The sequence below is a fragment of the Podarcis pityusensis genome, assembly GCF_964106645.2.
Source record: "Podarcis pityusensis genome assembly, chromosome: 4".
In the NCBI taxonomy this organism is placed as follows: domain Eukaryota; kingdom Metazoa; phylum Chordata; class Lepidosauria; order Squamata; family Lacertidae; genus Podarcis; species Podarcis pityusensis.
Window position 1 is genome coordinate 44,083,256 of NC_138027.1, and position 144,179 is coordinate 44,227,434.

Below are 144,179 nucleotides of genomic sequence, written 5' to 3' on the forward strand. Positions count from 1 at the left end.
ATTTCTTCCCACAGGGCATTGTGAGACAGTCATATTTTAGGTAGTACAACTGCAACACATTTCTCTTCTCTTAAAATGATGGAAATTCATGGTTTCCCCTCCTGATATTTTATTTCAAAAGCATTAACTTTGTTTCTTCATTCCCCCCTGAGTATGCTATACAACTGAGAACAAGCAGCAAAGGATGGTTGTTGCCTTATTCACCTTACACTAGAAAGTCTCAGACTTCTTAATCCTGAAGTAATGTCACTTTATCCTCTTGAATTGTGAAGCTTTTAAGTTCCTTTTTAAAGGCAGACTTCACATGTGTCCTTTTGAGCCTCTCTTCTGCCGTTGGCATGCATGTGTGGAAAACTCAAATACAGTTTGAAATCGACTTCTAAATTGATGGATGGCCATTCATGAAGGTGAATTTACTATCACATTTCAACCTTCAAGTGTTTTTGTGTCACTCGTGAACAGATGTATTCTATCTGAAGTGCTTTTTAGTCTGCTCCCCGCCATTGTTTTTCATGCAGTTGCACACATTTGGGAATTGCATTTCACATTTTAAGGTCACCTCCCTGTACAAAATGGTCTTTTCGATCAGCAGTAGCAGGTGCCCTATAACATCTCTTAAATGATTCCTCCTCCTTTTCCATAAGCATACTGTATGGACATTTTTTTGCCCACTGAGCCAACCTCTCAGGTCTTCAGTGAAATTATTAACATGGAGGGAAAGCCTTCTCAATTTCATTGCCATGATACGATTTTTATGTGTACCTGTAATATTTCACAGTAATACTTTATTTTTAAAAATTGGAAAAGAACTGATGTGGCATAGGTGAAATTGATAAAGCTAGACAAATGTTGTCAGTAGTGTTTCTGAAAAGTAGTTGCTAGAAATCACAGGAGCGGAGACCGCTCTTGGGCTGAAATCCTGCTTTCAGGTTTTCTGCAAGCAACTGGTTGGCCACCTTGAGAAAAGGACGTTGGACTTGATGAGCTATTCGTTTGAACTGGAGGGTTCTTCTTATGTTCTTATCTAGATCCAAGCCATGCAATGTTTCTACAGGCAACACTTAAGAACACAAATGTACTTGTAAACAAGTGTAAATAAATATTATGGGTGATATCTCATGCTAGTGATACTCATAAAAGACCTACATGGAGTAATGCAATTTAAGTCTATTTATTTCAGTGAGTCTGCTCTGAAGATGGCTTAGTTGGATATGAGTCTTTATAGCCACACTTTTAGAACTGAAATTTATCAAAAGTTCTCTACAATGCGCATTGCACATAGCTCCTCCCATATATTTTAATCATCAAGTGAATGTTCTTTAAGCAGAAGGCAGACATATCTCCATGCTGTCCCTTGCTCACAGGAATACATTTAGTGACATGCCTGAATTGGTTTTAAAAAGAAGGCCATTCCAGACATGATAGGAAAAGGGACTTTTCCTGGACTATGTAAAACTTTGAAGGATTTCCTGATCTGGACTATGTAAAACTTTGAAGGATGCTGCTCTCCTTAAAAATAAAAGAGCATCTGGCAACTTTCCATTGCCAACATTCATGAAACTGGTGATCACCTTCATAAACATTAAATTCCTGACTTCATTTTTCTCCAGGTATATCATTTTAAATGGATGCTCAGACCACTTTAGCAGATTGCTTTGTCAGCTGTAACTGTTTCCTCATTTGCATCAATTTTGAAAGGGCTGCAGTATTTAATCAAGAAGGAATGTCACCTTTTGTTTCTTCCTCTGCAAGAATTAATTTTTCCTTGATTTTATAAGTCAACCAAATACAAATAAGGACAACTAAAGTCAATGGGAGCTTTGACAATGGTCAAGACTTCTAACCTTTTGAGGCCTGGGTACATGGAGTTAAATGGTCAACCTACTGATGCCACAAGAGCATCTGATTCCACATGTTAGTATATCTATTTCACCTCTATGTTCATGTTAACCTGCCTCCTGATACCACCTGATTATGTTTCCTTAGAGGAGCTGATCCATTGACCTCATTGGTGTTTATCTCAATACAATGACATTTTAAATTAGAGTGGCTTAGCCTATCATATTCCAAAGTGCCTAACCTGCAGATTACACCAAGGCCTATGCCTACATGAATATATCAGCACAACTCAGAAAGTCACACCATTCCTATGAATTTTACAGACACATATGATTTTGCCAATATTGTTGGGATATAGAATATTAATAATGTATACATGCATACCCTCCAACATTTTCTAACCAAAATGTGGGATGCCACCACTGTCATGGCACCACTGCCAGCCAGCCTGCAACCCACCCAGGCCATCTCGGCCTGCTACTACCACCACCGCCACACCTCACCCACCACATCCTCTCTCACCCCTTGCCCTCCCCATATGCTTTTGTCACTTGCCCACTCTCTCTGCTTTCGTCTGGTGTTCTAGTGATCACCAATTGCCAGTGTGAGCATCTTTTGGTCTGGCACTTGTGCCAGAGCACCAGACCAAAATATGGGACATTCCTGGATTGAAACAGATGCTGGGATGTAAATTCAGGATGTCCAGCCTAAAATGGGACAGTTGCCAAGTCTGTGCATGTCCCAGTGAGTTTCATTTGATTCAGAAAATGTTTAGGGGTATGCGTACCCCTCCGTCCCCCCAGAAAAAAGCACTGGGGTTTCCAATGTGAGTTGGTACAGGTTTGAACCCCATGCTGGACAGATTGATACATGTGTACTTAAGCACCTCTGGCTGCTCCAACCCCTCTTTCCCCGCCCTGGCTATTGCCTCATGGGTGGCACCTAACCCCATAAATTTGCTGGCCCCTTCCCCTGGTCAGTCTCTGGCTCCCTTATCTCTGCCACAAACTCATCAGAGGCCTGTCACTCCCTGACACTGAATCTTCAAGTTGCAATGATTTCAGTGGAACTTGTTTCCAAATAAATATGCTTGGGATGAGAGCTTTAGTGTCAAACACATTCCCATCTGGAAGTTAGCTTCCCCACCCATGCTGGCTCCTTGGCACGATATTTCAAGGCAGGGTGAGAAGCTGCACAGTGTAACATCTTATGTCTAAAATCCCAGCCATCCGTGTTTCTCTCAGCTTTACATTGCATTGTTGAAATCCCAAGTGAGTGTCTACTAGGAGTGAATGCTGGAGGCAGAATCCATTATAGTGATGACACATGCTATTATTTGCACACAGAGCTATAAGTGAATAATCTTATTTTTCTAGCTTCTTATTCACCTCCGCCCCCAGCATTAAAAATGTCTTTTGGACAGAATATTTTTAAATTTTAACTATTGGTACTTTTTTGTAGCGGTGATGTAATGGCAGTGTGTTGGTGTAATGGGCAGTGTGCTGGGGAGATTTAGGTTCAAATGCCTGCTGAGTCAAGATGCTTATTGGGTGACCTTGAACTAGTCTCTTTCTGTCAGCTTCACCCATCTCACATAGCAGTGATGTGGCAAAAATGGGGGGAGGGGCAGGAAGGAGCCCTGAAGGCCCTTGCAGAAAGAGTGTGATATAAATATACATACTAAATAAATAAATGGGTTGTCTGTAGCTGACTTGCAACCACCTGTATCCAATATGCAGTAGGGTGAACAAAATGCGGCTATCATAGCAGGATCTTGAAAAGAACAGAAAACAATCTAAATGGATTTTGTATGAGATGCCTCTTTATGCCTCCAGAGTCTTATGTGGACTCCATAGCTATATCTGAAGACAGATGTATAGCATTTATGTAGATGCATACTAAGACATCTAATGAGCCTTTTCCACTGAGTTGTGAAATAAATAATTTGTGCATTAATTTTCCTCCTTATTTGACTAGCACTGTAGGTGGTCAAACATTATTCAGCAGATAAATTATTCAAGATATTTTCCTGTCAATTTTCCAATGCATAATTCATGCACTTCTCCCCTTTATTATTCCACTATCCCTCACTGTTTTTCTGGTCCAGATTTTCCTGAGACTGCAATAAAGACCTTTCTACAAACATCTGAGGCTACTGTAACCATTCAGCTTCTAACCAGCCATGTGCAGTTGAACCTGCAGATTAAAGACAATCTGTTTTTGCACCAGTTTGAACAGCAGAGATTGATTAAATAGGATGTGGAACGATATAAGCAATATTAGATCTGAAGTAAGTTTGTCACACTGAAAAATTGGTCAGGGCTATATCTACATAAGAAACTCTCAGCTCTTATTATTATAATATATGAGAAGTAAGTAAAGACAAAAGTTTTAGTGCTAGAATGTTATAGATAATCTGTTAATAACTGCCAAACAGAAACCCTAAATTAGAGAATGTCATATGTGTAAGTCATATTTTAGCTTTTTATCTTATTTTCACGAGCCAGTCCATTTAAATTCATTTGACTTCACACAGAATATTATTTCTCCAATATAAGGGGTGTACCTCTTTAGAATGGTGTATTATGGTTTTCTGCAATTGTCTTTTACAGGATTGTTGAAATCAAACAGGTTTTTACTTTTTGTAAAAGGGGAAATTTCACTGGCATGCTCTCTAAATCTAAGGCCCAACCTGCTGCCTGGTCCACCTTGGTACTGGTCAGAGGGATACATTTGTGGCTTGTCACCTGAGAGAGAAAACTCAGATGATGCTCTTGTGTCACATGCATACTTGGTTCATGGAGGGTTGGGCTGGGCTGCCCATTATAAGGGTTGGGCAGCCACCTATCACAGCAGCAACATCTGCCCTCCTGCCCTGTCTCTCAGGGTGATTTGTTGGTTGCTTCAGTACTGAGTTTTTGCACATACTCCATACCAAATAGCTGGCTGATGGCTTCGTTGTTGTTAATTAGGTTCATCTGGTTTGGTCACTTGTGACATAGGTGAGGGGCATTATGTTTAGCCACCTTTCAGGGTGTTGGGCTGGCTCTGAGGCTTACTCTGTGGGCTCTGGGGTGGGATAGAGGCCACCCTTGAGGTAAAACTACTCCATCAGCCTGGAGCTGGACATGACCCGTCTCTCAGACTTGCTGATGTGATCCAAAGGAAAGGAAAGCAATATGTTTGGTGCCAACTTGGCTGTAGGAGTTGCTGGAAAGAAGCATACAAGGCATCATCCAACCACCTTAGGGACTCCACTCTGGATTTGTGTAGGGTTTACTTCTTAGCCTTTTCTTCTTCTGAATATATCCCACAAGGCAGCAAAGGTTTAGGATTAGAGTTTTCCTTCTCCTAGATGGGCTACCTTCTCAGGTTGATGAGCCCCATCTACCCTGCATAATGTAGCATCCTGATTTTAAAGGAGCCTCTCCTTTTTTAAGACAGCCATGGTCCACAAGCTGGAAGCTCAGCAGAGTGGTAATGCTCATTACTGTTGCTCCCTCATGTGTTAATTAAACAAGTTCTCTGAACATCTGATGAGGACTATGGTGTGGGCAGTATGGGAAAAAACTGTGTTAGTTTGAGATTCTCCCATGGCACACCATTCATTTTGAAACTGATCCATTCTCTGTTGTGGAATGGTTTATACCACAATAGTGTCAAGCCATTGATGAAGACACTGCTTATTGCATACTCACTTCATCTTAAAATATAAATTAAAGTATGGAATTAGACTGTACACTGAGGACGGAAAAGAAGAGGGTGATATATTCATAACAACTACACAAATGTTGTGGTGATATAGTTATCACATCTGGAAAAAATTGTGCTATTCTTTGTTATGAAAGTGAGAAGTGGGTGCTCATCTCAACAATTTCTGTGATAACAACCTCTTCTATAAAAGGCATGTAGGGTGCAGGATCAATACTAATACAGTTGGGTTACAACAAACTTTAATTACTTTAACTCCTCTTTTAGAAATGTTGATCTTCAGTTCATTCCCAAACATAATAGATAATTATTTAGTTTTCCAGGTTTAGTTAGAAATCCACTTAAAGAATCAATAAGGAATCCAGACTGAAGATAAAGCATGTTCACTTTTTAAATTTATTCTAAATGTAGAAAGTGCAAAATGCTGCTGTATTCAACAACATTTTGCTGGCTTTGGGGAATCTAATGTTTGTAGTGCTGATTTCTGTAATGTCTGTAAAGTACATTTTAACTGAAAAATAAAATTATAATTATACAATTTCCCCCTCTTTTCATTCCTGAGGAATTAACACATTCTATTCAGTTGTATAAATACAAGCATTGTTTGACGTGCTATATAAACTGTTTTAAGCTGCATATTAAAATTCAAAACATGCTGAAGTGAATTATAGTAAGCTTTACATTAAACTCTCAGCAATTGTCAGTTGAAATATTATTTATAGATGACTGAAATAATATGTATCGGTGACTGAAAAGCTAAAACTAAGAAACTCAAATACGCTTACACCTCGAACCTAGGCAATGACACCAAAGGATGTGGCTGCAATACAGCATTCCCAGAATGACACTTTTTGAACGTAATACTAAACCATAGTTTAGCATTATGTGCATGAGCATCGGGCTCACATGCTCCCACTCCCCTTTCCTCCTATATCAGAGTAACAAGGAGGAAACCAGAAGCATCCACTACTTGTTTTACATAACCAAGCAACCTCATTACATCCAAATGTAAGTCTAAACCATGGTTTACTTAAATAAACCAAGATCAAGCCATGGTTATTCTAGCTTATTCTCAAACTATAGTTCAAACCAGGAGTGGGCAACCTCAAGCCCACAAAGTGCAGCCCACTAAGCTTCTCTGCCCAGCTCATCACCCTCCCCAGATTTTACTCCACAACCTCTGGGAGTACTTTTTCTGGCTTGAATGTACCTTTGAACTGTAGAAAGGCCTCTTATTTACCTAGATGATGATGATGGAAACCTAGATATTGTATGGCTGGAATGTAGCCTCCTTTGGCCATGGGTCTACCAACCCCTGTCATGTGGCCCTCCAATGGTTGCCGATGATAGAATGTTGCCCTCAAGGTTAAAAAAAAATGTTCCCCACATCTAGTTAAAATTAACTAGAACTTTGGACATAATCATCACTATTACATTTCTATCCCACCTTTCCTCCATTAAGCTCAAGTTGGCATACATGGCTTCCCCCCCTCTAGATTTAAGCCCCACAACAGCCCAGTGATGTAGGTTAGTCTGACACCCTACAATGCCCTAATGTCACCTAGTGGGCTTTGTGGCCAAGTGGTATTTGAACTCTGGTCTCCCATGTCTAACCACTACAGCACACTGGTTTTGTGGTTACTATAGAAGTGGGTGCTTGCAATCTCCTCCTTGCAGTCACACCAGAAAAAGAGGAGGAAACCGCTGTGATTGGGCTGCAGGATTATTTCTGTTGAAGAAAGAGAACCCGATATTTATTACAGCTTATCCATTGCATACAGCACTGGTTACTCAGCAATGAAACCAATTATTGGGTAACCAGCTCTAAATGATCCCAGTGAGAATGTTCTAAGTTTTGCTTGACAATACCAAAGGTCATTTTTCTCCGATAAAAATGGTCTCTGGAGTAAAAGAAAAAAAGAAAAAGAAAAGATATATGTGTGGGAGCATCTGTTCTTTACGGTTTAGCACCCAAAACTATTAGCGAGCTTTTTCATTGTAAAACATAAGGAAAAACAACAGAGTGGTGGAAACTTAAAGAAAGCAGGCACAGAAAACTGACTCTTTCACCTTGATCATTTTATACAAAATATGATACTCATGCAGGAATTATACATCTCCAAGTTTTGTGCATATAAATTAAGAGATAATAGCAAAAACATAAATAATTGATCATAAACAATTTTCAAAATTCCTTATCTAAAATATTTTACACAATGAAAAGATTTGAGAACTCAAATATTTACAGATTATAATGGAAATGTTAATTGATTAATTGATTGATTGATTAATTAATTAATTAATATTTCAGGCAAATTAGCATAATGGCTCAGTTCCCCACATTTTTACCGCATTTCAGGGGTCCTAATGCTTGTTTCTTCTTTGACGATACAAGTTCCTATAGCTAATAAGACTACATGTAGTAAGTTTTGCCCGCATCCCTAAAAGTAATGAACAGACCAGTCCTAGAAAATGCCTCTCTATCATATGGAGCATCCAGCCTATTTTTGTGTGTATTTTTGTGACTGTAATATTTTTAACTGTTTTTAATTGTGGATTTTAAATGGTTGTAACTCACTCTCAGACCTGCTGGTTAAGGGTGGATAATAAATGTAATAATTACCACTATTACTAATGATTATAATAATGCTGGACTTCTTGGTACTTCTATGTTGATCATTGCTATAAGAAACCTTTATTATGGTACTTTACTAAGCCTTAGCATCTTTGCTCAATAAACTTACAACATTTCTGTGAACAAGCTGGAAAGTGATATGGGTATGTATCTCAAGGCAATTGTTGCCTATTCATGTTTCCCTCTCATGACTTTTGGTAATAAAAATGTACACCTGACCCCATTATGGAATGAATATTGGTTGTCGGATGTGAAACAGAGACTCGTGGAATGGTTGGCGGGCATCTGAGGATAGGTTTCAGCAGCAGGTGGCAGTTTTAGGCAGAATCTTGGGCAGAATCTTTTAGGCCAATATTCAGTCAGGGGGTGATGTGGTGATTCACCCCTTCTGAGGCAGTGATATCAGGGTTACCTGTTAAAGGGGTCTTGAGGGGAGTCTCTGGCCACAAGCGCACAGTGGTGGGTCAAAATACTGCCCTCAGCTATGTGGAAAAAGGGGGCCAGCTGAGTAAACATATGTTTTTGCAGTGTCCCCAAATTCCTGACTGACCCTGTCTAGCCTCAGACCCCCAGCAGGGGGCTGAGAGGGATACACGCCCAGTGCCTAAGCCAAGGTTTTCTACATCTGAAATGTAATAAAATTGTAGCCATTTTAATCCCATAGATGTTTTCATTTGTTTTCCTTAGCTGGGGTCTGGCTCCCAGAGGGTGGGGACTGCACCTGGGCACGGAAATGAATCCCCATCATGTACATGGTGTTTCCTGCTTGGCAGGGGGTTGGACTCGATGGCCCTTGTGGTCTCTTCCAACTCTATGATTCTATGATTCTATGATTCTATACTCCCACAATGGTTGTGGTCTAGATAAATTTGCACACAAACAGGCCTTCTGAACGGCCAAAGGCAGGGCTTATATGAAGGCTGATGGGTGGCTGAGTTGGCAAACCCACAAAACTCCAATAAGCACTGATGTGAGATTCAGAAAACATCGCTCATAATATGTTAATTCTGCTTATAATTGCCTTCTGAAAACATTGGCTCAGATTCTCAGATCCTGATGAGCTATATTTGATTCAGCACCACAGAATGGGGAGTTGGCATGAAGCCACTTCAGCCACTTTTGTATTCCTACAGCCCAGGGTTCAGGGAATGCATCCACCTTAATTTACTCCCAGCTGGCATTTAAGAGCCATTCCAGCATTTGGAGAATTGCAAAGGTTGTGAAGACATACCTGCCAGATCACATCCCTGGCTGTGCTGTCTCATTCTCAACACAATTCCTTTGGACCCAGGGCAGGCCAGCTTAGTGTCACTTATGATTTCTTTCACACTACACAGGAAAACAAAGCATTTGGATTGAAACCCAAGATTAGCAATATGCCCCTCTTATTGCATATTACACACAAATGCTAGCATTTGAATCACATCATGGAGATAAATACTTTTAGCAGCTCAGGGCATATTGAATTCAGTTTCACTTAGGCAGTTTCAGTCTTTTGGGTGCAAATGATATCACTATATATCCTGAAGTATTTTGCATACTTCATTTATTTACTTTTAATTGCTTTTAAAATATTTTCCACCCATCCTGCATTCTGATCCCAGGATGCAATGCAATAAAAGAGGAGGGGGGGAGGAAAGAAATATCAACATCAAATGATAAAATGTGCAAATAAAGGCAACAGCAGCAGCAGCAATAGTGATAGCCATCACTATTTTCCCAACGAAATAACAAAACAAATAAATGATTCATAGGGTTGGGGGGACTAGTTAGACATGATGCAGATAAGGTAAAGGAAATGTGACAAAGAATGCAGACATTGATTCAGTTTGCATGTAATGGGAAGCCAAACCATGGCTTAGCAGAAACACGCAGACATGCAGAAAATGGCTGCTTTGCTTCTCCTCTTGTCCTCCTGCTGCTACACTGCTGCTGTGCTAAGCCATGGCTTCTATAGATGCATTGTGTTTTGTAAGTTTCAAGAAAAGCCTAGTTCCATGCTCAATTAGCACAAGATGCCTTTGTCCAGTGGTGCTGTGGCCCATAGATACATTATTATTTTTTTGGCCAAGGCTTTGCCCAGTAACTTGTGTTGTGGGCTTATGGGGAGAAGCTGTCCTATGAGCCCTTGCAAAGGGGAGTGAAAAGCTTATATAAGGCTGCTTCTCCTGGAGCTCAGGGCCATTTTGCCTTGAGAGCTTCCCACCTGCCCACCCTTGGGTTGGAGCACTTTTGCATCACTGATTGACAGGGCCGGAAAGTAATATTTTTCTCTCAGCCTGTTTGGCACTTGGTTAGATTTTTTCCACCTTTCCCTTAGTGACCTTCCTTTGTTAGGCGGAATAAGGTTATTTGTTGAGGGTGGAAATGGCATTGGGCAGGATCAATATAGCATAAAGGGGCCCCATAAGGGGCCTGTGGGGAGGATTAACCACAGCACAAGCTTGGAGGGAATCTGCACCCTGGTCCTCCCAGTGAGACCTTGATTGCTTGACTTGCACCATGGCAAGGTTCAACAACAGCCGACTCCCATGGTACAGGTATGGGAGGGGGTCCAAACCCAGTGGATGCATTCTATTAATGTGGAGCTTGTGGAATGAGACTGACCCCAATGCCATGCCAACCCTTACCCTACCAGTTGCTATCTATAAAGATTTAGCCTGGTTTTATCCCACCAACGTCATCTAGTTATTTTGCTGCTCTTGTGGATCACATATTGCGACTGCTTTGGAAACCTGTAACTTACAATTCTTGAAACCACCAGCTCATATTATTGGATGCACTTTTCCTTAATTCTGTAGTATCGATTGCATTGTTGGTTCTTGAATTCCATAGTTATTTTCCATTTTCTGAGGTTCCAGAACAAAACTGCTTTACTGAGCTATTCATGCTGCTTCCTCTGATTAAGGAAACACATCCAATTACATAGGTATATTATTAATGTTCATCTGTAGTTTGGCAAAATTAAAATTGCAATGCCTTCCAATCACTCTCTACGCAGTGCTGTAATCAAGCATTAATTTAGCAAGTTCATTTTTCCATTATACTGTTTTCATCACAAAGTTACTCCATTAATACTTCTCAAATGCCAGTGCTTAGTTTTAGTGGGTCTGGTGCAAAAATGTAAAGGCAACATGTAGTGAGTACAAATAGGGGTCATCTCTAAAACTGTACTTGGGACTATAGGTTTTAATTATTTTTAGCAAAGATAAAGGGTTGGAATGAAGAATCCCAAAACATTAACACTATTGAAATGTCGAGTAGAAACAGCATACTTAAGAAGTATGCTATAATATCTCTTTTTTTCAAGCCCTATGATATTTTCCCATTAGGATAATTCAGAAATGAATGGAAATCCTGCTCCAAATTCTTGAATTTGAAAGCAGCTAAAAAATGTTCACTATCCTGAATCGGGTCATTTCAACTTACACTTTTAACTTAAGTATGGCTGGTTTAAAGTGCCTGAGTGGTGGAAAGCAAGAGCTGTAACTTCTTTCTAGGGATGAGTGAATCTGTCACTTTGGATTTCTCTCATTTATCCAGTCTTTAGTTCTGTTCTCCACATTTCCACATTAGTTTGAAAGTCTTTTTTTTTAAAAAGGTCTTCATGAACATTCACCACCATTAGAGTACTAATTTCTCCTAATATGCACCTTTTTCTATATATATGTTTCCCTAAATGTGCACATTTTTACAAATCATTTTTTGCATAATATAATCCATTTTTATGTTATTTTATGTTATATACTGTATATGCACACTTCACCCTTATATATGCACTTCTGTGCACATTAGTTTGCTGGAGAACTGCATTGTGCAATTCAGAGATGTGCAGATTTCAAAAATTGTGGCTGACTTTCAGTTCACATATTGTGTCCAGAAATGCAAATTAGGTAGGTTCATTTTAAATGTAAACTGAATTTCTCCCCCATCCTTAATATATGCAGGCTTTGTTGGGTACCTTGCCCTGTGTGGAGTTTCCAATCATTCCCAGAAGAAAGCTTATGAACTTATACAGTAGTTGCACTGAGACAGCGTTCTATGCACATCTTCGGTTAATCACACAGGGGATTGGAACAGAACCTGCAGCTAAGATCATCCAGCATTCAGATGTGTGTACATTCTAAGTAAAACTCAGTTGAATACCACCCAGTACAACCCATTTTTCTGCATACAATCGGTTTATAATATATCAGAGTTTACTGGAACCCAATGTGACTACAATGAAATCAGGTGCTTGTGAAACTCTACTCTTTCCCTCCTGCCCTGATTGCACCACTGATTCATATCCCTGCTAGGTAGCATGACAGCTATCAATCTGGTAAAATATTGCAAATAATCCAAGTGAGAATGGGGAGAAATGCCTAAAGTTTACCTGACTATTAATTGCACCCCACTTTCTTCAAAAACAAAATGTTTACCATCATTGCAGTTAAAATATTCTGGTAGTAATCTACCAGATTTGAAAATTTGTCTTTCTGTTGTTGTTACTCCATAGCTATTCTTGCACAGCTCATTTTTCCTGTCACTTCTTAATACTGCTTTTTTTTAAATTAAAAAAAAGACTCCCTGCAAGCAGGTGCTAAATCTGCAGAAATAATAAGTGGAGACATGCCAAATTGCATAACTAATGATACTGTAGACTGCAAATAATGAGCGGGAAAATGTAAAGTCATGTTACTGGCCTTTGCAAAAGTATACTTTCTCACCTAGTAGAATCTAATGGCTCCCTGTGAATTTATATAGACAGTGATGTTCCTGTGGTCATACTTAGGCATATAATGACAAGCACCAAATTGTCTGTAATACAAAATATAAAAGAATTGTAGAAACTGTAGCATTCATTTGCACCACTGCAACTTTAGTGCGATCCTAAGCATGGCAGGTGGGTTACAGCCATTTGCCTTTGCCCACTGCTTTCTCAGAAATTACTCAAAATGCCTAATGATTTGGCAACCTAATTTATTCTCCTGTGCACATGGCTAGGGAAGATCAAGCCAACTGAATCTGAACAGTGGGATGTGTATGTATATGGTAAATGGTGGTCAGATGGAGTCCACTTGCCTGGCCAAGGTCCAGCAAGGCAGCAAAATGAAATTATTTGTACTCATAATTTAAGGACAGAGTGATGCATTAGTGTTGCGTCTTTGGAGAGGCTCTGAGGATTGTCAAGGTACTGTGTGAAGGGATGACAGTTCTCATCCCCATCTATCCTGAGTACAGCTCTAGTGTTTTACTGAATAGAGTTCAGAGGAGACCACAGGGACAAGATGATGATGATGATAATAATAATAATAATAATAATAATAATAATAGTTATTATTATTATTATTATTATTTATACCCCACCCATCTGACAAGCGTGAAAGGAACCACTTCAAAAATAGTAGTAGTAATTAATATCATTTATGAATAATTTCTTATGAGGCCTCTTGAAGAGGGATATAATCACTATGGGATGGGTTATTATTATTTTATTTATGACATTTATATACAGCTTAATTATTTTCATTTCTAATTGATGTACATACGAACAGTCGACAGAAAACAGTACAATAATAGTTCCTTTGGTTTTGCACCCACTTAATACACTGAAAACTAGATGGGTAAAGGACTTTGAGGAAATCTTAGATGAACAACAATGGAATGAAATTTGGAAAGATGCCTTCTTTAGAACTTGAGAAAACAATTTTAAAGTGGTAAATCAATGGAACAAGCACGCAGCAAAATTATATAGAATCAGCCAAAGTAGCTCTCCATTATGCTGGTGAGATTGTAAACTTCCAAGATTGCTGTGGTTCTTTCCTGGGTTCTTACAGGAGGGCAAAACTCTGTCCCATCTCTACCATTGCTGATAGCTGCTGTTCTTGGGCTATTGCTTCTCCACTCACAGTGTTTCTTAGGAAATAAGTAATCAGGCTATATAAGATTCTGTTTCCTACACAGCATCTTAAGACAAATTTGCTTTTTTACTCCAATGTGTTCAAGAAGTATTCTTCTGCTCCAACCATTTCTTTCCCCTTTAAAAATAAATAAATAAATTCAGTCTCTATGGCTTCCATGACACGGAGACAGGGGGGAAGAGAGATTCCATCTTGGCTACTGTCTAGTTATATAATAGCTCACAAAACTCATAAAATGTAGCCTCTGTCACTTAGAATACCAGCCAAAATGCTTTACCATAACCTTCATTTCAATATAATTCAATTTTATTATATTAGCAGTTAGCCTTAAGAGAGAAACCCATCAACCATAGCAGTCATAAAAACAAAGAACCCAAAGCATAAAAACATTTGTCTTTGCAGTTCAAACATCAGCAACTATGTACTAAAGAGGCAATACTCAACCTGATTGATGTTTTGGGGTATTTTTGCTTTAAGAAAAAACTACCAAGGGCAGGTGAATTTTGTGTAAAATGGGAACAGGTAAATGCAGCAAGAAAAAAGTCTGCAGCACTCTGAAAATTTCAAAAGAAAGATGTGCCATTATTTCTTGCCTCTTCATATACTTGAAACTCTAGGAACCCATTCAGGCATAACAAAAATGCAGAAGTTATCACGTGAAGAAGGGCAATGGGGACAAGTGTGCTAGTTCCCACCCCTTTTTGTTGCAATTTTTGGCAGAAGAGAGATTCATATATACTTGAAGTTTTCATCCATGTTTTCAAAGAGGCTCTCAAAGGATGCTTGCTTCATACAGACCCCTTCCAAGTCACAGAAGGTAACAAAAGGAGAAGCAGAAAGAGGAAGAATTCAAGATCGTGGTTTGTCTCATTCCAGATGAAACATGAATTCTAAGTTGGTTCTTTATTTGCCGCTTATGATTCTGACACAATGCTAAGCCAAACAGGGAGTATTGAAGCAGCAGAATTGGGGGAAGTGTGTAGCAGCCATGATCTTGCCTCCAGGAATCGCAATGATTGCTTGTTCATGCTAAACCATGGTTTAACTTAGCATTCACATGCGACCTGCATTAAGGCATGCATTTGTTGATAACCTAATTCTGTGTTGGATTTAGACCACAGGACCGGAATGCTAGTTAACCAAGGTTTCTTGGGGGAGAAAGGTATCACAATTCATGTAAATACAGTTAGGCCACTATGTAAAAACCATTTGTCACATCTTGTGACTTATTTCGAAAAAGATCTTGGTAAATGGAAAATTTCCACTATACAGAGTACAGTTAACATCTAGTGGTGCCTTGTAAAAAGAACAAAAGATTCCCCACAACAGACCCATTACCAACTGAACCCTATAGTGTCCCTATAGCTCTAATGTGAATTCTAATGAATTCAAGTGTGGAGTGTGTGAATGTTATGATGGTTAGTTGAGATGGACCCTTGGGAAAGCAAATTATTTTGCCACTGCATTTTTACAACTCATTTAAGAACACTTTTAGCTTAATCTGCAGTAAAGAGGGAAGGGGAATTAACACACCTTTTGGGGTGGGGGAGATTGTGGAATAGAGATTCCTACAGTTGCCTGTCAGCAAAGCTTAAGTGGAAAGATGATCCCCAGTGTTCCAAAGGGTCAGTTCAAAACTTCATCCTAAATAGACTGCTCTGTGCAGCATTCTGCAATGTGCACTTGTATTCTGCTCACAGCTCAGGGGAGAAAGCAAAGAAAATCACTCTGTTTTTTTGGTTGTTGTTACAGTCGGGGTTTCTTTCTATTCCCTTGCTTTCGAAAGTGAATTGTAACTGTTAAGTGAGTTTTTGACAGATTATTCCAAAACTGTCATGCCTGGTAGGAATCCAAATGACCTATTTTCTCAATATACACAAAGGTTTACCTCAAAGAATATAAAGAAGCTGAGGGGACCATTTTCTACAGGAACTTTAATAAAAGTAAGGAGTACAGATGAGCATGAAGCTAACCCACCTCCTGGTGTGTGCCTGCATACATACACAATATAGATGTCCTAAAATTCAGTACTTGTCATTTGATATAAAGGTAATGCTAGGGGCAATCATTATATTGGCTAGTTGGTGGCTGTTTTGATTTGGGCAAAATCATTTATTTTTTCTAATATTTGCTAGCCTTTAGAAAATGGCCCTTTCTGTATCCAGTGATGGAAAAGATGCTTGGCAGAAAATACTGTTGAATTAACCGCCATAACTATAATAGGCATTTGACTAGTGCCTTGAGAAGACAATCAGAATTGCAGACAGTGTCATAAAATTATTTCCCCTGCTCAACTTAAATGTCTGAAGGTGCAACAACACTCCTTTGCAATTAGCACACGTTCAGACTACCAAAGCCTGATTCAGTTCTTAGCTCTACATGCCCAGAGAGCTAAGGTGTGGAGAGGGAGCAAGACCACACCTCCTTGCATAGGTTGCTCCTTCAGGTGGCTAGAACCCCTGCAAAATGTGGGGTTCAAATCACATAGAGGAGCCTATGCAACTACAGCTGACTCCCCCCCCCTCCAACCTATGCTGAACATGCAGAGGGCTAAAAAGTTGTTGTTGTTGTTATTATTATTATTATTATTATTATTATATATTTATTTAGGCCTTGCCTTTTTCACCGATGGGGCTCAAGGCAGCTTACAGATGAAACAAGAACCGCTAAAAACATAGAAAAATAAATCATTAAAATACAATTAAATACTGACAGAATTCAAATTATGTATATATATATATAAAATGTGTTCTCAAGAAGTGTAAGAGAGAGTAAGGGAGAAGTCTGGATAAATCCAAATATGCGTTTCAAAATGTGATGATAAGAAGCCTTTTTCTTTTCACATCCACCTAATGCCAGTTTCAGGGATTTGAGCTGTGACTTACCATTTCATACAGGATTAGTCCTTTAAAAGAGGCCCTGTGGATACAGAGTACACATGTTCCACGGGGCCTCTTTGAAAAGACTCACCCTGTACATCTCTCAGTTTGCTCACTTTGTATGGGGGGAGGGGAGTAGCATCTCAAAGAGAAACACGTTTATGGTGAAACAAGTTTTTGCAGACCAGGGCCTATGTCATTGGATGCATGGAAGGAAGGGGTAGAAATTTGGTTCTGTTTGCATTTTCAAGAGATACCACCCAATTCATACTTTTTAAGCCAATATACAGCCACTCTTCAATACAGCCACTCTTCAACATTTGCGTGCAGTTCTCCAGCCAAACAAAGTATGCATATATTACAGGAAAGTGTTTATTTCAAAACAATCATTTATTCATGAAAATAATGGACAAAAATCCATTATATATGGGAAAATCGTTTGCAGAAATTTGTATATTAGTCAAAACCACATACAAAAAAAAAATTGTTTGATGAATTTTCATGAGGATTTTATTATTATTTTACAAAGATCAAAAGGCCAAGCAATGGAAGAGAAGAAAATATGAATACAAAGGAGCAAAAGCGAAAACAACAAAGAGGTAAGCCTCAGTAGACTGAGTCCTAGGTAGGGCTGGGAAAGATCCCTGCCTAATACCCTCCAGAACCACTGTCAGTCACTGTAGACAGAACTGACCCAGATGTACCAACAGCCTGATTTGGTCTAAGGTAGATTCCTTCATATGTTCATGTTGCATGATATTGACCCTGATGGTTCTCAAACTTTCCTCCCAGCTAGTGCTCCAAAATATTTTTCAAAGCGCAGAGGCGCATTTAGGGCAGGGCAAGCGCCAGGCGTACAGCTGAGAAGAGTTCCTTCTCAAATCCAGTGCTTGCCTGGCTTCAGGAAAGAGGTGTGAGGGGTCTGACAGAGTCCTAGAATCCTCCTGCTTCCTTCCCAAAGCCAAATAAGCACTTATTGGGTTTTGGGAAGGAGGTAGGAGGACTCTAGAAGCCAGAGTCTTTCCCAAAGCCTGATTTAAGCTGGAGCAGCAAGTGCTAAGGGGAGGGCATCAGATGGCCTTACACAGGGTGGCATATTACCAAGGTCCACCCCTGCAAAGCACTATCTTCTTCTTTGGCGATCACTCGTAGCCGAGTAAGCTTGTCTTCCATAAACACGGTTTTAACAATGAGTCCGTAAGTGACTGTGCAGGCCAATTCTGGATCCACACGTCCTTCCACAGCACTATAAATTAGTTATGATATCATTAGTTGTTTCTCCATGTGGCGAATTTCCCCATGAAAGTTTTGTCTCTACCAGTCCTACTTTCATTCTTACCCACCTCCACCCTCATTTAATGGCACAATCTTCCACTTGCTGATCCATGTAGAAGATGAAAAGTAGCATGCTTTCAATCTCAAAGAAAGTACATCGCCTGCCTAACAGATGACCTGCCGTTCATAATTAATGTCAAAATGCCATTAAACCAAAATGACTGCCTTTCCACTTGATAAATCTTATCTTCTGTCCCCCTCTCTTAAAAAAGAAATCATTTACAGTTTACTTTTATCTGCCCAGCTCTTTTATGTCCTTTCTAGTGCTCTGTTTTGATCTCTCCAGCCAGTTCATGCTATTTTATCACCCAACAATTTGGTTTTAGTGGCATAACATCCCCTTAACTAAGGAATAATTGAACCAGGATTTCGCTTAAAAAGTGTCTGATCATACTTTTTTTTTTCCTGATTCACAATCTGTTGGAACAGCTGCATGAACAATAAAATGCATCTTGTATTTAGAGCCTAAACTGTTTTTAACTGCAATGAAAGTTATCTTACATTGTGGATACTCATTCCATCCCGGCCACCCTCTCTTTCACCTCCATGCTTTTAAACCTCCCATAGAAGTATGAAACCTCATTCTGTTTTGTGCAAGTCCTCATTTTGATAGTGTTGGTGGCAGGGCTGGCTCCAGAAATCAACAAAATTAAGACAATGAAAAAGATAAGTAATGAGATAAGCAGAGAATGTGGCACCAAAGAGATTGCTTTAAAGCTGGCATGTCAGGAACCTATTTTTAAATATTTTTGTAGCGTCCCTCTTCAAAGGTCTTTTTTGGTCTTTTCTAGATATAGAGGCATCTCTAGGATCTCCAGGTGGGAATAGCCAATGCATCTAAGCCTCCTCATGTTTGATATGTAAAAGAAATATTCTCCTTGGTGATAATGTGAATTTATTTGTTTAGATGTTTCTCCTAGTTAATCAATCCTAAGGGCCAAGACTATCACCTTTGAATTCTTGAATAGAGGAGTGCAGTTTTATGGTGAGGAAAGAAATGTCCTCTAGGTACTGTGCTATGCAGCCTATCCCTAAACTATCTGGTATGTATGTAAGCATGGAACAATACATGATTAGACACAGACCAGCTACTATAAATAGCAATCTTCTGTGAAACTTATCAATGTCCTATAAATCTCACACTTTTCGATTCTCCAATTCACCAACAGAAGCTAATGATGTTAGTGGGAAAGAGTTTGTCCTGCAAACTAATCTGGAGGAAGGGTAGAATGCCACAACTTTGAGAAGCCGTAAATGAGATTTGGACGGGTATCTCTAAATATTGTGAAAGCAAAGTGATACCATGTTGACCATTCTCTGTTCCTCTGTAATGTATAGTGAGACTTATCCAGTGAGGTTTCTTTGAAGATGAAACACCTTAATTATAGAAAAACAGAAGGCCTAACATTCTGATATCTAATAGTATGACAATTTACATTTATTTAAATCTTAAGTAAGTAAACCACTTCATGAGGTCCACCTGAAAAGCAGATTATAAATATTGTAAATAGATAATTTATTTTTCACATGGTTCTTTATCCTCTCATTTTATCCTCACAACAACCCTGTAATGTAGGTTAGGATGACTGATGGTGTCTGCCTCTGATTCACCCAGTGTATTTCATAGCTGAGAGGGTATTTGAACTCAGATCTCCCAAGTCCTAGTCTGGCCACTATAATACTCCCTAAGACAGGTGCATCGTATTATTTGCTAGTTTGCTTGGGCAAAATAAATTATTTTTCTTTATAATTGCTGGTCTTTTAAAAATGGTCCTTTCTGAATCCAATGGGCCAGTACAAAAATAAAAATAATTCCTGTTTTGAAATACAACATATGCTTGATTCAATAGCTTCATTTTAAAAAAATCCTTTTGATGGTTTCTCAGAATGCATTATATTTATGTACAATCCTAAAGAATTTCACTTGAAAGTAAATCCCTTTGATTTCAAAGAAAGTTGGAAAGAAGCAAATGTGCTTAGGATCATAGGCTTAGAAAGTTTTCAGTAAGGAAAATTTGAAAGCAACATGTAAATTTTCACTTTTCCTTTTTAAAAAGAAAAAAGAAAAAAAGAAAAAAAGATTGAATTTCAATGACAAAAGCTCTGACTCGATCCAATAAGTAACACAAGGGACTGCCATGAAATCAGTTAGTGAACAGGTGTGTTATTCACGGTGGCTGATAAGGGAAATGGAAATTGGCAGCTTCCAAGAAAGAGTGGAATATCTGCTTATGATTGTAAACTGATCAGCACAAAATGAATGTTTGCATATTTTCCTCCTTAAGTAAGAATTGTTAAAAGCTCTGACATGAAACACGAGCATTTTAAGAACACACATTCAGCTTACTCGGTTTTGTTTCCATAGGCCTTGCCCAGGAAGAAAATGTGGGTTAATGGGTAAATATTTTTATCTGGTTTTTTTGTTTTTTGTTTTTTTGCTTTGTTGGCAGCTATTTGAAACACATTTCTTTTTCATGGCATGACTATCATAAATCTCATTTATCAGTAATATGGGGAGCCTCTCTATGGGTTTTATTTAACATAGCTCTAGGGATAACCTTCTATCAGTAAAATTATTTCTACTTATGCAATGGAATTTTCTGCCCCTCTATTATTCCCATTCTTCCCCTAAATCTGTTCCAGGGCTCTCCCCCCGCCCCTGTCCCTCAGACTTGGGGAGAGTGTGGGGTGCACATGGTGAGGGCAGAAGAGAAGAGGAAATTATGTTGCCCAAGAAAACTGCCCTATGTTTTTACAATAAAACTATCCTTTAAAATAGGGGCAGAATCTGAAACTATGTTTACCAACCTGGGAAGAGGCAATGGGTCACAGAGTTTAAACTGCTCTGCTTAGGCCAAGATTCTATATTGACATGAGCAAAGACACCTGCACGGAACAAGGAAGACATGAAGTTTGTACAGCTAAGTTGGTTAGTGTGTTGTGCTGATTATGCCAAGGTTGCAGGTTCAGTCCCTGTAAGGGATGGCTGCATATTTCTGCATTGTAGGGGGTTAGATTAGATGATCCTCATGGTCCCTTCCAACTCTATGATTCTATGAACTAAGAAAAGTCACCTAGTTCAGCAGGTGGACCAAAAACTCACTAGTTCAGCATTAGGTTGTCACAGTGGCCAAACAGATACCTATGGGAAGCCTAGTCTTGAGTGCAACAACAGTTTCTCCACTTGAGTTTCCCAGCAACTGGTATTCATTGCCTCTGACTGTAGAGATCAAATACTGATGTGTAAGTTAGAATGTTAAGCCAACTGAGGTGCAAGGACTTATGGGGATTTGGATCACAGAAAGTCTGATGCTCTTAGCATTGATGCAACAATGACTGAATTAATGATCACTGTTGACTAGTCACCATCTCCACCTCACTATCAGCATAAAAAAGGAAATGAAAATAAAATGCAGCGCATTTTGATGAACTATCCTTGACTATTTTCGTTTTTATTACAAAAACAGTCAAGGCAGTTCAAGCTATTCAGCTATCCAAGATGGCCATATACATAACCTATTTTTAATAAGATGAAATAAAATATCACTTTCTTTTATCCTTGCAGTCTGAAGAGTAAATCTTTGTAATATATGCTTGTTCAATTTTTGTTCATAGTCAGTTGATGTAGTAACAATGTCTGGGATCCTACATCATTTCTTCCTCCAGGTTCCATCACTCTCTCGGAAATCAATGAAGAATCAGCTATGGCTTTGGAACACATCTTTCCCCCACTTATTTGGCTCTCTAATACTTGAGGCCATGCCACACAAATTTGCTATAGAGATGTGGTTAAGTTATGCTTTGTCTGTTTTTTGCCCCTTGTGCACAAAAAACAAGTGAGAAGCAAGCTAAGCCAGATTGGTCTGGCTAACAAGACTACTCTTGCCCTTTTTACTTCGTGTGTATTCTTTTTCTCCATTTACTTTTCTGTGCAATGAGTCCCAGTTTTGGGGAACACAAAATGTGGAAAGGTTTGCAAATGCAGCACGGAAGGTGTATGCATGTATGGGCATACCATTAGTTTTTCACAGAAGGGTAGCCAATGTGGACCTCTCCAGTTGTTGCTGGACTGCAAATCTCATCAGTCCTGCCAGCAAGGTCAGTGTGGGCAGGAATGATGGGAATTGTAGTCCAGTTACATCCAGAAAGCAACACATTGACTATCCCTGTTTTAGCAGATCATGGCAGCCTCTTGTCTTGAATCACTGGTTTGGGATCACTTTGGGTCTACAGTAAGATAATACATAATTCCCCCCCCCAAAAAAATCTATTAAAGATTCTTTATGATGATTCCTTGAAGACACTGTACTACAAACATGCAGCTAAATTTATGCATGTTTACTTAGAAGAAAGTCCTACTGAATCCAGTGGTACTTACTCCTAAATGAGGGTGTATGAGATTTCAGCCTTAAACTGAGCAAAGCAGAAGCTACTACCATTCTGATTAAAAGGATGGGAGAAGTAACTTACATGAAGGAAAGAGAATTATGGAAGTAATTACTCCCCCTGTCTATCCACATTTTACAAAAGTCAGTAAATTATGTTACAGGTTCTATTTAATACTTTCCTTGACACCACAAAATGTATTTCATTATATATTAAAGAATGCATAGCCAATGAAGCACATGTATTAATTCAGAACCATATGCCTCCTTGCAGATAAGAGGGAAGAAAAGCATGTTACAGATGTTTCCAAAAAATAAGAAATTCCCTCTATCTAAACAATAAATGTCTACAATTGATTGTTGGAATGATATTACTTCTAAGATTATTACTTTTTTTTAATGGAAATGTGAAGGCATTTCAATCCCTGTCATCTAACTAAAGTCCCTAAACTAGAAATACTTGCAAGTATTTGATCTTTCAAGCTGTTGATATTATGCCTGGAAGAAATATTTAAAGCTGAAGGTTGCTCCCCGCCTACTAAGCTGAGAAGCCAAAGTCTGGCAATTTGTCCCTCCATTCCGCTGCCCTCCCTGCTGTGTCTCTTCACCCTAGAAAACAAAACCTGTTTAACAAAAGTACTGACGTATAATTAAATTGCAAGTTATAAACCAGGCAGAGGGGGAGATCTGCTACCTTGAATCCCAGAAATAAGTGCCATATTTCAAGTTTAAAGGAAAACAAAATTAGTTCTTTAGCACAACATTCTTTTTAAATCTTAACTCTGCAGAACACTGAAAGTTCAATTCACAAGATTGGTAGTAACTAGCAAAGAAAAATAGCTAACTGATGGTTCACATTAATTCCAAACTTGGCCTGATTTTAGGAGATTTTGTGGTAGCATTAAAGAGCTGCAAATTGTTTTTTATTTATATGACTGGTATATTTTTTTTACTCCATAGTGCAACACCATTCATATTTTCTGCCTTATGTTCCAATATGTTTTGTGATGCTCCATGTACCCAGATGTCTTCACCAAAAATTTCATGCAACATTCCAAGTAACCCTGAAAAAGTTACTAGCCTGCCATCTATCGATTGATCGATCTATCGATCTAATTGCCTAAGAGCCTACTAGTCTTTTTAACTGACTATTTAAAGCATTGATTTCTACCAGGATAGAGATTACCTTTTCTCCATGGCTAGTACTGAAACCAAGTAAGCCCGTGGAGGAGGAGTGAAGTTATCTGTACCTTAGCGACTAGGCAATTTGTAAAATACAAGGCCAATTTAGTGGTCAAAAATTAGATAGCAATGGGTTTGAGTGTACAGCCATAGTTGTCTTCTTCAGGTGTTCCTTGCACGAAAACGGGCAGTCATGGTAAAATGATCTGCAGGGTTAAACATTCAGCACCAACTCCAAAGTCATGTGGATTCTTCCGTCATCATCAGGTGGGGATACAGCTTCTAAAGTTGAAAGTCTATACTGCATGTACAGGATCAGTGCATAATTTAGAGCCTGGATAATAATTTAGAGCAATTTAGAGTTCTGAATTGTGTGTGGAAGCCCTGACAGGTAAAGCAATTTTGTCCCAACATGGCCCTTTCCCCATTAGCCCCCTTCACATTAACAAAGGCTGGAAAGGGCTACAGTGTCCTCAAAGCATGTAGCCAAGGGGTTGCTTGCTTCTGTGTTTCAGGATTTCCCCATCAGTAGAATCATGACAAAATCAATATAGAAGAAAAAATAATCAGAGGCAAATGAAATAGTATCAGAGAAAAAAATAGTATTTAACTGGTAGCCAAAAACCAGCAATTAAGAGACAAGATAAATTGCCTTAGGGCAAGGGGTTCCACAAGTTAGGTGCTGCTGGTACAGAGAAGGTCCTTTCACTCTTTCCCACCAACTGCAGTTCAGCTAGTGGTGGAGTGCAGTTCACATAATGGTGGTTTTTAATGCATGCTGGTCGCTTAATGACTGAAACATCAAGTGATGATTTACATGCATGGAGCCAATATAAATCATGATACTTGGTCAAATTTTCATCTCACTTCATATATACTTTGAATAGGAAGTATTCATTCATTTGCCAGTCAGTAAGTGATGAATAACGTAGTCCTGTACAAGTATACATACACGAATGAATCCCAAGAAGAGTAAATCCTCAAGCTCATTTTTCAGCACAAATTTATACTTTTAAAGTTGGATTAACTTAATCAGTATAAGAGAGGTGTGTGAAATGTGGGAGAAGTGGAAATGATAAGTCTACAAACATTTGAGATTTTTTAAAGAAAATGGTTGTCTTTTTTTAATAGCTGGGTGGGATGGTGACTAAGGCAGCATTTTCAATTAGACTCCAGGTCATTAATGTTGATTACATTCTTCTTCTTACCATAAGTCTTTATTTAATGAAAATGTATGCCTCCTACTAAACAGCCATGTAGTTAAAGAACAATACAGCAGGATTTGATTGCCCTATTAACCATAATCATCATGAGACTGGGAGTAATAATTTAATGACTTGCATTCTTGTACTATTTTTGGTGGTGCTCATTTAGCTGCATGCTACAATGGTATCTGCAATGGGTTTTTTTTTACTTGCCAGCACTAATTCATAGGTGCATGTAAGCAGTCATTTAAAGAAAAGACCTGATGGTACTCCAGTCACTATCAATAGAATTTGTACAATAAAATGGGTGAAGTTCTTTAAACATAAGCTACTGAGGATTCTTAAGAAGAAGGAATTCTCTTGCATTTGAGTCACAAACTTTTTATCACTTAGTTGATTGCTTCCCAATGACACAACCTGAGGCACCTCCGGTAACCTTTAGAGCAGGCATCCCAAACTTGGCCCTCCAGATGTTTTGGGACTACAACTCCCATCATCCCTAGCTAACAGACCAGTGGTCAGAGGTGATGGGAATTTTAGTCCCAAAACATCTGGAGGGCCGAATTTGGGGATGCCTGCTTTTGAAAAAGGAAATATGTGAAATTGACCAATCATGGAGCAAGTAGTCATAACACTCTGGAGGGCACTGCTACATGGCTACCTTGCTTCTGACTCACTTGTTCTATGTGATTCCTTCACCCAATTAGAATGAATGAATGAAATGGTGATAATGCCACAAGGAATCACCTTATTAGCATATATACTGTATATCAGGGCAAATTTTTCAGTCATTAGTTTTCATAACCCACAATGCTACTGAAAGGGCACAACTACATATGATGCTAAACACTAGCCACATCTAGACTATGGAGTCTTTTAAATAATGACAGTAACAGCCACTGTGGATCAGGATAAATACTGTGGCAAGTGGGGAAGTGGTCATGCTTTCTCTCTGCTACAGTTCCAGACCCTTGGGATCCCTTCTGCAATTCTATGAAATCATCTCTCAAGCAGTAGCTTGAGTAGTCTGTACAGTGGTACCTCGGGTTACAGATGCTTCAGGTTACATACACTTCAGGTTACAGACTCCGCTAACCCAGAAATAGGACCTCAGGTTAAGAACTTTGCTTCAGGATGAGAACAGAAATTGTGCAGCGGTGGCACAGCAGCAGGAGGAGGCCCCATTTGCTAAAGTGGTGCTTCAGGTTAAGAACAGTTTCAGGTTAAGGACAGACCTCCAGAACGAGTTAAGTTCTTAACCTGAGGTACCACTGTATTGTGAATAAAGGTTCCATTGGGACCAATGGAAGTTTCCTCCCTATGCAAATTGTGTGTGTGTGTGTGTGTGTGTGTGTGTGAGAGAGAGAGAGAGAGAGAGAGAGAGAGAGAGACATTCCTGTTGGGGTTGTGATAGAAGTGAAGATGTTTTGCTCCCAAGAAATCCAACTACCACAATTGGGGATATGATAATATTATAATAGTTTCACTAAATTTTATTAAGTGTGCAGGTATAGCAGAACATTTGGGAGGAATCTGCTTTGATATGATTATACATAAGCTTGCTGCCATGCACCCACAATAAACACAGGTGCACAGTTTGTGCTACAACGCATAGAGGTCAGCGTGTAGCAAATGCTATTGCTACATTTCCCCTGTTCCTTGCACGTTGCCAACTGCTGTCAAGCAAGCTGTTTCCTGAGTGGTATCTGACTAAAGTCTAGGGCAGAAGGAAGGAAGTATTATTTCAGGAATAGGACACAGTCACAGTTTTAATCACTATATTCCCTAATATCACATTTCTAATCACTGTGCATCCAATGCTGTCATTCTTCTCAGGCAACAAACTTCCACTTGCAAAACATAGCACCTCACCTCACCAGTGTGGTGTAATGCTTAAGAGCGGTAGTCTTGTAATCTGGTGAACCAGGTTCGCATCTCCACTCCTCCACATGCAGCTGCTGGGTGACCTTGGGCCAGTCACACTTCTCTGAAGTCTCTCAGCCTCACTCACCTCACACAGTGATTGTTGTGGGGGAGGAAGGGAATGGAGAATGTTAGCTGCTTTGAGACTCCTTAGGGTAGTGATAAAGTGGGATATCAAATCCAAACTCCTCCTCCTCCTCCTCCTCTTCTTCTTCTCTTCCCTGGAGTCACCATGCACCCTCAAAATCTACCCTATAAGGTTGGGGGAGAGGAGAGGAAGAAGAAAGAGGGCTCTAAACCCCAAAAGGTAATCCCTATGGAAGGGGCAGAGCTTTGCAACACACCTCTTCTCCACTCAGCTAACACAACTAACCATCAGCCTCTTTCCCTCTTTCCCTTCACAGTAAGCTTTCCATTGTTATAGAGAGTTTAATCTTGGTAAGACTACAAAATGCTTGATAGCTGCAAAAAATATAGATGCACATGCTGTGTATCCAATTTGAATACCCCCCAAGAGTATGAATGTTTATTGTATGTGTCTGGCTCCCTTTTCAATGTATATGTATATTTTAAAAATAGTGAATCAGCCCCAGATTTCTTCATGTCATTGCACATCAAGTTTTGCAATATGACACATCCTGACATAGTATTTCTATCCATGTTGTGTTTCAGCTGTGCCACTGTTATATATATTTTTAATTGACACTTTGGTGGCAGATGGTATAAATGGGCATGCATTTAATTTACTGGCTTATCCTTGCTTGACTGCTGTCTTTGGCACAATGCACAACATTTTAAGTTCAGGCCAGTAACAGCTGTTCTTGTCAATGACAAGGAAATTTCTTCTGGGGTCACTTTAGACTATGGCTTATCTGCTTGTGTTCTTTCTGCACATAATGGGTTTCTCCCATGCAAAGGGCTTTCAGAATCAGTCAACAAATGATTCTTTGTTCCGTTTTGTCTACCAAGTGGGTTTTCAGTGCTGGGTCTCCTACTCCCTCACCAGCCTTGAAGCAATGCAGAATTCAAGCCATATTTCTCAGGCTGGCAGCCAGCACTGATACTATGTAATCCTTGACGCATTGTCACTGTGCAAGAAAGCACCAGAGAGAAGACTGATGCTGTGGTGGTCACCCAGGCTGGGTCAATGAGCCAAAGGATCAGAGCAGAGTGTGCATAACTCATGTGGAAGGCAGCGTGACATCTACTCTCACTCTTTCCTGCATTTGCCTCCCTTTCCATTATATCTGACATTTTGGAAGCTGAGCTTTGTTACAAGCATTTGGCTTTTATCATTGAAGAGAAAATATTAATCTCTCCTAAGTAATGATGCCTATGAAAAGAAAAGATATGCAACACTGTATATGCTATTACAACAACTACTACTACCAAAAATAGGATGGTGTCTTATGCCGCTGTGACTATTTGTGTGTCCAGATGACTTTATTCACAATATTTTTAATACAATTATTCACAAATAGACTGCTGGTTAATGTGAGCAAAAGCATCAGAGCAATAGCATGCAGAAAGGAGTATTTACTGAATGACTGAAGGTAACAGGGTAACAGGGTCCTTGCTGGAGAGATGATATTTTCTGTAGTATTTTCTGGGGATCAATACTCTCTCTTTTTTCCCTTCCACCACTCTACTCTCTATGATTCATGTTATACCAGCACCAAATGATAAAGTTTGCCATTGTGGGGGAACCACTGCAGCTATAGTTCTGAAGTTTGGCAGGCTCCAACCCCTCAGAAGAGGTGACCACTCTTGCAAATCATATCCAATTCTGGCAGGATATGAAAAAGAGTTATAAACACTTCCTTAGTTTAAGAAACCAAAATTTAAAGGTGTCCTGCATGAAAATCCCTCGACATATATGCGTACCTTTTAGCAGGCTTAAACCCCTCTGGTGAGTTTCCTGTGCATGCAAATTTCATCTACTTCTGTGCAAATGAAAATGAAGTTATAGCCATTTGTTATATTCTTCACTATAGGGCCTTTTAAAAACAGATCTAATTTAGTCCTAAGTATGTCACATAGGAAAGAGAGAGTGACTCTGAAATACAATGAGCTGCTTTGAGAGCTACAGGTACAGATAGTAGTTAAATCTTCTACATGTGTTCTCAGTGCAATTTTCTGCTCTGTGGCAGCACTGAACATCTTTTGAGCAGAAAATAGTCCCATGAGCAACAGCATGTATATAGGACACTGTTGTTCTCCAGTAGCTCTTTCTATATCTTAATTTATATTTATAGAGCTTGTAAAAATGTGAACAAGCATCTTCTTTATATATAAAAAAAAAGAGTAAAATATGGTCCATCTTTTCTCTCCCCCCCCCAAAAAAAACCCTAAATTGAAAAGGCAATGAATAACAACACAGAGATCAGGGGAGGGGGAGATGATGATCCAACTACTAGATAGACTTCACCTTTACTATTTAAGAGAAAAGAGTTTTTCTTTAAATTGAAATTCCTTTGCATTAACTCTGTGAATTTTAGCACAGCAAGCTTTAAATTATATATGATTTTTTTAAAAGTAATAATCTCAGCCTATGAAAAATACCATTAGTTCTGTGCATTCAATGCTGTGTTGCTTTCCTTTCTGTAATAATGATTCAGATATAGTAAGAAATTCCCACTAGCCTTTATCTACAAAACCTAAACAGTATTTTGTATGTTATTTGTTGTTCTTTTGACAGTATACAAGGCATAAAATTTCCCCAGGCCTACATAACAAACCCAGACATGAGGACTTGAGCCTGTGCTGGATCTTGATCTAGTGACTTGAGGGATGTCAAGTGAGGAGTCAACCTCCATGCTATCGCCCACCCAGATCTAACAGAAGGATCAAATAGGCAAACTATCTGAAGAGCTACCTTTTGCCAGCAGGCCAGAGAAGGTCAGATGAGATTTAACTGATCCCTGTCAAAGTTTGCAAGTCATCTTTGCTTATCAGTTGGAGCAACTGGAAGACCAGCCCTTTCTGGTTGCAGACTGCATTTCCCCTCCATCCTGCCTGCACTAAGCTTCCTAGAAGTGAAATCTGACCCTATGTTACTGTAACATTAAATCTTCAAAATAATAAACAGTACATCCTTATTAATAATTTTCCAGGTTTCTGTTCTTTCTTCTATCAGATACCATCTGATCGCTTCCTTTCCCTCTTAGGAAGTGCAATTTCCTTGATTTTCTTGTGCTAATAACTTTCCCAGCTAGCAAAATATGCACTTGAATAGCTGTGTGGATGGTCTATTCCCTTATCCTTTAGACCTTTGATTGGTTGTGGATAGGAATTCCCAGTTTCCACCAACTTACCCAGCAACTTTTACCTTTTTTCTGAGTAACAATCACAAATGTAATGTTTTATATTGTAAAATGCAATGACCTGCTTAGTACAATGTGGTAAGCCAAACTATGACTTACTTGGACCACATACTGAAGGTATTTAAAGCCCTGAATAGTTTAGAACAACCAGAATACCTCTTCATTCTCCTGCATGAGCCTGACCACATATCTGACCACAAAGTCATCAGGAGGATCTTTTCCATATTATTCTTATTCTTATTCTTATTATTACTTATTAAACATAATATTCTCATTTTCATTACAAAAATAACTCAAAATCTCTTACAAAAATAAATAAATAAATAACACCTACATTAAAACCAGCATAAAACAAAAGAGAGAGAGAAATATTAAATGCTTTCATATTTGTTTAAAGATAGGACTAAACCATCCCACCCACTGAAGGAGGCCACAGATAATTAAAAGCCAAATGCCTGGGAGAAAATAAACGTTTTTGCCTGGTGTCTAAAGATAGGTAATGGTGCCTAAAGATGAGGCAAGCAGGGGGCCATCATTGAAAAGGTCCATTATTGTGTTGCAACCCTCTGAACCTACCACAGATGGACCCAGAGAGAAGGGCCTAAGATGACAATCACAGAGTCTGGATTGGTTCATATGTGGAGAGGCAGTATTTCAGGTATTGAGTCCTGAGCAGCAAAAGGCTTTATAGATCAAAACCAGCACGTTGAATTGGGATCAGGAACTAACTGGTAGTCAGTGTACTTGTGCCAGTATTGGTGCTTTGTGCTTAAACCATCTTGCTCTGGGTAGCAACCTGGCTACCAAATTCTGCCTTAGCTGCAGTTTCCGAACTGTCGGAGACAGCTCCATGCATAACATATGACAGTAATCTAACCCAGAAGTTGCGTGTCGAGGTCCCCAAGCCACCCCCCAATAACTCACACATCACACATCAATTTTGGTTTGGGTTTTTGGCACGATTTTGGCCACAACTTTATTTAAATACATCCAAGTGAGTGGTTGCTTAGGCATTGGTTCCGACTATCTGTCCTTGCCCAGGGGACAGAACTGACTTCCGGATTTCAGTGAAAGCCAGTGCGGGAAACAAATTTTGGGGAGAAAATGAAGCTGGGCCTCAGTCCCTCACTTCTCACCCTCATGCTCCTGGTGGCTTGCACGGCCCAAGTCCGATGCCAGGGACAAGGACGAAAAGAATGGCAAGCCCCTGGATTCCTTTAACGGAATTCCCTTTCCGCACCACCATTGGAGGGGTAGGCACTTACCCCTCCACCAACCAATTTGAACCAATGCCTAACCGCCAACCTTACAAGTTGTGACGATTTGCTACGCAGTAGGCAAAACCAAACGGCACCAGCCAATCAGCCAAATGGACAAATTCCTACCAGGCCCTGCCTCAAAGCAGACGACCCCATGACAGGCATAGCTAGGTCAAGCGAACAACCCCCCCAATACAGGGAGGGTGGGCGGGTGATCCGGTGCAAGCAGCCAGGAGAACGCTCAAAGTTGGGCGACCAGTATTTAAAACCTCTGACCCCTCCTTCAAAAATTGGCAACAAGCAGTTCTCCCCAGCGACTCGATTAACCAATTCACTGCCTGGGTCCCTCCACAAATCCGCCCAGCAACAATGGGGTGGCTTGTATCCCCCACCGCAACACGCGCTCTCTGCTAGGGAGAACACGTTTTGCCAGAGCATAGACCACAGAAGTTAGGGTATACCTGTCCAAGTTATACCCTATGGTTAGCAGACGCTTAGGGTCTTGATGCTGTGATTATGATGAATCATTAGAACTAATACCGTCAGCCCAAGCCTCTCATTTGTACATTTAGAAATATAATTATTAAATATCCCTATGTTTATTCTTTTTCTTCTTTTTGTAAACAGCTTTGAGGTTTCATTACAATCACGCAATATCTAAATCTTGAGAAATGAACAAATATTTTATTTTCTCCTGCAAATAGGACATGTTTCTGCTGAAGCATTTTGTATGTCACAATAAAGGTTCATGTTGCCTTGCTCAACACAGTGTCTTCCAGTTGTTTTGAACTCCAACTTCTATTAGCTCCAACCGGCATGGTCAGTGACCAGGCATGCTGCAAATTGTACTCCAAAATTTATTAAGAGCATGACGTGGGGGACAGCAGGACTAGATTATATGATGTAGAAAAAGAAAATTAATTCCTGTCTCAGTCATCATTATAAGCCCACTCTGCTCAGGAATCTCTTTTTGGCTAGACATTCACAAATTAATGTTCTTGGCAGTTACTCACACCCACCTTGTCCTCATTATAGAGGTACAAGGCACTAGATCCATTTGAAAGAGTGGCAATAAATGCAAAATCTAGCCATACTTGCACAGCAAAACTGTCTGTCTGTCTGGAATCATTTGCCATTTGACTGAGTGAGTTGGCACATAAGGGTTGAGAAATTACCTATAATCTTGATCTGAGAGAAAGTCAGGAATATCAAGCTTTCCTTCCTTATTCTGCTTTACTTATTAGTAAACAGCTATTCTGCTTGATAAATATCCCCTGATTAGATACTTCAACGAGTTGCTTCATTTCTTATGCAATACAAGTGATTTAAATCAAATATCTGACAAAGGCCCTTGCAATGGAATAGTGACCTTTGCTTTGTCAAACGTGGTCTGATTGCAGGGCGGGGTGGGGCGGGGGATAAATGATTGAAAAGAAACTGTAGTTAAAAAGCCTTCAGGATGCCTGTTGAGTTCAAGCACAATAGCTCAATAAGAGGTCTTAAGAGAGTGGGTTTTTTGGGGGGGATGCTCTTGTGGCAAATCTGTCTGCTCTGGAAAGCCTGAAGTTCGATTTGCAGCATTTGTCTAAGATGGCAAACTGCAGCCACAATAGTAGCAAATTTCTAATTCTAAATACCTAAAGGAAAGAGGGATAGGATTTCAGTTCTTTTGACTGTTCTCTCCCCCAACAAGCAAAGAAAAGAAAAGAGGAACTCTTAAAGAAAAATAAAATAACGCGAGCTGTGCAGGACATTGAAATGCAGGGCACACAGCTAAATCAATGAACTGAAATGGCCAGAATCTTTTATGTGGAAGTCTGCAACACACTTGCCTCTGCAAGTTATTGTTGTGGCAGGGTTAGGGTATGTATTCCTTTATTGGCTTCTCCAGGAAAATCGTCAAGGTCTTAAAAGCAGCGGGTGCTCAAATGGCTTCTCAGACGCCATGCATAATCACGGAAGTATACAATCAATAAAGCACCATAACAACTGCATGCAGCTATCAATTAAAACAATAAATGATAGCACTAATTAAGCAGCATTTAAGAAAGTGGCAACACCTGGCTGAAATCACTCCGTTTTGTAGGGGAATGCAATCTAACTGAGATACTAGTGTCAATTATTTCCAGAGGTATGTGGCTGCAGGAATAATTCTGCCTTATTTCCTCAAACAGTGGAAGGGACACTGGAAGGGAATTGAGTTCCGTAAGCACCCACAGTGAAGGTTTTTTTAATTCTGCATGTAAAGATGTCTCTGTGTTTTACAAAGCTGTTTCTCATAGACTCACCTGCATGAGGAACATATTCAGAAGAATTAAAATGGCTTATCTCCTAAGAGCAAAAAGCACCTCTTCTATACCTTAGTCTTGATGCTTTCCTTAGGCACCTCAGGATCCAAATACCATAAGAACAAAAAAGGATCAGGTCAACGGCTTGTGTAGTCTATCTCTCTGTTCTCACAGTGGTGAATTGGATGCCCATGGGAAGCCTGCAAACAGAGTCCATCGCACTCTTCTCAACAATGATTCCCAGCAACTGGTATTCAGAGGTATACTGCCTCCAACCGTGGTGGTAAACAAGCACTCTACCATGCAACATATGCACTGCCAGTCTCATATGAGTTGCCTTGTGAAAGCAGCCTTGGCAGTAGATGTAAAGCAATCCCTCCCTGCTTCATTTCTATATTGTGCATTCTTTGCACTTGAATGTTTGTAACTTCAGTATATCTTTTCTCTTCCTCTATGGAGAACAAAATAGGGCTAAAGGTAGCTTGGGGATCATGTTTCACATTCATTGCAAATACCTCACAGAGGTGTTCAAATTCTGTGGGATGGGGGGGAAGACCCACAAAGTTTAAAATTCTGAACAGAACTTTCAGCATCTGTCGATTCCATTATATGAAATACCAAAAATTTAATTCACCAACTGTTTTGTGAATTACCACTGTTAAGTATGTAATTATCATTGTCTGTACTTTTCTGCATTTCATTTCCCTCTGACCTCACTTTGTGCAATCTATAATTCAGTATAATGCCTCATGAACTTGATTAAGGGGACAGCAGCTTATGCCATAATAAATTTGTTAGTCTTAATGGTACTGCAAAACTTGTTTTTGTCATAAAGGACTGACACGGTTAGTCCTCTGGAAATCAAAAGATTAGCATTTTGTTAATTCAAAAACATGTTTTTTTGGAATTCCATGTTCCTGATTCATAAATTTAAAAGGCTGAAAGCTACTGAAATATATTGATTTTGAAATATAGCATTACAAAATATTCTATTCAACAGTCAATGTGTGTTTCAAAAATGATGGCATCTGGTGAGAAGCCTGCTTATAATGCTGCTATCAGCTTCACTTCAAAGAGGTCCAGCCCTACCATTAGATAGTGTGAGGCATTTGCCTCAGACAGCAGATGTTGGAGGGCTCCTGGTTGTTTCTTCTCCTCAGCTCCCTGCCCATTTCTTTCTGCTGGGGATTGTAGCAAAATATGTCACAAGCATGCATCCTGAAATAGCCTGATGTCCTCAGGTGCACTGGAGGTAGGCTCGCCTTACTGACATACCCTGGTTTTCATTGTACAAATGGCATCGAAGGGGGGGTGGGTGTTGCCAAATCTGCAAAATGTCAAGGAGAACCCGGATTTATTGCAACTCAATGGAAGTAAATTGGAGAACATTATCCCACTGGCAGTGTTAAAACAAGATTCAACTACCAGCATAGTCAGCTTCTGTAAACAGAATGAAGGAAGGAACTATTTTGCTTCAGGCAGCAAAGTGTCTTGAGCTAGCTACCAACTTCAAGACATCAAAACAAACTGGGGTGAGGGTCAGGCACACTCCATCACACAGATAAAGCATACATAAGATGGACACAGAGCTGCAGGGAATAGACCAGCTGAGCTGTTTTGTCTTCACATGAGGGAGTATTCTGGGTCACCCTCACAGGAATTTGTTTTCTTAATACAAGGATGTCCAACTGGTCTATCGCGATCTACTGGTCGATTGTGGGGCGTTCCTGGTTGATCTCATGATCCTGATTGATCTCCCAAAAAAAGCTCAACAACTTTGTAGTAGGAGCAGATCACAGTCTCTTGGGAGTTGGACATCCCTGTCCTAATACATAGCAATAATGCAAACTCTCTCAGGGGGCTTTTGTCTTCCTGACACAACCTGCCCTTCTATAAGGTACAAGTACATCAGTGACAATGGCATCTTCTGCAATAGTAATGTTTAATGTTTGATATTTTACTATGTTTTATAGATGCTGTAAGCTGCCCAGAGTGACTGGGGAAACCCAGCCAGACAGGTGGAGTATAAATAATAAAATTAGTAGTAGTAGTAGTAGTAGTAGTAGTAGTAGTAGTACAGGGGGTAGATTTGGATTGTAGCAGCTGTGTCAAAGTCTCTTGGGTTTGTCTCTTTAATCAGATATCAGGCTTATTGCTGCCACAAAGAATCACAAAAAGTATCAGACAGTTAGATTCCATGCTTCCCCCCCACCCTCACTGCATCATAATTCATTAGAATGTGCTATAATATATACCTTTATCTCAGATTATCCTAACAGCAGCCCATATAATCCTGTGGTGTATGTTAAGTAGCTTGCACAAGGCAATCCAGTGAGTTACTCAGGATTTTAATGCAGGTCATCCGAGTCCAGCTTCAAAGCCAAGCCTCTGTGCTTTGCACCACACAGTTTCATGCAATCTAATGTTTAAATTCAGGTCAGGCTCAGTGAGTTCAAAGTTCAAAGCCAATAGCTGCTTCTCCCAAAAGGAAATGATACTTGTCAATGATTCTTAGAAAGCAGGTAAGAAACTTCCAGTACTTTTATATGGAAAACCAACTTTCATTTAAGTGACTAAAAATGAGGAAACAACCCTCCAGGGGTTGCTACTATTAGAAGTTTGTGCTGGGAGCTTTATAAATAATGATTCAGCAATCTGTGTTTCACAGTTGCTATCTGTGCATGTGATGAACTGTGTTTAGATAACATGGAGGGAGCGCTGCTCGGAGTGAAGAGACATCTCCCAACAATCCTGACAAACAAAGCGATTTATTTTCTTCACAGTGCTTAGCCATGTTTTATTGTGCCTCTCTGTTGGCAGGAGGAATGGGTTTGAGGGCATGACACCTCAATGAGATCCTGCAGCGCGTGTGACATTCTGACAAATGGCTACATTGCTGCGCACACAGTACGACAAAGATTGTGGCACTCTCCCATAGTAACCACAACATTTGAAGGGGAAAAATTCTTTCCCTGAGCAAGAAACACAGATAAGAACTTTGTGGTAATGTTTCTGAAATCATCAGGGGAACTCTCAGTTGTCAACATACAGGATAGTCCCTAGGCACTTGTTTTGCTATGAAGCCTGAAGCTGGCACAAGCTTTAACTGTGACCATGTTGTACATTTCTGTGGAATTCTTAACATTTGCATTTTTAATTATTTTAGTTTTCTCACCTTCATATCCTCCATAAACTTTGCAAGCTGTGCCATGTGTCCATGTGATGCCTCTTTTTGTGGTTACTTGGGTGTAGGGATGTAAGAAGCCCTCTCCACCGCATCATATGCAGCACTGTTTCTGGCCCACTACAGTTCAGCTTCTGGTCAAGACTATGTTATTCTTCTTGCTGTGTGCTATGGTAAAAAAAGAAGAAGAAGGAATTAATTGTGTTATTGTTATGTCTAACACCATTTGTTTCAATGCAAAATACAGTGGTACCTCGGTTTAAGTACTTAATTCGTTCTGGAGGTCTGTCCTTAACCTGAAACTGTTCTTAACCTGAAGCACCACTTTAGCTAATGGGGCCTCTTGCTGCTGCTGCACCGCTGGAGCACAATTTCTGTTCCCACCCTGAAGCAAAGTTCTTAACCTGAAGCACTATTTCTGGGTTAGCCCAGTCTGTAACCTGAAGCGTATGTAACCTGAAGCATATGTAACCCGATATACCACTGTAAATGCAATGTGACATGGGGGCAAAGTCATTAATTACGTATCAACACATAGCATTTGCAAGATGAAAACAACAACAACAAGAACAGAAAATTATATTCACTGGGTGGATTTCCATTCTGGAAATGAAACGAATCAGCGAGCATTGGCAATTTCTGTTCCTCTTTGCATTTTTGTCAGAATTCTCTGGCACTCTGATTTGTGTGTGTGTGTGTGTGTGTGTGTACAATTTATATACCACTAGATTGTAAAAAAACAACCCAAAAAACCCCTGGAGGTTCTAATGTTTGTTAAGGGTCTTACCAAAAAATGTACCCAATTGTATCCACCTGCAGTTAAATGTTTCTTATGCTGTTGTGTTACACAAAGCAGAAAGATTGGCTTCTCCTATTGGCATCAATGAAATATTGTAACTGATGGGGCCAATCCACCCCTTTCAGCAGTCAGACTGTTGAACTCACAAGGTGGGAAGGGGAAAGTTCTGCACCCTGCTCCAGAGATTTATGAATGAAACTGCATTTCCTTCCCCCTCACCTAGCAGATGAAATTATGTGACAAATGAAGGCTGTATCAGTATTGTCTTATCCACTTAACAGTTGAAACAGCAGTGCAACTGCGCATGTGCAACTGTGTATGTGGTGCTGGTGGAGTGAATGGATGGGGATGGTCATGCATGATGCACTTCCCTGACACTTGTTCAACCTTTACATTTGTAAAGGAACACTGTGCTCTGTCATCCAATAGGAAACAACCCTGTGGAGTCTGAGCTTTCCATGCACTACATCTGGAAAAGGAAAACAATTGACATGAAAAAGAATGGCATTACTGAAGAGATTAAAGTGCGGGGAGACGCCAAGCTGATATTTGTTGAACATGGTAATCATCAGCCATATGTAAAGATTTAAGCTATAGTCATGTTCGGCTATGATGCTGGGCCTGTGACTCGTGGGAGTTTTATTTTTCCCCTCCTTTAATAGCTCATTAGTGTTGCAGAAAGCTTGGTGTTTGAAAAGGTTTTCCTAGGTGGCATGTCAGCTGGTGATGGCGATAATTGTTGTACTGAATCTTTTTGACAGTTCACAATCATAATTATTTTCAGAGTATCAACAAAAGAGCTGCAACGCACTATTTACAGCATCCCACTGACTGCTTTGTGCACTGGCCGAGTTTTGTTTTGCAGATATCTCTCTACCATATCGGAAACACTTTTTCTTCTTAGGCCTTTTATTGCATTTCAATCCAAATTAGGTCACCAGCTCTTGCTAACAAACTTATTGGAGCCAACAGGATATCACAGACAGAAGGAGAAAAGGAAAATTTGAGAGGCATTACATTTGCTGAGTGGGGAAAAAATGTTTTGCTTATAATGTGATAATAACTGTACTATTACATGACCCAAACATTGGAGCTAACAGCTCCAATTTGCATATGCCACCTCAGTTAAAGCTGTATCAAGGTGTGTGGGAGAGACGATGAGTCAGGACCACTATGAAATCTCAAAATTAGTAGGTGCATGCATGCGTAGAACGAGAGGTAGTGAACACCTATATAGTGTAGCCTGCAATGTTTGAGTTTAGTGGCTACAAATCTCCTCCTCTCTCATTTTAATGGAAGTTAACACAGATATGAATGTATGCTTGTTCATGAATTTTCAAGAATGACCTTCCCTTCTATCTATTTTTTACCTCTATATATCAAGACTTTTATCTACAGAATAATCATGAGTATGCTTCATATATATAAAGCTTGGAAGCTGGAGCTGCCTGGAGTCACTCAGTCCTACCAGCCATTCTGTTTCATTCATACATCACTACCATTGCTTCAAAAGAAAAAAGGAAATACGTGGGAATCCCACTGGTAAAGAAAAATGGCTCTTCATTATTTCAAACTCATGAGAATAGCTTTGGATTCTACACTACACAACTGGAACTACCTTCATGGCATCCTTGTGAATGAAAGGAGGGAGAATAGAGCAAGGGAGCAAGAGGAAGCTTAGGTGTGGGGAACCACAAAGTGTATTTTCCAAGTCCGTCTTCTAGTCTCAACCCTGCCCTTTACTGACAGGCAGCATGCCGGTTTTCTTATCCCCAACAAAATTGTATTTTATTAATGAATTCATTGAAAGTGTGTGCTATGTAAACAGTGTGCACTGAATGCACAGAAAGTGCATGCAGTAGGCCAGAACAGATGGGAACAGGATGCAAAAGCACACATTTGCACACAATGGGATGTAATGGTATGGAGCAGGCCTATGACTGAGAGCCACCAAACCCAAAATGGGATGCTTAGGGATGATTGTAATAATAAAGATTTGAAGCTGTTCAGCCTTCCCTGCTGTCTCTGTATTAGGAAGCTTAATGTAATGTGCATTCATGTCTTTAGAATACTAAAGTCAAGGCCTAAACTGAGATTTAATGCATAGTCAAGGTGAGCATAAAATGTTTTTCCTCTTCTTCTCTTTTAGTGCATACATTTAGTGCACACAATGAGCTTTACCCATTCAATAGAATCTTCAAGTCTTCTGAAATCTGTGAAGAGAGTAGCGCTGTTAGTTTTCTCCAGAATGCACCCTCTTGTTTCCCTCATTCCTTTTTTCCACTTGTTCTTACACTAAACAATTACACAAGCATGCTCCCCGTAGAAAAGCATTACGGTGCTATTGTATGGTATGAATGAAACTGTTATGACATATGACTTTGTCTTTGAACAGGTTTGCCATTGACTCAGTGGTTCCCCCCTCCCCTCGGGATGACTGTCAAGAAAAAGAGGTTTAAATTTATATTCACTTGTGGTTAGGATTTAAACGATCATTTGCTGGGGTTTACTGAGGCACACGGTAACAAATAGACCTGATGCTCAACTTTAGTTGGAATCTAACATCTCTAAGAGCATCACTGCTATATATACATTTGGCAATCTGAAGCTAGTACAATACGACTTGTAGCTATAACAGACCAGGGGAGGGCTAATAGCTCAGTGATGGGGCACATAGCTTGTAAGCGGGATGTCCCAGCTTCATGCCATGGCATCCCCAGTTAAATGGGGGTGATGTAAATGACTTCTGCTTGTGATCCTGGAGAACTACTGCTGCCAGGAGATGAAAAAGTGCTGGTCTAGACAAACAAAATGTTGGACCTGACATATTGCAGTTTCTATTGTTTAACTGACCATGTGTTTTCCACAGCTAGGGCTCAGAGCTGGAGGACAGAATTGCAAATGCCACAGAATTGTGAGGGGTTTTTTGGGGGGGGTCATCCTGGATGATGCCCTGAGCTCCTTGCAATTCTCAAGATCCTGTATCTGTGGGGATAGGATCTATGGCAGCAATCTTGCAAAACCAGTCCCTTTGCGTGTTGAGTCACAGTAGCCCCCCAATAATTCACACTTCACACATCAATTTTTGTTTAAGGTTTTTGGCATAATTTTGGCCACAACTTTATTCAAATACAAAAATGTGAGTGGTTGCTTAGGCATTGGTTATGACTATCTGTCCTTGCCCTCAGGGACAGAGCTGGCCTTCCGGACACCAGCGGAAGCCAGCGTGGGAAACAAGTATTGGGTGAGAAATAAAGCTGGGCACCAGACCATTACTTCTCACCCTCATGTTCCTGTGGGGCTTGCACGGCCCAAGTCCGACTCCGGGGACAAGGACGAAAGAATGGCAAGCCCCTGGATTTCCTTTAACGGAATTCCCGTTCGCATCATTTGGAGGGGTAGGCACTTACCCCTCCAAGCACCAATTTAACCAATGCCTAACCGCCATGGAGCCCTCAGCTCACCGCCAAACCACTCACAGCCCCAACCAAGACCTCAGCTTGGTCACCACCGCACCAATCCAAGCCTCATTCCCTGAAGCGGAAAGGTGCATGCCATCAGCTCGGAAAAAGGATGGCCTCTCAAAAAGAATCTCGGGGTGGGAAATTGCATCGCCACCCAGCTCCAAACTTTTTTGACCACAGCAGAATTGATGTGTTTTCTGGCCCTTTCAGTGGCAGCCGGGCAACGACTGCCCTTCCAAACGCAGCGTTGCAAAAGCTTTGACCAAAAAATTTTCGCTGTCGGCACCATTGCACGCAGCATCTCCAGGTCACCCAAAATTGCAGCACGTAGTGACAAACAGTCCATGGGCACCAGGTCGTTCTCACCAAGCTGCACCACAATAGCAGGTGGCGGCCCCTCCAAGAGCAACTGCCTCCGGATACTTGGCAGGAACTCCGACCAGCGCATCCCACGTCTGGACAGCCAAGACAAGCGAATATGTGGAGGAAAGCCGAAATCTGGACCCAATCCAGATTGCCGTGCTGCGACGCCAGCCCAATGGACGATACTGTGCCCCACAATCCAAACACGGGTCACCGCTAAACCTGATAAATAAGATAAAACAAGCAAAAATTGTAAGACACCAATAATGTTAACGAACATAATCTTTGAATGCATTCGATTTCAACGACCTGTATTTTATTTCCACTGCCTTATTAACATGCTTTCCGGCCTTCTTGGTGGTACGTTTGTCTAGGCATTGGTTCCCGACTAGCTGCACCTGACCTCAGCAGGGCAGCACTGACGACTGGGCCCCACCATATCGTCAGTACCAGCAAACATTGTGGGGGAGCAATGAATCCCAAGGCAATCGCATCCCGCCAGGTGTCGTTCCCCATAGGGGAAAGATGCACCCCATCTGCCCTAAAGAGGGCAATAGCCTTGAAGAAAATTAGGAGGGTGCAATATTACAGAACCACCTAAAGCAAAGACCTATTTTATTTTATTTTATTTGTTATTTTATTTACTTTATTTATTTTATTCTATTATCCACCGCCTTATTAACATGCTTTCAGGCCTGCTCGGTGGTAGTTTGTCTAGGCATTGGTTCCCGACTAGCTGCACCTGACCTCAGCAGGGCAGCACTGACGACTGGGCCCCACCATATCGTCAGTTCCAGTAAACAGCATGGGGGAGCAATGAACCAGGATCAGACTCAAGCTCACCCCAAATGCTCCCAGGGACTCTTGCATGGCCTTACCCCTCAAAAGGGGTCGACAAAAGCATGGCGAATCCTTGGATTCCCTTAATGGAACATCTTTGCGCATTGGAGGGGACAGGTGCTCCAACCCCCCCTCCAGACCACCTTGAACCAATGCCTTAAATTATTTTGAGTCCAGGGAGAGCTGCCATCAACTCAATCCAAGCCCTCTTGCATGCAGGAATGCAAACTTATGCTGGAGGAAGACAGCAAACATTCTCGCCCAGCTGTACCACCAGCACTGCGGGAGGACCTGCACAGGTCACACTCGACCGCACCAAAGGAAGGATCTCCTCCCAAAGCATTCCCCATCTGGACATCCAGTATATGTTCACATGGGCAGGAAGACTGAGATGGCGCCCCAGTCCAAACTCGTCAACATGCTTGCCAGCCTAGTGTACAATGCTGTGGCTCAAATGTGTACAGCTGCTCCTATGAAAAAAGGAAATAACAGACAAGCATCAGCACAGACATCATTGTGACACTTCCTGATATAACCCTTGTCAGCGTCAGACTTCCAATGACCCGTATTCACAATCCTGTCTACTGACAGGCCCCCAGTGTGCAGCCTTTGCAGCAGCACCTAATCGTAAGGAATGAGGAGTGTACAGCGGTAAGCAAGCCGCAGGCTGTAATAACTGGTGCACGACGTAAGCACATTGATGCCGGGCTAACAGGAACCCATTTTCATGCACTGGAGCGGGCCAGCCCCCAGGGAATAAAAAGCCAAATATTCTGTTATCCATAACCGGGCAAGGGCCCTCCTCACCTGTGGCGGGAAGCCTGATTGTGGCACTCCTGCCCACTAAGTCTGTTTTAGAGTTACCAACTCTAATGACAAGCTCCAAAGGATAAGGAAAAGTCCTGAAGCAATAAGCCTCCAGACTTTCAGCCCCGTGCTGGCTCCAACAACCATTTCCCCAACCCTCAGTGCGAAAATGCAATGGACTCCTGAAAGGAGTCTCACCTTGATCTTTAACCCGCAGACAAGTTTTAACTTGTTGCAGATACTGCATAGGTAAAAATTGACCGACTTCCTGCCCACTGTCCTATGAGGTTGGAGCCTATTCCAACCTTCCAAGGCCCTGCGCACTGCAAACTTTATACAAGGGTCTCTGAAAAATAAAGCTTCAATGTAACAGACATTGCGGCGGACTGAATTCGGATAGTTATAACCGCATGCCCAATCTGCAGCAGGTGGACCAAATACTGCAGGATCTGCTCAGAGGATGGGGGCCAATTCTTCTGAATGGCCGAAAACTGCCAGCTTAAGGCTAAGAAATCCATCCAGGCCTTCCCATAAGAGGTAAAAGCAGAAGGGGAAATGGAAGCTGCCGCTCTCTGAAATGACTAATTGTTGTCAAAATGCCACAGGTCTGGAAAAGTCTGGCAATAGCTGAGTCTGGAGCCCAGGATCTGAAGCGCTTCATCTGAAAATCGAATAGTGTCAGCGTAATTTGGAGTAGAAAGCACAATATTAAACCTTAAGTGGCGCAGCTCGAAAGCATGAGCGGAGGGGCAGAGACTGTGCTACAGCATGAGGACTGTTTTGCCAAGACGCTCACCACTACCTGGTTATCAGACCAAAAGCAGATCCGATGGTCACTGAACTCCTCGGGCCACGTGAACTGCTACTACAATGGGGAAAACTCAAGAAAAGTTATGTCACATGATTGCCTCACCACACCAGGCTTGAGGCCATAGCTTTGCACACCAGCAGCCCTTGAAATAAAACCAAAGGGCAAAGATCCAGCAGCACCAGCATGAACCTGAGAATCCCTGAGCGGATTCAAGGTATCCTGCCATGGCGAACTACTATTGCATACATTCAGGAATTGCTACCATCGCCTGATATCTGCCTTCACCACACTTGGTAGGCATACACAAAGGTAAGGGGACCTCTGTCAGCATCGCCCTTGAGCCAGTGCCACCAACTGGACTCATCCACTTCAGCCCCAACTGGGCTAGGCGAGCTGGGTAGCACTTCCAGAGACCACCTTCTGCACAGGAACAGGTCAAAGTGCTGTGGACTCACAGCTTAGAGTTGTGAGCACCGGATTCACTCCAACAAAAGGACAGTCGTCGCACAGCAGAGTACAGCAGAGTATATAAACAACTCGGAGAGCAGCTCTGTAGAATATCTTCTTTATTCTATCTACAACTATACAAACTATATACAGAGCTTAATAGGTCTAAGTATAAATAAATGCTGCACTGCACTGAGTGTCTGCAGCTGCCCTTAGCAGCAACCTTATCTCTACACATGATCTCTAACACTCAGTCTCTCTCCCTCTCCGACACTGACTGACTGACTGACTTGGTGCTGGAGCAGAATAAGTAGAGACCAGAACACGCCTCCTCCTCTCTGGAGAATCAGCAGACTCCTCAGGAGATTCTTGGATATGGGAGGGGTGAAATCTAGGCAGCCTGGCCTAGTGGGAAGATTAGTTAAGTGACCCAGCAAGATCGGATCTGGTGAAGCATCACTTGCTACAGAGGAAGTATTACAAATTAACTTCCTTCAAGGCAGACAGCTTCTCCATAGCCAAGTGGTATGTTTTAGCAACGATATCCAACTGGATCCCTAAAAATGGGAATATGGGCAAAAGGTATTGAGCTATTGCTTGCCAGCTTCCAGCCCCCGCTTGGGCAGGGGGCATCTTGTGCTGCCATCATGATATGTAAATTTACAGGGCCGATGCTGGCCAGAACCCCTAAAGAAGTCCCAACCAAGCTGCCGCCAAGCCAGCTTCCTTTTCAGACACACACTCTGTGCAATGCAAAAAACACACTCCGTGCAGTGCACACACTCTCCATGCAATGCAACTACACACTCCGTGCAATGCAAAAAAGCACGCTCTGTGCAATGCAACTACACACTCCGTGCAATGCACACACAAACCCTCCGTGCAATGCAACTACACACCCCGTGCAATGCAAAACACACTCCCTGCAATGCACACACCCTTCGTGCAATGCAACTACACTCCATGCAATGCAACTACACACTCCGTGCACTGCACACCCTCTGTTCAATGCAACTACATATTCCGTGCAATGCACACACACTCCGTGCAATGCAAAAACAAAACAACACACTCTGTGCAATACAACTACACCCTCCATGCAATGCAGCTACACACTCCCTGCAATGCACACACCCTTCATGCAATGCAACTACACTCCATGCAATGCAACTACACACTCCGTGCACTGCACACCCTCTGTTCAATGCGACAACAAACTCCGTGCAATGCAACTACACACTCCGTGCAATGCAACTACACACTCCGTGCAATGCACACACACCCTCCATGCAATGCACACACCCTCCGTGCAATGCAACTGCAAATCTCCTAGCAATGCAATGCAATTGCAGCCCGTGCAGCGCCGTGCTCTGCAACGCACGCAAAGGTGCTTTCTCCCAGTTGCATATTGCAAACATGGCGCCCGTTACATCCCTCGCAGTGAGGTAACCACCAAAAGGACTTAAGTGTCCAGGTAGAGCAATGGGGGAGCATGCAGCTGTCCCATACAGGGACCAATCCTGCAACCTAGGCATTACCGGCACTATCCGCTGACCCAGTGAAACCAATGCTTCATGGACCGCATGGGGACACTATTGAGGCCGGAAACGCTTCCAGGCCATCGAATTCTAGGGCAAAGCCCTAGGGTCACCTGCTAGGCCAGGCATAAATGTTTCCAGTGAAATAGCAGAGTTGAGGTAGCCCACAGCTTGTCCAGGTACCCCTGCTTGCCCTTTTAGAGGGAAGCACCCCTTCAAGAAACCCAAAGTTCTTTTATCACAAATGGGCCGAACTACCCAGCAACAGAATAGCCCAAAAGGAGCAATTTGTTTTGTTTTGTTATAACAATGGCTAAGAGGGGTATATGAACCCTGTCTCCCAGGTCCTAGTCCTACACTTTAGCCACTAAGCCACAATGGCTCATCTCTAAAATGGCAGTCGCCACTATCAGGGCAAAACAAACTTAAAGAAAATAAACTTGTTCAGAAACAGCATAGTTCAAGAGCATATACAGAGTGCTCATAGTCCTTGGAGGCACAGGGAGCCATAAAGCCAACCTTCGGGGATACTATAAACGAAAGTGATACCAGCTAAGCTGGGAACAGCCCTGACTAGCCCCACAATTTCAACAAGAGAAATGGGGGAAACCTTTTTGCGAAAGAAAGCCCCTAACGGGGGCTCTCTCCCTATTGGGAAAGGCAAGCCACAGATACAGGGAGAATCTTCCTACGGGGTAGGGTAAGGGGTGGGGTGGGAAATTGAACAGGAAAAGGGGGGAATTAAATTATTTAAGGGACTAGAGAGGATTAAAAAGAAGGGGAAAATAAAGAAATAAAGAAATGTAACCAGACAATGAGAAGATTGTCCAAGTGCTCCATGTGATCCGATGCAAAACGGCCAAGAGGCCGTGCCAACGTCTGGCCCCTGTATATATAGACTCTGACCCCTCCTCCGAATTGGCAACAATCAAAACACCCCAGCAACCCAGTTTAACCATTTAAATGGTCGGGATTCAACTAAATTTGCCTAGTCACTGGAGGGTGGCCTGTTCCCAACCGCAACACGTGCTCTCTGCTAGGGAGAACACGCTTTGTCTAGGTAATGGTTTGGCTGACTGATTAAACACCATGGTTAGCAGAACCAAGTAAGTTGCTGTCCCTCACGACCTGTTGTTGTTTAGTCGTTTAGTCGTGTCCGACTCTTCGTGACCCCATGGACCAGAGCACGCCAGGCACTCCTGTCTTCCACTGCCTCCCGCAGTTTGGTCAAACTCATGTTCGTAGTTTCGAGAACACTGTCCAACCATCTCGTCCTCTGTCATCCCCTTCTCCTTTTGCCCTCAATCTTTCCAACATCAGGGTCTTTTCCAGGGAGTCTTCTCTTCTCATGAGGTGGCCAAAGTATTGGAGCCTCAGCTTCACGATCTGTCCTTCCAGTGAGCACTCAGGGCAGATTTCCTTAAGAATGGATAGGTTTGATCTTCTTGCAGTCCATGGGACTTTCAAGAGTCTCCTCCAACTCCATAATTCAAAAGCATCAATTCTTCGGCAATGAGCCTTCTTTATGGTCCAGCTTTCACTTCCATACATCACTACTGTGAAAACCATAGTTTTAACTATATGGACTTTGTTGGCAAGGTGATGTCTCTGCTTTTTAAGATGCTGTCAAGGTTTGTCATTGCTTTTCTCCCAAGAAGCAGGCGTCTTTTAATTTTGTGACTGCTGTCACCATCTGCAGTGATCATGGAGCCCAAGAAAGTAAAATCTCTCACTGCCTCCATTTCTTCCCCTTCTATTTGCCAGGAGGTGATGGGCCCAGTGGCCATGATCTTGGTTTTTTTAATGTTGAGCTTCAGACCATTTTTTGCGCTCTCCTCTTTGACCCTCATTAAAAGGTTCTTTAATTCCTCCTCACTTTCTGCCATCATGGTTGTGTCATCTGCATATCTGAGGCTGTTGATATTTCTTCCAGCAATCTTAATTCTGGCTTGAGATTCATCCAGCCCAGTCTTTCGCATGACCTAGTTGTTTGGTAAAAGAACAAAAGGCAGTGCTATCAGCCCCCCACCCTTTGCTCAGGATACATATATGTGAGAATAAAACCATAAATCCTTACGACACCACAGTCTCTGCTCACCCTCATTCCAAGGAAACTGAACTCACTGGGTACCCTGGCATCTCTCACTGCTCAGAAATTGGAGTGGCGTGTAACAGCATAGTTCACAACTTTGAACAAGTACCTAATGAGCTCCACAAGGACAGCAAAGAACATGACTCTTTCATTCTGTCATTGCTATTATCAGTAGTACGAAGAGGCTGCCCCAACCTGTTCCAGGTGGCAGCACTCCACACGGCTGGAATTCACTTTCCATGTGGCTTGACCTAACAACACAGGAGCCCTCTGTGCTGTTGGCAGGACCTATATAGAGTGGCAAGGAGAGCCTTCACACAACTAGAAGGGAATCACATGGAATGCTGTTCCTGCCACACAGAATTCCACCTTGCAGAAGTTAACATGTCAGTGCTCAAATTCTGGTCTTACGTGTAAAATGCCCAGCAATAACTTGACCTGCATTTGTTTAATTGAACCATCTAAGTGCACGGCTGGTGGCAGGGAACTATTATTACCATCCTCACTATGTAGGGATTCTCAGTGCCAGTCCTCCTTCTACATTCCTGCTCCTGCTGTAAATAGCTCATTAACACAAAGGGTAGTGGACTATGTGATTGAATAAATCTAGCTCTGATTTGTTGCTTTTATTTGTCCCTGTCACTGCCACAGCTAAATGCTCATCGTCAGATGGATTTATATCCTCCTCCTCTTTTTTCAGATTGCAGCATCTGTCCTGATACAAGTTGTTTTCATAGCTTTGCAAAAAGAAAAAAAAAGTAGTTGTGATTTCAAAGATTTCATTTGATTGTTCTCATGGGTGTCTCGGGAGTCTGACAGAAAACCACTCTCCTGCAGCTTTCCATTCTGATTGCAAACACAGCTGGGGATAAGGCAGCACTGTAGGAGCTCAGGCACGGGCTTCCGGGCCCTTCCCACTTATTCCCATTGGGAAGGATGAAATGAGGTGGAAGGGAGTGAAAGAGAGCAGGAGCTCCGAGAGAAGAAACAGCTGAAGCAGGGAAGAAGTACAAGAGTAACCCATGAAACCACAACCAGGCCAATTCAGGGCTTGCTTTCTCTTTCTGCATGAGGGCTAACAAATTGAGACTGAATCCTGGTAAGATGGAATCTCTTTGGGTGTGCAGTTCCAGGTCCAGGAGTTGGGGAATTTGCTGGTTCTGGACAGGGTTCCACTCCCTCTGAATGAACATGTATGTAGTTTGGGGGTGAATCTATATCCATCTTTGTCACTGAAAGCTCAGGTAACCTCTGCAGCAAGGAGTGCCTGTTATTGGCTTAGATTGGTGTGCCTTTCCCGGGAAAGTGACTGGGAAGTAAATTGTAAAGTGTTGGATGGATGAAAAAATGATGAATGGGAAGATGAAAAACACCCTGTGAACAAATCAGAAGGAATGCAGAGTAAAGACCAGACCTACTATAACTACTCTGTAAACTCGGTACAAGTGAATCAGGAAGAATGCTCAATAAATAGGTCTTCTGGTGCAGCCCTTCCTTCCCTGGCTGCTTTCTCTCTGCTGGGCTAGGAACTCTGGGCTTTGTAAGAACATAAGGAGAACCTGCTGGATCAAGCCAATGGCCCATCTAGTCCAGCATCCTTTTCTCACAGTAGCCAACCAGGTGCCTGTAGAAATCCGTAAAGCAGGATTTGGGCACAAAAGAACTCTCCCTTCCTGTGGTTTCCAGCAACTGGGATTCAGATGTACTACTGCCTTTGACTATGAAGGCAGAGCATAGCAAAATAGCTAGGAGCTTTTGATAGCCCTCTCTTCCATGACTTTGTCTAATCCTTTTAAAAGCCATCTAGGTTGATTGACATTTTGGACTCCATCATTGTCCAAAGAACTGGGATGCCATTGGAAGAACCTTGGGAAAAGATTCTGCACATTGTCAGGGTGGAGGTGGGATTCGAACAATGGAGAATATTTACAGTACCCCCTGTTATCTGTGATTTTGACCCTGTGAAAGAGGTGATATGGAGGATTGATTACTCCTTTGTTTTCCCGGAACAAAAATGATCAATGAGGCAAACATCAATGTACGTTAGTGCTACATAACTGCTAGAAGTTTTTGCCAGCAGGAGACAATAAAAGATTCAAAATGGTGCCAGTATGGGGAGACAAAGGGACTGTTAGCTATAATTGATTTAATATTTAAATGATTGGCTTTTACAGATTTTCTTCAAGGGTGGCACATAGGGACACTTGGGGTTTATGATTTGGCTGTGATTTTTATTGTTCCTTTTTCATTGTATAAAAGGTGTCTTAGCTTTTATTAGTTTTATGAATTTCTGGCAGAATGAGAGAGTCCTGAATTTCTGCTCAGGGTTTTCAAGGTGATGGCCTATAGTTATCCCTATTTAATAAAATAATGCTATAATACGACTCATCATGCACGCATACCACCAGCTGTAGAAGAGGAGCCATAGCCAGACCAACTGCAAAGCAGGCAAAACTTTTGCACCTTTCTTCTTGCTTTGCCTTGCTTCTGCTCCCCCATGAAGGAAGAAGAGAGATGCTGGACCATCTCTTGAAAAAGATGCAGGATCCACCCACTACTGATTTGTGAAAGCTGCCCTGGCACCAGACTTTGTGATGGGGTGGGGAGGCTAAAGGGAGAAAATAGTTATTATTACTAATTATTGGGTAGAAGTATTCTTTGTTTATTATTTGAGTATAGTTAATATTGTTTGTTATGGCAGGTGTGTTGTTTTTGTTTTATCATAAGCAATTCACTAGACAATATAATTAATGTATTATATGTTCCCTCCTTACGGTAGTGTGTGTGTGTGTGTGTGTGTGTGTGTGTGTGTGTGAATGTTATTGTAAGTTGCTTGGGGACCTTCAAGTGACAAGAAACTAATATGTATAAACATATTGGCATTTTAATAAATAAATAAATCCCAGATATCCTGTACAATGGCTGTAATGTAGGCTGCAGTTCAAGTCAGGTACTTCTTCGCAATCGCTTTCCATGGTTCAATACGAGTTTGGACTTAACTGTTACACATTCAATCCCAACGATTTTTGTGACCAATACAATGTGCTTACCTTCATATTAATAATCCTGTATCCAAATAGGCTGCAATCCTATGCACATTTAGTGTAGACTAAGCCCCATTGAATTCAATGGGACTCATCTGAGTGGATATATCTATGAGTAAATAGGAATAGGATCTCACTGTTAGCTCATAAGGTTCACTTTTTCCTGTTTACATGCAGATATGTCAATACCCTATTGTACCATGAGGGTAAGTGGCTAAGAAAAGCACTGGGTTGTTTGCATACCACAGGGGTCCCCAAACTTTCAGCTCCCAGGGGCACATTTGGAAACCTGGCATGGGCCCCACCACAAAGTGGCTGTCTTGCTACATCATTGCCACTCCCCAAGAAACTGAGTACAAATCAAAGGTCAGGTTTGAGTTCCAAAACACACACACACACACTGTCAATATCTTCATCTCACAGGCAGAGGTACCTGGCCTCCCCCGAGGCAATTGAGCGAGATACTGTGTGTTTACCGTCCGTCTGCGACCCCGGCAGGCTAGGTAAACAAACCCGGCGATCCTCCTCAAACGTGAGAAGAACACACCCTCTGCTTCTCTCTGCTTCTCTCCCTCCCTGCATTCTCCCCAGGGAGGGGAAATGAGACAGACAGGAGTCCTTTCTACATGTTTTATTCCTGTCACTCAACAGTACATAGAAATGTGACTGTTCCCTTCAGTCTCCATCAGAAGAGTCACGACTCCTCCCCTGTACTTCCAGTACAGATCATATGACACACTGAGCTAACATCCGGTGCTCAGTACAGAGAATAGGCTCCACCTTTTCTCCAACAGTACATCTGCACTGTTTTGCATTCCAGCCATCTGGAGCTGGCTTTTGCCTTGGTGCTTTTTCCCAACATCCTCCCCCAAAAGCATCAATTGGCAAAACATGATCCAGAGAAGAAAACAAACAGTTGTTATACATATAACAGTCCCCTGTTGTTTCAGTTCCACCCTTGGAACTCCCCACCACTGGTTTCACCAGTGTACCTCTCTGGTTGTCTGGCTTCCAAGGAATGAGTGCTTCTGCATTACCTTGGCTAGCTACCCTCTGTGTGTCTTTGTCTCTGACTTAGACACTGCTTCAACCTGCTTTGAGTTGTTAACAATAGCAACACATGCAACAGCTAAGTTAGCAAACTCTTTTGAGTACCTCTTTGGTGGTACACCCTTTGTAACTCTCTCAGACCTGCGTATGAGGTTCTGATCCTCTGTGCTCACTGGTTCAACCTTTGGACTCTGTTGAGAACCAGTAGCAATCAGTGGTTCTTCCTTCATCTGTGAAGGTCTATCCATTGTGTGAGATTTCCTCTCAATGACAGTTACAACTGAACTCTCTGAGCTATCACTGTCATCGTCAGTACCACTGTAATCTGTGACATCAGAAAAATCATCATCATCATCTGAATCGTTTCCTGTGGGAAATGTCTGTACTATCCGCTCTTGCTTTGGAGCACTCTCTAGGAACTTTGTGAGAATCACCTGACCAGATTCAGACAAAATTACTCTGTAGAGACCCTTTTCATAACCCACAAAAATGCCTCTGGCATTATTTACTCCACCTGGAGCTTCTGTTCTCACATGAGACCCGAAAACCTTGAAATAGGCAACAGAAGGTTTTCTGTGGAACAGCTTCTCAAAAGGAGAACATCCCAACTCTGTTGAGACCTTTCTCAACCACACATGAAGATAGGACGCTAGCGATTCGGCCCAATATTCATGTGGCAAATGTGAACTTAGCAATTGCGCATGCATCCCCTTTTGCAATTCTTTGTTCACTCTAACACAGACCCCCCTGTTCCACGCTTCTTGCGAAACTGCAACTTTGTGGTCTATCCCTTTTCCATCCAGGAACTTCTGAAACTTCTGTAACAGAAAAACTTGTTTGTCATCTGTGAAAAGACAATCAATGTTAGCATCATGCATACTTTTAACCTTGTCGCAAAACTCCTGAAACTTTTCTAAAGTTTCTTGCGGTTTCTCCATCATATAAACCCAAGAATAATTAGTGAAACTATCCACACACACAAGGTAAAATCGTGCACCGCCTCTAGATGGTTCTAGAGGACCAATCACATCAGCATACACCCGCTGAAAAGCTCTGTCGACCTTCTTCGTCACCTTCCTGGTGCTCACACTGGTCACACCTGCAAGAGAGATTTCGTTAGAATCAGAAGAATTACATTTCATGTAATCACTTTGATCAAAAGTCAACAAATACAGTCCATCTTTCTCTTTGGCAGTAAGAAACAGTTCTCCATCTTTGTAGATCTTGCAGCTTTTAGCATCATAGGACAGTTTCAGTCCTTTCTTTGCAATCTGCGACACACTCAGCAGATTAAATCTCAGTTCTGGAACCAGGTAAACATCACTTATAGTCAAGTTCAGACTCTCAAGATACACAGTCCCAATTCCGGTTGCTTCCAGCTCTTGACCATTGGGCTGTTTCACAGTGAAGCTTTGCTTCCTCAACGTCGAAAATAGTCCTCTGTGCGGGCACAAATGTACCGTTGTGCCCGTGTCAATTATGAACGAGTTCCCAACATCTGGTGTGGTTCCTTTCGCCATCATAGCCTTTGCAGGTTTCACCTGGCACTTGGAACGGCTTTTGCCTGACGCCTCAGGCTTCGTAGAGCTGCTCTTTGCTCTTCTTGACTGGCGCGGCTTCTTACAGTTTCGCTGTAGATGCCCAGTCTGTCCACAATTGTAGCATCGGACAGCACTCAATGCTACTCCATGCTTCCCAGTAGCATCATCAGTGGGGAGATTTGAACTCTGTTCTTCCCTCCCCCTGTCAGCAACACCCATTGCTCCTTGTTCAGGAACACCAACAGTTCCAACAGCCACCGTTCCTGCACTCTCCCCTCTGGGGTCAAAGCTCTCCTCAGCTTACGTTGAGCTCTTAGGAACTTGGCCAGCATCATCTTGGCCCACCCCTTCTGGGGTAGTTATCCATCCAGACCATGATGAATAACTGTCTCTGGTCAGGGGAGATGAGTTAGGCAAGTCTCCCCCTTCTTGGCATCCATCTTGAAGCCAAGCCTCCAGCTCACACTGTCAAACAAACTGTAAAATCCAACAGTTGTTTTTTCCTTTCTCACGCAGCAAACTGCAAGTTGTTTACGGTCTTTTGCACCTGGCAGCTAAACTCTGGCTGCTATGGAAAGTCCCTTCCAAGGGCACTCAAATTTGTAGCCAAAACATTCTCTTGTTTTGTTTCGCTTTCCCAGGCTCACTCACAGTCCAGCCCCTTTGCCAGTAACTTTCCAACTTTCCGTTACTTAGCAACAATGCATTTCAATAGGACTTCTTATCTTAACCACAAGAATTTGTGGAATGCAGGCCTCTTCTCCCGGAGCTTTTGTTTTTCCAAAACGCAGCTCCCCGTGAAGCAGTGAATTAATCGAACTGCGTTCACACTTTTAGCCCGAAATGCAGCATCATACCTTGAACTCCGTTGCTTGGAAAACACTTCTTCTTTCCACCAGCTGTCTGTGGAGCCTCTGGCTTCTTTCAGACACTTTCCTTCTCCCTTGGAGCAGAGGAGGACAATCCACCAGCCTCTCATGCAGATGTCCGATGAATCGCAACCATCCGAAGGCTGCCATATGTCAATATCTTCATCTCACAGGCAGAGGTACCTGGCCTCCCCCGAGGCAATTGAGCGAGATACTGTGTGTTTACCGTCCGTCTGCGACCCCGGCAGGCTAGGTAAACAAACCCGGCGATCCTCCTCAAACGTGAGAAGAACACACCCTCTGCTTCTCTCTGCTTCTCTCCCTCCCTGCATTCTCCCCAGGGAGGGGAAATGAGACAGACAGGAGTCCTTTCTACATGTTTTATTCCTGTCACTCAACAGTACATAGAAATGTGACTGTTCCCTTCAGTCTCCATCAGAAGAGTCACGACTCCTCCCCTGTACTTCCAGTACAGATCATATGACACACTGAGCTAACATCCGGTGCTCAGTACAGAGAATAGGCTCCACCTTTTCTCCAACAGTACATCTGCACTGTTTTGCATTCCAGCCATCTGGAGCTGGCTTTTGCCTTGGTGCTTTTTCCCAACATCCTCCCCCAAAAGCATCAATTGGCAAAACATGATCCAGAGAAGAAAACAAACAGTTGTTATACATATAACAGTCCCCTGTTGTTTCAGTTCCACCCTTGGAACTCCCCACCACTGGTTTCACCAGTGTACCTCTCTGGTTGTCTGGCTTCCAAGGAATGAGTGCTTCTGCATTACCTTGGCTAGCTACCCTCTGTGTGTCTTTGTCTCTGACTTAGACACTGCTTCAACCTGCTTTGAGTTGTTAACAATAGCAACACATGCAACAGCTAAGTTAGCAAACTCTTTTGAGTACCTCTTTGGTGGTACACCCTTTGTAACTCTCTCAGACCTGCGTATGAGGTTCTGATCCTCTGTGCTCACTGGTTCAACCTTTGGACTCTGTTGAGAACCAGTAGCAATCAGTGGTTCTTCCTTCATCTGTGAAGGTCTATCCATTGTGTGAGATTTCCTCTCAATGACAGTTACAACTGAACTCTCTGAGCTATCACTGTCATCGTCAGTACCACTGTAATCTGTGACATCAGAAAAATCATCATCATCATCTGAATCGTTTCCTGTGGGAAATGTCTGTACTATCCGCTCTTGCTTTGGAGCACTCTCTAGGAACTTTGTGAGAATCACCTGACCAGATTCAGACAAAATTACTCTGTAGAGACCCTTTTCATAACCCACAAAAATGCCTCTGGCATTATTTACTCCACCTGGAGCTTCTGTTCTCACATGAGACCCGAAAACCTTGAAATAGGCAACAGAAGGTTTTCTGTGGAACAGCTTCTCAAAAGGAGAACATCCCAACTCTGTTGAGACCTTTCTCAACCACACATGAAGATAGGACGCTAGCGATTCGGCCCAATATTCATGTGGCAAATGTGAACTTAGCAATTGCGCATGCATCCCCTTTTGCAATTCTTTGTTCACTCTAACACAGACCCCCCTGTTCCACGCTTCTTGCGAAACTGCAACTTTGTGGTCTATCCCTTTTCCATCCAGGAACTTCTGAAACTTCTGTAACAGAAAAACTTGTTTGTCATCTGTGAAAAGACAATCAATGTTAGCATCATGCATACTTTTAACCTTGTCGCAAAACTCCTGAAACTTTTCTAAAGTTTCTTGCGGTTTCTCCATCATATAAACCCAAGAATAATTAGTGAAACTATCCACACACACAAGGTAAAATCGTGCACCGCCTCTAGATGGTTCTAGAGGACCAATCACATCAGCATACACCCGCTGAAAAGCTCTGTCGACCTTCTTCGTCACCTTCCTGGTGCTCACACTGGTCACACCTGCAAGAGAGATTTCGTTAGAATCAGAAGAATTACATTTCATGTAATCACTTTGATCAAAAGTCAACAAATACAGTCCATCTTTCTCTTTGGCAGTAAGAAACAGTTCTCCATCTTTGTAGATCTTGCAGCTTTTAGCATCATAGGACAGTTTCAGTCCTTTCTTTGCAATCTGCGACACACTCAGCAGATTAAATCTCAGTTCTGGAACCAGGTAAACATCACTTATAGTCAAGTTCAGACTCTCAAGATACACAGTCCCAATTCCGGTTGCTTCCAGCTCTTGACCATTGGGCTGTTTCACAGTGAAGCTTTGCTTCCTCAACGTCGAAAATAGTCCTCTGTGCGGGCACAAATGTACCGTTGTGCCCGTGTCAATTATGAACGAGTTCCCAACATCTGGTGTGGTTCCTTTCGCCATCATAGCCTTTGCAGGTTTCACCTGGCACTTGGAACGGCTTTTGCCTGACGCCTCAGGCTTCGTAGAGCTGCTCTTTGCTCTTCTTGACTGGCGCGGCTTCTTACAGTTTCGCTGTAGATGCCCAGTCTGTCCACAATTGTAGCATCGGACAGCACTCAATGCTACTCCATGCTTCCCAGTAGCATCATCAGTGGGGAGATTTGAACTCTGTTCTTCCCTCCCCCTGTCAGCAACACCCATTGCTCCTTGTTCAGGAACACCAACAGTTCCAACAGCCACCGTTCCTGCACTCTCCCCTCTGGGGTCAAAGCTCTCCTCAGCTTACGTTGAGCTCTTAGGAACTTGGCCAGCATCATCTTGGCCCACCCCTTCTGGGGTAGTTATCCATCCAGACCATGATGAATAACTGTCTCTGGTCAGGGGAGATGAGTTAGGCAAGTCTCCCCCTTCTTGGCATCCATCTTGAAGCCAAGCCTCCAGCTCACACTGTCAAACAAACTGTAAAATCCAACAGTTGTTTTTTCCTTTCTCACGCAGCAAACTGCAAGTTGTTTACGGTCTTTTGCACCTGGCAGCTAAACTCTGGCTGCTATGGAAAGTCCCTTCCAAGGGCACTCAAATTTGTAGCCAAAACATTCTCTTGTTTTGTTTCGCTTTCCCAGGCTCACTCACAGTCCAGCCCCTTTGCCAGTAACTTTCCAACTTTCCGTTACTTAGCAACAATGCATTTCAATAGGACTTCTTATCTTAACCACAAGAATTTGTGGAATGCAGGCCTCTTCTCCCGGAGCTTTTGTTTTTCCAAAACGCAGCTCCCCGTGAAGCAGTGAATTAATCGAACTGCGTTCACACTTTTAGCCCGAAATGCAGCATCATACCTTGAACTCCGTTGCTTGGAAAACACTTCTTCTTTCCACCAGCTGTCTGTGGAGCCTCTGGCTTCTTTCAGACACTTTCCTTCTCCCTTGGAGCAGAGGAGGACAATCCACCAGCCTCTCATGCAGATGTCCGATGAATCGCAACCATCCGAAGGCTGCCATATGTCAATATCTTCATCTCACAGGCAGAGGTACCTGGCCTCCCCCGAGGCAATTGAGCGAGATACTGTGTGTTTACCGTCCGTCTGCGACCCCGGCAGGCTAGGTAAACAAACCCGGCGATCCTCCTCAAACGTGAGAAGAACACACCCTCTGCTTCTCTCTGCTTCTCTCCCTCCCTGCATTCTCCCCAGGGAGGGGAAATGAGACAGACAGGAGTCCTTTCTACATGTTTTATTCCTGTCACTCAACAGTACATAGAAATGTGACTGTTCCCTTCAGTCTCCATCAGAAGAGTCACGACTCCTCCCCTGTACTTCCAGTACAGATCATATGACACACTGAGCTAACATCCGGTGCTCAGTACAGAGAATAGGCTCCACCTTTTCTCCAACAGTACATCTGCACTGTTTTGCATTCCAGCCATCTGGAGCTGGCTTTTGCCTTGGTGCTTTTTCCCAACACACACACACACACACACACACACACACTTCACAAGCAGTAAATGTATTAGATAGATAGATAGATAGATAGATAAATTTATTGTCATTGTCCGTATATACACAGTATACACAACAACGAAAATCAAACACCCACCCAAAGACCGGGTTCAGAGATGACAGGTGACAGCCCAAATGGAGACAAAACTGGAGGGAGATATTAGCATGTTGGGTGGTGATGGGAATCTTGATGTTTGCAAAAGTGATTTAAATTTTTTTTAAACAAAACACTTAAGGTAACACAGAAACTCAACAGCCCATGGAGGCCTGGGTATGTTCAATAGACATGGAATACTGACTGCCATTTAAACAAACAAACAGAAATTATGTGATGATAGTGGAATGCCCCACTTCACAGAGCAGTCCTGCCAGAAGTGATGATTCAATGCCTCACCCCTATTTCCTCACATATTCACAGTAACTTAATAAGTTGTGGCAGGGAAGTTGTTCCCCAAATGTACACAGTACATACATTTTCTCTTTTTTTAATACACAGCTAAAATTATCAGCATTTTCCCCTGTTCCCAAAAGCGTATTTAGATGCTTTAGAAAAGATAGCTCAAAATAAGAAAACTTTTCTGAAAAACAAATAAGACAATCTAATTACAAAAGCTATATAAAGCAGCTGTGTAAAACTCAACTCAAAGCTCTTTTGTACAAGAACTAGCATAAATGTTTATTGTCCATTTAAAAAGTAGGAAAGGTGGGGGAGGGCATGATTATTTTAGGGGAAAGTGCCCAAGACTACTGAAAAGGTCCTGTCTATGTCGTACTATCATCAGTCAAAATGCCAGTGCAGGATCCCCTCAGGTTTCAAGGAACTTTGAGAAGGAAAGGTATGTATGTAATGAGGTATGTAATGAAGCCTAGTAGGCTTTCTATGCCTACTAGGAAATTTGATGATATGAGTAAGATCTAGCAATGGTAAAGAATTCCAATAAAAAGAGAAACAGGAGCGAAAACTGCTGGTGTTGGCTTATTCTTCCCATGTGTGGAGAAAAAATCAATCCAGTTAATATGATCAGTATTCACTGTTTTGCTTTCAATTACTTGATTACATTTTCCCTCATTTGCATTTTATTTATCTATTTGTTTGTTTACAAAAATATTTATATAGTGCTGTATCATAATGATATAAAATATTGTTTACAACCATATTTCCTTTGCATTGAAATGAATGGGGTAGAAGAATGCAATGACAACATAATTTACATAAACTATTCAGTTTTGCCACAGCAGGTGGCAAGCTCCAGTGGATCGGAAACGGCGCTACCTGTGACGAATAGAAGGAATAGATCTCTGCTTAGATCCAAAGGTTGATTTCGTCAAACAGAATGACTCCTGTAGACTGAGGTAGAGCTTTTGTCTGTCAAGATCCATATTCCACTGGAGGGGGGTGGGGCCACATGCTGACCAAAACCACAGAACCACAATTATCTCTTTCTGCCTCTCCTTTCCCCTTTCTTTCTCTTCCGCCTCTCTTCCCACCTCCCATCCAGTAGACTGCAAGGAAAGGGATAAATTCCTCTTGCCAGAGGACTCAACTGATAGCTTGCAGAGGGCCTTTGAAATTAGGTCAGGGGCTCCTTGAATGTAAGATAAGGTCTGCAGAGAACCAGTGGATTTCAGGATGTCCACTCTTGATCCAATCCAGTGACCATAGACCTGACTTCTGGTACTCAGATATCAATACCTGACATACAGATTTTGAAGTGCAATTACAAAAAGGAAATGCATACTTTATCTTTAAAATGACCCAAGTCAAATATACAGTTATGGTGTCCCACGGCACTCAAATTTCAATTAATGTTTGAGAGTAGAATTCTGCCTTTATTAGAAATAAATTTCAAATAATGTTTTGCTTATATAATGCTGTGGCGTACAGAGAATTGTTGGAACAGGAGATGAGAACAGGCGCTGATAGCATGGATAAATTTCAGATGGATCCCATTTTTTAAGTTAAATGTGCCTTTAATAAATTATTGTTATTACAGAATGCCCAGCAAACTATAAAGAATGTTTAATACATATGAGTTAGTATGGCAAGTGAGAATTCAACTTGCTCATATCCTGATGTGTAGTGACTCTTAACTGCTACTTTAATACTATTCTAATCAGATTTTCTTTTTGCATTTAATACAGTTGGGATGAAGCTTTATAGGTTTGAATTCATCTTTGGAATGTCTTTTTGTGATTATTGCTTAGTAATTTTTCCTACTGATAGATTGCTATGCTGAGATTCTTCTTGCTCAGCTTCTGTTATTGTGAATGAGGAACCAGCTCTGGAAAAGATTATTGTGGTGTATAAGTTCCAGATCTATTGCAATGGCATTGGTTTTCGTGCTTGAGATTTAGGACACTGTTAGTAGCAACAATATGGTGACTAAAGCTTGTCAAAACAGTTTGCTGCCTGAGGCAATTGATAAGTTGGTGCTCTCCCATCACCACATACAGAAGCTTAGCAGACTGAGAATTAAATCTTACTTTAACTCTGGCCAAAGGACAAAGCAAGCTGCCTTAAACTAATTCAGACCACTGGTCCACCAAGTTTAGCAATGTCTACACTTACAGGCAGCTGGATCTCTGGGGTTTCAGGAAAGGGTCTTTACCAGCCCTACCTGGAGAAGCTGGAGATCGAACCAAGGACCTTCTGCATGCAAATCATACGCTTTGCCATTGAGCATCCATCACCATGCCTGAGGGCTACAGACTAGCTTAGAGAGTGCATGTTGGGCTACATAGCTCCCACGCCTGCCCCCTCCAAGTCCTCACCCTCACCAGAGCATCTTTACCCTGCCTAGGGCCAGAATTGCAGATGGTAACTCACAACAATCCATCCAAACTTCCTATTATAAAATAATGCTTTTATTAGAAGTAATATAATGTTTGATTGCTAGCCTTATATTTGTTATAAGCAACAGCATAAATTAATTTTGAAAACTATGTAATTAGATTCAGATTATAAAACTGCAGCTAGAGATATAGCTAAGTGTCTTTCTATGTGCACACTGTGAAATCCAGAATGGTAAACAGACTTCAGAGATGATACACCCAGGTTTCATTGTATATGCCTTTTATATTGCCCTCTTGGTTGAAGATAAGAACTTGAAAACATTATTCAAAGCCTGCTAAAGGCCATGCCTGAAATTTGCAAAAGCAAAACAAGCCTTTCCCACTGTCCGATATGGATACTGAATATCCCCTGTGTGCAAAGGGGACTTTGTTTTTCAGGATCTGGTATTGGAAATCTTCTGCCCACAATTTCAGTGAGCATACAGTAATCTATTTAATACATCTGACTTGTGCAATCTGTCTAGTGTCTTGTACCTATCCAGCATTTGCATTGCATGCAAAGCTGAGCACAGCTTGGGCAGAGGTGGAAGCAACAAGGGTACACAAGATTGAAACAATCCACCATTTTAAAATAGCAACTGTTTGCTACATGCACATGCGGCAGATTCAGTGGCAACACAATTGACTGGTTGAATTGCCCAAAATTTCAGAACCTATAAAGGACCTGTGCCAACACATTGCCATGAATTTGACACGGGGAAGGGCCACAGCTCAGTTGTACAGCATCTGATTTGCAATAAAAAAAGATACTGGATCATTCCAGTATCCTTGTAGCGTGTGTGACATGGGATGCTGGCATCTCTAGGTAGACTGGGAATGCCCACCATCTGAAACCCTGGACAACTGTTGCCATTCAGGGCAGACAATACTCAGCAAGATAACTGACTTGGTATAAATCAGCATCCTCTGTTCCCATCACACAATAGTTTGCCTTCCCCAGCAATTTAGGTCTCTGCTGCTTCCCAGCCTCATTCATCAGCTGCTAACTTCTCTTTCTTGTCTTACATATCCCAGTTCCTGCCAAATGTCCCAAACTCCACCAGAATCCACATGAGCATGCCTCAGTTCTGGAGGTCTGTTTCTACTCTGGGTTGGTCCTACTGAACCTCATGGCCTTTAGTCCAACTATTTCACGTTTGTACAGGATAAGTGTGAATCCATGAAACTGTTCCTGCTGGTTAATGGAGGTCAGATGACAATATTAAACCTAACATGCAGTTTTGGAAATAATTAACACCTGTTTAAATCAATGGTGCTAAATCAACTTAAATCCAAGTTATAATTGATGTAAGAATACATATACAAAGTTATAGGGCGGGGAGAGAGAGTGCAGCTCATCAATAGCCTGCAGCACTCATAGCATGTGTGACATGGGATGCAGGAACTACATTTCTCCTCATCTGTAACCTTCCGTAGCCCTTTCTGCCAGCCAAGCTAAAAAGCATCCAACTTCTGCATGTCAACTTAATTTGAAAGGTTGATATGCTTAAAAAGAGCATCACCACTGGAACAGCCAGAGTCATATTCCTGACCGGTTTCAAGACTGGTTCAGCATATAGGTCAATTAAAAAGGCAGTGCTAGTTGGGAAGGTTTTTTATTATGCAACACTTGCCACTGTTCCCCACATGGCCCTTCATCAGCGATAGTGATAGAATATGAAAACACTTCACCTTAAGTAGGGAAGAAGCAATAATCCCTGGTCAATTGGTCCGCAGTCACTGCTGCACTGCGAACAGCTGGCGGTGAATAACTATCATCTCATTGAGAATTGCAGCACACAAGATATGCGCTGCTTGCCAGCTGCCCTATTTGCTCCTTCCTTTAAACTATAACATAATTCCCTGGAAACTTTTAAAATATATACTGCATGGCACACTGACAATAAACTTGTTCTTGCTGTTGTTGTGTGTAAAAAGGGCACTTTAAAATAATGGCAAATATATTGGATTACAGGGGCGAGAGTGGTGTTGTTGTGGCTCTTGCCATTACTTACCATATAGATAGCAATTTCCATGTTCAAAGTGTTTCAAAATCCTTCTTTAGACCCGGCAGCTGCTGAGGCCAAACCACATTGATACCCTTTTTCTAGATGGGAACAACTAATATACAGACATGAATGGAGAATTCCTAAAGTAATAACAAAAGGCAGAATAGGGAATTTTTGCTGAGCTGTTACTTTGCTATGGCATCAATCCATCATTAGATTATGAATCCGATAGAAGCTGAGAGGTGAGGCTTCAATACACTATTGCCTCCCTGCCTTGGGGGGGGGGGGGCTGACTCCCATATTATACAGTAAAGGACAAAGAGATAGGCCAGTTCATGAAGCCATTGTCAGCCAGTGGTTTTTTATGAGAACCATTCTTGAGTACGTTTATTGAATTTATTGCATTTGGATCCCACTTTTTTATCCATGGAGCCCAAGGTGATGCACACGATCTTCCCCTTCCTTATTAAAGTGCCACAACAACTGTGTGAGGTAGGTTACGCTAAGAGGTCTGCCTGTCCCAGTTTCATCCAGTGAGATTCATGGCTGAGTTGGGAATTTGAATCCTGGTCTCCCAGGTCCTAGTCTGACACTCAAATCAGTACACAACACTGGCTTTTAAAAGAAATGTATCATTGTCAGCATTTGCCTAGATACACAGACACTGTTACTCTTTTTTTTTTTTTGCATGAAGGTACATTCCAAGTGGTGTAAAAGAACTTTCTGCACAGTATCGGAATATCTTGTTATGTTACTGAGAAATAGAGAGTGTTAACATAAAATAAAAAATATGCCTTCAAAATGAAATCTGAGAGGAAAAATCTGGAGAAAAAGACAACTAGCTAATTTAAGGCATTATGTGCTAAACTGTTTACAAAATGAACTAGGAATATTGTGGCCTCAAGCTCCACATTGGATACTGACTTCTGTTTACTCCAGCTGTGCCAAAACCCTACGGTGAGATGCAAAACAAATACATCAGCTTACAACAACCATCAAAAGAAGATATTCTTGAACAATTAACATATAGATCCTCTACTCCATAACTATGCTAGACAACAGAATTTCAGCTCCAAGTTGTACATTCTGACCATAAAACACAAGATTTGTGGAAAAGTTGTATTCCCCCTCCCCTGCTACAAATATAAATTCTCAGTTTTTATGCTATACTAAAATTAGTTTCTTTTAAAATGTAAAGCCAACTCTATTAGTAATGGGTTGATCCCGTTTTAATCGCAATTAGGGAAAGAGGAGAAATTTTATTGCATAATTAGCCACATTTTTCAGTTTTGCAATTTATGAAACAATATGGGAACTGAAATGCAGGCATCCTTCAAAAATTGTACTCCTCTGAATTTTGCGATGCAGTTCTCCAACCAAACAATGTTTATAAAAATGTACACATTAGGGGATAACATGGATAAAAATTGATGTAGTACTAAAAATAAGATACAAAAATGCATCATACCAGGAGAAATTGTTTGCTATGATGTGCACAAAAATGTGTTTATTAGGAGCAGTTTGCACTAAAATGCTGAATCATTTTCATGAGGATTTTTAAAAATGTGAATTGCTACAGAAATACAACTATGTAGAACTGAATTTTAAACTGGCAGTATGAGAAACCGAGAAAACTAAAATTTACAGATCCTTCCAGCTCTAACCACAGTTTACCTAGCTTTCTTCAGCCCACTGTGGAATAAGCAAGGCCATAGGCTCCATCAAACTTTGAGGAGGAACACCAGTCAAGCCTAGCAAATCCTTGCAAAGAGCTAGCACAGGTATAATAACTTCACTTAAAATATCAAGAGCCAAATGCCTTTGGGTTCTGCCAAATCCACAACCAATCCACAATACCTCCATCTCCCTTGTAGGAAACCTCAATCTCTGGCCATCTATGATGTTCCAAGGTCCAGAGGCAGTTTTAGGGTAATGTAACCATTTTGGGCACCGCGCTGTAGGGGGCACCACAACAATGCTGTAGAAGAGATCATGAGAGGTAGGAGCACCAAATTTTAGCATCACACCGGATGCTGCTGAAAACTGAAAGCCCAAAGTCCACTACTGCAGAATCATACAGGCACAACACAGTGCCGAATGCAAGCATGTAGGTTGGGGAAAGGGAGGTAGACATGAAGTAGGGCTTAAGTTGTGTGCTGCAATAGGAACCAATCTATTATCACATACGTTTCTGGGTTATTTGATGAACATCTAACACGTTTGACAGAATAATTGAGGTTCCTTGAATTAGTTCCAGGCATTCGCCCATTATGTTGACCTTCATGTGCCTGAGCAGATGGACATCTAAAGGTAGGATTGTCTGTTCAAAGCACTCAGACGAGCCTGACTGCCTTAAGTTATTCCAGCCAGCAACAAGGCTTTGTGGAGCAACAGGATGGCAGTAATCTTTAATCCAGATGCTGCTTGCTGGTTTGTGGATGAACAGCCACCACTGAAGCAAGAATAATGTGGGCATATTCAACAGAAGTATATGCTTTGAGCATCCTCTGAAGCAAACCTGCAACCCAATCCTCAGAGAAATCTTTCTCAGGAAGGCTGACCATAGCAGAGTGCTTTGATGAACAATCTTTGTGCTAGGGAAGCTTACTGATTCCAAGAGGCAGTCAATTAATTAATAGTTTTTTTATATATTTTTTAAAAATCTTATGATCTACATATTGCTTTTTTCTGCTGAGTTCATTTCTCCAGGCTTTCCCCCACCTTTCTAATGATTTGAAATTTGAAAAGAAAGGGCACTTAGTCTGAGTTTCCAGCTAATTAGAGAATTTTGTATTTTATTGATTTTTTGCCAAAGGGGAGCAATTTACAAAAAAGCCGCATTACACTGGGGGCACTGCAGCTTGCTGAAGCTTCTGATTTAAAGAGAGAGTTTTATAAACTTTAATAATGTTTTATTTATTAACCTTTTATCCTAGCACTCATTCTACCTGAATTTTAGATTACTAAGAAAAACACAAATTGAACAGCATGCCTAATTAATCATTATCTCCTTTATTAATTTAAGGACCTTAGAAAAACTATTTTATTCAGATCTTCAATCACTTCTCAAAAAGAATACCCAAGATGCTAAACTTGGGCTGTTATTAGAATTAATAAAAAAGAAAAGAAATTTATATCCAAAATTGTATGTGTAGATTGAAATATGGACTGTTGCAAGTATATAATTATGCACATTCTATTAAAACGCAAGTGTTAAGACAGATTTTCTGTAGTAGACTGATACCCATTTTATTAGAAAAAGACATTCTGCTTGTATGGATTGAAAATACTCATAAGGCAGAATGAAATGGTAGACTCTGAAGGTAGATGATTATACTGTTTCAGACTATAGGCAAGGCATGATGTTTTGAGACTGCTAGAGGAAGGTGAGGGGAATCTGCATAAAAATGGGTCTAAAAAGTTACAATATGGCCCAGCTGGTCTTGGGAAGCTTGTTATGCCAGGAGCAGTCACCTGCTGTCTATAGTGTGACAGTCTGTTCTGTCACTTCGGGGTTCTTCCCATTTCTTCCCAACATATTCTGCTGGAGACCAGGCTCCAGTGCTGCTGCTATACCTGTGCTAGTTCATTGCAAGAATACAATACTGTCCGGGTAGCCATTTCAGTCCATCTTCCACACTGGAAGGGCTTGACTAGTGGGTGGCAAGTGCAGGGGAGCAAGCTGAGTCAGTTCGGTCAGCCTACCAGATAATGTAGCTACTCCTCTCGCATCCCCCTCACCACTATGCCGTTACAGCCATATTTGTCACTGCCATTGGAGTGAGGCAGCCAACCAGGATCCTCACCACTGAGGGAGGTCCAGAATGTAATGACAGGGGCAAGTTGTATGTCTCAAATACATATGTAGACTTGTATGGCCTGTTCAAAGATAGCAAAAGTAGATTTGTACATATCCAAATATCCACACTTGTCTATGCCTTCCCAGTGCTGAGTATGCATATGTGTTCAATAAATGAATGCTAAAAAATAGCAACTGAAATTGGAGAATGGTGAGGAAACTATATTTCCCTTCCCTCATCTGGTAATGATTGGTTGCCCCAAACCAGCTGATCCATTCCCTTACCATCAAATCAGTTACAAAACAGACTTCCGGGTCAGCGCCATAGGTGAATGGTGGAGTTCCTCCGATCGGAGGAACGGGCTCCGTGGGAACAGGGTCTTCCTGCCGCAGCGAAGGTGGGGACCCGCTAGAAATCCCAGGTGGTGGAAGCCTGGGAACGTGGGGTTCGGCGGGGCACCAGGAGCACCCCCCTACTCACCGGGAACCCCATTTCGGGGCGCCGGAGCAAAGTGGGGTGAGTGGCGCGGTGCTGTGAACTGATTGCTATTTTCACGGAGTGAAACAGCCACTGCCGGAGAGCGCTGACTTTTTCCTGTGGACAATTGGATTTAAAACAAGTACCCGTGAGTAGAAACGGAAAATTGGATCAAGAAATATCTTAATTTGGCATCGAAGCGGGAAGGTTCAAAACAGGAAGTCTGCCTTCCGCTTTTTGTATATAGACTAAAGCAAAAACCTTGTAAGCTAAAGCCTGGAAAGCCGTTAAAAAAGTCTAAATTTCCTTCATTTATAATTACTGAAACCCCCTTGGAAGCAGGAGAAAAGGGGGGGGACTTTGTTTAACCCCTGCAGGAGAGGGAGTGAAGAAGGATAAGTTTCCACTGTCTCTAACCTGGGAACGGGGTGTCAGAGACAGAAATAGTTGGAGAGGTTCATTGACTGTGAATGGAACACTTTGACAGATAGCTAAAGAAGAGAAATAAACTGATTCCAATGTTGCCTTTTGCATTCTAAAGAAACAAAATATCTGAAAAATATCTGAAAAATGAAAGTAATTTTTCCTTTGCTGGACTTGCCTTTTAAAAAAAAATGGATACAAATAGATACAAATAGAAATTGTCTCCTCTAGAGGGAGCTTGTCAAATTGTTGCTGCAGTCTACTTGAGGTCTCAACAGCTGTGAGATTAAGATCGTGGGAACAGTCTCTTCTGACCTTGACTAAAGATGAGTTGGGAGGAAGATTGGGTGCTTGCTTTATGTAAGACAACTGCCTTGCTGGAACAGATGCACGAGAAGATGGACTTGATGACTGTTGTGGCTAATAACTGTGGACAAACAGGGAACATTGATATAGAAACCATTCAGGGACCAACCCAAGAACCTGTACTGACTGGGCAAGTCCAGAAGATAATGGAGGAGGATGCGGCTGCACCTCAAATAATACAAATGGAGAGACCCAAGGCCCTACAGGAGCATAAGCCGCTGTCATTGAAGATTGAAATTGGAGTGGGCCAGGGGAAGTCAAGAACAGAGGAGGTTCCTAACTTTGGAGAGACCTTGAAATATGTTTTTAAATACTTTTTGGATTACATTGATGACTGTGGGGAGTGGGACTGTGGGGAATGGGCGGGTTTGATGAAGGGAGATGAAGACAATTTTGGGTCGGAATCCCCCAGAGACCTACTCCTCAATGAGAAAGGAAAGAAATTAAGAAAGAGACCAACAAAAGACAAGGAAAAGGGCAAGTATAAACAAGAAGAAGAAGAACTGCAGAAGGGACATGGAAGAGACTTAAGGGCCTCGGACATAAGACTTCCAGGTTGATGGACTAGATGGAATGGACAGTAAGGACTGACACGACCCGAGACCAGGAAGAAGAGACGTTGGATGAAGATTAGAAGAAAATTTATAAAGAAAATTTTTATTTGGGGAATTAGCCTAAAATTAATGAATATTAGGGGAAATGTTGGAATGAAACTATATGACTCTAGCAGAAATGATATCAAGAGTTATGTATATTTGAGTATTAAGATTCAAGCTGTAAGGTATTTTATGGTAAGATAAGGTTAAATAAATTAAGGTAATTTGAATAACAGAATAGGAAAGATGGAAAGGATCTGTTGAGCTAATTATTAGATTAAATTGTTAAGATAAATTATTTAACAAAAATTGAGAAAGATGGAAAGAATTTGCTAAAATAACTAATTAAACTAGAATACAAAAAGGGAGGTGTGAGGAGGTCAATGAAACAAGCAAATGGAAGTCAAAAATATGTAATTCGGGATTTATGTCTTTTTTTCTTCTTTTTTATTTTTTTGCTGTATTGTTGTATTGGTTTTTATGTTTTGCGTTTTTTCTTTTTTATGTATTGCAGTGTTGTTTTTTATTTTTTATTTTTTTTCTATAATTCTGAAACTATCAATAAATATCATTTAAAAAAACAACAACAAATCAGTTACAAAACTTAGAGCAGGGGTGAGGAACCTGTGAACTTCAAGATGACATTGGACTACATCTCCCATCATCCCTGACCACTGACTGGGGCTGATGGAAGATGGAGTCCAACAATATTTTCAGGGCTACAGGTTCCCCAAATCTGCTTCCTCCAAAAAGATCTAACAGTATCTAAACAATCCACATACTTGTTGATACATTTAAAAGGCCTAAATGTGGGACATAGTGTTTTATTCTACTGCTAAATCTTTAGGTTTTGTTTGGTTTGGTTTTATTCCAGAAGATCAGGTATGAACAAAAGCAGCTTTTCTCCCAGAGACTATACGGGAATAATAGTGTAATAGACAATACATTGTAAAAATATTATATTATTATTTCTTTGCAGCTTTTTGATACTGTACTTTTGTATGAAATGGCTTTGGGGAAAGGGGGCGATGACAAATGCAACATCTAAAAATAATTAAAGATGCCAAGAATTTGCTTCTGCTGTATGCTATTTGCATTGTATTTTTTTCCCAAATTAAGCAATCAGTGAAGGATACAGCCAATATGGTGTTTCTGTAGAAACAAAAATCTCATCTGTACAATAATTAGAATGTAGATGGATGGTGTTCCAGATGGTGCACATGCAATGAGAAGGCTAGCTTTGAACCAGATGGTATTATGGACCATGGATAAAGCAACAGGATAATCATTATAATATTGTGACATGTCATGTTATATGAATAAATACAGCCCTTTTCAGAAAAAGAGGCAAAATCCTCAGAAAATTAAACTACTGAAAGCTGATGTGGCTCCTATCCAAGGAAATTCTTAGAGAAGAAACAAATGCTGCAATATGAAAAAAAAGAAAATCTAATTTATTTATTTACACTCTGCTCTAATGGGACATGGCCATTCTAATTTACAGCAATAATTCTGAAGTAGGCAAAGAAATGTTGTATTTGAAATGTAGCTTCTAAATCTCTCCTTTATGAGAATTCTCAGACTACACAGTGAGCCTATTTTCCATAAACCAATGGCTTTAGAGGAAAATATTTGATACGCAACAGGAATAATACTGGTGACAATCTTTGTGTCTGGTACAATGCAAGGTCATGTGATGTCAACACAATTCTGCTAAGCCTACTCTTTATTTGCATTGACAAACCAATCAACAAGCATTCCTCTTTGAAAAATGACATGAACTTCAGTTGTAAAAGTAAAAATGTGCCTACAGGAGTTCTTAAAGAGTAAAGAAAAGAGTGAAGAAAAAACATGGTGAAGCTTTTCCCCTGGAAACATTAGGAATATGTTCTCATTTCAGAAGCAATCTGATACATAAAAAAAGGATTGCCCAGATGTTTCTCAGTCTTGCCACACATCTTTCAGGTGCAGTTAGTGTTAGAGAGCCAGTGTATTCCGGGAGACCCAGAGAATGTATGTACTGTCCACTTACATCCTCCCATAATAAGAGAGACAGATTTAAAAGAAGCCAGAAGAATGAAAAATTCTCCATTTGGTATTGATATAAATAAATGTATACTCCATTTTGATCATTTTGCTGGGAGGCAGGGGAGAGAGGAGACTGCATTCAGGTGTGGGGATTGTTGCATTAGTTTTCCTGGTTATAATGCTAGAACTTCTGTCCAAGTTTTTAATGTTCGTTTTGCACTGTGTTACATGTTGTGTTCTGGTACTGAGGCTTTTGGATCAATATACCATGTTGTGCTACATTTTGTCCATACCAGAGGCTGTGGTGTCTCCACTCTTTAGCTATCTGTAAGACAGAAAAAGCTCTACAATCACAACTCCTGAATGAAAAAGGGGAACCATGCATGCACTGGTGGAGGAAGAGGAGTGCAGGGGGAGCGCACCGCCCCCGGCAGCACGATCCCCAGGGTGCCATCGCGGCTGCCCACCCCCCCGCGCTGGGCACCCCGCCCCCTGCAGGCGATGCACCATGCCCCCAGAATGCGCACCACGCCCCTGGGACATGTGCCAGCCCCGCCCCCGCCTGCTCTCCACCCCTCCAATGCCAGAGCATGAAGCTCCGCCACTGCATGCGTGCAATATCCATTTGTTCAGATGAATCTCTATCCAGCTGAGAATATCTACACTCAGCTGTAGTGTGCTCATTGCATCCAACCAAAGTATCACATTTATACTTGATATTTATACCCCATCCTCATGACAATATTTCAAGTGGATGGTATCAAACAATGCTATAACCAGAGCACATGGCAGGACTTTAAGTTTGCGGGGGCTTACATGAAAATAACAAAAAGTGATGCACTTAGCATTCATTGAGGAGTTGTGACAGGCACATCTAGAGACAGATAACATAAATAAAACTCTCTTTTTCTTCTTCTAAAAATGCCTATACGAGTGGAATGTGAAGATGATAGCACCATCTGTTGTTTCTGATCACCCCATCTTCTATAAACACAACAATTTGCTAACTGTTATCAGAGCCCCATTCATACTTGCCATCAAATGTTAACAATTAGGAGTGATAAGTGTGCATTAATATGTCAATACTAAAATTAATTTCTCCATTATCTCTTTTTGGTGTTTGGTCCAGTGACTCAATAGGTAGTTGGAAAGTGCTTCGTTATTTATTCTTGGTTTATTTATTCTCCACTGCCCCAAATTAGTCCAATCCATTTCAGCCTGTTTCATGGTGAACAGCTGAGGCATTAAGGAAAGTTGACACTTGCCTTCTGAAAGTTAAGCACTGCTATATCCCCAAACTGTAAATTACATATAATCAGTCAGTCTAATTTTACTGTTTTTCTTGTACCTGCTTCAATCTTGCTTTTCACAACATTCCTTGGAAGAAAATGGTAAGTCATCACTGAGTAGCTACAGAGCCATGGCAACTGAAGGGATGCCTCACGTATTTATGCTAATTGGAAACCAGTGTCACATGACACCGGGCCTCCTCAATATGGAGTGAAAGTCAGTGCCCCCGGATCTGAACTTCCATTACAAAAGAATGACCAAGTTTAGATCAGTTGGACTATTGGAAAAGAAGAAGGAATGTGGATTTGGAAATAAAATGCACCGTATTTGCTTCTTCAGGGTTTCTTAGTAGGGTTCTGAATCATAGATGATCTAAATGGTACTGTTGATCAACATCAGGGTTACCTTAATTTGCCACACATAATTTGTATGTTTCATTCATACAACAAGAGGTGCTATAGAATGGCAGACAACAAACTATGCAAGATATCTGCATATAGATTTATTTAGATGAGTTGTGGATGAAAAGGTAGGTCTAATTAACTCAGCCAGTGCATTATTACCTCTTTTGTTGTGATGGAACTTTGAACTTCCTTGAATTTTCTACGAGCAAACAAAAAAGTGTCATACAGAAATGACTATGTTTTTGTTTATAATGTGCAAGCTCATTCTGGTTATATTTCCACAGCTGGATGAGGAGCAATGTGTGCAAGTGGTTTCTGCATGTAGTGGTTCTCTCCCTGATCTTGCTGCCAGGATACTAACGCAAAGCAATATCCTGCCTATCAACAGTGGGGGGGTGAGGACTCTATTTAGTACCTTCCTGCCAAGCATCTGTTTACTGATTTTTGAAGAGGGTTACACAGGCAACTATGGATGTTGCCAACTGCATTTTTGGGTTGGGGCCAAATTGTATGCTTAACAAACAACAGGAAAAATATTAAACACCTGAGAAAGTTTTAACAGGGGCAGGTGGATAACAGTTCAAGCAAGCAAGAAAGCCAAGGTGGAAGTATTAGCTAGTCTATCTAAAATTGGTAAATATTACAGATGAGCTTAACTGTTGGTGTTTATTTATTTATGATGATGATGATGCAGGTTTTATTCACTGTAACAGAATCCTGGTCTAAAGTTTCTATAGAGCCAGAGTTTATTTTGGCAAGTGCCTTGAAAGTAAAATACTAAATTCCTATTTTGACAAGACATTAAATGTAAGATAATTTGTGTAAAACTTAATTATCCAGTATGACAGAAAGTGGCCTGTAGCTTTTTATTTATCTCTTTCACATAAAAAATGTTCCCATCTCATGCTCTGGGTTCCTTTGCGTAATTAATTTTTGTAACAATCTCAAAGAGCCATTTGATCCCACTTTAAGAAACAAACGTGCATCAGATATAATAGGAGAAGACATATTCTCAATGCAAACAGTATTAAGAATTTAGTTCTTCCATCCTTTTTCCTAAAGGCCCATAGAATACAACAAGCTGTACCAGAAAGCTGTGAACTTGCACACATTCCATTAATTGCAATGTTAAGAGTAATTAGTATCTTAAAACATATTCTAAGGAATTTGGTTCATCTCAATCAATCTAGACTACCTAGAGGAACGAAAAAGGAGGACCATCTATGAGGCCCCATGTCTTAGGTAAGTTCAGTATCTAGTCCACCAGGTAAAGGGAATGTTTGAGAACCCTTAAGTTTAATTATCACAAAGAAAAACTGCTGAAACATGATCATGTGAAGTTTCTGAGAAGATCCTACATGAAATAATAATGCCTTTGTACTGCAATGTCATCTGAAGACTGTTCAGCTCTTCCTTGTAGATAATGAAGGAGAAAGCAAAAAAGAGAATGCCACACAAATTGGAAATTAACACCATATTTTGAAGAGTAAGTAACAATGAAATGTTCTAAAGCAAATTAGTTAGATGGCCATTTTGAAGTATTTTGAGCAGCTATCATGTCTGAGACAAGAGGTGTGCACTTACTAAGAAGGGTAAGGGAAAGAGATAATTGCCAGAGTTTAAGTAGTAGGCTAATTATTGTCAAAGATTTCAATGGAACTGCTCTCCTCATAGTTATATGTACTTGAGTTTGTCGCCAGGTAATCGTTTCCTTCCTGTTTTCCGCACTTGTAATAGGGCAGAAGTTATGTGGGAGGAAGAATCATGATTGTCAACAAAAGCTATGAAATAGTCGAGTGTATATCACATGCATAGACAGATAAGAAGTCTATGGGAATGTTGTTGTTTTTTTAATGCACATTTGCATGTGGCAAAAATTGTCTTCGGAAAGTAATTACATAATCAAAGAAAATGTGATCATGCAAATTAACAAGAAAAATAAATTTGCCAGGCTCCAAATACCACTTTATTGATTCATTGTTCAGTTACATAATCAATCAATACCATTTCTTCCCCACTTCAGCATAGAGCTTCATATGGACTAAGTTTGAGTCATGAGACAGGAATTATGAAAGCTTTTTTATTATGTTTTCCTTAGATGCCAATATGAATACGATAGGTCAACCCATCCTCCATACATGCACTCAAACATGTGCATTTTTTAAAAAAAAGAAATTCCTTATATCCAATTGTTTTTGAGAAACACGGGGTATGGGTATATACGGACAGTGATTTATGCATTCTCTCTCTTATGAGTTTTACGGCTTTCCCAAATTATACCCAGGAACTTAAGAGGCAAACTACTTTAGCACTTGTGAAATGAACTGTACTTGAAATAAACTGGGTAATGAATGGGACTACAATGTCCAATCTGAGGTGTTACAACACCAGCAACCTAAAGATAATGGTAAAAGTACATTTTCATAATCGAGTCTACCAAGCAGTTGCTAGTTTTGCTAGGGTTCATTTTTGTGTGTGTGTGTGTGTGTGTGTTTTTAAGTTCCTCTATTACACTAAACCACATGCTACCCCTTAAATAAACACATTTTATTTATTTAGCGAAGAATGTGATAATGAGGAAGCCTACTGCTGCAGCAACCCTAGGATTGAAATAGGATTGAAAGTACTATTTCAGGTTTTCAGTCCACCCCACTATTAAAAAATAAAGTGAGGGGGAGAGCAAGGATATACTTGCTGGCCACCCTACCCTGTTGCCTCTTCTTTAAGATGCCACTACTTTGTAAATATCACCCATGAGCATCTTCAGAGTCTGTTTTGCTGAAATCTTAGGATTCTGACATACTGAGTCAGACCAATGGGCTATTGAGCGGAGTGTTGGCTATACTGATCAGCAGCTCCCCAGGATTTCAGACAGGGGTCTTTGCCTGCTCTTTTTGCAGAGGCTGGGGACTGAACCTGGGAACTTCTGGGTGCAAAACAGAGCTAAGGCCAATATCCACTTATCTGGAAGCAATTCCAACTGAACTCAGTTGGGCTTACTTCTGAGTAAATAGATTTAAGATTGTACTATTAGTTCTATATTTAAAAAGAGTTTTTTCTCCTCAATGCAACTTGAAGGAAATGCCCCTCTCAGTCCTAAATATCCCTTCTCATAATTAGTCCCAGTGAAACAGACCCCAGCCTTAGTTCTTAAAAGATAAAAACACATATTTTATATTTTGGAATGTTGGAAGAGAAAGGACAGAAAGCCACCAGAGATTTTTTTTAAAAGCCAAGTGGAATAGAATGAATATCGATATCCAACGCACTACACATAAATGGTAGTAGGGGAAGCAGAGAGATAGTTGTACAGGGCAAATATAGGGGAAATTATTTCTCCTTTAGCATCTTTCAGGTTGCTCAGATTGGAAAAAAAGAAATATTTTAAAAAGAGGTAGATATATCTTGGAGACAAGAAGAAAAACATCAGCAACCCCCACTCCAAAAAAGCCCCCTCCCCCAAGGACACTAAAATTTATAACCCTAGACCAGCACAAAGAACCTACTCTGAAAAGTGACATCAAAGTCACATCAAGTGACATCAAGAGCCCCAGGGCAGAAAGCAAAACTGATGTGTCAAGCAGACTGAAGGTGTTCAGGCTAGTTTTCCTCTCATTCACTTTATTTTGTTTTGGCATAGATAGTCTTTATTGTATTAAGATGCTAGATCAGGAGTAGCAAGAACAGATTTAATTTACTGATGGAGCAGGCAGCCGGATCCTATTCTGCTTTATCTGCACTTCCAAAAGCAAATGCAGCTGCAGCTAAAAGCTAATCTACATGTGCGAATGAAGTGTGTGGTATTGTCCTTCTCAGACTGTACCACTTCAGATTGCAGATGAGTAGGGGGTGCTTATGTTTTCTATTCTTCCACTTGCAAAGGAAAGCTTGTTAGCTTATTTCCTTGGGGAGCATTGTTTGGCATAAAAGGGAGATTCGTGGAGGCCCTGAATGTTCTCTAAAAGCCTCCCAATATTTACCTTTGTTGTTGTTTTTTTAAACGATATTTATTGAGAATTTTAAAATTACAAAGAGAAAAGAAGGAAAAAACAAGAGAAAGAGAAAAAGAAAGAAAAAGGTAGATAAAAATAACAGTTAAACAATACAAATCAATAAAAGCCAAAGTCAAAAAGAAAAAACAAAACACACATTACATCAAAATCAAAGAGCAAAAATAAACAAAAAATTTAAGAACAAATCCAATATTCCCAAATCCTTAACTTTCATTAACTTATTTCATCGACATCCTCACACCTCCCTTTTTTGTATTCTAGTTATTAATTATCTCAGCAAATCCTTTCCATCTTTCACAATATTCTGTCATTTAATTAACTTAATCTAGTTTAACCTTATCTTACCATAAAAAACCCTAAAACTTAAAGCTTAAATCTTATTTATACCAAATTATTTTACCCATAACATATTCTTACATAATTCTTTTTAACGTTTCTGCTAAAGCCAAATAATTTCATTCCAACATTTTTCTAATACTCATTAATTTTACGATACTTTTCCAAATAATTTTTTTATAACTTTCTTCCAATCTTCATCCATCGTCTCTTCTTCCTGGTCTCGGGTTTTGTCAGTCCTTTCTATCCCATCCATTTGGTCCATCAACCTGGTGACCTTATATCCGAGGCTCTTAAGTCTTTTCCATGTCCCTTCCGCAGGTCTTCATATTTATACCTGTACTTTACTTTGTCTTCTGCTGATCTTATTCTTAATTTCCTTCCTTTCACTCGGGGAGACTCCAACTTAACAATATCTTTGTCCCTTCTCAACAAGTCAACCCCTTTTCCATAGTCAACACTGAAATCCATGTGATATTTAAAGGCATGTTTCAAAGTCCCTCCAAAGTTAAGGGCCCCCACAACTCCGAACTCCCCCCGGCCCAAAGCCAGACTCGAAATGTCAAAACATCCCTGCATAGGGGGATCCATCCAGCCCCCCATCTCCAGGCCAAACAGAACTCCATCTCTCCAAATCTGACTTTGTCCAGGTTCATTCGTCAAATACAACAACTCATGTTCCTGCTGGGCCGCAGCTCTCTCCAAATCTGTTACTTGAGGTTCAGCAACAACCTCCTCCTCTATCTGATCTGTCAAAGCACATTCCTGGGTTAATTCCTGAGTGGGTTCTATATAGGTACTCACTGCCTGTCCAAAATTTCCGATCGCAACAGTCATCAAATCCATCTTCTCATGTAACTGTTCCAATAAAGCACTTGTCTTGCAAAAAGCAAGCACCAAAGCCTCCTCTAAGCACATTCTTGTTCAAGGTCGAAGTCTGGTCCCACGATCTTTAATCTCTACAGCTGCAAAGCTCCCCAGTTCGACTCTAATAACAGTTTCACAAGCTCCCTCTAGGGGAAACAATTTCTATTTGTATCCATCTTTTTTTTTTTTTTTTAAAGGCAGATCTAGCAACAAAGTTTTCCTTTTTCGGATATTTTGTTCCTTTTAGATGCGAAAGGGAACAATGGAATCAATATGCTTCTCTTCTTTTGACTATCTGTCAAAAACGTTTGTCCATGGTCAATGAACTTCCCCAAAACGTCTGTCCTGACACCCCGCTCCCAGGTTCAAGATAGTGGAAATTTACCTTTCTTTACTCTCTCTTCTGCAGGTTTATACAGTCTAAAAAAAGGTTCCCCCCTCTTCTCCTGCTTCCAAGGGGGGTTCAGTAATTTTAAATGATGAAAATTTAATCCTTTACAAGCGGCTTTCCAGACTCTAGCTTGCCGTGTCTTTGCTTCAATCTATTTACAAAAGCGGAAGGCGGACTTCCTGTTTAGACCTTCCCGCTTCGGTGCCAAATTAAGAAATTTCATAGTCCAATTTTCCGTTCTACTCACAGGCAGTTGTTTAAAATCCAATTGTCCACAGGAAAAAGTCAGCGCTCTCCGGCAACAGCAATGCGGCTTCACTCCGTGAAAAGAGCAGTCAATTCGAAGCACTGTGCCATTCACCCCACGTCGCTCCGGATCCCCGAAACCGGGTTTCCCCGCGAGTAGGGGAGGCGCAAAAGGTGCCAGCCAAATCCCACGTCCACAGGCTTCTCCCGCCTGTGGTTTTTAGTGGGTCTCCACCTCGCCGCGGTGGTCTAGACCCTAATTCTCACGGAGCGGATTCCTCCCAATCAGAGGAAATCCGCCATTGCCAGAGGCGCTAACCCGGAAGTCCCCAATATTTACCTTTGTTAACATCTGTTCACTGCCGCTCTCACTAGCTACTTGCCAGCAACATTATATTTCAATCTGAATTCTTCACGAAATGTCTGAAATTGTAACCAATCAAGAGTCACATAGTTGCCATGCCATCAGAATGAGGACAGTGCTTCCTTACCTCACTTTGAATTGGCTTCATGATGATGCCATAAAGCAATGCAGAATAAAGGCAATAGGCAGCATCCAACTAGGATGTCCCATTATGGGCTGTCTAAGGAACCTTTGGGGGGGATGCAAAAGGAGAGATTCTTGCAATAATCTGTAAAAATATGTTGCAATGCAGGTCAATTTTGCTCGTACCTACTTCAACCCTGCAATTCCCCTTCTCTTTTGCCTCCTTCAATCCTGCCCCCATTCTCCATCCAACCTTCTGAATTTTTTTTAACCCTCTCTAGACTTTCCCTATTGCCCTCTCCTATTAGATCCCATAATGTTTCTGCTGTTTCTTTCTCTAATTGCCTTTCCTGGTCCCTCAGCACTCCTGAACACCATAAAGTGTGTATGTGGTGGTGGTAAATATAAATTATGAAAGGTTGCATGGCAGCCGGTTTTGCTGTGGTGTCTGTACCTAGCCTGTGGTGCCTTTTCCTAGAGCATGACTTGGAGCCAGCTTAATCTTCCCCTTTCCCACATCCAGCCCATTGACAGTGGTTTTTAGCCTCACTAAGGGGGCATCATGTAGCTGCTATGGAGATGCTATGGAGATGGACTCCTGGTTTCTTCATTGGCATTGAGCATGCTGTCTGGCCTTGCCCACAGATGTCCACACATTAGCATGATAATCTGCAAGGAAGCAGAAGCAAGTCATGCATAGGGGGCTGATTGTAAATTGGTGCTCTGCTTTGCATGCAAAGGGTCCCTGGTCGAGTCCCTTACATCATCAGATAAAGCTGGGATTCCCCCTTATCTGAAACCATGAAAAGCTGCTGCCAGTCAGTCTATACCAAGCATGGCCAAACTTGGCCCTCCAGCTGTTTTCGGACTACAACTCCCATCATCCCTCGCTAACAGGACCAGTGGTCAGGGATAATGGGAGTTGTAGTCCCAAAACAGCTGGAGGGCCAAGTTTGGCTATGCCTGGTCTAGACAATACTGAGACAGATGGGCCAATGGCCTCACTTGACATAAGGGCAGCTTCTCTATGTTCCGCGCAGTCAGGGCACCAATACACAGGGGTGAAGAAGGGCAGGAGCATTCATTGCACGAGGCTCCCATCATGTGAATGATATATGACAGGGCCTGGTCTGTTTTTTTCTGTTGTTACTGTTGTTCTTGCTCAGTTTCCCATAAACAGAATATCGGGAAGAAACCAACCTCTGTTTCCAAAGAGGTTAGCAAAGTTCCTGTAATCATGAAAAAGCAGAATTTCACTCCAATGGTTTTATGCAGAACTGAGGTATTTGTATTTTCCTCTGAAGATTTAACTTTCTCAGTAAAGTGGGTCTTTTTTAATGGGGGAGGGGGTAGGAGAAGTAGCTCAGAGAAATGGTGCATAGTGCATTTCTCTAGATCAGGCCTTAACTGTAATCTAACTCTGGGGAAACAATTAAGGCATTAAGACGTCTCAAGGCATTTGTCTGTCATTTTTATTGGGACAGGGGGAATTTAGAGAACATAATGAAAAACTTAATTACACACACCTAATTATGAAGTTTTAATAGAAATAGCAGTGCAGGAACGGGCCATTGCATAAGGCTAATAATGCTGCTGATAAGCCATCAAAAAAAACAAAGCATAGAATTCCGGCAAGGGCCTCAGTAGGAGATTGACTATCTCTGATCTCCTATCTACAAAAGGCGCCTAATAGGACGGACAATTTAACATGAACTGGAATTTACTTGATTGTAAAATGTCTTTATATATTAATGAGAAATCAAAGAAATTGGGGAAATAGATAATGAAAGGCAGGCAATGATAAGGTAGCAAATTACAGTATTGCCAAGAGGTTAAATGAGAATGTTGCCTTGGCTGTAATCATAAATGTAAGACTTGGACTTGGTTTAGAAATTGTTCAATTTACATATCTGTTGGACAGAGGATTCTACGTTATCAAAAATTTACACACACACACACAAGCTCATAAACCTGTAATTTAGGTCTGGTTATAGCTTAAGATGAACACTGTATAGGGAAGCTTTTTAAGGTTTAATGTTTTACTATGTTTTTATATATGCTGGAAGCCGCCCAGAGTGGCTGGGGCAACCCAGTCAAATGAGAGGGTACAAATAAATTGTTGTTGTTGTTACTGGTTTAATTTTTTATTTGTGTAATTGTACTGAACTATGGGAGATAAATCTTTGAACAACAGAGAATACAGAACAATAGAATATGTCACTTATGATTTCACATGCAAAATCCATGCACTATTAAGAACTGTTGGATGCAAGTGTTGATGTGTGGGGTTTCACATTCCCATTGAAAGTCTTGTGTAAAATCAAATGGGGACAATTTTTGTTGGATCACACCTACATAGCAAGCTGCCTTATACTGGCTTAGAAGCTCATAGTATCAAGCTGCACATCTTATAATTCTTACCCCTGTAATGGAAAAAAAAGGTTATTGAGCCTACTGGGATTTAAATAGAATTCAAATGTGAGTTGTATAACAAAAATACCAAACAAAAAATCTGTTTCTAGATGAACTTTAATGCAGGTAAGCTGTATATGCCTGAGAAGAAAAGGCCTTGTGATAGAAAAGAATTTTAAGGAACAAAATTAATACATTTCTAGGAAAGAATTGCATAAACAGTTATCGAGGCTGATGGTCTTTACTATGAAACCCTTATCACATCAAATAGTAATGAAGTATGACATTTAAATCCTTAGCCATTCTAAATGGTGACTCAGAAAATGGAACATTACTGATATCTTTGACAAGGCGAACGTATGAGGTAAAAGGAGATGTCGAGTTCAGATAAGCTATTTATTTTACTGACCCCAGTCAATCTCACCCTTGTTTTTAAAATATTTCTCCCAGCCAACAGGCTACAGGATATGACATTCATTAGGTCTGTCAGAAGAAGCAGGCAGATAAATAGACAGCAAGGATTAGCAGAAGTCTATGAAACGAAGGCAAAGCGATAGCACTGCGACAAAATGAAGCCCCGTATCTGAAAAACGGCCTCTTGCCAAAGTGCCAGGAATGATAAGGAGATATGCCATCCTTCCATGCTTGGTACCAAATTTCAAGGTGGGGCTTAAGCAAATGAATGAAAACAAAAACAGGAGACTCAAGGACTGTCAACAAGGCGAAGCATCTGTCACTAGGGCACCACCTGCACTATACATTGCAAGCAGTAGCATACCACTTTAAGCCATCATGCCTTCACCCAAAGAATCCTGGGAAGTGTAGTTTGTTAAGGGTACTAATAGGAAACCCCTATTCCCTTCACAGAGCTACAGTTCTCAGAGTGGTTTAATGTCTACTTCCTTTTGCCAGGGAACTCTGTGAAGGGAATAGGGAGTTCCTTAAAAGTCTCAACACCCTTAACAAACTACAGTTTCCTGGATTCTTTGGGGAAGCCATGACCACTTAAAGTGGTTTAGTACTACCTTATATATAGGGTGCAGCCAAGGGCTAGAAATGTTTACACTGCAAATCTGTACATCGGGGATGGGAGACTTCAGGCCTGGGGGTCAAATATGGCCCTCCAGGGCTCTCCGTCTCACTCCTGGGGCACTCACGACTTTTAATGTCAAAGAAGGGTTGATGAATGGTTTTGATAACCCTATGCACACATGATGTTCTACTTTTAATGTTCACAATGTGTTATTAAAATGTGAAACCAGAGGGTGCTGCAGAGTTGTAACGAAAAAAACAAATGTAAGAGACGCTTTATTTTACAAGTAGGCCCTGTGATGTATTAGAATGATGTATCTATTATTGTTCTAATAAGGTAAAGCAGGTCAGTGTAGATCCACCCCTGGACTCCAGGCCACACCTCCTCCTCAGCCACACCCCTCAGTAGCCCTTCCTTAACTGTTTTTGCCTGGCTGGAAAGTGCCCTTGAACTCTTGATAATGTGCATCCATAAAGAACAATTGTTATGAGTTTCTCATCTGTTAGATCTCTTCACCATTTCTTACCCACCACAGTGTGGGGGTGGAATTCAACTCAGGTTGAGGAAGGGGAGAAATCTGGGTTTTGGTCATAATCGATCTGCTGCAGACCAGGAATGACTTCCTTTCGCCCATGTGTGCATGCGTGAAATTTCAAAGGGAATGTTGTTTACAATGTCAATACAACTAATGTGTGCATGTTGGGGGGGGGGTTAATTTCCGCAAATACCTGAAGCCCATCAATATTATTGTTTTTTAAAGGGGGTATTGAATTTCCCATTTCTTCTGTTATTCAAATATCCTTTGTTGTGATGACTGTTATCTCACTGTTCTATAACACTGACTGTTCTAGTTAACTGCTTCCTTTGTTGCATTCATATTAAATGTGCTGCCATGTATTTTTTTTACAGGAGATGGTTGCCCTATCTGGGAAATTGAGGGAAGCAGAGAAACCACCCTGATTGTCTTTCCCTCAATCAGCTAATCAGTACTCCCATGAAAAGGATTTGTTTTCACAAATTTCCTTCAGCATTAATGTCAAGTGTAGTTGTTGGTGAATGAGTTCTCTTTTTTTCATTTTTTTTATCAGTATGAAAATCCCTGGCATTACCCAGGATAAAAACAACTATGGAACACATAAGAGGTACTGCAGTGTTCTTAGAGCTTACTGTTTGAGCTATTCATTAGTTCAAATGCTTGGAGAAATCCTCGTCCTTCTTGGGCTTTTCTTTTTTCCTAAATGGCATTGTTTTCCCATCAGTTGAGTGCTAAAAGATTTAGCTACAAGTAGAATTGGTTTTGAATGAGCTGAGTAGCAAATGAAAGCAAATTAGAGGGATTCAGCATAAGTTCTCTCCCACACCGTTCTTTAAAACTGAAGTGGAAAAGCCTAGCGTGCAATTTTTCAAAATATTCTATAGCATAAATCACAGGAAAAATAAAAATTATGCTAATCAATAAATATTATTTCAGAAAGCTATGCATTTAAATGTACAAATAATCTGGTTAAATGTGGCACATGTGACTGATAGCAATAGGTCCTAACTACACTTCAAATCTTATGACTCTTAATAGTGTGGTAGAACTTTGCAGAATTTTGCCCTGATTCGTGTTGGCGGGGGAGTATTTAGCCATTTACAAAGCAAGATTCTTCATTTCCCTTTAAATCTCTTGCTGCATTAGTATGGCAACCCAATCCAATTAGCCAAATTTCTCTCCCACCAGCTGTAATAAGCAGCATTCCAGAAGAGCCAACCCAGCCAGTTGTGGGTGACAAGATTTAGAGGGAATTGGGTGGGTAAACTCACACCTGTTTAAAGATAAATGGGTGGTCTCTAGCTTGCAAAAACCTGGCAACCCTAAAGGCAATTTGTGTGTAAATAGTTTCCCTCCCATGCATGCAGATGAGTATAATGGGGATATCCACCACCACCTGTATCCAGTCCCTGAAGACATTAGTCCTGATCCAGACAATCTCACATACAGCATCATGCTTCAGTGAGCAATAAGATGGCCCTTTGCTGAATATCTGATTTCTCATCCAGCCCACATTCTGTTCTTCTACTCCCAACAGATCTCAAAGGAAAACACCTATCATATAAATTCATGATACACAATCAGGTATTCTTCCTGAAAGGAATAGATTCTCATAAACAATCCGCTATTCCATGCATCTGTGATGGATCAAAGTCAATAACTCCAGAGACATGAATGGACTGGTTAATCATTTTCATAGGCTCTCATATTTATTTATTTGTTCAGTTTGCTGTGATAATCCTCAGACTGTTAGTCTGTCTCCTTTGGGCTGAGAATGAAACTTTGATCTGTAGTGTAGCACTATTGCCAATATCTGGGGTGGTTTCTTTTTAAAAGCTTAGTCCACAGATGAGGAACTACTGGGAAATAATTGAATTTTTAAAATTAAATTTGAAGAGACTGTGTGTGCATGCAGTCAGTCAACTCAAAGTTGCCTGCAAACATCTGGAAACAAATCTAAGTCCAATGTCCAGAAAATAAAAATAAAAATACTCATCTTAAATCTGCAAAAGTGACGGATTTTATGACCAATAATTGCATTACATGGTCATCAATAATGTATGTGTGAAAAATTGTAATATGTGTCCAACTAATATTAGGAAAAGAAAATTCATTAACAGATATCAGGTTCATAACAAATAAGAACTGTTTCATGAGTTCTTAGGGGACATGAATTCCAGAAGCTCAGATACATGAAAATGATCAGTAGTTTGTGCCAGACTACTAGGTTGGGTGATTCATGTTGGCTCACTCAGATGGCTGGTTAACACCTCATTCTATGATCCATCTCATCATTTGTCACCATTATCTCCAGTGGTGCAGGGTAATTCAAAAATGACAATATCATGAAAAGCTTAAAATGGCCAGGCTGTTGTGAGATCACAATGCAAATGAATTGGATCTTTAAACTGACTCCAAACCAAGAATTGCTAGTTTATCTTTTTGTGCTTCTGCAGCTTATCTGGAAGGCCACTAATGATGGCAGGCTGATAGGGAAAACCTACACGGAAGACTTGTATTTCAAGGATATAGGCACTGGTTTGTAGGATTCTTCTTCCCTGCTTATTGGCACACTGGGGACTTCCAAACATCCAGATAGTTTCAAACATTCTTGGGAGATACATGATTTAAACTCACTCCTGGTTTCAGGAGTGGTTTGGTCCTGAGATGGCCTTTGTTGCTGTGACAGGTGACGTTTGTTGCTGTGACAGGAAAGGGGGAGGGGGAGCCTGTTAATTCTTGAAGGTCATCTTAGGTATAGGAAATAGGCACACAGACTACTTTTACATGTGGTTGCACTCCCCCATTGTCCAGCTTTGGGGTACTCCTAGATCCACATGTCACCAAGTCATGGGCATAGCCAAGGGGGGCAGGGGAGCAGTTGCCCCTCAATCAGTAAAATAAAAAAATACTTAACTGACTGAGGTTCTGCCCCCTAACATAAGGTCGGGCCCCCTAACATAAATCCTGGCTATTCCCATGCACCAAGTTACTGTCTACAGCCATTGTGGATAACCCATACTCTGGCAGCACCCAAATAGAATTACAGTACCATGCTCTAACTACAGCTGCCTTTGAAGTCAACTTGGAAACCACAGCTGGTACAGAACATGGCTACTAGGCTGTTTAGTACTGACTTTGGTTGCTGGATGGTCTATGAGTGGCAATAATATAGTTCTCGAACGCCTTGGTACTCGTACACTTTGGCTCCTGAACACCAAAAACCTGGAAGTAAGTGTTCCGGTTTTTGAACGTTTTTCGGAAGCTGAACATCCAGTGCGGCTTCCGCTTGAGTGCAGGAAGCTCCTGCAGCCTATCAGAAGCTGTGCCTTGGTTTTTGAATGGTTTGGGGAGTCGAACGGACTCCCAGAATGGATTAGGTTTGAGAACCAGGGTTCCGCTGTATTCAACTAACCATTTCAACAGAGGAAGGACTTGATCAGCAAGACTCCCTTCCTCCTTCTGCCCCACACCTTCCACAAATCTGCTCCAGAAGGTTTGGAGAACCCCCTAGAACTGTTTTTTTGGGGGCAGCGTGTTGAGAGGTGGAGAACACTCCATTACACTAGCAGATATACTTGTCCTGATAGAAAGTTAATTTAGCACCAAGTTGGATTCCAACCATAGTTTTTCTTCCTGTTATAGCTGCTGTTGTTGTTCACCCGGTAAGCAGTTCTTTCTTCTTCTGTATTGGGTTTCCAGATATGTGGACTTGTACGCAATAAAGTCAGCATACCGTTGGCTTCACAGGGCATGTGGTGAAATCCTAACATAGTGGAAATTAATTGTAGCACATCTTCCTTCCTGCTTACCTTTTATTTGCTGAAAAATGCCTCAGAGGGAAAACTCTGCTCTCATGTCTCATAGTCACATAACTTTCTTTACTGGTATTGTAATCAAAATGGATTTCTTCTCAACATTCAGGTTTACTGTTCATAGAACTCTATCTTAAAATATTGGATTTTTTTATTTTTCATTTTCAGAATTAGTGGGGCATGCGGACATGGGAGAATACTGCATTACTTTGATAGAAACTGATAATCTCTCTTGCCTTATTCTGTCTTTATATAATTTGAAAGACTGTAAAAAATACAATAAATAAATAAATACAAGTGCATTTGCAACAGGAAGTGTATGTGGACCCTCGGGAAACCTCAAAAGTCCATTACAAACCAACTTTGCATTTCTGAAAATGAGATGGCATGGACTTAGTTCCATCCCCTGCAGGACTGGGATGGGCTGGACTTTAATGGGTCTGTCAAACTCTCTAAGTAGACATATATAAAGTTGTGCTGTCAATAAACCGCTTTCCATGTATAAAATCTAGCCCACCATTCAGGGTTATGTAAAACTTAGCTGAACATTCCAGCAGATTTTATTCTCAAGGTTCTCTCTTCCCATGACAACAATCTCTTGTCTCATTGCATAATTTTTAACTGCTGGCTATGGTCTGAACCAGTGTTTCACTTTCTTTGAGGCATAATAATCCATAGTACTAAAACTGTACACTGTAGGAATACCTGGGAAAGATTACACCGGACACGGGTTAGAGCCTACCAAGTGGGGATAGTGACGGCAAAGAAGACCTTCTTCACCACCTCTATTGCATCTGCAGAAAAAAGCAGCAAGAGACTCTTTCAGGTGGTTTGCAATTTAATGGAATCACCTGCTCCATTGGGGCCCGGTAGAGGCCGCATGATCTCCTGCAATGATTTTGCAAAGTTTTTTTTGCAGATAAAGTCACTCAGATTCGGAAAGAGGTAGACTCCACCGTAGGAGCAGGGCTGGGGTGGGAGAGTGCTAGATTCCTGTCAAGTTGTATGGGATCAATTCCAATCTGTTACCTCCAAGGATGTGGACAGGCTGCTTGGATGAGTGAAACCAACCACCTGTCTCCTTGATCCTTGCCAATCCTGGTTCATAAAAGCTAGCCGGGAAGGGCTGGGTGATGTGCTCTGCGGGGTGGTGAATGCTTCTCTCTGTGAGGTGGTTATCAAACCGCTTCTTTAAAAAAAATCTTTAGACCTGGCCAGTCTCAAATCTTCCATTCTTGGGAAGTTGATTGAGTGGGTAGTTGCTGAACAACTTCAGGCACACCTGGAAGAGGAAGACCATTTGGATCCCTTCCAGTCGGGATTCAGGCTGGTCGATGAAAAAGGTGAAAAGGTGAGAACTGTTTCCTAGTTCTGCTGGATCTCTCAGCGGCTTCTGATACCATCGACCATAACATCCTTCTGGGCCGTCTAGAGGGGCTAGGAGCTAGGGGAACTGTTATACAGTGGTTCCGCCCCTTCCTCCTGGACCGTGTTCAGAAAGTGGTGTTGTGGATAAGTGTTCAGACCCCTGGGCTCTCATGTGGGGTGCCTCAGGGTTCCGTCCTCTCCCCCATGCTTTTCAACATCTACATGAAGCTGCTGGGAGAGAACATCAGGGGGTTTGGGCTGGGTGTTCATCAGTATGCGGATGATACCCAGCTCTACATCTCTTTAAAATCAGAACCAGTGAAGGCGGTGGAGGTCCTGTGGAGTGTCTGGAGGTGGTTGGAGGATGGATGACAGCTAATAGATTGAGGATGGATCATCATAAGACTTAAGTACTGCTTTGGGGGGACAGAAGGCGGGCAGGTGTGGAGGACTCCCTGGTCCTGAATGGGGTAACTGTGCCCCTGAAGGACCAGGTGCGCAGCCTTGGAGTCATTTTGGACTCACAGCTGTCCATGGAGGAGCAGGTCAATTCTGTGTCCAGGGCAGCTGTTTACCAGCTCCATCTGGTATGCAGGCTGAGACCCTATCTGCCCGCAGACTGTCTCGCCAGAGTGGTGCATGTTCTAGTTATCTCCCACTTGCAATGCGCTCTACGTGGGGCTACCTTTGAAGATGACCCGGAAACTACAACTAATCCAGAATGTGGCAACTAGACTGGTGACTGGGAGTGGCTGCCGAGACCACATAACACCAGTCTTCAAAGACCTACGTTGGCTCCCAGTACATTTCCAAGCACAATTCAATGTGTTGGTGCTGACCTTGAAAGCCCTAAACGGCCTCGGGCCAGTATACCTAAAGGAGCGTCTCCACCTCCATCGTTCTGCCCGAACACTGAGGTCCAGCACTGAGGGCCTTCTGGCAGTTCCCTCACTGGGAGAACTGAAGTTACAGGAAAACAGGCAGAGGGCCTTCTCGGTAGTGGTGCCCACCCTGTGGAACGCCCTTCCACCAGATGTCAATGGAAAAAACAAGTATCAGACTTTTAGAAGACATCTGAAGGCAGCCCTGTTTAGAGAAGCTTTTACTATCTGAAGGACTATTGTATTTTAATATTTTGTTGGAAGCCACCCAGAGTGGCTGAGGAAACCCAGCCATATGGGTGGGGTATAAATAATAAATTATTATTATTATTATTATTATTATTATTATTATTATTATTAGTTATCTCTCATGCATCTGCAGCCGAATATTCCAGAGGCAGTAAAATAATAATGTATATAAAATTGTTAAACTAAATGAACCAAATTCTATAACAACATGGAAATCACAAACCCTAAAATGATCATTGACCGTGATGGCAGAAAAGTCGGTCGGAACTTAAATGGGTTTCATGTTGCTCTGTTTCTGCGGTCTGAATGTCCTGAACATCTTGGAGACAGAAGTAGGAAAGGGAACTGATTTTGTAGAATGGTTAATACAGAACATTGTTATACCCAACTGTTTAAGGTACTCTGAAGAATCGTCTCTGCTAATAGGACATGCTAAATTGCTGTCACACAAAATTGTGGATTTCCCACTGTGCAGCTGGAGGAACACTGTGGGATGACTGCAGAATTTCTGGCAATACATTCTATACAATTATTATATAGCATGCTGCTACAGGGACTTGTGATATATCAGGAGGTAATTTGTGTTAATGAATGTTACAACTCTGGATCCTCCACTGGTGTGCTCTTTGCAGGTCTCATGTCGTGAATTCTAACAATTGTCATGCATTTTTTGCACTTACCTTCTCATAGTGTTAGAGTATCACCAGCAGAGTAAGCCAACATGGCTATTCTGCTTGACGGGCAAAAAGTATGTTCAGTTTGAACAGAGGTCTAAATTTTAAAGGTACCATCTATTTTCAGCATGAAGTTTTTTCAATCCTAAATTGTTCTTATAGTTGGGTATTTCCCTTGCAATTTAATAACTACCTTCTCATTTAAAGCCACTGCTGCAAGTGTTGTCTACTCTGTCTGGCCGCAGCTCTTCAAGATTTCAGATGGGAGACATTCCCAGGCCTTCCAAGGATTGAGCTTATGCTCTATGGCTGAGCTATGGTCCTTCATCAAAGTTGACACTTGGATAATGAATGAGCAATGAAATTTCAGATAAGATTTTTGAGATTATTGCTACATGCCTCTGATTATATATCACTGTTGTGGTCTACCTTTCTTTTGGGTATTTCCACATGAGGAAACATTGGAACTATTGAAGCAGTGCCCTTTCATAATCAGCCGGAAGTGCCATTATAATTGTGGTTCTATACACTACCTAATATATTCTGCAATGCTCATTGCTACAAGAGAGGCATAAGTGCAGCCTTAGCAGCAAAATCCCAAGGATGTTGACTCAGAAAGAAGTCCCATTCAGTGCACTATGGCCTCCCTCCCTCCCTCCCTCTGGGCAATGTGCATACGATCACCAGCATTTTGGCAGTGCTGGTGAGCTGCAGGGCAAGAGTGAGGGATCCTTTTCAGTCAGAGAGCCACATTCCCTTCTAAACAACCTTCGGGAGGGGGCACATGTCAGTGGTGAGGGGGCCAGAACCAATAGTGGGTGAGGCAACAAATGTCAATTTCCTCACTCTCTTTTTGTGCCCTCCATCCAGGCAATCCAGAAACACATCCTAGCCAAGCAAAAATACTCAAGGTGAGTGCAATGCAAGGGCTGTGATGGGTGTGACTGAGGAGGTGTGAGGTTCTTGGAGAGAATGCCAAGGGCCAGACAGAGAGGCCTGAGGGACCTGAGGTTTCCACATGTGCCTTCTCACAACTCACCTCTCAACAGACTGAATTAGTACTTTCTAGACAGTTGGCTCCTCTACCCACCCCACCGAAATCTGAGCACTCAGGGAAAAATTGCTTTGGAACCTGGCTTAGTCTGGATTCCCTGAACATATTGCTTTCTGTGTTCTCCATATAATCAACAAGATCCATCAAGCCAACAGAATTTATAAAACTATAACCTGATAATCAATGATCTAAAATGACACCCCTACATCATACTGAAGGGAAGTCAATATACTAACATCCGCACAGAGTAACTCCGCTACTCTGTTCCAGTCAAGTTTTATTAGTGGTGCAGCATTCAGAAGCTTTGTGTTGTTTAAAGCACATTTTGATCTTTGCAACTTACCTAAAAATAACCCTTCTTCCTCCCACCCCCACCACACACACACACTTGCGATAAATCATAAAGAACAAAACAACAGATAGATTGTCACATTGCAGATCAATATACCGAGGTTCAGATGTTATTACAGAACTGCTAGAGCTTGGCTCCTGCGGTTAATGATATCATCTGGGTCCCTCAATTGATTAAGAACATGGTAATCCATTCTTCCCTATTCATTACCCTACAGATAATGACCATAGATTTGATTATTTTGGAATACAAACAATATGCTCAAAACTTTTCATGTGTACATAAAAAGGGCAGTTCTGAAAGCATTCTGAATATAAATAAGGTGTGAAAGGATGTTCTGTTTAACAGAAAATATTTTATTTATAAGTTTTGGCATTTTCAGTAAAAACAACAACAACACACAACCACTTCACGAATGGAGCATGGAAAATGATGGGGGGAAACAGATGGTTCTCTTTACTATTTATATAATTCATTTTCATTGGAGCAAAAATGCAAAACTTTGCTGTTTCCTGAGGGGGGAATGCCTCTTATTTAATGGCAAGCAGGAGCACTGCTTATCTTTTCTCTATATTCTTACCTCCCACAATGGTAACTTATGTCTCCCATCTCTTAGGTACATTGCACTAGGCATGGGAGTCTTTATTTCGTGTTTTACTACCCGTAATCAAAACTTATAACAAGAACTCCCTGCAGAAATGAGAGCAAGTCCAGGGAGCTTTATGAATCCCACTGCTTCTTGGAAACCAATTCCTGCAGCACTCATATATTCAAGATGTCTGCCCCCATTTGAACTGAGGATTCAAAGAGGTGCATCAAGTGGAAAATCCCAACAGTGCTATATATTCTGTAGAGCAGAAATTCTAAAAGCTCTAATTCTGAATAAGTTGTGCCTCATAATAATAATTGCTGGCACCCTCCTTTTATTATTGCAGAGGCTATTTAAATACTATAAGGACTATGGAGGATTACATTTAACTAATTTATGCATCTATTTATTCATTAAAAAATTATAGACAGCTATTTCACACAAAAAATCAAAGTGACTTACAATAAAAATATGTTTTTACCATACAGTAAAAACAAAAACAAAAAACCCCCTTGAAAACAGAGACCAACCATTGTGGCAATATTTACTCTTAATTGCCTACATAGGCCTGGTGGAATAGGTAAGCTTTCAGCAGACATTTTAAAGTTAAAAGAGATGGTGCGCACTGAATCTCTGTTGGAAGAGTATTCCACAAGACTGGGTCGATGAGAAGAAAGGCTCACTTTCTTGTTGTTAACAAGTGATCCTTGCCAACATGGGGAGCGGCCAATGATGTAAAGATGGATAAAGGTTCTTAAGACTCTTTGAAGTCTTCACCAGTTTGCAGGAATGAGACCAAACTGAAAAGATCTTCCATCGTTGAACAAGGATGTTCTATAAATCACACACATACTATTATATACAGACGCTATTGGTGACAGGCACTCCCCCTACCTCTAATGATACATTTGCAGGACTGACATTTCAAAAGGGAGTATTATTCTTTTATACAGTGTGAATCCTTTGGCTCAAATTCTGGCATCTATCAATCATTCATCTGTATGGCACTTGTATGCTACTTATCACTGTAGTATCTAAGTACCGTACAAGGATTAAAAACATGGTAAGACCTGACAGTGGCAGTCAGTTCTACATCCTGCTCGGCATGAACAGGACCCTTACTGGGAGAATGATACCAGACATCAGGCAGAACTCTCATTTTAATCCTGCTTCTTTGAGCATGCTGTCACACGTTTTCCCCACTGCCTGTTCTTTGCTGATGCTGCCATCAGAAGTTGAGTTTTGCACCATGAAGAATGACAAATGAATCAAATGAATCATGAGGAACTTTTCTTGGGATGTAGAGTCTCAATTCTTATTGAAAGGGAAGCTATATATAAAGAGAGAGCTTTGCAGCTCTGATAAAACAGTTGCCATGATTTACACCACACTTCTGCAGGCAAAACCATTTCCAATTTGTTTAATTTTTGTTGTTGTGAAAAGGACCAAACTATGCATTGACAAAAATAGTATTGTAGTTGATGGAGTTTTCTATATGAAGGGGAAAATGGAGCCCTTATTTGAAATGACAGAGGTCATGACAGCAATGAAGCCTCTGAACTGATGTGATGTCTTGGAAATCTAAGGAACACTCTGAGACTGAGTACACACTTATTCCATTTCCAAAGTGCTCTCACCATTACATAACATTAGCCACAATCCATAGGTATCCTGTAGCATCTGCTACACTTTCCCTCAAACCAGCTTTCACCTGATTAGAAAACAAAAGCTGCAGTTAAGCTGAGGTGTAGACAGTCCAGGCAGCTGTTGCACACGTGCAGATGAATTTGAGTTTGGTGTGTGGAAGCAAATCACATAATGGGCATTGGGTGAAGACACCCTGCCCTCTCTCTGGTATGTACAACAATGTATGAATTGAAAAGCAGTAGGGGGAATCAACATCACTGTGTTTCAAGCCAGTAATGTGTACATAGCTTGTGTCTGAGAGAATGGAACAAGCAGCATTGGATCTTGACAAGCAGTCTCTTCCAAGACAAAGTCGACAGGCTGAGAAAAGGTTCAGTGGAGAACAGAAGCAGGAAATGTGTAGGGTCAGCAGTAAAAAGAAATACAGAAGCCTAACGGAAGACGAGGCGGAAGACTTTGGGGGATGCACATACACAACATACATTTACAACATGTTTAGACTACAGTGGTACCTTGGTTTACAACCACAATCCGTTCCAGAGGTTCATTTGTAAACCAAAACAGGTTGTAACCCAAGGCGCACTTTCGCCAATGGGGCCTCCCAAAAAAAATTGTTCGTAATCCCCCCAAAAATGGGTTGTAATAAACAAAAAAGGTTGCGAACCAGGACATGCACTTCCGGGTTTGACGTGTTTGTAATCCAAAACATATGCAAACCAAGATGTATGCAAACCAAGGTACCACTGTACTTCAACAGTCAAGTTTAAACTTTAATGTGCATAAGATGCAATGTATGTATGCCTTGAAGTTAAAACTTATGTAAAGCTTTGCATTTGCAAAGTAAAGAAGTTTGCATTCAGGGAGAGGTTCCACTCTAGGTGAAAGCAGAAGGCTGGTGTTTTTCAATTCAGAGGGTTTGCAATACCTGGTGACTCATAGGTGGAAACCTGAGCAGGTTCCACCATCAACAGGAAGTTGAAGCCTGAGAACTCAGCCTCTCTGTGTTGTGTGAAGCCAGCAGAGCAGTGGCCAGCTCTGCTTGTTGGGATAAGAAGCTTCCAGCATAATGGAGTCTCTCTCTGGGATCAGTGAAATAAGTTCCTATACTGTATTAAAGGACTTGAAGGACTGAACTGCATCGCCCACTGCTTGAGTGCAATGTGTTACTCCCCATACACACTTGCACAAGGGCAGTAACACAAGTAAACAGAATACATGAATAAGGCTAGTGTTAAGCTGATTGGTTTAATGCTGGAAAATAAACATTAAATTAATCAATGGCATTTATATCTGATTGTGTGGAACAGCTAATTTGCCTTGAGGTCAGTGAAATTTCACTCCTTGCGTTTCCTCTGCCATCATGTGTACACACACAGAGCTCTTACTTTGATAACTGTAGTTTTTTCCTCTAAGAAACTGGTTTAGACCCAAGTGCATTGGAAATTATCTTAGTTCTATCTTTCTAATGTCCCCTTTTAGAAAGTAGAAGGGAATGTCACTGGGGAATTTAAAAGAGAAGGTTGAATGAATGATAAATCTTATCTTTATCTTGCTGGTGAATATCCTGGGCTCATAGCCATGATTTCCTCTTTTTTTTTTTATCTAGGCCCGTATACAACCTTGGCAGCTGTACTGAAACATCTACCACTACCTCACCATTGTGACTTAATCCTTCTCTTGAGACGCCAGTACTAGAGGTCAAATTTCTCTTCTGTTGCTGCAGTGTTGAATAAAATAACAAATTAAATGGGAAATATTAAGAGCAAGGTTGGGCTAACATGAAGTAATTCAGGGTCAATATGGAGTGGATGAACTTATTCCTTAAAATGAGGCAATCTGAAATACATCTGTCAGAATGAGATGTAACTTCATAGCCTTTCTCTCCTTATTAGGACAGATAGATAGGTAAGAGAAATAGACCTTGATTAATGTCTTCCAAATACGGTTCACTCCAATTCAACTGTATTTTTAAATATATCCTAATGTATAAGAACCAAAATGATAGCATTCAAATATATAAAGCTTTGCATTTCCACAATCTTCTCTCTGTACAAGCTTCTTTTGATTTAAAAAACCTGAATTAAAATTCATATTTTAATATGTATTTAAATGTGTATTTTATGTCAAATACACATTTGAGATATGCATTTCTAAAGAAATAGGATAAAATAAAACAATATCCTAGAATGTATATTTATTTACACAGTGTCACTGATTTACTTGAACTGAGCACTTGTTAAGTTTCAAGCAATTGTAGCCAGGCACCAGTCTGGCACCCACATCCTCACCTGGCTCCAAAGAGAGAGAAAGAGAACTGCATTGTAATTTTCTCTGGCAGGCAAGAAAGCCCCTATAGGAAGTAATTACTCTCCGTCAATTTTATGTATGTTTATTTACAAAAAGACACATCCAGAGGCTGACTTCTTGCCTGTTCACATTTACATTTGTTGGTCAGTCTGAGGTTTCGCCCCTCCCACAGCATGAAGGATGCCAGACTCCCACCGTTCCCCTCTTGCCCTTCAATTGCCTTCTGATTTTATCCAAATGCCTAGAACAGGGACTGAGATACTGATATTCCCCTTCCTCCCCACTCTGACTCAACACACTCAGATCTCTGCTTATCTGCTGATTGCCTAGCAATGCTCTGGCTGCCTTCCAACTCTTCCTCTTCTTGAGAGCTAATAGAGTCTTCACTAGGAAGGGGGGGGTCGCCCTTTCTTGATTCTGTCAACAAGTTCTCATCTGCAGAGTCGGTCCCTCATTCACTTAGTTCAATCTCTGAGTCTAACTCATCTCCTGCGCTCTGGGGGGCCACATTCCTGACATGCATATTGACAATACACTCCAACCCACCCCACCCCAAATGATCCTGCTCAGCAGTTTCATGTAGATACATAGAGAACAGGAAGGATCTCTGTGGAACCTCAATGTGAAGAAGTGACAATAACGAGCAACAATTCCTCAGTATCACCTTCTTGACATGACTATCCAGGTAAGAGTGGAACTACTGCAAGGCAGACTTGTCCATGCCCAACTCAGCTGTTCCAGGTGAAGGCCATGGTCTATGTTATTGAAAGCTAATGAGGAGAATCAACAATATCACTTCAATCATTATTTTCACTTCAATCATTATTTTGAGACTGTGTGTGCGCACACACACATAAACTCAATGAAACAGAGCTCCATCTACCTCAGTAGCATATTTCGGAATCAAATCAAAGACAATTTGACTTATATTAGTTCTGGGAACTTTTACAAGTGCTGGGCTCATTTATGATAAAGTACTGATTTCCAGTCCCTTTGGCGCTGCCATTTGTTTGTGATTATTTATAGTACCAAAGATGCACACACAGTATGCCTCTTAATGTTGTTGGGGCATGCCAGCAGGAGAGTATTTAGTGTTACACTCACGTTGTGCCATAGGCATCTTGTTGGTCATTGAGAACAGAATGCAGGGCTGGGCCTTGGTCTGATTCAACAGGGTTGAACACACACACACACACACACACACACACACAGAGAGAGAGAGAGAGAGAGAGAGAATATAGTCATACAGAGAAAAAGAATGCACAAAATGCCTATAAGACAAGATTAAGTGAACCAGGTTATCATTATTACAGCAGTCCAAACAGTCAGATGATGTCGTTCCCCTTCGCTCTGCTTAGGTGTCCACTTTTATAAAATGAGTCCCACTTGTACGTAGCACTTGCAGCTTTATCTGGATTTCCTAGCCAAACACTTCACAAGCACCTGAAATGTTCAACAACCCCTAAAGAAGCACATGCCTACTCTTGAACAGAGACCTTTTGATTTTCTTTTCCATCAGCTATCAGCAATGGCAACTCTTGTTTAATGTCATTTTAAGTACTCCCACCTTCTGATATGCCAGATCAAAAGTAGAAGGGGAATGAATAAAATACATAAATTATCCAATGTAATATAGAGCAAGCAGTGGTGTCTCCACACACTGGGTCATTCGTATTATGAGAAACAGCCGTGAAATTAGCAGTAATGAGCATGAATAGCTGGCTTGTTAGGTGCTGCTGCTGCCTTACTTCATGCAATGAAGCATTTCCTGCCTTCATTGTAACAAATCTCAAAGGATTTGATTCTGTTCTCTGTGATCAAGTGGATATACATATGGGCTACATCCTCAGCTGGTATAATATTGGTATTTCTTCCTTAGTTTCACAGGTGTTAATTCAGCTCCGATACCAGCTGAGGAGTTTGTCTTTGTCCCTCAAATTCCAAAAGATTCCAGAAAATAACAGCCTGGAGCAACAAAAGATAAATAATGTTGTTGCAACACAAGGATTAATTGGTTTATTACGGCCTGAGCTTATGTAGGTCACAGCATGCTTTATCAGATCCAGGAATATGACTGAGAAGGGTGGTGGATATAACTATATTTATTTATCTGTATCCACATATTAGTGGAAGGGAGAACTAAAAAAAGAAAAACACCCGGCAAGGAAAACAGCAACAAAAACCATTATCCCGACAAGTGGAGTGTTAAACATGAATACAACCTATACATTTTATGGAACATCAGATATGAATACTAAGTACAAATACAACACATAAGAAAATGGGAGTCAATTACTTTCAGTAGTGAGAGAGCATCTACAGCCCTTATTCAAAGCTAAAGAAATGCAGTCAGATTTGTAAATTTAGCACTATATCTCTCCTGCATGTTTTTAAAGCATGCAGCAATGCTTAAATCACAGATAGTGACTCACTTTTAACCATACATGTAATGCAGAAAACCAATGAGACTTGCACGTCCTGTATATGATAGAGATGTGCATAGGCCCCAAGATTCACCTTGTACATGTGATTTGTTTTAAGCAAGTATGTTCCGTTTCTGAATCATTTCGTGTTCCGCCACCTTTTATCTGTGGTTCAGATTTTAAGTTGTTCTGTATGAAACAGCTCTCTGTTCCCCATTCATTTTTATGGGTAATCAGCCATTCCTCAACTGAGAGCTAGGCTCCAATAGTTCGTGCACTTGTTACTTTGAGACTGGATTACTGTGTGTAGCAGATTCCATTCTTCGTCCCCAGTCCAAATCCCTCAAAATGACAGGATGGCTTGGCCAGTTTATGATTTCAAATATGGTGGCTGGGTTGTCAAAACAGACAGCAGAGCTTTTGCTGCAATTGTTGCATGCATTACCAGCAAAATTAAGTTTTTAAAAAGAATCGAGTAAGTTCCCCTGGCATCACATCTAAAGATAATACACACAGCCCCTTGTCCACAGACTCTCCCCCCCCATACACCACCCTCCTGATCAGATGCCTTAATTCACTCCCTCACTTCATGAGGATTTCTCAGGCCGTCAGTTTAGCCAATCCTCATTTCAGCCCTTGGCCTCAACCTGGGAAACTCATCTGATATCTTCAATTACATCTTGCCGTTTGTGCCTCTAAATATGAAAGCTCCATTCTTAGCTATTAAGGTAAATAAAAACCACGAGACGCACTTTAGTAAATTATTATTATGCTGAATAACCATCATTGTTGTTAAAATAATTCATCTCACTCTACCAAATGGAAGGTAACACCCCTTTTTGCCACATTCTGCAATAATGGATATCTCTTAGTACATGAATACTGGACTATGAATTGTATTAAAATTATTGGAATAAATGGTGCTATATAAAATATAGATAAACCTCGGGGGGGGGGGGGTTCAAGTCCCCAAGCCTCCTAATTACTTAACCATGCTAACATCAAAGATTTAAAACCCTACATCTTCTTTAGCAGCTTCCGGCAGCTCACAGGGGAATTAGCTGTTGCTATTTTTAAAAGTCAGCAGTTCCAGCCACTTTCTACATAACTACAAATGCAGATTGTCAGCATTCTGCTCACCTCTCCTGAAAAACCGTTGGCAGCCTATCTGATGTAACAGAGAGTGATAAAGGGAAGCAGCAAATCAGAAAAGAGACAGAGGAACTTCAAACAATGCTACATAAAGCACATGTTTCTGACTTGAAAGTGTGATCTAGGTGCAGAATTCAAATTTGATTTTGTTGCTGTTGTTGTGGTTTGCTATTTAAAAAAAATGTCATGGTAAAACTCAGCAGAGAGTGTCACTGTCGCCAATTTCTGGAAGCCAATTTCGAGAAGCCAGCGCTGTCGAGGATCTCAGAGGGAAGCCCTAGCCCTTCCCCTCCCTCTTCCATGGAAGATGTATTGCTTCTAATTGGTTTTTAGTATATTATTGCTTGCTGTTTGCTTCAGCTCCTGTTGGCAAATTGCATGTATTTTATGATTTACCTGTCCAAAAGATGACCTATCCTAGGTATTGTGTTAATACAGCACTACAATACAATGAAAAACTGTAAAGCAGGCTCCCAGGGGACAGTGGAAATTTATTCTTTCAACAGCTTTTTATAGATACTTGTTTAAGAGAGTTGCACTGCCTAGCTCTTTGTGTTGCTGAAAAGAAATCCTCACCCCCACCGCTGGTACTTTCCCATAATGTATTACAGTTGTTTCTTTCATTTTTTTACTTCATGATTGATACATGCCGCTTTTTAACAGAATAACACATAGTTTTTATTATCTTTGATATTAAAATGGAAAATTCAGATGTGCTACAATAACAGATTAACAATGAGATTTGTTCTTATGTCCTCAAATGATTTTGGCTTAAACCCAGGGATCAGGCAAGGTCTTCCTTCCTTGCTTGCTTGCTTGCTGCCAACCTCCTCACCTTGCACTGTAAACAGTTTTTATTTTTTTTATTTTATTTTGCAAGTTTCAAATTGCCTGAATGAAATTAGTGAAACTAACAGACTGTGAGAGCATAAACAAACACAAATCAGTCATTCACACAGTGCAATCTTGCACATGCCTAAGTACAAGAAAGCCTCGTTGATTTCAACACAGGAAACTGCCTATTCGGGATATCGGTCCACCTAGCTCTGTATGGTCTGCAGTGACTGGAAGCAGCTCTTCAGGATTTCAGGCAGCATTCTCTCCTAGTCCTACCTTGGAGATGCCAGGGATTGGATCTGGGATCTCCTGCAGATCCTGAACAGGGATCAGGGATCATCCTGAACAGATGCTCTATCATTGAGCTACAGCTTGTGGGACTTACTCTAAAAAAATGGCAACACTGACAAACCGGTAGAAATGGGGGGAGCATTTCAATGTACCTGGACACCCAGCCATGGACCTTCAGGACCATGCATTCTAGGAGGATGGGTTGGGTTTTCCCAAACAGAGCACAAAGTTGCTGTCAAATGCAGATTTCATGCTGTCCCGTTTGGAGTGACTAGAGACTGGGAGTGGCTGTCTCATTGCAGAAATAAAACCTCCTTTAGCATTCACGTTCATAGTTAATCTTATCTCTCAATTCAGTACCAGAAACGCCAGTCCTTTGTTACCTGCAGTGGAGCCCAAATGGTGCCACTGCCCACCTACCAGTGCCAACACGCTTTTAGAAAAGTGTTTCTGTAACATTCAAACACCAGTTCTTGCCTTCATCTGTTGCACACACCACAGTGATGCCAGCAAAGGGCTGTTTCTTGCCTTGCTCTGTGGGCATTTAGGTCACTGCTAAGCATGGAAACCTGAAGTTAAATGCCCTGTTGTAGCTGTCATGCTCTGCTCCTGTCACTGTTAACGTCCTCCAATTAATGCCTGTGGCTGTCCTCTAAACACTGCTGCTTCCTACTCGCTGTCCATAATTCCTCCTCTCCAAATGTTTTTCAATAATAGGTCCTGGCAGCATAATTCTAGGAACACAGAAATCTGTCTTAATCCAAGTGAGACCATTGGGCAGCTAGTTCAGCATTGTTTACAGGATTTCAGGCAGAAGTCTCTCCCAGCCCTACGTTCAGCTGCTGTGGGTTGAGCCTGGAATCTTCCACATGGAAAGCAGATGCTCTAACACTGATATGTGACCCCTTTTATGCTGTCCCTGTACCCTACCCTTAACAGATAATACAGGCAAGTGTCTCTCATGTCTAGCAGCATCCTTCCCAGCTGTGCTGCCAGGCCTGCTTGCCCCTTAGCCTTTCTGGATTTCTAGTCCTACATATGTCCCCAGTCCCCCTCACATGCACATGGAAGAATGAATGCCCAATAGTGAGAGCATTCCTGTTCCTTTGACAATAGCTTACAATACTTCTACTGAACTGCAATCTTGCAACCTGAAATGGAGCCTTTGAGTCAGCTAGCAGAGACTTCCAGAAACGAAGATTTCATTATTGTTTACCAAGGGTTTAGAACCCACTAACCGGATTATCACCAAGATGAAAATTAAAATTGATGGCAATTAAAGACTAATTATTTTCAACCACTGCTTTGACTACCAGATGTTTGGAGCCAGACTGAAGGTACTACTAAAAATTAGAAGACTTTTCTTCTGACAATTTTAAAATACAGGCTTTATCATGTTTAGAAGACACATTATTGCATCTGTGCTCACACATTATTGCTTCACACACTCTGAACCCAGAAGATATTTCCTGCTCAGTTATCTGAGCTAATTTCATCTGTTCTGTGACTGATCTCAGGCTATTGATCAAAAACTTTTGGCAAATTTCAAATACTCCTTAGCTGATATCTCAGTTATCCTCACTACAACATGATGATTTAAAACTTTGCTATTTCCTATTCACAAATGGTAAACAGAAACATAGCTACCTCATCTAAATTCATCAAGAAAGTATACACCTGAGGTGAGATTTGAATCTTGGAATTCCCAAATATAACTCTAATTTTCTATTCAATGGACAAAAACTTAAGCCCAGCACTGAAACATTTCTATAGGTAAAGCTATGGGGAGACTCGCTCTGTAAGGTCATCTGCTTAATAAAGCCTGTGTGAGAACTCTCAAAAGTTTTTCTATCATTCTTTAATATGCAAGTAACATCAGCTCATTAGCAGAGCTCCAAACTCTATCAAATTACACCTTTAGTATACAGTCTCTCCTCTCAAAATGTTTCTCCTTTCACTGTTTGAACACACATCTGAGGAAAAGGGATGTGTTTGGGTCTCCTGCGCTTTACTTTTAATTAGTCAAAAGAGCAGCTTTTCTGTTGCAATGTTATTGGCTATCATCATGGCAATTTTGTTAAATAATTTACATCACAGTTATTTCCCATGATAAATCACTAGTCTTTTTAGAATGTTGGAGCGTTTGTTACCCATTGTAACATGTTCTACTCTTGAAACACGGGTATGTGTGTTCTTTAGCCTTCCTATTTATAATGGCCAACATTTTATAAAAAGCTTACAGAATTGATGTACGGTATGTATAATTTGCACATACTATCCTTATTTGTAAAAACAACAAAAACAGATAAAAACTAAAGGTGTATGCTGCTATAGCACTGTATATATTTCTATCCTTGCCCTGATGATGCTTAACACTTAAATCAGAAATGTTCACAGCATTGCTGCAAATAAGGAGGCTTCATTTGTTTCAGGGCTATTATATAAACAGATACTTGCTTAAGTGGTTCATTAGCTTCTATAATCATGTTTGAATAGCCATCATCAACTGTATAGTTTTGGGTTTGAATAGACATCATCAACTGTATAGTTTTTCAATTCCAGCCTGTAATTTGTTTTAGACATTCCTATCTCCTGCTACATTTTGGGTTTTGTTTTAGGGACTATCTTTGTTTGTATTTGCAGTGTTTACCAGTTTCATGGAGGTCTGCTAGAAATCCCTGGATCTCATAGTTTCCTTTGCAGTGTTCTCAGATGTGTCAGCTCAGTGATTATAATTCAAAGCCCAGGAGTGGGGTTTTGCATTTATTTTCAGCTGGTGGAAATGGACTTTTAAAGGTATGAGTTCCAAAAAACATTTCCTTAGCTCTGCTCTTCACTGCAACATGTTCAGGGGAAAGAAAGAAAGGAAACATCTGAACATTCGCCTTTCCTTTTCCTTATTCGATTCTTAGCCATCTTTCTAAATCATACTCCCTGAGGGTATTTCTGATACTGCAACGTCCTTTGTTCTCTCTTTCTCTCTGTGTTCAAATGCCCTCTCATAGTGGCATGAGAAAAGAAGACTTGGGATAGCACTCATTTATTTGGGCCTCTTTCATAACAGCCCAGGCAGAGTACAATCCCCTCTCATTTTATCTTTTATCCTATCTGATCAGTTAGGCCAAGGAATAATGATTTATCCAAGGCCAACTAACAAACTTCATTGACTAGCAAAGGAATCTGGATTTTCCAAGCACTCTCTCTTCACGCTGGACTTTTTAATTGATAATTGGGGATGGGGATGGGATACCTTAAAAAGAATAATCCTATTTTTGCATTTCGGTGTTCTTATCTGCATACCTACCTACCTGATTTTTACAAGGGTGAGAAAGCAACCACAGTTTCATTGAAACTGAATAGGATCAGCAACTAGCCTCTGCCTTCATCATCTAGTGGTGGACATATCTCAGTCTAGACCCTTTAACAACAAGAATATTGCAAAATCCAGCTTAAAAATAGTGGTTTTGATAACTGTGTCCAAGCTGCAGCATGCAAAGTATATAGCACAGGTGTATATATATAGGAGGGTTATGGAAACAATATGCAAATCATGATGAGATATTCACATAAATGATGTGATATTAGTAAAATCCATTACATATTTTTTTAAAAAACAGGATGTAATAATTAGAAAAGTGTACTTCTTGGTTCCTGCAGGTGCTGGGCTGCTGTGTATTTTGCTTGTTCTGCAATACAAATGCTATCTCTCTACCTCAGCCAATGCAATTCCCCCCCCCCCCTTCCTGCAGGTAAGCATACCATAGTTCTCTTTTTTTCTCAATACTTGTATTGAAATGAACCTTGAATCGTCCATCTTTATTATTATTATTTATATAACTTGCAACAACCTGATCCTAGCCAGGTTTATTTTGAAATAGGATCAATTACTATCAGTGTATCTTAACCAGATGCAAACATGAGGAGAAACTGTGGTGTCAGATATAATATGGCTTGACCCCAGGGGAGTTTACTGTGTGTTTGCTGGCAGCAGCATGATCCACCTTCAGAGACAAATGGAACCATTTCCACACTCCTGTGGGGAGGTTTATGGGGTGATATTGCTGGTATTCCTGTTGGAAGCCTGGTCAATTTGAAGGCTGCAGTGATGATTCAGGGTGCTGACATGATCGCTCTTGAGCTTCCTCTCCCACTTGCTCTGCAATATCCCCCCAAAGCAGAGGGTGATGGAGCAAACTAAACCCAAGTGGGGAAAGGTTGTTGGTGAGTGCAACTGAATACTACTACATGCCCATTATCAAGTTTACTCAGTGGTGGTAACAGTGTAGAATAACATTTTCCCCTCCACCATAATTGCATCCTCTCACTGCCATCCCAGAGAGTTTGTCCAGAGGCTTCAGGACCTATTTCATACTACCCTCATGAGGTAGTGAAACTTTAGGTATTCCTTATTAAGTAACTCAGAATCTGGGCCAGCCCTACCATTAGGCAGAGTGAAGTGGCTGAGGAACAGGGAGTGATGGTGAGATGTTGGCGGACTAATATGCCGACCCTGCACATCCTTACCTAGTCTGCTTCCCTTAGGTGCAGCGGAAGATGCTGTCCCATTGCCAGTGCTGAAGTAAGATGCAGCTGCTAGTCCTGTTGGCTTCTGCACATGGAATTGGGCATGGGTGGGTGCCATCTTACTCTACCCCTCAAGCAGAAAATGTATTTGGATGCCCCTTTTCAGAATATTGAATTTCTGAGAGGACAGTTGAATAGTGATTCATAATACATACTCAGGGGCCTTCACAGCAGTTATTTTATTTTTTCCAAGAGTCTGTTGACTTTATTTGAATAATATTAATAGCTCTCTCTTGGCTATATCACTTTCTATTTTTCTGAAGAAAAATGAATGAATTGCCATGCATCTACTTCTCTCTGCCCCTGCCCCAAAGGCACCTCCTTCTCTGGTCCCAGTTCTAATTGTGAAAATGATAATCTGAGGAAGAAGGGCCTATTAAATTTGGGCCTCCTGCCAATGCAAAGCAAACAGCACAAAGTGATGCATTCTTGTAAACAAGACCTTAGATCATGAAGATCAAAGGTAGAATTGAAGACGAGATGTTAAACTATTTAATCCAACACTGTGTGATTTTGATCTGTTAAAAGAGACCTTTTTTGAGCTAGATCTGAACAGCATCATATTTGTGGTCTTGCATAGCCATTTCTGAGGTGAAACAGCATTTCCGTGCTCTCTGGCTTCTGTCACAGTGTCCCGTTGTGCCAGAAGCGGTTTAGTCATACTGGCCACATGACCAGGAAAGCTGTCTGTGGACAAACGTCAGCTCCCTCGGTCTGAAAGCGAGATGAGCGCCATACCCCATAGTCGCTTTGACTGGACTTAACCATCCAGGGGCCCTTACCTTTTTACCTTTTATATATTCACTATATTATGCATTTGCTAAAGTAAAAGCTATAAAAACTAAAATTTATAGGCTTTTTTTGTTTTCCACGAGCTGTACATGGCAGCTTGTTTTCAAGTATGACTAGTATTTGTAGTTATTTACATTTATGTTTTTTTTAAAAAACACAGAAGAAGAGTTGTATAGGTATTCTTTGGTTCTGCCACTTTCACATGAATAAAAACAGCTAATGATGAAAAGCTGCTAATCTTGTTATCAATTTTTAAAAAGCTAAAATTAAAAAATATATGGGTTGGATAAGGCTGCCAATACCTGGAAGTAATTCCCATTGAACTCAGTAGGACTAAGTATACATGTAATGGATTGCACTGCAAATTGGCTGAACATACGTCCTATTAATTCCAGTGGGGCCTAAATTGAAATAAATTTACTGTGGCAGTAAGTAGTTAGTTGGCATGGCAATTCATGCAACATGTCTGTTGCAATCTCAAACATACTGATTATATAGGGACATGCTTTCATAACGTATGCAGCAATTAATACTGAGCCGATTTGACTGAATTAGTTGAACTTAACTCTTTGTAAATCAATGGAACTTAACTCATGACTAATTTCTTCCACTGATTTCATTGGGCCCTAACCTACCAGCCTGGATCCATCTCATTGTTTCTATCTCCTTAAGCCCATGCCTGTGACTCTGCTTAGTCTGTCTACTTAAATTTTGTTATAATCAATATTAGCAGGAACAGTGCCATTTCAATTCATCTTGTCCAAATATTAATAAATATTTATAAACATGCTTTTTAAATAAATAATCTGAAAATATAAAAGTAGGTAATTGCCTGCTCATTCCAACAATTTTCTTAAGAATTCAACAGTGCAGGTGTTTTGAGAAAGGCACACAGGTCCCTTGTTTCATTTTTTAGGATGCTATCTCCTGGGGAAACACACTTTCAAAGTATTTTCTTTTTCTGTAAAACTAGCACTATCAAAAATATCCCTTACATGGGAGGTAGGAGATTTTCCTCCCACTTCACATCTTTGCTTTTGTTTGTCTTAGTAAGCAAAGCCGTTTCTTTCCATTGCATTCTTCACTATAATCTCGAACAAGGCCCATCAAAGAGAGTTTTGTTTTGAAGGCAGCCCCACAGAGTATGAACAAGTGAGAGATGTTCTCTTGGGATGCAAAGTTTAAAAGGAAGCTCTTAAGTGGCACTTCAATGCTCCCTCATTTCTTCAAATATATCTTTCCTTCTCCAAGTATGTCTCAGGAAATGGAGATTTAAAAAAAAAAAATGAACGTAGAATAGATACTGCTCAACAAATGGACCTTTTTGTACAATAAATAGAGTTTGTGATTTAAAACCCACAGGATTATGCAAGGTTCAAAACAGCATGGGGAGCCTCCATGTATGCAGAAGGCTCCCTGCTTCAAAATTTTACTCTCCAACTCATGGAGTACTGAGAGGAAGAAGAAGGACATATGCCAGAGAGAGCAGGGCCTGCCAGAACATCCCTGCTTTTTGTCACAATATGACCATCATGTGTATAAACAGAATGCCTGAATTTACCCCAGCCATTTACCTCAGCCATTTTGTCACCCATTCCCCAGTTTGGAAAGACCCATTTGCACCTCTCTGCAATAAACAATAATGAAGTCCATCTGCCACTCCAAATTTCCCCCAGTTCCCATACATACGTTGAGAAATATGAACACCTCTTCCCACCCTCCCCTCCCAGCATCCGTACTCCACCTCTGACATCCCTGACCACTCATGAGAGACTAGGAATGCCAGGTCAGGAACATTCTAGACCCAGAGATTTCAGGGTCTAAACCCGAGACCTAGAGTGGCCCCTTGTGATGCCATAGGGGGTGGGCCCTGGTGATGTTATTAAGCAGGACACATTGCTTATGCAGCCCTACATCTCACATCAGTCACACTGCTAACCTAACCCCTTCCTCCTCTTAAGCCTAGCCCAGTTCTTTTTCTTCCTCTGTGCTCCCTTCCAACTGCTGAACCCTGGAGACGGAGGCTAATTGGGAGTGAGGAACAGGGAGCGGAGGAGGGCAGAACTTCCCAAGAGTCTATGCTACAATTTGCAGTTGGCTCTAGAAAGGCTGAAGCTTGCAAGCTGCATACACAGTCTTCAGAAAATTAATATTTAATACCCCCCCCCCCCACCTGGAGATTCATACCCTCCACTGCTGCCTGGAGAGGGGCAGGTAAACCTAGAGATTTCAGGCCAGCCCTAGAGGTCTGGCTACCCTAGATCTGACATTCAAATATGGCCTGTGTAAATAAAACCAAATATGTTGGTCCATATGTTGATCAAATTCAAGAATCTAAAGCATCTGCACTTGATTTGGTGTGTATATAAGCCCTATTCAAACATTACAATGCTATACAGACATTTGAGGATGTAGTACTTTTAAGTACTTACAAGAAAGCCCTTCTGCATGCAGCACACACTTAAACTATGTAACTTGCTCTAACAGGAGGCAGTGATGGCCACCAACTTAGATGGCTTTCAAAGAGGATTAGAGGAATTCATGGAGGATAAGGTTGCCAGGCACTAGTTGCCATGATGACTATGTGCTATCTCCACTGTCAGAGGCATTGTGCCTCTGAATATCAGTTGCTGGGAATTGGAGGTTGTCAGAATGCTGTTGCACAAGCTTGCAGGCTTCCCACGGGCATCTGGGTGGTCACTGTGAGAAGAGGATGCTGGACTAGAGCGGTCAGTGGCCTCATCTAGCAGTCTAATCTTATGCTCTTATATTCTGATGCCATTCATTTATAAAAAACACAACTATGGAGTAAATCCGAAATCTAAATAAGGAAATAAGGAAGCAAGCATTTGAAGGAAATCCGCTGATGAATAAAGGCACAGCTAAAATCAGTATGATGACAAGAAAACCCATAAGCATTTGGCTGTAGCCTTGCTATCTCTGTTATATTGTGGCTACAAATAGTTATGTTGAGTCCTGTGTAGGAGAACTCATGACTTACTTTCTTGTATACCTTAAGTTACTAATCTGGTGTGCCAGCCTAGTCACACTAGTTACAATGTGGTGATGTCTTTGCAGAGACTTTGAACCTTCAAGGGTGGTTGACATAATAAACACTGCTTGAATGGATATAGCATGTGGTGAAACATACCCATTTTGCCCTTTAGAGACACTGTCTGCTGTGAGTTGCAAAAAATATCTTTTACTGAAAAAGCCCTTAGCAGCAGGTGCATCCGACATGTAACTATATTGCTCGCCTGGTAACCTCACCTTTTGGTATCAGGTCTATATTTAAAATATGACATGTTTTGTTCAGAAGGCCCCTTGAGTGTAAAGTTAGTTTTCTCAATAAAAATATGTAGTTCCTGCCACCCCACATTTCTATTTGTTTCTAGGTCAATTAACATGCAAGTAAAGTACAGATAAGTCTTGGCAATATTTTATACTTAATAATAAAACTTGCATTCTGAAAACAATATGCAGCAGTGCACAGGGGTTGCTTTTAGCATTTAAAGACCTACACAACTTGGAACCAGGTTACCTAACGGACTACCCCACCCCATATATCCCTGGCCAGAAACAGCAGTCCTCAAATGGGGTACTGCTGAGAGTAAAATGCTCCAGAGTTGTGCTTTGTACAAGAAACTGGGCTTTTAATGTCATAGCTCCACCCCCTGGAATCATTTACTAACAAAAATTCAGCAAGTGCCCACTGTTGTGGTGCTTAGGTACCAGGCAAATATATTTTTATTTCAGAAGGTTTTCCCTAAATTGTGAGCCAATCATTTATAGGGTATTAAATTTACAGTCCTCTGTGTGGCCTGGAAGTACATTTTTCATTACACTTTCGAGTTTGAGTTCCACTTTTTGAGCCACCTAAAATGGTATGCTATGCAGAGTGTCAGGGAATTGGAGGCAGAGGAGGGGGAGAGAATGGGAACTTACCGAGAGAAACCTCCGTTAATTAGTAGCTGTTCTTCCTCGGATGAGGAAGGTGATGAAAGGCTGTCAGGCGGCAATGAATCTGAGAGGGGGGAGGCACTTCCGGGGCCAAGCCATTTTCGTAAGAGAGGAAGGAATGGGGTTGGGCTTAGGAAGTGGTTGTGCTGGGGGAAATCGAAAGTTCCCTCAGTCGAGGCAACTGACTCACCATGATGGAGACTGACTTTTAGAGCTCTTGTATATAGCGAGAAGAAAACCAATAAATCTTTGTAAATATGGCTGGATTCCCTGACTCTTATCTCTGCTAGCACTCACAACTCATCCATGACACAGAGTTTTGCTTATCTAGTACTAGGAGTTTCTTGGACCATATGACTGCTGAACTATTAAAAAAGTACCCCTGACCATTAGGTCCAGTCGCGGACGACCCTGGGGTTGCACGCTCATCTCGCTCTATAGGCCGAGGGAGCCGGTGTTTGTCGGCAGACAGTTTTTCCAGGTCATGTAGCCAGCATGACTAAGTTGCTTCTGGCAAACCAGAGCAGCGCACGGAAATACAGTTACCTTCCTGCAGCAGCAGTACCTATTTATCTACTTGCACTTTGACATGCTTTTGAACTGCTACATGGGCAGAAGCTGGGACCGAACAACGGGAGCTCACCTCGTCGCGGGGATTTGAACCGCCAACCTTCTGATCAGCTAGCCCTAGGCTCTGTGGTTTATTTATTTATTTTTTTATAAGATATTTATTAAAATTTTCAAAATATTACAGAATGAAAAAAGAAAAAAGAAAAAAAACAAAATAAAAATAGTTAAAAACAACTCAATCTTTCCATTACTTATCTTCCATTAGCTTGTTTCCCGGACCTCCTCACGCCTCCCTTTTTTGTATTCCAATTCAGTTTGTTAGTTCAGCAAATCCTTCCCCTCTTTGTTTATCCTAATCTTTAATCTTAAAATATTGTGACATTGAATTTTAACCTATTAATAATCCATTTTTCATATTCCCTTATAATATTACTGCTAAAAACCACTTAATTTCTATCCAACATCATTCTAACATTCATTAATTTTGCAATATTTCTGTAGATAGTCTTTAAACTTTTTCCAATCTTCTTCCACCGACTCTTCTCCCTGGTCTCGGATTCTGCCAGTCATTTCCGCCAATTCCATATAGTCCATCACCTTCATCTGCCATTCTTCCAGGGTGGGTAGATCTTGTGTCTTCCAGTACTTTGCAATAAGTATTCTTGCTGCTGTTGTGGCATACATAAAGTTCTATCCTTCTTTGACACCAATTGGCCAACTATGCCCAGGAGAAAGGTCTCTGGTTTCTTCAGGAAGGTATATTTAAATACCTTTTTCAATTCATTATAGATCATCTCCCAGAAAGCCTTAATCCTTGGGCACGTCTACCAAAGGTGAAAGAATGTACCTTCAGTTTCTTTACATTTCCAACATTTATTATCGGGCAAATGATAGATTTTTGCAAGCTTGACTGGTGTCATGTACCACCTGTATATCATTTTCATAATATTCTCTCTTAAGGCATTGCATGCCGTAAACTTCATACCTGTGGTCCATAACTGTTCCCAGTCAGCCATCATTATGTTATGTCCAACGTCTTGTGCCCATTTAATCATAGCAGATTTCACCGTTTCATCCTGAGTATTCCATTTCAACAGCAAGTTATATATCTTTGATAAAGTCTTAGTTTTAGGTTCTAACAGTTCTGTTTCTAATTTTGATTTTTCCACCTGGAAGCCAATTTTCTTGTCCGAATTATATGCCTCCATTATCTGATAATAATGAAGCCAATCTCGCACTTTATTTTTTAGTTTCTCAAAACTCTGCAGTTTCAATCTGTCTCCCTCTTGTTCCAGAATTTCCCAATATTTCGGCCATTTGACCTCCATATTGAGCTTTTTCAGTGCTTTCGCTTCCATCAGTGACAACCACCTTGGGGTTTTATTTTCAAGTAAATCCTTATATCTTATCCAGACATTAAACAATGCTTTCCTGACAATATGGTTTTTGAATGCTTTGTGTGCTTAGACCTTGTCATACCATAAATGTGCATGCCATCCAAATACATTATTAAAACCTTCTAAGTCCAAGATGTCTGTGTTTTCAAGAAGCAGCCATTCTTTCAACCAGCAAAAGGCTGCTGATTCGTAATAAAGTTTAAGGTCTGGCAGGGCAAATCCGCCTCTTTCCTTTGCATCCATTAATATTTTAAATTTTATTCTAGGCTTCTTGCCCTGCCAGACAAATCTAGAGATGTCTCTCTGCCACTTCTTGAAACAATCCACCTTATCCAAAATTTGCAATGTTTGAAACAAAAATAACATTCTAGGCAATACATTCAATTTTATCGCAGCAATACGGCCTAGCAGTGAAAGCTTCAAATTTGACCAGATTTCTAAGTCTTTTTTCACTTCCGTCCAACATTTTTCATAATTGTCTTTAAATAAGTTCCCATTTTTAGCTGTCATATTAATCCCACGGTATTTCACTTTCTTAACCACTGTTAAACCTGTCTCATTCTGAAACCTTTCTCTTTCAATCACTGTTAATTTTTTCTCTAAAACCTTTGTTTTAAATTTATTCAGTTTAAATCCTGCAACTTGACCAAATTCTTGAATCAGTTCCAAAACTCTTTTAGTACTAGATTCTGGCTCCTGTAATGTCAATACTAAATCGTCAGCAAAAGCTCTCAATTTATACTGTCTAGCTCCGACTTGTATACCTTTAACCAACTGGTCCCTTCTAATCATATTCAACAAAACCTCCAGGAATGATATAAAAAGCAATGGGTTTTAGACCACAGCGCCACCTGCGTCCCACTGAACTATTAGTTCCCTACATTTTATGGATCTAGTATATCTAATAATGTTGATGTCCCTGAGTGATATCCTTTGGAAGTCCCATGCCTGTTTGTGAAATATGCCTTTAGTTTCACTTTGTGTGTATTACCCCAACATTTCTTGGTGTTAAATTAGCTATCAATCATATTTTGAAAAATAAGGTTCACTTGAAAAAATATTTCATGTTTTGTAGATTAATAACTACTACTACCATAAATTCTGCAACGTCTTCATATATCACTGGGTTAAATTATTCTCCCTGCTAACTTGTTTAATGTTCAAGTGTGTGATATCATTAGGTGATGGCTGTGATCCAAAAAAAAAACAGCTCCAGTTCAGCAAAAGCATTGCACATATGAAGAAAAAGAAACAATCTCTGTAGACCCTGTTAGCATATGGTATGTGCAACACCTTCTCATCCATATAAAAGGACTGATAAGATGCAGGTGGAAATGTGTTTTTGCTAAAAAGCAGTGGATTCATACTGAAACCCATATAACCTCTATAGACATCTAGTAGGTGATAGGAATGGCAGCTGTTATAGTAGGGAGTTATGACCTTAGGCCCAGGGAAAGCGACCCAACCCAGACTGCTCTCTCCCAAGCTACTCTTCACCCCTCACTAGCTCTGGGCCCTACTCTAGGTATTTTACCTAGCTGTAACATATCCTTGAAGTGCCATATTGCTTTCTTGGATGGAAGATTGAATGTGTTGTGTGTTTGGCCACATTCATAATTACTGAAGACACCACTTGCAATGGCACATGACTCCTGGGGGCTGTCTGTGAGGGAATGTAGCCCTTAGGGTGATTAAGGTTCCTCACCCATGTTACAGAATGTGAGAGAAATATAAAAGAGCACCAAATACAGAATTTCTTTAGGAAACTCTCCAAAATCCCATGATTCTCTCTCCCCTCCCTCCTGCTTCCAAAACGGACCCTGTTAATTTCAAGAAAGCCCTAGTTTTATGTAGGAAGTGCCAGTTTAGGTATTATACCATTCAAGACTTTTCCTTCTGCACATATGAATCCTCAGTGGGTTTGGTATCATTCCCACAAAATGCTAATTTCATTGTAAAGATTAGAATCCTCTAAACATAATTCAAAAGTTATACAGCCGTGTGCATTCGCCATTTATCAGAACAGCCAAAGCCTATAAAGCAATGACATTTTCAAACTGTTGGAAGTGAGGAAATTATATCAGGACAAATGAGGATTAAGTGTCCCTAAATTACCATCTAACCTTCTCAAATGCACACTTAGCACAAAGTTAGCCTCTTCAGTGCTCAGCTCACACACCTTCTATTTCCAAAGCAACCCCTCAGAGCGTGAAGACCAGATCAAATACTCACAGCCCAGTTCACAAAGCAGTTAATCCAGAACACCTGAACTGATGCTCATTTTTGCTTGCCTTCACTTCCTGCTGAGGAACTTGCCCAGCTGATGTAAGGAAAGATCTCATCTGAATGATCAGCTTTAGCTATTGCGGAGAGAGTGGTGGCTTGTCTCACTCTAAAAAGAGGTCCAAGGCAGGAAGAGCCAGGGAACCACCCACTCTAATCCATCCAATGCAATTTTCTTTGGACCATAGGGCAGGTGAAGGGGTCATGTCACAATTGTAGAACAAGTGCTATACAACTCACATTCATTTCCTCATATCTATATTGGAACAGGATTTCAGGGAGCTGAGCTGCAAAGACCCAGTGTTTGAATCCTCAGAAAGCTGCCATCAGGGATATCACAGACTTCTAACAAAAACAGAAAAGAAGGCAGTGTATTCTGAGGTCTGCAACTGCTGCCCTTGCTCCTCTGGCCCAGATCTGGTGTTTGAGGCGAGGGAATGGAATCCATTTTGCAGCTCCAGTGACATAGTGTGGCTCCTGACAGTTCTGCTTGTGTGTGTCAGGTTCCTCCAGGGGTTCATCTCCTGAAATAAGCGAACTTCCTCCTCTTCACTGGTGTTGCTGTTCCAGGACACCCCACCCTGCTCAATCTAGAAATTTCTCCTCTTGTCCAATAGCTCAAAGTGTGGATAATTGGGCCTCATGTTTCTGTACCTTCTCTTTCAGCAAGGCAACCAGCGTGTACTTGCTGCAGGTGTAGCTTTACACATTCTCAGGCAGGAAGACAAACATGGCATAAGCGTGTCACTACAGCAATCCCTTGTCCTCCATTGTCTCTTGGTCCTATGTACACCATGAGACAGCACTCCAGGCCTCCCCCTTGCAAATGCCCCTGTTTACTAGTCCTGGTTACAAGCTCCCAGGGGCTGCAATCAGCAAAATAGAATTGGTGCTGACTGCTAACTCCTCCCCCAACTCATTTCCTCATTCAGTGTGGTTTAAGCAATCATTTAAGCAGTATTGGTTTAAGCAATACCAGAAGATTTTAGGGAGGAATTGGAAAGTGTTTAATTACATTCCTAAGGGACCAATAAGTTGATAATTTAGGAGACAAGCACACTCTACATTTAATTGGATTAACAGTTTAATGGAGTCAAATCCTTCATAGGGAGGAATATGAGCAAAAGCCTAACTATTTAGAAGAGTTTTGATTTTGTATTATGGTTTTAGTAGCTCTGCTTTCCAAACAAATTATTCCAGATTGGCTTCACTGAATTCAATGGGCTTACTCAAGATAAAGTCATTTGAAAATTGCATTCAGCAAGGTGCCATAGTTGTCAAAGTTTATTTTGCCCCAGGCTCTGAGTCAAGAAATAAATTCTTCCCAGACTGAAACAATAAACATTTTAGGTTATGATGAAACATTAGGAAAACATGGAAATCCATAGTTACAACAGAAAACATTAATCTTGTTGATCAGCCTTTCTAATAGCAGGACTTTCTGTGACAGCAACAACAGCAACCCTAAAAGTGATTTTCAAAATATAATATCCAAGGGCAGAATATAATCTTCAAAAAACAACAGCAACAAAACAACATTCTTACAAAAGCAGATCAGCCAAATCCTGCTGTGAAATAATTTTATCTTGTCCACTTGTTATCACTTGAGGCCTCCTCCTGATTTCTCAGTTGTATTCCTTGTATGCTTTCTCTGCATGGTACCTTGAGGTCTTTTCCAATTTATTTATTTAGATTTTATGCACAGGGATAAGTTATAACTCCTTGAGACAGAGCATCTCATTTTCAGGACACCCCACAGATATCAGCAATTACTCCAAAATACAAAAGGTTTCCATCCAAGCAAATAATTTGTTTTCCTATGAAGAAGAAAGGATATCTCACTTCTGAAAAGGGATTTTTTTGTTTCTTTCTTTCTTTCATAACTGTGAATGACCTGGGAGACTCATCTGGTCTTTCCACAAATGAGAATGAGAGAAAAGCTTTCAAGGGAAATAATATTACTTATTCGATGAGAAAACAATTTTAAATTAAAAAAGAAAGCACTTGGTTTATATCTCTGCATGTTGGAACCACTTTGAGTTAGTACTGTTACAGTCTCGTCAAATGCTCTGTTGTCTAATAATTCCTAAGTGTAATGTATAAAATGCTATCTCCACAGTAAACAATTCCACACAGCCACAATGTTACCCTCTTATCCCTGGGAATAAATAAATAGCAATCCAGATTTGCCAGTAGGTTCCATTTGCTCTCTGATGTTCTGTTGCTGTCCAACTATTATCTACCCCATTTAACTTCTCAGCCTAGCTCGGTTTACTGGTGTTTGGCATAATCAAACTGTCAGAAGGTGCAGCCATGACTGTCTGCTGATGCTACACTATAAAGACAGACAGCATGAAGAGATTAAGTGTTGGATCAGAGTATCATCATCATCATCATCATCATCACCACCACCACCACCACCACCATCATTTTATTTGTATCCTCCTTTCTACAGTTAAAACCATATTCACGGTGGCTGACACCATGAAAAGATTTTTTTAATAGTAAAAGTAGTCTTAAACAATAAAGAAAACACATCAAAAAGTACACAAAACCCACATAAATCATAAGATCTAAAAAGAAAGATATAAAAAATAACATCATCAACAGCGACAAAAATCCTAAACAAAACTTCCTAGCCCAAAAGTCTGTTCAGCAACCTTCGCTTTTGTAGCTGGAGTCAGTCAGGACCCCACCCTCCCAGGCCAGGTGGGAAAAGTCCTGCAAGGCAGGGAGTAGGTTTTCCAGGACTCACAGACAATATGGTTTCTGGCCACCTCAGTAGCCTCAGCTTCAGTCACAGCTCTGTCACAACCAGAATAGTCCATTAGAATCAGGTTTTCTGGAAGCTGCCTTATAAATAGCTAGACCATTGACCCAACTTGCTCAGCACTGGGACCACATGTCATTGTGGTGTAGGGCCAGTGCAAAAAGTAGGTGGGGTCACCTCCCTCTCACATACCCAGTTATTCACATCTACACATAGACACACATCTACATTCATACACATAACAGCTACAAAAATCTATTCTAACACATAACACCCACACAGTCACTCACTCGCATCTGGACTCTCATTCTTACTCCTATGTACAGTGGAACCTCGGGTTAAGTACTTAATTCATTCCGGAGGTCCATTCTTAACCTGAAACTGTTCTTAACCTGAAGCACCACTTTAGCTAATGGGGCTTCCCGCTGCCGCCACGCTGCCAGAGCACAATTTCTGTTCGTATCCTGAAGCAAAGTTCTTAACCCGAGTTACTATTTCTGGATTAGTGGAGTCTGAAACCTGAAGCATATGTAACCTGAAGCATATGTAACCCGAGGTACCACTGTATGTTCATACAGCATCGGGCCTTTTCTCTTTTTTTGCGCTGGAAGAGCAGTGAGGGAGCTCTTTATTCAGCCAGTGGGAGGCTATTGGTGCCATACAGATGGAGTTGGTCAAAGTTCAAAATAGGAGTCATGCATGTAGAACTCCAGGAATTGAATGAAAATGCCCATCAACAATCAGATGATGCCTTTATGTACTTAGTGTCAATAGTGAGGTTTAAGCTGCATATTTTATTCATTAAAACTACCCTTTTCTGTCTTAGAAGACCTTCCTTTCATTTACAGTTGAAACCTTCTGTCCCGCACCAGGTTAGCCTTTGAGCTATTAGTTTTTCATTTTTAGCCTTGGGCCAGCTGCTTCTAACCTTTTTGTTGTGCATCAGTGGTAGCCAGGCTTTTGTAGTTTATACCAATCATGTAGCAATGACCTTATACACTTTCCTCACCTATCTCCTTGAATGTTCAAATTCACATCTAGACTGGCAGCTTTTCTGTGTAGCTTCTCACTTCTGTGCTCCAAGTTTTCAACAGACACCAGTTCTGCTTCAGTAGGCTCCGGCCTATGCTTTCTAATATTGCACTGGAGTCCAAATTACTGGGATAGCAATCTCTGAAGGCCATTTATTGGGATCCATTGTTCATCCTGTTCCCATATTGCGGTATTATGATCTTTACAAGAAACTGGAGCAATTCTCACAAGAAATCTTTTTCTCCCCATTACTCCTGGCCCCTATTCATAGCTTTTAGAAGAAAAAGAAAAATGCAGGCAACTGGATTTGATTTTCTTTTTTTTACGTATACTAAATGTATGCTATATAATGCTCCTGTGGAGGTAGGATGAATTTTTGTCAGCGTATCTATTTTACATCAACATATCCTTCACATGATACACAGCCATTTTATTACTTTCCAATGTTACTTATTGAAAGTTTAGATCCCCTTCTATACTTCATTAAAAATAATCTATTCAAAAAAATAAGAAATGCTAATATTTAGATTGATTGATATATTCCACCATCTCATTGAAATAGGGTGATTGTGGAGCCATATCCAACATTTTTTTTTTTTTTAAAATAGAAAGAAACACAGCACCTGCTTCTTTTTGTACACAGCACATGCAGAGAGCAGTGAACTTCTGATTATTCAGATTGTGGACTGAGAAAGCAGCCAAACTCCAATACAGCTGGCATAAGAACATGCCTTATGTTGTCTATCTATATCCCATTGTTGTCCACTATTACTCCAGAGCCTCAGACAGAGCAAGGTCTTTCACATTACATGCCACCTTGTCAACTGGAAATTCTAGGGATTTTGCCCTGAATGTTCTGTGTGCTGAATCTGAGGGCCTATCATGGTACAGTCCACTTGCTGAAGCTAAGCAACTTTGGGTCTGAGTGGCATTTTTATGTCAGGCCAGTTGGAGATCCCATGTGCACCATGATGATGAGAGAAAGGTGGAATAAATAAATGAAGTTATCTCAAAGGAAATAGTGTCAGCCTACGAAAGCACCCCCGGGTGCAAGTAGATAAATAGGGACCACTTACCAGCGGGAAGGTAAACGACGTTTCCGTGTGCTGCGCTGGCTCGCCAGATGCAGCTTGTCACACTGGCCACGTGACCCGGAAGTGTCTGCGGACAGCACTGGCTCCCGGCCTCTAGAGTGAGATGAGTACACAACCCTAGAGTCTGTCCAGGCTGGCCCGTACGGGCAGGGGTACCTTTACCTTTACATAGCTGATATTCTCATAGCAATATCAACAAGCTATCGATCTGTCCAATGAGTCCAATAACTATAGTCTTAGGGTGCGATTCTGCGAAGTGTCATCTGGTGGCAATAAAGAACTGGGTCTTCTCTGCTGGTAGCACGTGCCCTTTGGAGAGACCTCCCACCTGTTTTTAGGAGGGTTAAAAACACACTTTTTAGTTCAGCACTTCCTCAGCCTTTAAACACTGGTTCCAGTCACTCTGTATTTCCGGTGATCTGTAATATCTTGGCTTTGTCTGATATGATACCATGGTATGTTTATTCTGTCATGGTATGTCTTTGGGATTTATTTGGTTTTTTTTAACAGCAAGCTGTATAGAAATATTTTTGGATAAAGGAAATAAAAATAGCCACTTTCCTGGGAGTAAGCCCCGCCGTGTTCAATGGCAGTTATTTCTGTGTGATGAATACTAGTGTATAACCTTCAGTGTCTATTGCTAGGCAGGTATATAGCCATCATCCACTGGAATAAATCGGAATCCGTGGGAGGGAAATGCTTGATTTTTATATTCCTTAAGGGATATTTTGGTGCACTGAGCTCTCAGTATTGCGTTTCCCCATTTTTATCATCCAATATTTCCATTTGCCTTGTGGGAGTTTGTGTGTTTTTTTAAAAAAATAGTTAATACTCTTACTGTTTTGTTTTCTCTTGAGATGTTCACTAACTTGCCCAAACAAATCACTTTTACTTTTTCTCTTGCTACCTCTTTTTGTACAGTGTGTACTTTGGGCAGCTCCCAATCGAGTGTTAAGAACAATACAGCAGTGTATTGCTTACAGATCTACAATTCCCAGCACTCTTACATTCCCATAATTATTGGGGAATGAACAGCCATGTGCTTTAAATTTGTTTCCAATATACGGTGTGAATATGACCTAACATCGGTGAAATTACAAAAAAAATATTCATGGGGCAAACAGCATTAATCCCCTGGCAAAGTCATAAAATGGACAACACCTACAAACAGGAAAGGATATAAAAAAATAGGAGCACTTTAAAAGTTCAATAGCACTTTGTCCAAACTAAACAACTAGTACTGCAATTGCATTTTAGCACCAAAAGTTTGCAACAAATCAGATCTGAAAAGCCACAAGACATCAGTAAACACAATGACTTGTTCCAGGAGGTCCATTTAAAAAATGAGCAAACAAAGGATAACATTCCATAGAAATTGTCTAGTGTGAAAGTAACCTTAAAAGGAAGTGCAGTCTGCAATTCCAATTTTAGCAGCACTGCAATTGTGCAGTAGCTGTGCCTTGATTTGCAAGATAGATGTATAGTGAATCAATTACTCTGCACAGATCCACTTAACTCATGTTTTCAACATAGCAATTTGATAATGTGAATTGGTCCTCAGAGATGTAATGATCATGGGAACTGACATAAACTTCCTCTTAAATCTTTCTTTTTCCAGTTAAGATTGTCTGAAATAAAAATAAAACACACTTTTCTCCTGTTCTGGTGATTTATTTTTTCCTGCACTTAAATTATTTCTTCTAGCTTCTTTGAAGAAACAGGGCACACAATCTGCCAAATGTTACCAAGTAATCCCCCCCCCCCACAATTAGACTATGATCAGACGAAAGGTTTTTTGCTCGCAGACAGAATTAAAATCTAGAATTAATGAGTTTAAAATGTTTTGTGTATTTGAACTCCTGATGCTTCCTTCAAAAACAGGAACTTTGTGTTAAGCATCTTTACAGGTAGAAGAGTGAAATTTCACTAAGCACCACCAATCTGTGCTGCCACATGATAGACTGCGGGACGGATTCTTTTAAAAGCCCTATAAAAGAGATTTACCATAAAGGGGCTGAGGAAGGAAATCAATTCATTTTTTGTTCATGGGTTACTGTAAAAGCAAAGGGATCAGACTAATTATAGCCATTTCAGACCACTTTCCAGATAGTTCTATTAAAAATTATCCAACCTGAATTATTTTTCATCCTGATCCATTGATCAAAACTTTGCCATCTCTGGTGTGCAGTCCAAATAAGCTTTATGTGGCTAATTAGAACACTGCTGTATAAAGAATCATACGGCTGCTTCATAGTTTAGAGTTATTCTAGTGCAGTTTTCATGACTGCAAAGGTCAACATCAGCGCTCATGATGTCATCCAAATTGTAGCACTGAAGTTAGACAACAATATAATATGTGAAGAAAAGCTAAACCAATAGCCATTGCAAGAGTCTTGTACATTTTCCAGTTGACCCTAGGATGTTATAGCTACAGAAAACCAGAAAGACGTTGCTGCACCTACTCCTCTCCAGCTGCCACAGATATGTTTTTGGATTCAGCGGTGAACATCTGGATTCAGCTTCTGATACTGTGATGTGAGGCTTTTTGAACTGGGATAGTTCATATTCCAAGATCTGATAGATCAGGGCCACCAACATGGTGCTCATGGACACCAGTGGGTCTGAATGAAAAGTGGCACCCATGAAAGGCGTTGGTAAACATCCCTCAAATGTCCACAATTCCTCTCCAGTTTGGCCTTTCCTACACTAAGCATCACCCCTCAGACATGCCCACATCTCACTGGATGCCAGGATTAGACACCCACCTTCCATTCTGTTCTGAATGGAAGAGAGGTACAAAGAGCTTCTCTTTGAGAGTAAATACAGCAGTGGCCTTTTTCATTGCTGGGGGAGCTGATGGTAGGCTAAGTTAATATATGTATGTAAGCAGTATTTTCTACCAATAGGTTGGAGGAGGCAGGACAAAGTGGGGCCAGCCACATACAGTGTACTGGGCCCAGGAAAATCCTGCTCGCACCTCTGCATTCTCCCATAGAAACTAATGTCTGTTTGGGGTTCTCTACAGCAAATAAAAACCTGAATTATCCAAAGCAAAACAAAAAAGGCTCCCTGTTGACCTTGCCTCTGTTTGCTTTGAAATAGTATGTCTTCTGCTAGCTATGTACTAAATGAGATTGTGATGGCTTCTCCACATGCCCCTATTAATAATTGGCACAGAAGAAACTCCAATGAAAATCCTCGTTATTGCATATTTTACATGGCTGTTTATTTGTATATATTTCTGAACATCTTGGGCTTGCCGATCGGAAGGTCAGTGGTTTGAATCCCTGCAACGGAGTGAGCTCCCGTTGCTCTGTCCCAGCTCCTGCCAACCTAGCAGTTCGAAAGCACGCAGTGCAAGTAGATAAATAGGTACTGCTGTGGCAGGAAGGTACCTAAATGGTGTTTCCATGCACTCTGGTTTCTGTCACGGTGTTCCATTGTGCCAGAAGCAGTTTAGTCCTGCTGGCCACATGACCCGGAAAACTGTCTGTGGGCAAACGCTGACTCCCTCAGCCTGAAAGCGAGATGAGTGCTGCAACCCCATAGTCACCTTTGACTGGACTTAACCGTTCAGGGGTCATTTACCTTTACCTATATTTGTAATGTCTAATAAAGGTTTAGCAAAGTAAGTAATAGGCCACATTATTACCTATTACAGCTTCATGTATGTGACAAAAAGGTTTGCCTGTTAACACCTACAATCTGCTTTCATTAGACATCTAACAGGTGAGAAACTAGACACCAAAGTACCTCAAACAAAATCAAACAATAATTCATTTCATGACCCCTACTATTCAGTTCACAGTTTTACATTGGCAGATTTGTCTTAGCTTAATTTTTGAAACCTATTGATATTGCAAAAGCCGATAAACTTTGGAAACAATAATTCTTCCCCTGTTGCTTCATATCTTTCATAAGGATGCAACCCTCATAATATTATGTCAAGCACATATGGTGCCTATTATCATTTAATCAAACCACCTTACCATCTTCCGTGTATTTGCCCTCACAATGCACTTGTGAAATTAGTGCTATTACCAGACTACATTATACTCCTGTGTAATTGAGATGCTGTTATTTGCCCAAGGTCATAGAGGACATTTGTGGTAGCATTGATCTTGAGTCTCCAAAGTTCAATTTTAGCACACTGGAACATGCTTCCTCTTTGTACAATGTGACTTTGTTATAATAGAGTCCCTAGCCCTAGAGAAAATTTCAAAGAAAATGGGCATACAAAATGAATACAATTAATTAGGTGGCAAGATCTCTTCACCTCAGAAAACACTGCAGAATTTCTGCTGGCTCTAATTCAGTCAGCCTAGTACTGAGAACGGGGGCTTTGCACTTTCTTGCATTGACTTCAGGGATTATCTATGCACATTATCCTACACCATGAAATTCTCTATATAGTTCTGTTATTTTTATGCAGCATCTTGTTGGGCAATGTGAAAACAGGATGTTGGAGTCGATGAGCCACAAGCCTGATACAGCAGGACTTATTCTGTTTTTAAGTCTGATTATTTTAATTAAGCGTTTTATTTTCTGTTAAATTATCTTCCTTTTTAATTTTAATAGACAGGAGATTTAAGACTATTCTGTAATGGTCATTGTACCTATATTGGTTTTATTATAAGAAATGTAGCTCTTGGTGATAGATAGTTAAGTGGTTGCTGCTGGAAAAGAGAGACAAAAATAAGAAAAATCAGGTCCGCCTTTTCATTTCTTCTGTATGTAAGTACCTTCAGGACATCACGGTGTAACTTGTAGCTTGATTCTAAAAAGAAACCCAATTTCTTTGACAATTCAAAGAAATAAAATGAAATAAAGCAGTCAAAGCCAAGGCTTCAGTTATGTCATCTGTCTCACATGATGTCAGTATCTGTAAATGGCCCAAAGACAGATCAAGAGGTGAAGACTCCCTGGTGCTCCAGGTTTTCTTCTACAAAGAGGGAAATGTGGCTTGTTTTGTCTGTAGCTGCTACCAGGGATTTCTGCTTTTATTATTTCAGCATTTCCTTCAGTGCAAACAGTGTGCAAATGTCTGTTAGCAAGGAATAAGAAAATATAACACACACACAAACACATATAAACAGCCATCAAACCGCAAAACTGTGTTTACGTGGAGAGAATATATGTATAATAGAACTGAGCTGTACAATTTTTCTGGAGCCAAGCCAAACAGGGATAGAGAATTCAGTATAGCTGGACATAGGTTTTTCACATATGCTCGTGGGAGAACATGTGTGATACAGAGGAGGCTTGGGCTCAAATCTCCATTTGGTCAAGAATCTCATTTGGGAGAGCCATTATAGACCTATTTGGGCATTGGTTTTTATTTCCGTGTAAGGAAACACACTAGGTGCCATGGGGGCACACTGCCAAGCCCCACCCTCTCCATCATAATCTGCCAATCCAATCAATCAGTACATCACTTTCTTCAAGTTTTTAGTCAAGTTTTAGAAACTTCTCTACTCATGGGGGCTCCCTGTGGAATTTACAGCACATTGTGCAGGCGAGAAATAAATAATATAGACAAAGCACTGGGATGGCTGCAAATATTTAAATCTGTATGAATGGGGTTGTATTCAAGTGTGTGTGTGTGTGTGTTTGTGTGTGTATGTCCGCACGCTTGTATGGTATTCAACTAAGATTTATTCTGAGTAGGCTCATTGAAATGAATGAGCATGACAAAGTTAGGTCCATTAATTTCAGTAGGTCTAGTCTGAGTAACATTTAGTTGAATAAATTTAGTTGTGAGAAAGTGGGAGGTGGCATCCAGCTCCCAGCAAGTTAGTTGAGGTAAATGTAGCTTTTTGGGGGGGGGGGCAGGCAGGGAGGTTAGCCACACCTGATGAAAGGAATGTCTTAAAAGCCGGTCATAATGGCAAATAAGGCCTAGATAATAAATCATAAGAATGCAAAAGACAGGAAAAGGATCACATATGAATGTTGCTAGAACTTCAGTTCCAGGCTCAGACCGAGGTGTTCACACTCACATTCGTTATTGCAGTGGTTCTTCAACTTGCTCCCACACATGAACCACCATTGCTAAGCGTCTTGGTAGACCACTGAATTATTTTTCTGCATGTTGTTATGATTATAATTGTACAGCTAGATACAGTGGTACCTCGGGTTACATACGCTTCAGGTTACATACGCTTCAGGTTATAGACTCTGCTAACCCAGAAGTAGTACCTCAGGTTAAGAACTTTGCTTCAGGATAAGAACAGAAATCGTGCTCCGGCGGCACAGCAGCAGCAGCAGGAGGCCCCATTCGCTAAAGTGGTGCTTCAGGTTAAGAACGGTTGCAGGTTAAGAACGGACCTCTGGAACGAATTAAGTACTTAACCCGAGGTTCCACTGTATATGGTTTTTCTTGAACTTTTGTTTTTTATATTGCTTTATGTTGTATTACAATTTGAATGCCAAAGAATTCTATATCATTCAAATTGTATGCATTTTTCACAGACATACCATGGACCACCTAAATGAAGGTTGTGGACCACTGGTGGTCCACAGTAATGAATAATAACCCGACACTTTTGGTTATTATTAATCACTAGTACATTTCAATGGTGCCTTTACTGGGAAACTGAGGGTTCTGCTCCACACATACGCTGTTCTGATCCTATGTATTCTGTTTGCTGTTTCCTTTATATTCATGTCAGCTAGCTCACAAACATGCAGCATTGAGACTGACTTTTAACACGCAAGCTTGTTTACCAGGTGGATTTTCCCCAGCTCTAATTATGATGAAATATAGCTGTATGGTCTGCTCGGGAACGTGTGCTTGTAAGCAGAAAGAAATCTGCTTAAGTAGCTTATTTTAAGGGATGCTTGTGTACTTGTTGCAGAAACAAAAAGGAGCAAGTCTTGCAGTTTAGTGGAAAAAACTCAAGCCTCAATACTTCTGACATGGAAGGTGCTGCAGGGAGAATAAAGCAGAGAACCACGGGTAATTTCTACACATTTGTCTAAGAGAGGAAATTGATTATTTATCCTTAAAGTAAATACCCGTAGGGACAGAGAGCTGCAGTGTCTGAAAGGGATGCTTATTTCTACTATACTGTTATTTTGTGAATAAAGAACTTGTTGATTCACACCTATAACTTAAGTCAAGTGTGCCCAACTGTGAAGTTGCATCCTGGAATAAAGAACCTCAGGAGATGTTTACACAGGTAAGTAGCCAACACCATTAAAAATATTCTTTGATAAATTGTTTTCTGCACTTGGATAACACATTGTCTTGGTTTTGCCCCCAGACATTCTATATTTTAGCATATTGGCTTTTCCCCCCACCTGGGTTACTTAAACAGATGATACTTGATTTCTTCTTAATTTATAGCACTTTGAACATCTTGTGCATAAATCCCACAAGTTGGCTAAAAGCGGACCAAAGTTGTTTTCACAGCTGGTGAGTGGGAAGGTGGTCAGACAGGCAAAACGTGTCTGGATCATCCAGCCTTAGTTTGTAATTGTCATTAGTAATCCTCAAAATGCCAGGGCTTGGAGGTTTTTCTGTTCAGAAGTCTTGTACCAAATGGGGGGAAGAGATACATCTTTATTACATCTTTATTCATTTTATAAGACCAGAGGTTGGGGGGTGGGGCTGTGGCAAACCCTTCTATCACCACAAGTGTGTGATCAACAATGCTGGCAACATCCTGATATTGGTTGTCACCAGGCTGGTGGTGAGGCCAAACTCCATGCTGGCTTGGGCAAAATGGTTGTCTGAAAGTTGAGGGCATTCTTCAGCTCATCAAGGAAGGGAGGGACATCCAGCTCTTCCAAAACGCGAAGAGTCTAGATGCTGTCACTTGGTGTGTGGGAGACCATGCTTTCCGATGAGTACAGTCCTTGATAGTGCTCTGCCCATCACTTCATCTACTTGCTGCAGTCTCCAGACAAGATTTTCAGTGGTGCCGTTCCAACAAACCAGGCCGAGTTCCAACAATATAACCAGAAATTAAAAAAACAAGTGAAACAAGATTATGCAATGATAAAAGCAATTGAAAGAATTCCAAACAAAGGCAACACAGTATAGTTTAAACAGAAAGAGAAGAGGTGGGCCCCCCACAAAAAATCTTAACTGTCAAATGCCAGGTATAGATGAGCATCTTCAGAATGTGGTAGAGCCTATACAATCTCTGTGGGGAGAGATTTCCCCAATAAAAGAAAAGCCCTCTCCCTTCCAGGCCCCCATTCACATGAGAAAATTTCAACATAAGGCACATTAAAATAATTGTGAGTAGGGCAAGGCAATAACTCTAAACATGTTAAATTATTACACCTAAGGATCATTAAGAAGGACAATGGGGCATACGACTTGAAACATTCCTCTTTTTGTGGTATCACACTTGAAATACCTTCTTACTGAATTGATACCCACACAGGTCAGGAATGAAATGTGATATGTAAGTCCATATTAACTTGAGTTCAGCCCAATCCACCAATGACATCACTTCTGTTACAGATTACTCCCTTAGAGATTGGGGGAGAGATCAATTCACTTTGCATTTAAAGGCAAACCTACCTAATTTGCTGTTTCTGAAAGAGTGCACAAACCGAAACACTCCCCTCCTTTGAAATTCACACTTCTCTGAATTTTGCAGTGCAGTTTTCCAGCCAAGTAAGATGTACAAAAATGCATGTAGTAGGGGGGAATGTGCATAAAGATGCATATATTGGTGAAAATAACACACAAAAATGCAGCATAACAGGGAATTATTTTTATTTCTTTGCAGAAATATGTGTGTTAGAAAAAAGTGCTTATAAGGAAAACTTAAGATTTGAAAATGAGAAACGATAAACTGAAATGGACAGATACATCCATCCTTACACTCATGCACAGAATCCCTCCTCAGACATTATTATTAAGCTTATGGGGTGAGGCAGCAATGAACAGCAGGCTAGCCCCATTCCAATCACCCTCCAACACAATTAATGGATGAGAGTCAAAGAAACATCACATTTATTTAAGGAAGAACTTTACTCTTCCATAGTGGAGGTCACTAATGAAATGTCAGAAATGCATTCAAGTCCATCTCACATGCACATATTACTGCTTTGGATTCCACCTTAGAAATTATAATAGATGCATTGGGATAGGATAGTTGAATCCAGAGAAACTGAAGAAACTGAAACTTGAGAAATTGAATCTTGAGAAATTTGCAAGTGTTACAGTAATCATCGTTGTACAAAGATGGTTTATTTCACATGAGTCTAACACTGAGTAGCAGATGCTGCCTTCACAGGAGCACATGGAAAAGAGTCCATCAGATGGTACGGTAGCAAGTATTTTTGAGACATTTTCAAAAATACAACTGAAAAGCTGAAGCCATCTTACAATCCACCTGCTAGATGTCGAATTGGGGAACTGTTTGCATTTCTACGGTAACAAAATGCTCTTATATGCAGAGGATGAACATTTGGGGAATTTGAGCAATGGCAAATGTTTTTGGAGGAAATTATTTCAGATCTGTAAACTTCTCCATAAAGTCTTTCAAAGCAACATGAGGGGGGTGGAAAGAAACTAAAACAAGATGAGCAAGTGCCACTTCTCTGGGCATGAAGTCCAAATCACATATTTCCTTCTCTTTCCCCAACTGTCCTGCATTTTCACTACTATGTTATATGCTGTTTCAGTAATTAAATCAAGAAGTTTTCAAAAGATAGAAAAAACAATATTGATGGCTGTGCAAAGCATAGGTGGGCAGCCCAGGAGATACATGCAGGATTCAACCTCATTCAAAGTGCATCTTCCTGGACACCTCCTGAAGCTGCTTCATTCCTTTACCTATCAGAGTTACTTCATTCTGTGTTTTGAAACACAGGAACTTGTCTTATACTGAGTCCAACCATTGCTTCATCTAGCCCAATATTATCTTCATGGCTTTCCAGGTTTTCAAACAGAGTCTCTAAAAGCTCTGTAAGGAGATGCCAGAGTTTGAACCAGCGATCATCTTCATGCAAACCAGATGCTCTACCACTCACCTATGGTCCTCTCTCTCACCCAGTCTCAGCTACAGTTATGTACACACTAAAGGCAGAAAGGAATAACTCACTTCGTTTCCAGAACAGTAGCTGCATTGTCCGCCTGTGCATTGGTTTGCTGCACAACAATAAAAATCCTCGATACATATCTGACGGTAACCCCATCAAACCTAGTGAGGCTTAATTTTGAGTACTTTTGCCTAAGATTGGGGAGTCTAATCTAAGGTAGCCATGGGGGAGACTGAAGTGAGCTGGTCTTTTTCCAGCTTAATTAATATTTGGTCTCTGTTTCTTCTCGCAGGCCTGACTCTGCCCACCATCAGCCATTGGTCTTCTACAGAGGAGACATGTGCGGTGCTGATGATGCAAACCTGTATCTCTCCTGACCTCATCACTGCCTCACCCTGGTCCAGCATGTGGCAGTGCTATGACTGCTGAGAGGTCAGTACTGACATTTCACCCAGACCTCATACAGTGCTGCTGGTCAAATAGCTTTGGCATCTGCTGAAAGAAAGTTTCATTATTAAAAAACTTCTTAGCTCTTGGACTCTGGATCCTGGCCCCCCAAATTGGTCCCTTTTGCCTTCTATGAATCCCAAAGCATGAACAGGTTCAACTGCATAATTGAGGGTCCTCCTTGAGTGGTGGCAGGGCCTGTGCAGGAGGAAAGCATACAATGAAACCTGCAAGTCCCATCACCCGATTTCTTCCTCTTTTTTTGCCAATCCATGGCTCCCTTTAAGCTTTCTAGAATCTCCCTCAATCATAAAAGATAATGGATTCAGGTTCCTTTTGCCCCCTCCCTATAATTTGAACAGTTGGAGAAGCAGCTGAACATGTGTCCTCCCTGGGCACATAACACGCTGTGTGATGCAATCACACCAAACAAAAGAGCCACATGCATGTAGGCCTGATAATATGTGTTCTCTTTCCTTGCCTTTTGTGGGAGAGAAGAATTGCTTACATTTATGTGTCTGGAACTGTGGCCACACAATACCGATAGCTGCTCTGCCACATCAGTGGAGTCTTTGGCCAGGTGAAAGTGTGATCTGGTGCCGCATGTCATCCTTGGGCAAAGTGCTGTGTGGTTCAGCTATAGATAAACATATTTGGTCCCGCTGAAGAGAAATGACTCAATTTGTCTGGGTTTTATCTTAAAGCAGGCCACCCGTGACAGCCCTTAATAAATTATGCATGAAATTGATTTAATCTCTGTTGGAAACATAATTTGTTTTGTAGAAAGCCCTGTGCATTGTTTAGTCACACATTTATTGCAGGCGCTGGCTTCTGGGTCGGACTCTAGACATAACTTAAAATATTAGAGAAACTTTTTCAAGGTTTCCCACACCCACACCCCTGCTTCCTGTTTTCTGGCAGAACCTGTTAAACTGGCTAAAATCATGGTGTTAAAAATGGAGGCTGTGTTTCATGCCATTTCCCAAACATAGAATCACAGACCGTGGCTGAATGTGTTCAGGGCAGAACAAGATATTTAAGTGTGTTCAGTGCAGATGGATATTTCTGTGAAGCTGCAGCTTCCATGACCAGTGAATCTAGCTAATTTAAGAGTAGCTTAGAAGGGACCATCCTCACTAAAGCTTTCTACTGCCTGTAAGCACTGCTGTAAGTAGTTCTGTTGGGCAAATTCCCATCCATACAAAGGGCTTGGCCCTTTATTGTCCTATGTCTTCCTGTTCCTTTCTTAAAGAATAGGTCCTCCCTGATGACCAAAAGGTTTGCTTTGCAAAAATGAATTTCTTTTTTTGTACTGCAGTCACTATAGTCAGCTAATCAGCAGTGACTGCAACCCCACTTTCCTGTGCCTTTACCTGACACCCTGTCACACACCTGTTCTTATATATGATGCCCTGTATAGCTGTCCCTTGCTACAATGAAATATACAATGAAATATACAAACATACAGTGGGTGGCGCTGTGGGTTAAACCACAGAGCCTAGGGCTTGCTGATCAGAAGGTTGGCGGTTCGAATCCCCGCAACGGGGTGAGCTCCCGTTGCTCAGTCCCTGCTCCTACCAACCTAGCAGTTCGAAAGCATGTCAAAATGCAAGTAGATAAATAGGTACCGCTCCAGCAGGAAGGTAAATGGTGTTTCCGTGCACTGCTCTGGTTTGCCAGAAGCAGCTTAGTCATGCTGACCACACGACCCGGAAGCTGTACGCCGGCTCCCTCGGCCAATAAAGCAAGATGAGTGCCACAACCCCAGAGTCGGTCACGACAGGACCTAATGGTCAGGGGTCCCTTTACCTTTACCTTTCTACGAATACAGCTTTGTGCTGGCTGTGTCCACCAGGGCTGGCATATATTCTCCAGCTGAAGACTTGGTGATATGGTATGATGGTGCTCTCCCAGCTGCTCAAAAGAAATGTGCAGGAGCCGTGAATCCCTGGAGAAGCAATAATCTGCTAGAGTCTGTTTATGAGATTCTGACATGCTACAACAGTGCAGACTAGTAGGGTGGAAGGCAGGGAAACCAACGCTAGCTAGAGCCAATGATAGGTAGAGACATAGGATCCAACTCCTAGGGGTTGAGGTCCCTTTGGGCCCCCCAATAAAATATTTGAGGTGGCTGCCCCCCTCCAAAGGAGATGGGCACTGCTATTCCAATGGTGTGCATGCAATACATCATGTGCTCAATTATGTGGGGCGGGGCTTACCTGCACCCCCGCCCCCATGTTTTATTCAAGTTGGCATCCCTGGGCAGAGACAACTATTTCTAGCTTTCTCCTTACTCTTTTCCCTGATGTGTTAAACAAGGGCAACAATGGGACTCAGGAGGAAGCTGATAGGCAGTGCCGCCTCCTGAACTGGATGTAAGTAGGAAGGCAGGAAGGTGGGGGCTGGCTGACAGAGACTGAGAATTCATCCAGACATGTGCTTGTCCTGCTGCTTCCCCCCAGGAAAATCAAAACAAACATCAGTCGGGTTTTCTCTGGATTGACATTTGTTCCGCTTTAGCACTGAAGAACAGGTTTTCCAGAGGGATCGGGCAAAGCAAAGGCAAAATCACTCAGACCCATGCCTGGACAGCATGGGAGAAGCAGAAAACCACTTGGTCCCATGCTTTCTAGGCACGGCACAAGTGGGAATGTGGACGAGTTCAGAGGCTGATGGGTAGTGCCCCATTTGCTCTGATGGCCAGCCTACACTGCAGGGAACAATAAGACGCTACAAGTAATCCTCCCCTCCTATATCTCATTGCTCTAGCTGAGGTAGAAAATACGATGACATGCAATAAAGTTGCCCAGAAGAACTTACTTGCCAGTAGAGCATAAAAACAGTTTTGTTAGGTTTTTCTTTTTTTAAAAAAAAAGACCAGTGTTATTGTCCTCTAATAGTTTTCTGTTAAATGTATTTACCTAATAAACATTTCCTATTGCAAAGCTACATTTACTTCAAAGGGGGGAAATGTAGGATGCACAGTAAATGAAAATGAAAAAGTCAGTTATACTGGTTGTCAACCGAATACTCAGGGAATTCTATGAGAAATTAAATTGGTTTGATTATAATTACCAAGAGCTTCCCTGCTTGTATAGATACTTTGCGGGAGTTGGGGGAGGAGGTGGGGATTGCTTATTAAATAACAAGTGGAAGAAGAGAAAATGAATTTTCATTTATACTGAAATGCAATAAGCAAAATACGCAGGGAAGTATCTTGTGAGCAATATTGTTCGACAAGAGAACCCAATGCAAATTCTTCTAAGGAATAGACAAACAATATAGAAAACATTTTTTAAAAAAAATCTCAAGTGGAAACATGAAATTATCTTTGTGTAAAAGCCAAGCAAAGACAAGACTTCCAAACACATGTAATGGAAGGAAAATAATGAATGTTCATAGACACAAGGAAAGAATTCTTCTTTGCATTAAAAAAAAGTGTAGGAGATCCATCACTCCCATTGTCTACCACTGAAGGAACAGTTGTATGTGTAATTCTGATAAAGTATGGTCTTTTAGGAAGGCTGATTATCTGTGATTTTTTTCTTCACATGCAATATGTATATGTGAGACAGAAATTTGGCTTCTTTCCACAGTATTACATAGTCAGCCCCATTTAACAGGTGTCAAAAGGACTTGCATTGCAGTTAGAGACTGACAGTCTCAGGACCAACTTCAGTGGAAAGCAGCTAATAATTCCACTGAGTGATTAAAATGCTTCTTCTTGACTTGGCTGTCTAGAATCACAGTCATGTTCCTCAGAATGGTGACCCTCTCCCCAGAGCAGTAGGAAACTGATCCTAATCAATGGTCGGCAACTGCATAAGCATCTATTATCATATTTGGAATAATAATAATAATAATAATAATAATAATAATAATAATAATAATTTTATTATATATAACCTGCCCACCTGGCTGCATTTCCCCAGCCACGCAGTTGATGTTTTGACTCATTTCACTCCTGTTCTAATAGTTCTTTGCATTTGCAAATAGGTGCATTGCTAGCCACAACCCTGCAGAAAAGCAACCTGGCTGTGTTCATACATTTGACTGCATATTTGGGGCAGGGAGCAGGGGAGGGAAATATTTTACTGAGGCATATGTACTCCTCCACAGTGGTAAAACACTATATAAAAAAATAAGCCTGATATATCTGCATACAGTCAACATTCTCTTTTTTGCGGTATTTTATCAACGCATGCACTCGCACACACACACATGCACGCACACACCCCAATAACATGATAATGGGGTGCTATTTTGAGAATATTTTATTTTATTGCAGTCTTCAGAGCTTTGCATACATTTTTGTTTCTATTTGGTATCATTTAGAGAATTGCAGCTTCTTCTTGAATTCAGTCAGGCAAACAGCTGCCAAAGTATGTGTGACAATAAAGGAATTTTTACATTCAACTTTCAGGTTTTTAAAAATGTAAATTCCATCACCTTGTGGGAAGGGCTTGATAATTAGTAGAATAAGAGTAGACATGGAGAGACACTAGTATGAGGGATTCTTCTAAAAAAATAAATACATATTTCAGAAAAGGTATTTTCCTCAGAACCACAGCAGGAGAGGAAAATGCCTGCTTTGATTCTACTAATCAGGCCCCCTCAAGTGGTGCAATTTACTTAGAAACAAAACTGAAGTTAGATGCAAAGATACATTTGACACTGTTTCTGTATGACTGGCTGCTGGAAAAGGTGCATGAGCAGAGTTGGGGAAAGGTGGCAGCCACAATAAAAATTCCAAACGGTATTGGATCCAGGATAGTTTCCAAATATTGCCACTTTCCAGCATGATATAGTTTAACTAACAACCAATATTTGGGTGTTCCTTAGGTTGCATTCCTGTGCAATCTTCCCTGGCAGTAATCCCCACTGAACACAATGGGACTAACTTCCATTAATCTTGCACAGGATTCACTGTTAGGAATTTTCCTTATGATAGTTTCTACTGAACCAATTTCCTCCAAAACATTATGAAATAGTAATGTGGAACTGGGTCAAAAGCCTAGTTGAAATCAAGATCTGTTCTATCCACTGTGGTCTTGTCCCTGATCAAAGATTTTCCCCTCTCAAAGAAGGAAATAAAGCTTATGGGGACACTATATTCTTAATGAACCCTTGCCAGCAATAGAAAATTACCCCAATGAATTTATTATATGCCTGAAAATTGAGGCTAATTGCTTTGCTAAACTCAAAGTATTGCTGATATTATTATTTTGCTAATCTCTGGTCTTGATAGAACTCAGCTATGGGTAAACTATTTTCATTAAATTTAAATAATCTAAACTTTGAAGTGATTGTAAAATACTAAGAGACCTCTGTGTCTGTACATGGACTTGTAAATCTGAGACAAACACACCTCAGTATTTCATTCAACTTGAATCAGTGCACATTTAGGGTGAGATTCTTATCGTCAGACAACTGTTTTTGTTTTTCCTTTCTAAATCAATGAAGTTCCATTATTTATTCTGTCTCCCTGTTTGGTCTAAAACATACACAGTTCATTGTATTTGCAATCTTATCACAAAGCAAATGTTGGCTTTTCACAGCTTGAAATTATTATTGCTTAAAATCATCCCTCAATTTTAGAAATATAAAAACCTGAACTCATACTACTGTCTGCTTGTCTTACTTCCCATTGTACAATGATGTTCCTGCAAAGAAGAGCTAGCACATATTTATTATCTTAAGCTAACCCTTTTAGAGAAAGTAAAACTAGTTTATCACCCTTGCTGGATACTTTACTGCTGTTACCCACTGGTAATTGTTTCCTAAAGTACAAATAGCATTTTGTGCATGTAGTATGTCAATCTAATTCTAATGGTCTCAGATACATCTGAAGCTAATGTGAGAAGAAAGCTTCCAATATATTTTCCAGACATTCAGTATATGTCTCCCTCACCTTTAGCAGCTCAGATAAACCAAAATATACAAACTTTGCAATGTTAAACTTCTAACGGTCAACATGGCATAGCTGAGGTACTGCAGAATCAGTCTGAACCTAGGTGGTACAATTGCCATGGGATGGACAGACAATGTGTTATTTTTTGTTGTTTCTTGACATTATTTCATAAACTTATGGTTTCTCTAATTCACACAAGCATGTACATTGTAAACGCTTGATGTCTCATCACTCAAGCAACACAACACTTTGGCTTAATACAGTGGTACCTTGGGTTACATACGCTTCAGGTTACATACACTTCAGGTTACAGACTCCGCTAACCCAGAAATAGTGCTTCAGGTTAAGAACTTTGCTTCAGGATAAGAACAGAAATCGGGCTCCTGTGGAGCGGCAGCAGCAGGAGGCCCCATTAGCTAAAGTGCTGCTTGAGGTTAAGAACAGTTTCAGGTTAAGTACGGACCTCCGGAACGAATTAAGTACTTAACCCGAGGTACCACTGTATATGGCTTAATTTGTTTTTAATGTTTGTTGTTCTGTAAGATGCTGTAAGAATGTGTGGATGACTCATATTACAGCTTTGGAATATCTGCCAAGGAACTGGAGAGAGGGAGTGTGTCTCTGTTAGTTCCATGCAGCTTTCAGTACTATCAAACATGGAACCCACCTGGACCACCAGGTTGGAATGAGACCTGCAGGCACTGTTTTATGGTCCCTCAAAAGTTTCATAAGATGATGTTGGGGGACTTCTAGTCTGTGGTGCTCCACAGCGTTCAATATGGTCTCCAATGCTGTTTAACATCTAGATGTAATTGTTGAGGGAGGCCACTCAGGTTTTGGGGATCTGGTATTGCCACTATGTTGTTGTCATTTAACTCCTCTCCTTTTCATTTAAACCAAAAGAAAATATGAATCTGTGTTTGAGGTCAGAATCTCCTAGATAAAGCTGAAAAAACTGAAGTTTAACCCAGATAAGAGAGAGATGCTCTGGCCATTCAAAAAGCAGGTAACAGGAATTCAACCTATCTTGGATGGGTTGCACTTCCTTTGAAAATTTAGGTATTCTTGGAAGCCCATGTTTCAGTGGTGGTCAAAAGCACTTTTGCACAGCTAAGGCCAGCGTCCTTCCAAACAAAAGAAAGATTAGTTACCATTTCCAAATGCCTATTCATATTTTATCCCATGCTCTTCTTAGAGGTCTTATATTTAGACCTCACAAGTGTTTGGTAATATAAACAATAAAAATATAAACAAGAACTCTGTCTTTGTGTGTACATTTATTTCCATCTTAGTTGCAGGGCTGTTTATGCTGATAATAAGAACAGCCACTGATATTACTGTCTCCTCATTATTTCTCCTGAATTCTGGCATTCTTTTCTCTATACTTCTGTACCTCTTAAACCAGGGAGTTGTAAAAAATGATGATGCTACTATTCTCAGGCACCACACTGTGTCTGAGCACAATCTTTGCCCTTTCTTCAAAGCACAGCTTGCAACGGTAGCCATTTTCAACATCAGCCTTTGTTTCTCTGGGTGTTTCCACCCCCCACCCTCCATTCTTCTCAATGACAAAACTATCCTTCTCTTCCTTAGCTTGTCTGAAAATCCAGAGTAATGTCACTAGAACCTTGGGGGCTATTATGTGGTGGCAACAAGAAACAACTATCTTTGGAAGTCAAGGCAGTCTTTTCAGTCATGCTCGGCTTTGTAATAGAAGCTTCCTCCTTCCAGATTTGTCCATTGTGATTTTGCAGTTCAGTCGGGAATGGCATGTGCTGTTTTCCTCCTTTCTGTTTTGCCAAAGGAAATGAGTCATTTTCTCTTCCATGTGCTGCATTTGGGGGGAGTGGGGGGCTTCTTTGTGGTTTCCATAATGGTTTGATGCAGAAGCTGCATTATTTCCTTTGATAAAACAACCATAATGGATTGCATAATTTGGGGGAATATTGCAACAGCTTCTAATAATTAGAAGAAAGTAGGATGGGGAGCCTGTACCACTCCAGTCTTCTCTATATGGCTTTTGGGAGTCTCTTCAAGCTACAACCCTGACTGATCTTGCTTCACACTCTTCTTGTCTGTTTCTGCCTGGCTGAATTGCCTGGCTGAACTCTAGTAATGACTCTGGAGGCCTGCAATTGTGCTCCAAGCCTGTGGTTCCCTACCTTTGTTAGAGAAATGAAGGTTTCTCTCTGTGTGCATCTGGATATGTATGTAAAAGTGCAGAGCAGAGATTTTTCTTATATGGAAAGGCATTGTTCATGACCTGATTGTTACTGAAACTTATGGTTTATAGGGATACAATAAAAGGGTGCATTTTGAGGCCCACGTCTCTTTTGTAGTTAATTCTGAAGGAATTCATGTTGACTTGAAAGTGAACACTGCAAAAGCAAAATCTATACTGTTACACAAGCCACACTATAAAAATGCAAATGCACCTTGAAGCATACGTTATTCATGAATCCCTTAAAATCTTCAATCTGTTTTTAAAAAAATGCAAAGCCAAAGTAAGCCCCTCTATTTGAAAAAGCTGGGACATAGAATATGTATTTAAAAAGATAAATTATACATCAACATTGTTTATAATTTATTGCCTATAAAAGTTTTATCAAAGGCACAATAGGAGTTGGACGTATGCAAATACAGGAAACAAAAATAAACATTTTGATAAGCCAAGTAGAGGGAACCTACTTTTGTACATTGTGTTATATTTTTAAAAAATGCTGTCTAAGATAAAACATCATGGAATAGTGGCACCCAATTGCCTTTTAATATTCATGCTTTGGTAATGTGCCATAATGCTTGAAGCAGTGCACAGGCAATGGCCATGCTAGTTCAGTTCAACCAATTTCAGTTGAACAGAAACATTCATCTAATATAGCCAAGATTCCTATTTGTTTTCTGCAGACCATTGTGAGGTCTTGATTCCAGCCTGAAGTTACCTTAATTCTTAGCAATCTACCCAACACACTTAATAGCAAAGAATATTTAAGAAGGAAATAAGGAACATTCTCAAATGTCCTAGCCTAATACCAAGAGCTGGTGCTTTAAAAGTCTCCATGTGGTAACTGTCACCACATGGTCTGTTCATTCATGCACAGTGTACCAACATTTCCACCTACCCCCCCTCCCACATTTGCAAATATATAGCATATATTGTCCAGGTCACATGGTGAAATACTGCATACAGCCCAGGGGTCTCTGAATTAGAAACTCCTAAGCTTGTACCCCCGAGGAGCTGGCGCCCTCCACATGGGTGATCTCACACAACCCTACAACTCAAGAGAACAGTCAGCAAGCCTGGAGGGAATGGAAAGAGATGTAGTACCATGCCTTTGACCGGAAGATTGCCACTTTAAGACCTTCTGTTCTTTAGGGAAGGCATGGAACCCATAGGGCATTGACTTACCCCTGGAAGGATGAAGGGCCTCAGTTCAGTCTCATGCCTTGATAAAGATAATCACTCAGAACTGTCCATGGTCCTGCAATTTTAGCCTGCCATGCCTCATGGTCTTCCACTTGAGGTCACAACAGCACATCTGCCAGGGCTGGTTTGAAATCTGATCTGTGTTTTTTCCATAAGATTTCTTACCTGCCTTTCACACTAAGGTCCTAGGGAGGGTTACAACAATATAATATACAAGTATACAAGTTTGTTAAGCTCAGGTCCCTTTGAAATAGTGACTTGATTTGAGACTCATTGATTCCAGTGTGAATTAAGGTTAAGTAACATACCACGCAGGCCTAACTACGCCTAATCAGAAGTAAGTCCTATTGAACTCAACTGTGGTTACTCCCTGCTGAAGTTACATTCACAGCCTTAGTCTGGATCCAGCCCATAGTTTTTTCAGATACAACATAGGAAGCTGCCTTATACTGAGTCAGATCACTGGTCCATATAGCTCAGCATTGTCTACACTGACTGGCAGTCTCTTTTCAGAATTTCAGAGTATCTCCTAGCCTTCCCTGGATATACTGGGAACTGAACCTGGAACCTTTTGCATGCAAAACAATGAGCCACAGCCCTTCCCCTTATCTCTTTTATCTGTAAACCAAACCAGCCCCAAGTGGTGTCCTTTACCTGTTGCTATATCTGCAAGCTATATAAGCAGGTATGCAGCCTGTAAGCTTCAGAATGAGAGTGATTTGTAGAATATGAAGTTTTATATGGCCTTAGATGTGGAACCATAGATCTTTAGTCTGCTAGGCATCTGATTTGCTCAGCTGATATTTGATAGCTGCATACACTGGGCTTAAGAATGGGTGAAGTACATAGAATTTGCTGAACTTTGTGCCACTCAGCACTCTTCATCAGGTTTACCCTAATGAAAAATGTAGTGTGGCTGTATCACAGTCTATTAAATAAAATTATATCTATAGTTAGAAACCTAATGGACTGTGTCCCTAGTTCTGATTCACTCAGGATTAGTTATTAACTGTAAGAAATTGCTTACGTTTATTTTTCAGCAATATATGCTATAAATATCTGGGGAAAGAACTCTACTAGCAAAATGGTAAATAAGCAGCTCTGTTAACAATAATTTTTCAAAAGGAAAAAGGTATTAATTCTACATTATGTAAATATGTTTGACTTGTCCAGAAGCTATATAAAAACAAAAACACATATGCACGTGTGTGAACAGTCACACATACTGAAATAACATACAGTTTCATTCAGAATATCCCTTGTATACTAGAGGCAAGGGCCTCTAGGCCAAGCAACAAGTGGACCTTCATAAGATGATACTGGTTATTAACGAAGCTATTGATCCCTCGTCACTATTTTTCCTTTCTTTTGCAATGTAGTGAAAACAAGTGACTGTGGCAACAGTACAATTCTTCCTGAAATCTTTCACAAAGCTGATTAACACTGTAGGTATTAGATGCTATAGGAACATAAGAAGAGTCCAGCATCCTATTCTTACTGTGGCCAGCCAGATGCCTATGGGAAACCCACAAGCATGACCCAAGTACAAGAGCATTCTTCCAGCAACTGGTATTCAGAAGCATACTGCCTTCTTGGAATAGCATAATTACTCAGACCATCAGCCACTTGCTCAAGGAGGAGGATTCCATATCTTGCAATAATGAATGCTGTATGGGATAGTTAGGTGTGAGAGTTCAACATATGTCATAATCGTGAGTCTGTATACATACCTTTACTTTATATGTACAGTGGTACCTCGGGTTACAAACGCTTCAGGTTACAAACTCCGCTAACCCGGAAGTAGTATCTCAGGTTACAAACTTTGCCCCAGGATGAGAACGGAAATCTCACAGTAGTGGCGGGGCGGTGGTGGGAGGCCTCATTAGCAAAAGAGCACCTCAGGTTAAGAACAGTTTTGGGTTAAGAACGGACCTCCAGAACGAATTAAGTTCGTAACCCGAGGTACCACTGTACCTGAATTTATATGTGGTATCAGTTGAAATCTGTCCTTGAGCTTAGATAACTCCTGGAATGATATAGTCAAATTATTTTCCCCCATTTTTTTTTTCTTTTATTTTAATAATTTACTCCCAACACTTCTAGTCTATACTTTCTTTTTCAGGGTTGGGGTGGGGAGACCTGCTGTGTTATGCTCAGCATCACTCTCTGTATTTCAAATTTCTTTTCACCATCTCAGAAGCTGTCATGCATTCACCTAACTGAAGTACCTTGTTCTTAAAAGAAATTTTGACATCACAGACTTGGCGTTAGTCTTCTCAGTGGAACCTGCTGAGCAATTCTGAAAATCTGAGCATGTTATTCTATCTCACATTGAGGCCTGGCCAATAGATAAATGGAAAAAAAGCCTGTCCACAGTGATGGATATGTTTGGTGTATGTTTTATATAGTCAAAATTGGAATGATAGGTTTCCCCTCCCAGTAGCCTCCAAGCAGCACTGGAGGTGGGAGAAGATAGGAACAGAGAGGCCTGCTGGGAAGTGAAGGTAGGAGGAAGATGGCATCCCCATGTGTCTTATATCCGAATCATTGTGCTTTCAAAAAGAGGCATGAATATGTTGAGACAGTTCACACATGCATCCATGTAACATGAGACAATGACTCAAAGCTAAATGGGAACGTCCGATTGGAGTGGTATAAGATGTTATGAAAAGTCTATGTTAGAAGCGCCACATCTGGGTGTTCTCCTGTTGGTGTTAAACTGTGAGGAACATCTGTCTCAGTTATTATCAATTTTCAGGGTTTTTTTGTTTTTTTATTTCCTGTTTGCTCAGGCTTATGGTGGCTGAAAGATGCTGACTAAGGCAACCTTGAAATTAGCAACTCCAAGGGTATGTGATTGATTTTAATTGTTTTTTGGTGTTCAAAGTATTTTCAGATAGTTTTAAATTACTTTAATATGTTGTTTTTTAAAATGCATTGTTTAAACCTTTTGGTGTTTGCCACATTGGGCTTTTTTTAGGAAGAGGGTAAGGAGACAGGCATGATAATAATTGTTGGCATCTGTTTGTCTTGGAGATAATGGAAGAGTGTGCCTTTGGGATGAAGTCAAACAGTTGGTGATCTACTGTGATAACAGGATGTCAGACTAGAAGGGCCATTGGCTTGGTCCAGCAGGCTCCTCTTATGTTCTTATCTGCTGCCTCAGACCTAATGGAATGCCATTTCTTGATCCTCAACCATTTAGTAGCAGCTTTTCATAATAAGGAGAATTTCACGAGAGTGGGGTGACCAGGAAGGGCCCCTGGGCATGTAGTATATGGTGAATGACTCATTGGATCCCCAGTCATATTCAACAGACTGGTCCCATGAACAAAAATTAGATGCTCTGCCTCTTCCATAGAGATGTCAGTGAAATCTGTGAGGCTCAAGCGTGGAAATGTGTTTCGAGGACTCAGATTAAAATCTGAGGGAGTGACAACATACTGGTTTACCACACAACTAAATCTCAAACATCTTGTCCATGAACAGTATATCACCACTCAAGTTGCTCTTACCCCAAGAGCTTAAGTGGTTGTTTCCCCCATGTATGTGTGCATACACACACACTCTCTACACACAGAGAGAGCCACAAGACAGGTACTGCAGCTTCTTTCAATCTCTTTACAGAAACCAACTGAGACACCCATAGAGAATTTGAATTGGCTTGAAATAAAGTCAACTTGTTTTCCATGTGGGAGAGAGATGAGGAAGCTTGCCTTATTTCTGATAATCTGGCATGAATCATGGGGAGGTTGGGCAGCACAACCTTTTAATCCTGCCATGTAATAACTGAGGGCCAAAATGCTTACTTAAATTTATTGCATTAAAAAAAAAAATCATAGGTTAAGAAGTTCAGTATATAAACTCCGCCAGATATTTCTTTCCTATTTTTATTCCCCCTTCCCCCCCACCCCCACCCTTTTGGCATCCAAAATTATCTATTCACCAACATAATTATTAGTAAAGAAGCCCTGACACAGACACCTGCCTCCCCCCAATAGCACAGATTTGCTGCTGTATTAATAAAATTCCACAGCTCTCTTAATAAGTGAACATTCATCATTCTAATTCAGTATGTTATACACACAGGATTTATGCTGATAGTAACACAGACAAGAAAGGTCTACAGAAGCTGCATATTTCTCTTTCTCATGCAGCTCTTGACTTTGGTATATTTTACTATTCAGAAACACAGCAGCAGCCTCTCCCCAGTGAGATTTCCAGGCTCATCCTCTGTAAAATCTGTATCAAGGAAGCAGATAGTAACAAGCCTCAGTGATTTATATTGTTATTATGTGCAAAACACTTCCATGGCATATATGGAGATATGAGCAACTAGGAGAAGAAGGTAAAGGATTGAAAAAGAGCACACGATCCATTCTCCTCCAAATGTACTCTACATAGATGCATACATTTTTAGTGTGGTGCATCTCACAGTACTATACCCCCCCATGCTGCCTGACTGTATCTAAGAAGGCTGGTTAGTAGATATATGGGGTACGTGACTGAATGGGGAATATATAATGTACAGGAATTCCCTTCCTCTCGCTAGCACAGATTTTAACATTTCATCTCAGTGATTATACGATTCTAGGCAATACTAGATTCTGTTCCCAACCATGATCCCATTGAGGCAGGACAGGATCATAGGCAGAAAGAAGGAAGAGTTTCATTGTTACTTATTTATGTTCATTTTCTAAGGTTTGTAATACAGGTTACAACAATAAAATACACACTTACAAAACAAATGAAATAGTTGCAACCCATAAAGCAAGTGTAAAAACATTTAAAAGCAAGTCCATATACCTGTATAAAAACAATCAAAACATTCAAAAACAATTCCACATATAAAAAGAGTTTCAATACAGATGCAGACTGGGATAAACTGCTTAGAGGTCTTTTCATTAGTCTAACACGTATTTTTTATGGATGAATGAATTTTAAAAAGCATCAAAAAGTGTATGTCTTACGTTAAAAGTGCATTTTTTACTTTTACGGTACAAAAAAAAATGCATGGCTTTTCATGCATCCTTTGAACAACAAATTCCACACAAAATGGCACAAAACAGATTGAATGCCAGTGAGAATGAATTGGGCACTGCAACATGCCAGATCTAGGCCTAGCAGTTCCTATTAAAATGCTCATGGGGGGT